Source organism: Orbicella franksi, chromosome 10 (assembly GCF_964199315.1).
Source record: "Orbicella franksi chromosome 10, jaOrbFran1.1, whole genome shotgun sequence".
Taxonomy (NCBI): domain Eukaryota; kingdom Metazoa; phylum Cnidaria; class Anthozoa; order Scleractinia; family Merulinidae; genus Orbicella; species Orbicella franksi.
Window position 1 is genome coordinate 20,512,242 of NC_138154.1, and position 143,720 is coordinate 20,655,961.

Sequence of the window (143,720 nt, forward strand, 5' to 3'; positions counted from 1 at the left end):
CTAAAACAAGTTAAAGTCTCCGACCTCTTTCCTAGTTATCCCTCCTCTGGGCAACAGCGAATTTTCATTAACGAGAACTTAACCGCGTTTCGGCGTAGAGTGGTGGAAGAGGCAAACAAGCGACGGAGAGAGGGAACACTAATAAGCGTCTGGACTTTAGATGGTAAAATATTTGTCAAGACCTCTCCAAGTGGATCACCAACCCGGATTTTTTGCAAGGAAGACCTGGACAATATGTAACAGATCAAGAACCCGTATCTTTTGAAACATTAAGGTAAAGTCAGGAAAGGGCGAATACTTCTTTACTATCAGAAACTTGCTACCTAGATAAAATCAAGGCGGCAATAAAAAATACTGTAAGCGAATATGAAAATGATGAGACGGTCAACCCTATCTTACTTTGGGAAATGGTAAAACTGAAAATGAGAGAGAAATCAATTTCTTACGCGGCATCAAAAAAATCAGAAAGAACGAAAAGAGAAGAGGATCTAGTAAAGTCAATCGCGATTTTAGAGAAACAACTTGACAACGGAAACAGTAGTGAACCTCCAAGCCAGAATGTTATAGAGAAACTTAACACCCTAAAGAAGGACCTCGAAAAAATAATAGAATATCGGACCAAAGGTGCAATCCTTCGTTCAAAGTCTCAATGGTATAAGGAAGGGGAAAAGAATACCAAGTACTTTCTGAACCTTGAAAGTCGACATTTTAAGCAAGGAACAATAAGTCAATTGAAAATTAACGACACTGAATTTGTCACTTCCGACGTAGCAATTTTATCGGAATGTGAATCTTTCTACAAGAGTCTTTATACTTCCAAGGAAGATGACGGCCCCCAGTCACTTTTCTTTCAACAAGTTAATGAAACTGTGTTAGGGCTCGAGGAACAAGAGAGCTGCGAGGGTCCTTTGTCTGAAAAGGAATGTGCTGAAGCTGTAAAAAGCATGGATTCGGGCAAGACGCCTTGTTCAGACGGTCTCCCAGCCGAATTTTATAAAGTTTTCTGGAAAGATATCTCCTCCCTCTTGATCTCCGCGCTTAATTGCGCTTTAGAATCTGGCTGCCTCTCTATAACACAAAGACGTGGTATCATTAAACTAATTCCCAAAAAAGACGCGGAATTCTATTTCGTTGGCGTCCAATAACTCTCCTGAATACTGACTATAAGATTGCTGCAAAAGCTATTGCAAATCGTATTAAATCAGTTCTCCCAAGACTTATTAACAAGGATCAGACAGGGTTTATGAAAGGTAGATTTATTGGAGAAAACATCCGGCTCCTAGACAGTATCATTCGCTATGCCGCAGAAAATATTATTCCAGGCTTATTACTTTTTATCGATTTCGAAAAAGCTTTTGACTCACTAGAGTGGTCTTTCATCTACGAAAGCATGCGCTACTTTGGTTTTGGTCCATCGATCATTAAGTGGATAAAGGCTCTTTACTGTAAAACGGAAAGCTGTGTTCTGAATAACGGCTGGTCCAGTAATTTCTTTCAGATCCAAAGAGGTGTTAGACAAGGTTGCCCCCTATCTCCTTATCTATTTATCCTTTCAGCGGAAGTATTGGCCAAAGCAATCAGAAACAATGTGAACATAAAAGGTATATGTGTTAACAACAATGAAATTAAAATTAGCCAATATGCCGACGATACTACACTGATTTTAGACGGGTCAGAACAAGCTCTTCTCTCTGCCCTCAGCATGTTAGATGAATTTAGTAAAGCCTCCGGTCTGAAACTCAATGAGAAGAAAACGGAAGCCCTTTGGATCGGTTCTAATATTGGAAACGACAAACTTTCTCTGCTAGGAAAGGAATTAAAGTGGCCGGAATCCAAAGTTAAAACATTAGGACTGTGGCTATCAGTCGAGCCTGAAATAGCTGCTCTGCTAAACTATGATGAAAAGGTGGAAAAGATAAGGAAAATCCTTAGCTGTTGGAAGTACCGTAGACTGACCTTGCCGGGAAGAATTACTGTTTTGAAATCGTTAGCCGCGTCGCAGTTAGTTTATTTGCTATCTCCTTTGCCATCGAATTACAATGCTTTAATTCAGATCAACAAGCTGTTTTATCAGTTTCTTTGGAACGGAAAGGGAGACAAAATCAAACGCAAAATTATGATAAATGATTATTGTGATGGAGGCCTAAAGATGATTGATCTTATTTCTTTTAACAAAGCTCTAAAAACAACATGGATCAAGAAATACCTAGATACCACCAATAATGCAAAATGGAAAATTTTTTTTTGATTTGGCTCTAAAACACTATGGTCGTGAAAATATTTTTGCTGGCAATCTCAATGTTAAAGACACCACAACGTCTATTAAAGCTACGGATGCATTTCTCAAAGAAATTTTGGAGGTCTGGGCGGAGGTCAACTTCGAACAACAAATAAAATCCCAGGTGCAGTTTCAAGAACAAAGCCTATGGCACAACTCTCTAATTAGAATAGCAAACAAACCAATATTCTTTAAGGACTGGTGTGCAAAAGGAATTACAAAAGTGAAACATTTACAAAAACCAGCGAGCAGCAACTTTCTCTCTTTGAATGATTTTCAATTAAAATACAGCTTAAGTGTCTCTCCTCTTAAATATTACGGGATAATATCGGCTGTAAAGTCCCTCCGTAAAGAAGTGGATGATCATGATAATAGTCAGGAGTACAAGCCTTTTTGTACTAAGCTTTTAGAGACTAAAAAAGTAAGCTCACTCGTATACAAAATTCTGACAAGAATCAAAGGCGAAATTCCAAAAAACAGCCAAATGAAATGGCTTCTAGATTGTAACTACTCAAGAAATGAAAATCTCGACTGGAGCTCAGCATACCTTTTGACATCACGATGCACCAGGAGTACCAAACTGATCGAATTCCAGTTTAAATTTTTACACAGACGTCTAACAACTAATGACTTTCTATATAAAATTGGGCTTAAGGCAAATGATAATTGCACCTTCTGTCAAGAAGGCCCAGAGTCATTAATGCATCTCTTCTGGACATGTCACGAGACATCTAACTTTTGGAAAAGAGTATCAGAATGGCTGCAAAGTATAAAACTAATGCCCAAAACCTCCACCCTATTAAACATTACAGCTTTTGGTCTGAAACCGGAAACGTCAAAATTTGCACTTCAAATTAACTATTGCCTTCTTTTGGCTCGACGTCATACCTGGCTAGCCAAATCTAAAGAAATGTCCCCTAACTTTGACCATTATCTACGCTTTCTGAAATCAAGGCTCGAGTTGGAGACAAAAAGCGGCGATATGGAAAAATGGGAACCTCTTGCAGAATATATACCTACTGATAGATAACATCACTTCCTCTGAAGCGTTTGCAGCTATCAACTTTGCCAACCATCTCGTACATACGCTGTCACCTACGAGCTTTTCACAGCAATCTGCTCTTTATCTTCGCTCTCACATACTAGTAATGTTATACGTAATCAACCTAACAATACACTTGAAACACTTGTTTCGTTTTCTTCCCTTTTGTACCATCTTCATTGTTGTTTTTTGTTTTGTTTTTTCTTTTTATTGTAATGTGTTAGATTTATTTTTGTGGATTAAAAGGTGCTGTAAACACTATTAGTGTGAACATTGTAAGTATAGTATTGTAAGAATAATAAGTTTCGTCTAGTACAATAGTTAATGTCAGCTCTGTAAGTAGTTATTCCCAAGTAGTATCTAGTACTGTAATCATTTATTCTGTGTTCTGTAAGACAATAACATTAAAAGAATAATAATAATAAAAAATAAACAAAAATAAACAAAACAAAAAAACAAAAAAAAGATATAACTTAAAACACGGCACAGAGCCTGTTTTCAACCGCTTAAAAACCAGTTGGCAAGCAAGCCGCAGCAAAACCGCAGGATTTTTTTTTTTTTTCGTTGCTTTCTTGTTACGTTCTTCAATAGTCAACTGTGATTAAAGACTACTTTTCACGGTTAAAAGAAACTGCTCAGTTTTCATACATGACTTGGAGAGAATGAATGAAGTCAACATGTCAAATTTTTATCCTATAAAGTTGAAGTAGCTTGACGCCTCCATTTGTCACGTAAAGACTGAAGCGTGACAGAAACTGTCACTTGTATATTATTAACAAGTAATCAAATGATTTTTCTCGTGTAGTTTGGAATAAATAAGCACTCCAAAATTTTTCAAGACTACAAATTGCACGATCGAGCAGGACTCGTGCAATTTTTTGTGGTCTTTGAAAAATTTACTTGTACTTTAATGCACTCGAAATCATTTGATTACCTATACAAACAAGACGATGAAATGAGAAACACGACGATCAGAAATAAAAAAAAAAGGTTTACAGGAAAGGATCGTTAGAAGGTGCTCCAACGAGAAGAGCATCTACAATTCTGTATAAGAGCACCATGTAAACGTGTTAGAGTGACTCTGATTACTGGATTGCTGTGTTTTACTCCCGGGTGGGGGTACTCTCAGAAAAGTTGCGTGGGGGTGTGCGGCCCGCCTCCCAAAACTCTTACCCTATTTATGACCCAAATCTGCGATTTTCTCCTCCCTAGTTATCACCTGGCCAAAAATTCAATACCCTATTTATGACCGTTGCGGCTGGCACAGTTGCGCTAATCATAATTTATGAAGGGCTTTTCTTGACGGTCTTATTGATAATGATAAAAAAGTAGCTTCTTCAAAGAAATATACCCAATTCAAGACTAGACTGCTAAAACCATACCCTATTTATGACCAAAATGGCCAAAATCGTTACCCTATTTATGACCAAAACGGCTGAAAAACCCTACACTTTGGGGGCCGCTCATACCTATATAGCCCATATAAGGGAGTACCCCGAGGTTTTATTTCTCTGCATGTTGTTTCACTTGTCAATTGCATCTAGTTTAATCACAAAATGCGAAAATGTTGTAATTTCAATTGAACGCGACCTCCCGAAAATGCTAAAAAATTAGTGCCCAGCAAAAAATAAAATAAAATAAACAATCCTTTGCAATTGCAAAAATTAGTTTCCGCAAACTACAAAAAAATCGCCGATTCGCAAAAGTAAACTCCAGCAAAATTTAGTGTCACACGGTAGGAACAAATAACGTACTGTCACTAACTCCTTGCTGATTCCACGCCGATTTATATTTATATATTATATCAGGAACCATAATCGGGGACGGAGACCGTAAGTCTCGGGATTCGCGCGCACCTATGATATGGGACAATTTTTCTATTTTTAGAACAAATTGCGCCATCCTGACGTCATTTATCCGCGCAGATTCACGCACATGTCAGGGGCTCTCGCGTGGATGTTGTCACGTTGCGTGATCAAATGGTGAGAGTTAAGAGATTCTCTTGCGTATTTTTCACAGCGATGGTAGGGAATAAGGCAGGGAATACGAACCTGGGCGCTTATATGTAGTTTTATGCTCTGAGCTAACGGAAGAGGTGGCTTTTTCAGGGTCGAAAACAAGACTTCAATCTCGCGCTGGGAATGAATAATAAGATCTGCTCACGCTAGTTGTAAGCTTACGCGAATGTTTTTGCGTTTGTTCTGACTTAGCAATATAGCAAGAAAAACTCTCTACTCTGGTATCGAGTTAATTTGTGAGTTTCTCAGACAATGGTTCATCATAACCAAAACCTGTTTTGACGGCTTCTCATTGTTTCTGCTTGTTTGGTGAGTTTGCAAAAGTTTTTGAAAGGAAAGTCTGACGCGTACAATTCGCTCATTTGCATAGTGCAGCTCGCGCACTTTCAGTCCGAGTCGGTGTTTTCAATTGTCAACAAATCTTGACAAAGATTTCTTTCGTTATCTTTTGTGCTAAGATGCTGCAACAAATTTCGCGAACGCGAAAGAGGCTACTAACATCATGAGTGTTTCTTCAACATAAGCATAGTGAAGTTTTACACTGCGAAAATGAAAATAGACAAGGAGTTTTGATAACTCGATCAAGAAAATCGAAATCGTTATTCCAAGTCGATTAAAGAGAGCGTCATAGTAAATTTGCTGATTATTTCTGCTTTATTCACATATTTTCAGCTTAGCTTTAAATATGCTCTCAAACATTTATCAATCTTAAACATATTTAAAAACTATAGAGTTATTGTTTGAGTTCGATGTACGCTTTCACACGAAAGTGCGGCGGAAGTACAATTTGTCATGTTTACTGACTGTACAAAAACACGCATCGGCGGGCTCTCTCATTCATCGACAACAGAGAATTTACTGGATTTTTACACGAATAAAACTGAGCAGTATCTACAGACGTAAAGTTATTGGGCCTTGATGAAACATCAAGCGTTGCTCACAATTCAAGCGAAACTCAAACTAGCAATTATTTTTGTTTTACTTTTCGGTCGCGATAGACTGACAAATTCCTCGCAAGCGTGTGGCAAGAGGAGCTAGGAAGCTGTGAAGTCCTGAAGCTATGCTATATCTAAATATATCCAGCTAGTTTTTTGCTGTGTAATGGAAAAGCTGTTAATCTTCAACATATGTGAAATTTATAATGAAGTTTCCATATAACGCGCGCTCTGATTGGCTGAAACAGCGTGCTTTATCAGAGAACAGAGCACGGGTTGATGACGGTAAGTTGGCTTCCAAATTTTTGCTTCGGAATTTTGACAAATTTGACCCAAATTAAACATCCCCTGTGACTCAGACAAACGCACTGGAAGCGAGCTATTTTTCTGCAGTAAATATGGCTCACAGAGACCATTGTTAGCAACAGTAGTGTTAAAACTGTACTAAAATAAGAAGTTTTACTAGATTCCCGCCGACAAAACATGTAAAGCTGTAGCGAAATTCACAAATTCTAAACCTAAACAGTGCTTCAATAAAGACATTAATTTTGTTACGAAGGCAGAAATTATACTAAGAAGTAAAACAACGACAGAAAACAATTGAACTGTCTCTGTTTATGATGAGAAGCTTTATTTTTGTAAATTTACAATTAAAAATGCTCATTTGCTCAAACAACACTTACATGCCGTGTAGTAACGCTCGTTCTCCGGTCATCTCAGCGAAGTAAACCGACGAGTGGTCAGTGCAAAACTTGCTCTGATATTCTCTTCTGTGTTCGAAGTAGAACCAGTGGGAGCCGTTAAGTCTTTCTAACTTGTACGCTAGTTCGGGCAATCTTGCTGCATGCGGCTACAAGCCGTAAATAACTGTAGCTCCTTTCAAATTCAACCCGGCATTTCGCATTTACATCCACAAGCTTTGAGCTCCGCGTTTCGTAATTTCCACTGGAAAAGTGCTCGTTTTCATGGGCCACAATACGGCCGGATTCCTCTGGACTATAAACCTTTACCTGCCTTGAGATCCGTATTTAAAAATTAACTTAAAAGCGAACTTTGAAGGCATCATTCTTCTCTCGAGAGCCGCTCAAACTTCTCGAAACTGAAAGCTTAGCTGAAGTCCAGTTTGTGATTGACAGCTGTCGCTTCGTTAGCCAATCAAATTATTTGAACAATTCTAACAAGGATTGTGATTGGCTTATTTTAGCGTGCTTTATCAGAGAACAGTGAACGGCTGACGCGACTTTTACTCGTTTGGAAAATAAAGTTTGGTTTGAAAATTCAGCCGAATGCGTGGGGAAATTATCTGATTCTTCATCATAAAACAAATAAAGAAGCCTCGACTGTGCTCTCTTCTGTTGTAAAGCACTTAGGAAGCGGTAGAGCACTCAAGCAGTAGGGAAAAACACTCGACTACGTCTCGTGTTTTCCCCTACACTTCTTTCGTGCTCTACCGCTTCCTGCGTGCTTTACAACAGAACAGAGCACAGTCGGGGCTTCTTTATTTGTTAATTAAAGTGGAGTAATGTACAGCTCATGCAAAAGAAGCATCCGTCGGAGCACAACTTGGTCAGCGATATATATAAGCTTACAGCGGAACATATCTAAATTCGACACTGTCTTACTTTACTCAAACTGGAGCAGCTTACGACGAAAATACTTAAGCAAAATTCCAACAGACGTAACGCGTTGAGTTGTGGGCGAAAAACATGAAAAATTTCGGGAATTTCGGACTCCATTTCCCCCGCGCGACATCCGCAAAAATCCTCGCAGCATGTACGCGCGTGTGCCGCAGGCGATGGCGCAATTTGTTCTAAAAATAGAATTATTGCCCCATATCATGGGGACAACCCCAATACTAGAAATGGCGCGCGCTTACGGTCTCCGTCCCCGATTATGGCTCCTGATTATATACATTCACTCTTTCATTTATCCATTTATTTGTTCGTTCGTTCGTTCGTTTGTTCGTTCATTCGTCCGTTAGTTCGTGCACTTGTTTATTCAATCTGTTCCTAACGACTTTCAACTCTGTCTTGTTATTAGTCCTTAACATTCACAAAACGTTGTATGCAATTACTTTTTCGATCCTCTTCGTGTAAAGTAGTTCATAAAAATGTTAAGCGATCTCTTTGATCATATGAAAACAACTCTCCAGCGATCTAGCACACGTTTTTACGACTGCTGAGAATAGACCTTGTTTCATAGGAAAAATACTCCAGAGATTTCAGCCATCATTACAACGGCAAATATATAAGAATTAACCGCGTTATTGCTTAATCCGAGTTCTCTCTAGTATTTTATTTATTCCGTAGTGATCCCGGCGACCACATGGAAACTGATAGTCGTAAGGTCCTGTAGCGATAATAGCTTTCCTCTGGCAAACGGACACCGATCGATGTACATATAAAATACAGACTGCAGACTACGAACTGCGGGCTTACCCTAATATTGACCCAGTACTCATTAAAAAGTAAACTTTAAGCTATAAATTAGCTCTAACCATGTGTAATATTAACTCTAAAACAAACTCTGTTTGCTCTTAAGCTAACTGCTAAGTTAAAACCTAATTTCAGTCTGCAGTGTGCAGTGTAGGCTGCAGGCTGACATAGGTCTTTAGCTTAATAACCAGCTTAGCAGTTAGGATTTCGGGTTAGAACTAATCTTCAGAGTTACAGTCACTTTTTAGTAAGTATTTCGTCTAGGTTAGGGTCAGTCTCCTGTCCCCAGTCTGTATTCTGCAATGTACACTGACCGATATGGAAACTGCACCTTAAAACAATACACATACCACATCTGTTCATTTTCTGCTAAGCAATTTTTATTTAACTCCCAAATACAAACAATGATTAGGCTAACGACGCTTCTCAGCTTATAGTATTTTCGCAGGGGATCCGAACGCTGTGTCAGCAATAACATAATCATTAATAAATGCACCGTTATTTACCTGTGTTCCTTTGTCTTTTAGAGTCGTTTAGAAGGGATTTGACTGAAGTGAAGGTAGTTTACATTTCTAACATTATCTTGTCTGCCGCTTTGTAATTATGACGCTCAGATGACTTCTCGAGTTTTCCTTATCGTCATTAACTATTAACTCTCATCGTGGGAGAGACTCTCAGGTTTCATAACGGCCATAATGGAAACTCGAGTTCAGAGCATCACATTTACAAAGCGGAAGACAAGATAATGTTTGAAATGTAAACTGCCTTCTCTTAATTCAAATCCCTTCTAAACGACTCAAACAGACAAAGGAACACAGGTAAATAACGGTGAATTATTAATGATTATGTTATTGCTGATACAGTGTCCGGGTCCCCTGTGGTATTTTGCAGTTTGTCAGCCGACCCCACCCAACACACTCAGTGGCTAGCTATAAAAAAGTTAAAACTCCCAGTATTCAAAATTGACAAGAAAGAACTTGTTCTTGGCATTGCTCCATTGCTTTGCGTCTGTAGCCTGTAGGGCGCCTCTCTCAGCCGTACATAGAACAGGTGCCAAACTTTAGTACGAAGTCTCCATGGGTTCCAGAGCGGCAACATTTCTGATCAGCAATACCAAAAAGACAATTTTAAAACAATACTTTGTGTAAAAAAGAAGGTGCAATGATCTTAAATCGAGGTTATAAAAGTTGTATTCAACACGTTACCATTTTCGTTGAATATAAGACTGAATAATGTTTAAACACGTTATATAATATTTTGAATTACTCTCGCACGTTGATTGGTTCTTAATTATTATATAAAATAAGTAGATTCTATGCTGCCGTGCGTCTGTTCAGAAATAGATCACAGAAGACGTCATAATGTGGTAAAAACATTAGTGACACATTCACCTACGGCTCGTGCGCCACTTTTAATTTAAACCAATAAGAATGGGGAGAAAATTTTGTGGTGAACTATAATCGCTGTGGACAACGATCGCGGAGACCTTCAGTGATAAATCGCTTTTCTTCGAAAATATTACCTTCTGGGTTGGGTTGTACGCGTATGTTCCACAGCACTGACCATTGGACGCTCTAGGCGAGAGATATCCTTGGCAGCATATCTATAAAACAGTGTTGTTTGCAAGAGATATGCAAGAATTTCAATCAGAAAATAATTGGCAAGATATTGAGCTTACCTATATATATATATATATATATATATATATATATATATATATATATATATATATATCTTATTTGCTAGCCGGGAGGTCTGTATTGGGAGCGAGGTCTATCTCAGAAACTTTTTGATTGTTTGCTGACTTGGCAGAAAGGTGTATTAATGGGTCATCGGCATATAAGCTAGTCTTGCAATACTTGAGCCAACGTGGTAGGTCATTAACGTATATCAGAAACAACAGAGCCCTAGTATGCTGCCTTGGGGCACTCCAACTGTGATAGGCCTGGGACAGGATCGAATTTCCTTACTTGCGGTCTGTCTATGTCTATGTCCATGTCCATGTCCATGTCTATGTCTATGTCTATGTCTATGTCTATGTCTATGTCTATGTCTATGTCTATGTCTATGTCTATGTCTATGTCTATGTCTATGTCTATGTCTATGTCTATGTCTATGTCTATGTCTATGTCTATGTCTGGAGAAAACATGAAGAAACTGACCTTCACTCACAAGTCGCTTTTCTTCGAAAACATTACCTTATAGGCTGGGTGGTATGCCTGTGATCCGCAGCACTTTGCATACCCATATGGTTTAGTCGAGAGACGTCCTAGGCAGCATATCTGTAAGAGAGCGATGTTTAGAGAAATGCAACAGACATACGTTCCCTTCAAGAGAAAAACTATCACGTGAAAATAAAGTTATAAGCATAGTTAATTGTATGCCTGCGATAAAAAGTGTAGATTTTACAAGCGCAGAAAGCTGAGCTTTTTTGAGGAAGAGGCGGAAACTTACTGCCAGATGGTCTCAGAAGTACCCTTAATGTAAGGTATATCATTGTAGTGGACAGGTGTTGGGTTCCTGTTCGTTACGTCGGCTTCGGTAGGTTGGTAAATGTTTCCTCTAAAAAAGTCAGCGTTGTATTCGTTTTTGTGCAAAACACGTTCAAGGTATCTGTTTTCGTCACGTAAGCTGTCCGGTGTGTCACAAACTAGTTGCGCTCGTCTCGTCAAAGTCTTTACAGTCGTGGCTCTCTACGAAGTCGGGTTGTAGGATGATTCGTCAAGTAATGCGTCGGTTTTCCGTACACTGTCGTTCGCAGTGAAATCCGTCGCATACCGACAGATTACTTGGAACCTCCGAGACCATCTCACGGATCCTACAGCCCTACAACATCGCTGTAGCCTACAAACCTACAATTACGTTACGACACTTACTGACCAACTTTAAAGACAGGGACGAACCCAAAAACAGACAGGAAGCAGTTTACAAGATCAAATGCTCCGACTGCGAGGCTTCTTACATTGGTGAGACTGGCAGAAGCCTTAACACGAGACTGATTGAACACAAACGAGCCACGAGAAATGGTGATGCCAACAATCACATTGCTGTACATCATCAACTGACAAACCACAACATTGACTGGGACTCTGCTCAGTGCTTAACCTACAGTACAAACTATTTTCAACGACTGACTCTGGAAAGCTGGTACACTAACCTAGAACAAACGCCTCTTAACAGATGCAAACAACTGCCGGCACCTTACAAACGACTTATCCACGACGGAAAAGAAACCGACAAACGGACTCCTAACAGACCGACTTAATTTGATTAGCAATAGACGGATTGAAACCGACCAATGACTGAATAGGAACTTTACACGAGTCTTTCAGCCAATACCATCATGGCTGAACTGACCAATCACGTGCAACGGACTAGACTTACAACATCATCGACTGACAAACACTTTTCACTTGACTCTGAAGATGACTTCCGCTAAAGTTGTCGAAACGTCAGTCACAAACAACAGTTGGTAATTCAGAACTACCTTCACTCGGACGATCACACCATACGAACTACTGACACTCCTGGGTTCAAACCAGTTACTATATTATTAACTACGGCGCGCAGCGGAGTATTTTTCACGAAATTCGATGTGTTTGGATAGCCGATGAAACAAGTGTTTGATATATCTTCTCAAACGAAACAAAAACTAAGGAGTGAACAGAGAAATAAAATCGTCAAAATCTATGCTAATTAAGACCGGGTATCCAAACCTCCTTTATGGTTGTGATTTCCTTTTGTTTTGACTTGATGAATTATTTATGAGTTTGAGAAGGATCGCTCAACCGGTTTTTGCAGCAATAATAGCGGTCATAAGAAAACTGCACATACCACATCTGTTCATTTTCAGGTAACCATTTTTATTAATCCCGCTGCGTTAAAAAAAATAAAAACAATTATCAGGCTGACAAGGCCTCTCAGGTTAGTATTTAATTTTGTAGTTGGTCAGCTATTCCCACCCAACACACTTTCCAGCTAGCTATGCAGCATTCAAAATTGGCAAGAATGAAGATGTTGAAAAGTGAACTGATCAACATGACACGAGCGTGGGACAAAGAAAAAATCTGAGACCCCGATAGGAACCGAATCCATGACCTCCCGAACACCGGGCGGGTGCTCTACCCACTGAGCTACGAGAACTCTTGGAGAGCAAGGTCATTTAACTGAGTTCATATGTGACAGGCGTCCTGCATACTCCCAGGATCAGCACTGTCGAAGTCATCGTGAACAGTGATAAGTGAATAAAGATGGTAAATTTTAAGCCCGGTGATAAAATTACCGAGCTTAAAATTTGCCATTTTTATCCACTTATCGCACTTACGAAGATATTATTGGCCTTTCTTCATTGGTATGCGTCAGTAGTCTGTGCGTCGAGACCTGATGCGTCGCCTTCATTATGCGCATCCCGGTGTTGTCAGCAGCCTGTCGCGAGCAAGAGAATGCATCTACTGGCCGGGCATGAGTAGTGAGATCCAGCAGTTCATTGAGACGTGTGATGTTTGCAGATCCTACGACAAGAGACAGCCTAAAGAGACCCTGATCTCACACGAAGTCCCAGATAGACCTTGGGCCAAAGTTGGAATTGATCTATTTAATTACAGGAGTCGTAACTACCTCATCTGTATGGATTACTACTCCTCGTTTTGGGAGGTTGATCTTCTTTAGAACACATGGTCAGCAACAGTGATCCGGAAGTTGAAGGCCCAATTCGCTAAGCACGGTATTCCAGAAACGTGCGTGTCAGACAAGGGCTCACAATTTATTTCAGATGAGTTTAAGGAGTTCAGTCGTCATTGGAGTTTTGCTCACGTGACAAGCTCCCCGACATACCCTCAGAGTAGCGGGAAAGTTGAGGAAGCCGTCAAGTCAGCAAAGACAGTTATAAAGAAACCTAAAAACAGAAGACAGATCCTAATCTTGCGCTGCTCGAATACAGGAACATGCCTAGTCAAGGAATGGACAGCAGCCCAGTTGTACGACTCATGAGCAGACGGACCAGAACCCAGGTCCCTACCTTACCACAGCTCCTTAAACCACTCGTTGATCATAATGTCCACGACAAGCTGCTAACTAACAAAGGACGTCAAGTGATTAATTACAACAAGGGAGCTAGCCAAAGATCTTGCAGAGCTCTAAAGTGGAGTCTGACTAACGAGGCCGTCAAAGCGAGGGTGGACAGATCTGTGGGAACTCGGTCGTACGAAGTGATTACTGAAGATGGTGCCAGATATCGACGGAACCGTCGTCACTTAAGGAAAACAAGAGAGTCTTACAACAGAAGCACATTGACGCGTAATTTAAACGTGATAACGCTTTCAACCAGCAGGGCAGAAGCCAAACAGCGTCGTTCATTTTTGTCTGTTTATTAGTTTTTTTTTAGAAGGAAAAGGATGTTATGTATGGTAGCCTAGATAGCCTCGGTACTAGGGTGCACGCTAGCCTCGTTATGATGTATACATAAGGAAGAATGACTTTCAAAATAGACGGTTATTTTGATCATGTAATACGTTGCTTTCTACTTGTTGAAACACACCTCTCTCAGGTAGGCCTTTGCGGATTGTGCTCCTAAAAGTGGCATATTAGGCTACTAGCAGTGCTCGAAATTTTGCCAAATTATGCCAAAATTATGCCAGAATTCCCAAATTATGCTCCTGATTTCCGAAATGATGCTCACAAAATAACGTAGATTCTGTACATAGAGGCGCGCAAATGCGCAATAACGACACCAAATTATGAGGTTTTTCAAATAAACTGTTGTTGTAAATTTATTTGTGTTTTATGGCAGTTTGTCTCGACCGTCAGCTGTCCAAATTAGCTGCTCGCATCCCTGAACCGTTGGAAAAATGCCTTCAACGACACGCATTGCAAGAATATACTACCCAAATTTAATTTATTTCTGTAGAGAATACACCATGTTTACTAACTTTTATGAATTTATGCCCCCAAAAGTGCTAAAATTTGCCAGTTATGCCGTGGCAGTGTTCGATTAAAAAATTATGTTTTTTTGCTCCAATTATGCCAAAAATTATGTGAGCACAATCCGCCAAGGCTTACTCTCAGGGTGTGTGGGGGCCACATTCATCACGGCAGTGGCCTTTGTCTCTTACCATGATTCCCTTAGCTTCCAGACAACAGTCCTGGTCAGCAAGAAATAAAGGCAATTTTAAGACAACGCTTGCTAAAGGTCTGTAGATCTTAAAATGAGGTTAACATTTTCGGTAAATATAAGGTTGAATAATAATGCTTAAAACACACTATATAACTGGCCGTCTATATGAATACTTCTTTGTATACTGTTTTTCTCATAAGCCGGTGTTTTCAGTTAAACTAACTTGCCTCCAAGACAAACCCGACAAAACCTGTCTTCTTTATTTATCGTCTATAATATCACAACTTCTTGACTTTATCCACTGAATGGTTGTGGATTTTGTTTTGTTTTGTTTTTTGTTTTTTTTGTTTTGGAGTGACAATGAACACAATCTATTGTTTTCAGAATGGATGTTTTCAAAAAGGGTACACATAATCTCAGGTAGCATTCCTTGTAACCAATCCAGTTTCGAATTTAATCAATCCAGATTGTTTCAATGTTCATGGAAGCTGGAAGCAACAAGGAATGGCCTCGGAATGACTTCCTTTTTTTCAAAACAAGTGAGTGACTTGCGTGACCGGGTGATGTAATCTGGACCAAGTTCGCTAAAATGTAGAATCAAATGAAACAAAGTTCTAAAACAAGGTTTGGCTTCCGATCTGAACGATACACCTTCTGACGTGGATTGTTTGGATTGCAATCTAAGATTGGTTTGGGTGGCGTGAAATGGAAGGGAAATCTCATATTTTAAGTCGTTTGCGCTGGTTGTTTGTACGTATCTTATCTGCACACATTACAAACATGTAGTTCATGCATCGAAAGCGCGCGCACTAATTAGATTCTGAGCTCGAGATTTCTAGGAGGTGATAGCTGATGAGGCAGAAGTTTTTTTTTACTTCAAGAAACCGTAAATGCCCTCCTTTTAGTCTTCTCAGGAATTTTGTTTATTCATTTGTTTCTAAATGTTCTATAAAAGCTTCGGAGAAACGAGGAAACGTTACAATTTTGTCGTCCACACCAAGCCACTGCTCACTAATGGCTGATGGTGTGTAATGGCTCGGCCAATCAGATTAGAACATTTGCATTAGTATTCTAGTAGAATTCTATTAATAAGCTGTAAGTTAAACAACAACAGTGTTCGTAGCCACTGATAGGTTTTTTTTTTTTTTTTTTTTTACATTTTGGGAACAAAACAGAAAAACTGAATATTCGGTCCGCGCAACATCGATTTTGCGCTCTTTTGGGCTGCACGCTTAGCTGTACAATGATTTCAAATACCGCTTTGAGGGTAAAGTTCAATTTCATGTAAAGGATGCAAACGAGTCAATTTTTTTAAAAGCTGAATCATTAGATAATGCCAGTCAAGAGTTTTTCGTTGGCTTAACCATCATGGTGTATTTAACAATTAATCCACGAGCGATCTCATATCCAACAAGCGCGAATGAAATAATTGTTTTATTAAATTCGGTACGCTTGTATACCTGGAAATTATATCTTATTTTCATTGGATTTTCATTTTGCAATTGCAATTACATGACATGCACGCCGTTTGTAAACTTAGTTGAATGGAAAATTTGAAAGCGTAGCAAAGGAGTCTGCTAAACGAAAATTGCAATCATGTATAATTCAAGGAACGTCTACGAAATGAAGGATATACAACCTTGGTCCGAAAATTTAAAAAGCGTTCAAGTTTGAGTCATCGAGAAGAGTAATAATCTTGCACTTGCACATTACAGTTGTAAAAATACTGCGGAAAACTTTGATCGCCATGTTACACAGACGTTGTGCCAAAATTAATCTCGGCAAGATCTCTTTCAGCGTTCCCTTGCTGTGACTGCCTTGGCATTTCAAGCTGGATTCGTAGAGCTGATTGCTGGCCAATTTCAGAGTAAGAGACAGAAAATATCTTAGCGTCGGATTCATCTTCAGAATCTCCCAGTCCACCCTGATGGTTTTTCGTGGCTGGTAAAGATCGGTTCAGCACAGTCAGAATACTTAACTTCTTGAGGGGTTTTCGCAAGGACAGAATTGTTGGCGTTAGCTGGCGTTGATTTTCTCGTCCTCGTCGGCCAAAAAAGAGATCGAGGTAAAACTAGGTCGTCCTCTTTAGCTGTGCTCTCCCGGACCGAGTTCGTCGCTCTCGAACAGTTTTTTCATCTGCTCATCGGAAATTCGTTTCTTATGGATTACGTTGGCAATGCTGCCTGTCTACCTGAGGTCTATTACAAATGCTTTAATACTATTGGCCTCTGTTAAAGCGGGGCCAGAGATAATGGAAAACGGTTTGTTGGGCGGTGAGCGAAGGAAACGATCAATTGCAGCTTGCTAAACTGACGTGCTAAACTGACGTGCCATCTTTCTTCCGAGCAGACACAGGGAGCCCTTACATCCGTAAAGAGTATGAATGAAAGACCAACCTACCTTTATCGCGCGTTTTTTGTGTTTTGTGGCGGCCGTTTTGGAATTTTAATACGCGGTTTGCTAGTGCGAGGTCTAGAACGGAAATTTAAGAAGTCCATTTGTCGAGGGTCTTCCCGGTAAGGCAAACCAAAGCGTTTGTATGAAGAAAAGTTGTCCCCCTTGCTAGGGTTACCCTACCTGCCAAGGCGAGACAACTCGCCAACCCGAGTTGTCTTGTCCCCCGAGACGGGTTCGCGACCCTAATGTAAACGGTTGGTTGAATTTTGCAAAGAAATAAGCTAAACGTTACCTCAGTCAGGGTACCTCGGGGGGAGGGTAGAAAAATTTTGAATTTAAGGACGGTGCTTACTTTCTTTGCCGCGTTCTGCGCATTAAGGGGGCGAAATACGAGATACAAAACCCTCAACTTGTCGCGCAACATCAGCAAATTTGTTGCGTGACAAGTTGTGAGTATGATGAAAAACGAGCAACAAAGCCAAAATTTGTTGCTCAAAGTAAACCCGCGCTCTAATTTTCGCAAAAACTTTCTTCAACCCGCCACAAATGTTTTTGGTGCGCGACAAGTTGATCACGCAAGGTGAAAAACGCAAAACATCGACCAAAAACGTGCAACGTCAAACAATGCTGCGCGCCAAGTTGAGGGTTTTTGTGTCTCGTATGTCGCCGCCTTTACGAAAGTCATGTTTTACACACCACCCGCATTTATAGGGTTGACAATGACGTGATCAACAACTCCACCAAGTACGTGACTTAAATGAAATCAAATTTTTTCTACTGTGACCGAATCATGTTTGATGAATCTGAACTTAAACCACGAACGCCAGAATAGCAGCATATCGTTAACCACCTACTGTTAACGGTTTCCAGTTGAAAAGCCAGCTGTTATCCATATAAAATCATACTGAAATCCAACTGCAAACATGTAACTGCAGATAACGTAGTGTGTGCGCAAAACAAGTGCGAGAGACGAAATGTTTGACTTACTGGAGAGGTGACAGCAAAAAATGCAACGGGCACCGTAAAAGTTTCCAAAAGAGATGAAAACAACTCATTTCACTTTAAAAAACACGTGGATACTCCTACATTTTATGTCATGAAATGAAAGTGATAAGACTAATCAACAAGCGCTTAGTTTCTGGTTGTGAGGAAAAGCTATTTAGACTGCATTTTGGCCAAACCAGAGGAGAGCTGTCAGGGACGCCAAAAGCAGGGGGCTCTAAACCCTACTGCACGTAGAGAATTTTTTAAAACTTTGCCGAAAACTATGTCTTATCAGGTCTATCAAAATTTGTTAATATAAAAAAAATTGACCACGCTGTTTTTGAATTATAAGCTACGAAAGCTGCAATTAAGGTTTTTTCCGAGGTCATACTATTGCTATGGTAACCTATTGCGTCACGAAAAGGAAAACAATCTGTTAACCAGTGATCGGGCAGTTTTTTTGATACCATGATCGTAGCTTCAAGTGTTAAAGAGTGGTTATGACGACCCATCAAAATCTAAGTGCTGGAAACTGTTTTGAGCCACCTTCAATCTAGATTATAGATTCATTTTGAATTCATATTAATTGTTAGAGGATTCTAAGGTTTGTTAAATTACCTGTTTATATTTGTCATAAACAGTTCCTGCGCAGCAGGCCTTTGAGTAAGAGTAATATGGCTTGCTTCCACAACACTTAGACGGCTTTGAATAAACATTTCCTCGGCAGCAGACATGTGAGGAAGGGTAATATGGCTTCCTTCCACAGCACTGGCAAGGCTTTCGAAAAACATTTCCTCCGCAGCAGACCTGATAGGAAGGGTAATATGACTTGCTACCACAGCACTGAGACGGCTTTCGAAAAACGCTTCCAGAGCAGCAAACGTGAGTGGAAGGGGTGTAAGAGTTCTTTCTGTAAAAATAAGTTAAAAGCAATAGTTTTGACGTGGCGAATGGGCATTTTAATCTTCTGACGTACACGCAAACGGGTATCCCCACCGGACGGGGCGGCTGGTGCTGTCTCCTGGGTTTTTGTTGCAATAAGACAAAGTTAATCATTTTGCTTTTACTATATAGCCTTGCTCGACTTGACCTATAACTTTACATATTTTGTAAATTGACTAAATCCTTGCGAGAATTGCGCTTTAGTTTGTGATTGGTGGACATACTGTCAATAATTGACAGTTGCTGAAATTGGATAATGTGGAAATTGCCGGTGGGCGTTATGCGAAAAGCTCCGTTCTAATTCCTTCTTCTTCTTCCTAGCGTTTTTCCCCTCTCCAACCACTTCTGCGTGCAGGCTAGAAATGTAAGAATTACACTTACCCACAACATCTGTATTCTACTCCGCCACATGACCAACAGTAAGTCTCAACAACTGCAGGAGAAGAGATAAATGTAAAGATGTAAGGCTAATAAGGTTCCGATTCACCTTAAACTAATGAGCTGTTTAAATTCATCTCATTCATTACAGATTACCTCCTAGCCCGCTTGTCATATTATTTTTGCCCGGTATTTCGATATACATATTTAACCCCCCCCCCCCCCCCATGAGGACAATGGCCAATGTAAAATGGGAAATTAGAGGGAAATCCAGGGCGCCCGACACAGCACGAAAGGTCACATCTTTTTTAAATATCTGCTTAATGCCGATCGACGACGAACATTTCGCCTCAAATCAACGATATCTCAATAAAAGGTTATTGATGAACTCCAGAGGCAAGCAATTACATAAAGCCATTGTATTTAAGTAAGAATACTCAGCCCTTTATGAAACTGGCAAACGAATAAAGAGCCAGTTACTTCCTCCTCTTTCATGAAAGATCAAGTTTTGCAGATCATATTACAGTTCGCTGTACACTTATACTACTTGTCGGAAAGACACCTGCTGGCATATTCCTGTATTGATGATCACCGTCAGGCCGGGAGGGATTGGTTAAAAAACTGTAACACTTACCAAACATAAGAAGCACGGTGGCAGCAAGAATGCGAGAAAACTGAGCCATGATTCCTTTTGAAATCCAAATTCTAAAAAATAAGATAACGCCGATGACCAGCATAGCTTATTAAAAAGCAAATCATCTTTAAAAAATAGTAAGTATCTCTATCTATCAACACGGCCAACCCTCATACCCCCTTTGCCTAGTGTCTTAAGATAAACTTAAGGATGGTGCCTAGTAAATACAAAAGTCGTTTCTCCAAAGTAGGACCATATGGAAAAAGTAGATCTTAGCAAGGACTACTGGAACCCACAAAGAAAACTAGGGGGTAGCGACGCATTTGTCCGAGATAATTAGCCTTGAATCTCGAAAAAAATTGCTGGCGTCAGTATTTTTTCTGAAAAAGAAGGAAAAGATATTTTTTCAGAGATTTCAATTCGCATTTACCTTCAGAAATGCACACACATTTATAAGTAAAGATAATTTAAAAGTCTGCATACGAGTCAAGGGGCCCATCAGGCCGGACTTTATCCTGGTTTCGGCAGCATGAAGCGACTACAAGTATTTCTACTCCGCCCTGGATGGGATGCTAGTCCATCGCAGGGTCACGCCCCAGCATTAAATTCGCCGGTACCCATTTATACACTTGGGTGGAGAGAGTCACTGTGAGAGTAAAGTGTCTTGCCCAAGAACACAAAACATTGTCCCGGCCAGGGCTCGAAACCAGACAACTCGATCCGGAGACGAGCACACTAACCATGAGGCCACCGCCCGTCTCCAAACACATTTATAAAAGTCTTTAAACTACATGGCAAATGGTAACATAAAAACCACTCCTGGTATGTTTCTAATCACAAAATCGTAGCAGGGGCTCTCCTCTGGTCTAGGCAAAAGACAGTCTAAATAGCTTTTCTTCACAACCAGAAGCTAATCACTTGTTGAATACGCTTGCCACTGCCATTTTATAACATAAAATTAAGGGGTTGCCATGCGTCTTTAAAAGTTAAATGAGTTGTTTTCATCTCTTTTGAAAACTTTTATGGTGCTTGTTACATTTTTTCCTGTCATCTTCCCGGTAAGTCAAACATTTGGGTATCTTGTTAGCATAAGTTCCTTTGTCTATTTGGTAACATCTCTTGACTTCCCTGTGTTTCTCAGAGTACTTGTCTCTCAGAGTGATTGTCTCTTCTGCTGCCTAGTCACTGCCTGTTTAAGTTTTTCTTTCTCATCTCGTCTTTCGTCTACTTTGTTCCAGGTATCTGATGTGATCCAGATCTTTCGGAACTAGGTCTACCAAAGACTTTGTCACATGTATCTACATATGCTTGCTCGATCACCATCCACTTCCTATTTGTTGCTCCATCGGTATGTTGTTCTTGGTCTCCCTGGGAATTGTGGTGTCCGTTTTCCTCGTATTATTGTTGGTCTTACATCAATTGAAAGAGTGCCTCAAATCTATTTTGCAGGACAACACGGAATTCATCAAGACATTGCGGATCCCTCAGGTTGCTGATATCAAATCAATGGCGTCCTGAAGGGGGTCTCTTGCGAGCCAATAGCTTAATTTTTGCTTCTGCAACAAGCAGATGATGGTCATATACTTCATCCGCCCCTCTTTTGACTGGCGTACATCTTGGAATGATGAACTCCATCTGGGTGAAATAGCGAAATGATCAATTTGGTTTTTCGCGCATGGGCATGGACTGTCGTCATTAAAGGAAATGAACTAGACCTCAGCCCAAATTTCAATTGTTTTTAGTGGTCTCTTTATCTTGGACCGACTTCTCCACAAGTATTGGTGTACATCGCCATCGTTAAGAGCCAGGTTTTCTAGAGGAAACGTCTTCCCGACATCTGCTATCAGGTCAACTCTATGCGCACAGAAGCGGATCAGTAAAGAGGCGAGCTAAGGATGTGGTGCATAACCCGGAATTACACCATTACTGAGAAAAACGCCATCCTCTCCCTTCCCAAAAGTATCGACACTTTGTTGTCTTCGTTTCAATGCAAAGCACGGCATGATGTGGCAAATACCGTACGACTCCATCGTTACTACTTTGGTCAGGTGCCTCCTCTGCAAAGTCTCTCTTTACTTACAATAAGCCTCAACTTTGTCAGGGTCTGGTTTCAACTTCCTTACGATGCGTCTGCGTCGTTTCACAGCTTGGCCGTAATATTTCCCAATTACTGGTGAACTTTCTTCCACGGAGTTTCACCTCATAGTTTTCCCCATCAAAGTTTAGCCCTTTAGTGACATGGTTGGATTCTCAGCTTTGGTTATGCCCATGGATCCCAGTTCCCAGAGCCATTTTAAACTTGTAGTGACTTCGCTGTTCTCTACAATCGTCAGCATTAAAGAGGTGCATCCTGAACTAGACTCTGCGGGTTCTGATCCAGCAACTAGTGACTCAGCAGTTGCCCCTCTCACGCATATCCAGCTAATAACGAAAGAGATCTGGACCAACAAGGACACCGACTTGTGCTGAATTGCGAAGGTAGAAGTCTGCAAAAGTCACCGATCCAAGAGGATTGCAGATGTTAGGTATGGCGAGAGCGTTCACTTAAGAGGCACTTTTAGTGTCTACTTTGATAGGTGAAAGAGCAAATATTACTCTTTGTAATCTCTTAGTCTCACTGTTTTGTCCCCTTTCTCTCCTTACGTTGGGACGCTATTTTACTTTGTTGGACCTTGAAGCGTGAGGGTTCTGCAAATGCCTTTCGTATGTATGAGCGCTGACTATCAGGTTCAAATTAGACTCACACAGTCACTTCTTGACTTTTAACAAGTAACCTGGCTAACGCAGTTTGTAGAAGACAGGTGTAGCAGGTTTCGTAGCAGCCAATCCACGTAGCTATAGGATAGTTTTGTTTTGATTTTGAGATGATTTAAAATGATTTGGGGTCTTTGGTGTGGTTGCTTGAGGCTGACCATATCATCCAGTAACTTGTGATGTCGACGGCTACAATTCGTAACTGAAAATTTAGGGTGGCGCCAGATTTGTGAGAAATGCTTTTGGCTGGTAGGCTTTATCCAATTGTGACGCAGGTTGCTTTCTTTCTTCCCGCCAGAAGGTCATGTTTGGAATAGACGGTTGGTATCTCGCCTAATGCATGGACAAAAGCTATGGAGTCCACTAAGTAATGCATGTAATGTACGGCTTAGGTTGAAGGTTTCAAGGCCCCCACATTTTTATCCAAAATCGTTAAGGACGTTTTTCTTGTCTATCGTGGAGGTTTTTTCTGCTGCAGTTGGATTTTATCAATGTCCTTCCTCAGAAGTATTGTTGCGTGTTGGTAGTGTGACCTCTATAACAAGTCATCCTCTATCGTGAAGGGATATGATGCCTGTGCTAAGAACTGGGATAATTCTGTCATAATCGTGCTGATTGCGTTAATCTCTGTATCAGTCTTTAAAGTTTAGGAATACGGTCATTGTATGACAGGGATTGGCTTTCACCTGGAACTTGGTCATAACATTGGTGTGGTTCTTTTTTCTGATCGAAGCTTTCAGCCTTCTATTTGCTGATCGTAAAGAATGTCGAGTTATTTTGGTTTAAAGTACTCTTCAATGAACAACACACGTTTACTTCAAGACGCCATCTTTCACCAACAAGCATCTTGCATGTAAATGCTACATTATGTCCATAACCCTTAAGCATCTTACTCGCTCACGCTGTGCAACACCTTTCCGGAGGGGGTCACGTTCCAGAAATATCTGGGGGTCTACATTACCAGCTCCCTCAATTGGACCAAGCACATCTGGAGGTAAAGAGGAAGGCAAACAAGCTTCTTGGAGTACTTCAAAGGAACTTGACATTTTGTTCTCTTGCTATTAAGGAACGGGCTTATTTGAGCCTTGTTCGTCCGGTACGTGAATACGGATCCGTTGCCAGGTCCCCTTACAAGCCGAAAGACATCAACTGTGTGGAGTCTGTTGAAGGTCGCGTGGCACCTTTTGTAAGCAGTGACCATCGCCGAACCAGCCGTGTCAATGCCATGATATCAAACCTGGGGACCTTGCGTCACGTAGAGGATCTCTGATTGACAATATTTTTTAAGATCAAGACGGCAATGTTAGGATACCACTCGCAAATTACGCGAGTCCGAATTTTCCCATAATACGCGAGCTAATATGCAGCAACTACTCCAATTTCAACGTTTTTCGTCTAGCGTTAATACCCATAAGTACTCTTTTTTTGTCCAAACTGTCCCGATTTGGGACGCCTTGCCTCTCGGCTCTGTCAACGCTGACTCCTTCGCCACTTTCCACTCAAGCATTTGTGATAATTTAGTTTATTAACGCATTGTTTAATAACCCAGTTTATTGTCGCTTTAATTCTTTGTTATCATTGGTACACTCGTGCCAGTAGTCTGTTTACTAATTCAACTTTATCGCTGCCTTGGTAATGTACCAGACTTGTGAGCGTGAGTTCTATATTTCTTCGTCTGCGCGCGTGAGTAGTTTTGTTTGCTATTTGTTAATATGTCCTTTATGCAATATGTATTTACCTTCGCTGTAAATGTGTCACCTGAGCACCCTGCTGACCATCATTACTGGATTAGCGAGCTACAGACAATTACACTAATTAAAGTTAAAGTAACTCACTTGAACAATACTTCATGTAAGCTAGCACAACATCTTCACCCTATTGTCCGAGAGTATAAAATCTAGGTAAACGAACAGATTATGAGAAGACTGACCAAAGATCTTCAGGGATCTTATGACACTGCGTCATCTCAAGCTAAGCCTAGATTCTCTCTAACTTCGAGGGACAGTCTTATAATTCACTTAGGCCTGGTCGCAAAAATAGGTGATACAGTGGGTACTGGAATGTCTCCTTTTGTAGAGGGAGTGTCCTTTCGAACAGGTGTTGGAGCTTTGTCCAATGCGGGAACTTGGTATGCTATTGTGGTGTCGAGGTGTCAATACTGCCTCGATGACTTTTCCTGACAGCTGAAGGTCCTTGACGAAAACGTCTGTACCCGGTTCAGTTGAAGGCAAGGGCTTGGCCTTGTGCCTGGTGTTGAACACTATTTCCTGCTTCAACTTGCTCATGCTCTCTGGTGCAGGCATGTTTTCTAAGTCAGGCCACTGTGGGTTCAGCTGGGTATGAAATGCTGGAACACTGTTCCTTATCTGCCCTCCCATCAGTAACTGGGCAGGAGAGAACTTGCATGCTAGTGCTGTTGATCTGTTGGCTAGTAATGCTTTAGCAGGGTCTCTTTCCTTTGTCAGAAGATTCTTCACTAACTCCTCGCTCAACTTCTCCATTTATTTGGGAAAATCTAGATTACTTGTGGTATGCCTGAATCCCCGTTCCTTAGCAAAGTAGGAAAATTCTGCACAGTCGAAGTGAGATCGCACTTGGTCTGAAATCCCTTGAAAGACAAAGATCGACTGCTCTAATAGACCCACTTGACCATGTAATCCTCTGCATAGCTACTACTCCCACGTGTCTTGGGGTGTAATCTATAGTCGATGTCTTTCAGCTTGAAGAGGACGGTGGCTATGACTTGCCAGGGACGGTGTCGAGATAAGCGGTTCGGGCTTGTTGTCCCTTTGTAGAGTTCAAACTTTGTACTGTTGCACCAGATCCTGGATTTCTCTGCTGACTCTTGTCCACCACTTTAGCCCGCTTGCGCTATTAAGTGCTTTCTTGGTACCCTTCATGGATCTTATCCAGTATCTCAAGGCGTATGGAAGAAGGAATTACAATCCTGGATACCTTGAGCAGAGTGTTGACCCCTTCTTGACCAGTAGGGTTTAATAGCATCGTTTAATGAATACTTCTCAGGCCATCCTTCACAGCAGTACACTTTGATCTGTCTACAGACAGGGGTTCTCCTCCTGTGCTTCCATGATCTGCTGTAGTCTCGCGTCTGAGGCAAGCAGTGATGAGGTCACGCTTCTGATGTGTGCATTCATTTCTTCAACGTCAGTTGTTGACTTCACTGTTTAGCTTCGGGCTTGGAGTCTTGAAAGCGCATCGGCTATGAACATCTTCTTTCTTGGAACATGGTTGAGCTCTTTAAAGTGGAATCTCATCCATCGCATTCTAAATCTTTCGATCCTCGGCGAAAGTTGGTCCACTGTACGAGTACTCAGGAGTGGCACTAGAAGTTTATGGTCTGTTTCTGCAGAGATCGATGTTCCCACGATGTCCTCCCAGGATCGTTCGCATGCCCGTGTGAGTACTAAAACGTTTTTTTTTTTTTCGATTTGTGCGTATCTGGTTTCAGTGGGAGCCATCACTCTCAATATGAATGAGACGGGTCACCAGGAGTTGTCAGGTTAGAGTTTGAAAAAATGGCCTAGGCCAAAGGAAGAAGCGTAAGCTGCCACTTTGGTCTCCTTGTTCGGATCGTACAGCTCCTATACTGGAGATTTCATATCCTAAAATGCTTCTGTTACTCGGTCACTTCCCCATGTCCATTGGTTCACTTTGTGGAAGAAGGTCTCTGATACTTCTTGTGTCTTCAGCGAGGTGCTCAGAAAACTTGCTTAGTTGGCTCACCATGTCAAGAAATTTTCTCACTTCTTTTATGTTCTGAGGTGGCGGTTGGTCAGCAATTACTTGCAGCTTTTCAAGATCCGCCTCAATTCCACTGAAGCTAATGACGTGTCGAAGAAACTGTCACGTCTGCCCCAACCAGACGCTTGAGTACTGCTTCTAACCTTTGATTGCGTTCATTTTGGTCTTTGCCATGGACTAAAATGTTATCTTTATTGCACTCCACGCCGTCTAATCCTTCGAGATCTGACTTATATTCTTCTGGAATTTCTTTGAACCAGAGCTGATTCCTAAGGACAACACGTTGAAATAGAAACGGCCCCATGGAGTAATGAATGCTGTCAATGGTCTTGATTCCCACGCTAGCTTCATCTGCCAAAATCCCGTCAAGTTTACAGAACACTCTTGAACCTACTAATCTGCCGAGAGTTGTGTGTACTGCTGGAAGCGGGTGGTTCTCTCCCTTGACTTACTCGCTTAGCTTGCTAAGATCCGCACAGACTCCGAATATCGCTTTTGGGCGTCACCACCATGGGAGCGCACCAATCAGTGCGTTGGTAAACTCTGAATACGACATGAGTAGCGTGGTGGTCCCGCTGAGCTGATGGAGCTGTTTACAGACTGTGAAACAGGCTAGCTGGAATTACTGTTACATAAGCGCTGGTATCCAATTTAAATTCTGCTAGCGGTCCATTGATTGAGACTTAAACTTTCCATGAATCCCTTGTACTTCCTTGGACAGCAGATAGTTCAGTGAGTTCAAGCACGAAGAGCTCTTCTTCATCGTGTCTTCCAGGAAAATTCACTTCAGCCACTCTCTTGTCTGATTGAGATCTGCAGGCCTTTGTCCAATGTCGCACTTTGGAACACTTGTTAGATTTTGATTTCCTGGCAGGACATTATGTCCTTGGGTGTGATTGACCCAGGCACCTTGACCATTGTGCTTCAGGAGTCTTCCCACTTTTAGGCTTGGGTTTTTTTTTTTGCTTCTTCATATCTTCTTTAGAATCCTTTCCCTTTCCTTTGGATAAACAGTCCACATGAGCTGGTGGTGGGTCGGATTTGGCTTCTTGTAGAAATGTTTGCTGCCTCTTAACTGTCTCCGACTGCCTGGTTTTTGTAATATCTTTCTCTAAAGTCAACTTAGAATCCAGTTGCACTTGTTCAGAGAGCTTTTTGTCTTTTATCCTTACTACGATTCCATCTCGCATGAGATCGTCTCTTAGTGTTCCAAATTCGCAGTATTCAGCAAGACAATACAAATCTGTTATGAAATTATCTACTGACTCACCAACTTGTTGACTTCTTAGGTTGAACTTCGCTCTTTCAAGTATTACAGTTCTCTTTACCACGAAATGAACTTGAAACGCCCTTTACTGCTTCGCTTCTTCAGTTGTTGGTCTGAATGAAACTACGATGCCGTCAGTCAGTTCACTTCCATCCTTTTGGTCGAGTCCAGTCGCTTTTCGAAATCGTTCGAAACGCTTGATCCAGCGGGACTATTCTTCGGATTTAAAGTGGAATTTTTCAGTTGGTGGAGCTCGGTAACTCGCTATGGGTATCTGTTGAACCGTGGACTGCTGTGCAGGGCGGCAATTTGTGGGCGCCAGCTTTGTTGGGCTCCTCAACTACTTGTGGTTGTTCAGCTTGAATTCCGGCTTCGTTTGGAGCTTGGTCTCCCATATTTACGTTTTTTTTCTGATTCTTCTTCGGTTTAAAGGCTATTGGGAATTTCCCCGCTGTCGCCATGTCGAGTTATTTGGGTTTAAACTAGTCTTCAGCGAACGACACGTGTTTACTTCGAGAAACCATCTTAAATAACCAACATCAGCATCTTACACGTAACTAACTTAAACACTTCATGTAAGCTAGCACAACACAGGGTACCCCCTGTTACACCACGGCCAGGTCTTTCTGTAGGGTCATTACGGCAGTTGTAACATTCTTCTCCAATAGCTGAGCGTTGGTGACCTATGATGTGGATGTTATCTCCTTATCTTAAACACCGCCATGGATTTTTGTCTGACCTTCTGCTTCCTCCTCTGCTGTAGCTCCCTTGGTGTGGCTCTAGTTCCCTGATTTTCCTCCTTTATATTAAATACTTTTCTCCTCGCCAACTACTTGGTTAATGTGGGAAAGGTTACTCGTTGAGAGACTTCAAACCTGGGTGCCATTTCCTTTGCTCTTGTGAAGGTTAATTCATTTCCTGGGCAATACGTTCTCTTTTGAGCACTTCAGAGTAGACGCCGAAGACTTCTGCGTTGGGTACAAGTCTGTATAGAGAATCGTGTAGGTACCTGAACCTCTGTAAAAGTAGTCTTGCAACAATTTCCAGCCATCATGAGCGCGTGTATCATGTTTAAGATCTGCAGATAACTACTGACCCTTTATCAAGCTCCTTTACAGTCTTCGTATACGAATCTTGTCCAGTGTTACCGTGTTTCCGATCCTTCTGTTGTTTGTCTGTTAGCGGTCAGGTGTTGAATGGATTCAGACTAGAGTCACCTCACCACACATGTTTCCACTTCTGATCGCTTTCTCATATTTGCACGATTATAAAATATTCGATATTACCGCTAAAAGAATGGTCGAAAAACCGGCAACAATTTAAAATTTGAAACATGCCCTTCTTTCTCTTGCTAAACCATCAAAACAAATGCAAGAATCCAGGGAACAAAAGTATTTCAAAATCAGTCTAGGGCGGATGATTGTTTAAACTGGTACGCTACTGTCTCATCTGCTACTGAATTGAATTTGATGAAATCGGACCACATTTTATCTTCAACCATGGTACTTCAAAACAAACTAAGCGTAGTCCAATTTAATTTTCAAATTCATAATTATCAGTTCTGTTATCTCGCTGCACTTGATAAAAAATGTTATATGTGAATTTATTTTTTTGTTATTCTCGCCGAAGATAACGGTAGCGTGTGGTCTTAAATAAACCAACTAATCCGTTCAAGACAGAAACGGGAATTCAAACTTACTTAAGTTATTTTACGTGCCTGTGGGTGTCAACAATTGCGGTTAGGTATTCTGTTACTGTTGGCGACTTTTTCCAACGTTCCTCATCGAAACAGTACAGCTCATTAATCTTGGCTAAGATATCTTACTCGCTTACCTTTATGTGACTCAAGGCTTGCGCGATTCTCTGTGAGAAAAAACGTCGAAATGACACAACCTGAAAACAGAAAATAGAAATGTTGAATTTTTAGTAAGAGATAACCATAACTAAGAAGGATTCAATGTGGTTATTTTACAGTCGAAAGATTGAATCATGAGTTAATAAACAATAAACAAATTTCTTTTGTCTTCTTCCGCGATGGACTAATATCAAATCGCGGTTTCAATTTTAGTCATCATGATTATATCGAAACGATTGGGGATGCGAAAAATACTAAATATTAAATAACAGAATCGCAAGCTACCCATGAACGTATTTGATACTTACTTGTCGCCGATCAAACCGTAATGGAAAAGAATTGCTCTACGTTATCAAGACCAATGTTTTGTCTGTGTGGCGAATAAGAACAGAACAAGTTTCTAAAACAAAAGTCATTAAATTCTAATTTTTATGCTAACAGACAACGCTATTTCCTGGAGCAGTTTGTTTAATCGTCGATTTGTCCAATGGAATGAAGTGTTCCATTCTCGTTTTGTTTTGTTTACCACGGTTTGCTCTCTCACTTGAGAAAAATGACTCTCTGGTTCCACTGAGTAATAAAATATTGAGTAACAAAATGTCGAGCCCGCTTTTATTGCAAAAAGCAGTTAATTTTCATGAGTTTTTGACAAAATATTTATCCCATTAAAGTTTCCGGCACAAAATTACAATTTCAAATTTTGTGATACATTTATCCCTCAATCATTTCATACTAAAACACAAAAGATAGATTTAACTGATTATAAATAATGATGTGAGTTTTCTCAAACGATCATCTAAATGTAAGAGATAAGCGTTCTCCAAACTGAGCCTTAACCCGTAGAATTTGCCTTTGATTATACTTACTTATAGGAAGTCTATTTATACTGTCATTATGGTGAAAGTGATGATTTTGAAAACATCTCAAGGAACAAATTGTACATGAATATGCATTTAATACTGATTAGCAAGCACGAGAAACGTGTTCGTTTTCCCTTTTCGTTTTGATTTTGACGACAAGCTGTCGCTCTCTTCTCAAGTTGTCAAGCAAGACACTGCCACGAGGTGGTATTTAGTGCTTCAGGGCGCTTGTGTATGTAGCTCGTGTAGATGTCAAGATGTTTCCATTCTTGGCGACCATTATGAAGTCGACAGTTGAATTTGATTGTGAATAATTATTTAAATTATGTCAGTGAGCCGGCGGCTGAGTGGATCGTAAACAGTCCGTATTTGTCTGCATGTTTTGTGGTGTAGCATATAAACCAGTCGATAAGAAAACTGGGTCGTCTGGTAATTAACCTGAAATCAAAAACGCCTGATCGCATGTTAGTCGTTTGTCAGCATGTCGTTTTATAATTGACATCACGACCATAATTGCATTTTTGTATTATAGTGCATTAAACACCACACGTAAGGTTGTTTCTTTTCATACGTGGCAGCTTCACAGTCTTAATTATATCTTTGCTGTCACAGAGTGATTAACATTTTAGATAAGAGCAAACAGACCGTGAATAAGGTGTTTGTTTCCTTCTTAAATTCGAGGAAATTATGCACTTTAAAAGTGTGTTAAGAATTATTATTATATGGCTTTGGCTTGTGGCCGATATAACGGGCGCTCTGATTGGTTAATTGTCACTGAATTGTAGGGCATTATTCTCCCGTAATGCCCACGGGCCGATTACGGATTATGCAAATTAGGAAGAGCCCGGTTCTGAAAATTCAAGCGCATTGAAGCGATGAAAGCCGATTAAAATCAGTACGAGAATATCAGTAGCTAAAAGTTTAGAGATATTTCTTTAATAAAATTTATATAGATGACTTACCAGTCGGTAATCTTGGCGGGCACTAGTGAAAAACAATCAAAGTTTGCCCAGTCTTAAGTAAAGCTAAAATCGCTAAGTAAAAAACACCATCGGCAGATCTGCCATGCATCCTGAGCAGAACACCACAAAGAAACTTATAAATTATCATCTTAGTCACAGCAATTACCGAAGTATTGAACTCCGTCAAAGTTCTCGTCAAATAGATTCCCTCGCTTTGACACAAGCAAGTGTAAATCAGCTTCCAGGATCATCAGATGTTAACAATCGGGCGGTTTCTGTCGGTAGCAGTGTTTCTGATAACTGCAGACGTTCACAAGGCTTGAAATGTTCATCCATAAATCCCAGAATGAAGAAGGCGAAGATATGTTGTCGAAAGCGAATGCGAAGATCGAGTTAAGCTTATTTTGAGCAGTGCATTCTGAAGCATTAGTATTTTTTTTCACCGAAAGACGGTTGGTTTGGACAATTTTGAAGCACTTGCTGTCTTTTCTATATGCGTTGACGTTTCGCCCCAAAAGTCGGAAAAACTTCCCCATCAACTTGTGGTACCACGATACTAAAATACGTTTTTGAGGCTGTGACAGTGACTTTTCCGTAAAGAAATGAGTGTTTTTAACGGAATACGTAATACAGTGGTGAAATTCACTGACTGTGTAGTTTTGCCCTAGGTTTGAGACGATGAATGAATCGGTAAACGCGCGCATCGCCGGATGTAAATTGACGACTTCCGCTCGAATGATTTTTCTCTTTATTGATGAGCCATATAATAAACAACTTAATAACCTCGACCGTTCGGTCGTTACGGGAAAATCTCAAACCTCGGCCTACCGTATTGACCTCGCTATCGCTCGGTCAATACGGCAAGGCCTCAGTTTGAGATTTTCCCGTAACGACCTCACTCTCGTTTATTAAGTAGTTATTGATACCAACTTAAATAATGAAAAGACAAACGAGTACAAAACGCCATGACAACTCTACCGTTTGAGGAACTAGTTTATCGAGCAGTTCTTTTGCCAGGTGCTGTTTAAGGCGAAGAAAACCGTGGTGAGCGAGCAGTTTGTTTGCAATCCGGTACCGTTTACTCTGTTATAAACTGTCATGCCCCGTCCACACTACGCCGGAGAATTTTCAAAACGCAACAATAACCGGTCATTTTGAAATTATTGTTGAGGAAAAATAGGTCAGGGACTCACGTGATAATAGTGACGACATCGTTTTCGAAAAGCTCCGTTGTCAAAATGTTTTGCGTCCACACAAAAATGAAAACCTTGCGCTTTTCAAATTCAGCCTTTGGTTTCAATTCAAGAGCGTTTTCGAAAAGCTCCGTTTTCGTGACGGATTAGTGCGGACGGTAGATCTAACCGTAAAAATAAAGCTGCGTTTTCAAATTTCTCCGCTGGCGAACCGGTATACATGTCAAATAGATTGAACTGAGTCGGTGTACTTTTGTTATTGATTTGACCGTTCACACCTAAAATGCGTAGGATACGAGATGATAAATAACAAGCGAGTAGAAACGACGCGCCGAGTTTGTTATTTAACAAATTTACATCAGTTTTTTTTATGCGTCTGTCCTCTTATTGATGATAATTGCATCATAACTTCGTCAAAGTGGTTCCGCTGTACACTTTGACAATGTTATGACGAAGTTTATCATCAATAAGAGGAAAAACGCATAAAAAACTGACGTCAAGTTGTTTTTTACAATAACAAGACACCAAAATGGTCAAATGCCGAGAATAAATGAGGGGAAAAGACGCCGTAAACTTGCTGTAGACAAAGATAAGTGAATTTTATTTAAAATGACGCGAGCATTTTCAATCGGTTTTGTTGCTTTTTGATTGGCTACTAAAAAAGTCCGTAAAATCTCATTGGTTAAAAAGTTGACAGTTTGACAGCTGAAAGTTGAACTTGAAAGCTTGCATAAATTAAACTTTTATCCGTCTCTACTCTTATTGATGATAAAAATGAGCCAATCAGCGCGCGAGAACTTAGACAATTATTGTAAAAAAAAACATACCGCTTCTAAAGAGGGAGAATGGTGTAATTGTTTTAATAAGTGTTTTTAATTAAATCTAGCTGATAATGTGGACATTTCAGTTTGTTCTAGACGAAGTGACAGCATGGAAAGGGAACATTAGTCGCATGTTGTTCACTTTTTCAGTTGAATGAAGCTTGTCAGGAAAGCGAGGGAGACAGAGTCTTGTTCTAATATATTCCTTGCATAAGCTCCTCTAAAGTTGTCTACACTATGGCAGTTGTGGCAAAGGGTAACGAGAAGATCCGAAAGGATATGAGCCGACTAAAACTGTTCTATCAGAATGAATAGAGTGAACTGAAATATATGAAGGCAAGACCCAAATGTAAAAAAAACCTTTATTGGAATGCTAAGCATAATTTTATACCGTTTGCCAGCAAGTCTCAAGCAGACAGTAAATCAGCTGCAGTAACTTGGAAAAAAGCTACACTGTGTATATTCAAAGTTCTCCTCGACGTGATTTCATTGCTGTGCGTCGACTACTGAAGTTCGCTGCAAAATCTATTGCTGTATTGGGATCCCTTCTGATGCCTGATGTAGCAGCAGCCTTTAGGTCTTGTGTATCTTCCGTGGCAGCAATCCTGAAAACTTGGATTGTACAGTGATCCTCCACAGCATCTGCTCAAGCCATGGAAGGGTCCACCATGGGGTGTAAGAACCCGCCCGCCACAACAGGTTTGGGTCATAGGATTATAACCGACTCGTCCACAGCAGAATTTGGCGTTCGAGAATACCTTGTTTCCACAACAGACCTGGGAGAGTAAGAAAGGACAATTACATCATAGCTTGATACGCTTAAGATGAGGGGTTTCAAAGCCATTTCTAGCTTTTCCAAGCGATGTATATGCATCAGTAACTCTAAAGGAATACAGCTGGCGTTTGACAAAGGCTAATCTTTTTCAAGCATCACATGAACGTTCTAGACAAAGAGTGATCAAAAGCAGACCAGACGAGAATCCCGGGGGGACTCTTATTTGAAAAGGTCGGTGATACCTGTCGTACTCGCTTGGGGGTGTCAGTCTCGGATGTTGGTCAATTGGGGTGTTCAATTCAGAGCGAAACGCTACTGGTTTTAGCCGTCAAGATGGGTTGGTCTCCTTTAAAGATTTAAATCAAATTTTCCAGGAGCATCCCGGGCCTTTCCCTATGGACACCTTAGTTTTTTGCATATTTACGTTTTCAACCTAGTTAGTAGTAGTATTTTGAATCCTAGTTCTAGTTTTAACCTTAGTTTTAGTGTTAAGTTTTTAGCTTTTATTACTCCTGTATTTTAGACATTTAATATATATTTTAGACTTTTATTTTTTTAGAAGACCCTAGATGATTGGAGGCCTCCTTTTAAAATATTAATTTATTATTATCATTATCATTATCATTATCATTATCCCATCATCATTGTCATTGTCGTTATCATTATCTCATTATCATTGTCATTATCATTGTCGTTATCATTGTCATTATCATTATCATTATTATTGTCATTATCATTGTCATTATCATGTCATTATCATTATCATTGTTATTGTCATTATCATTATCCTTATCATTATCATTGTCATTATCATTGTCATTATCATTGTCATTGTCATTGTCATTGTCATTATCATAGTCATTATCATTGTCATTGTTATTATCATTATCATTATTATTGTCATTATCATTGTCATTATCATGTCATTATCATTATCATTGTTATTGTCATTATCATTATCATTGTCATTGTCATTGTCATTATCATTGTCATTGTCATTATCATAGTCATTATCATTGTCATTGTTATTATCATTATCATTATTATTGTCATTATTATTGTCATTATTATTGTCATTGTCATTACCATTGTCATTGTCATTACCATTGTCATTGCGATTGTCATTGTCATTGTTATTGTTCTCGTTATCGTTATCGTCATCGTTATTGTTACTGTTATGTTATTGTTAGTATTATTATTATTATTATTATTATTATTATTATTAGTCTCCCTGGGAAAGTACCATCAACACACAATTCACGTATTGCCCATCATCATGCGTCCCCTGTGCGACTAAGTCTAGGCACTAACCTAACCCTCTACTACGTCTGAGACTAAAATCCTAACCCATTGGCGACTTTTGACCACTAAGTTCCAAGAAGCTTTGACGCCAACACTCATTCAAGCATCTTTTTAAGTACTCACCTGGGTTGCTGGGTTGTAGCCCTGTGTTCCACAGCAGCGCGCATTCAGTACTCCGGATGGTTTAGTCGAGATTTGTCCTGAGCAACACATCTGTCCAGCAGCGACACGAAGAAATGTTAGTAATTCTTTATTATATGACTAACAAAATTACTCAATTATAATTGGCTGGAAGCAGGCCAATTTACCGTTTAATTTCAATTTGCACTGCAATGCGAGTTAAGGTGGTCGTGCGTTCGTGTTTTTCTCAGTCATATAATGAGTATGAATGCGAGTACAATTAAGAATAAAATTAAATTGAAACTACTATTAAACTAAACTACTTGTGATATTTGAAAACTCTTTCAAACCACACAAGACAAAAGGCCTACATTTTTTGGAGAATTTTTAAATGTCGCTCGATTTGTGTATGTGTGCATTTGCACTCCCATTCATACGATTATGTAAACTGATTAATTTAAAAGGTGTTTGTTCGTATATAGTGCTTTAACACCGCACGACTGTGTAACTATAATCACTAATTCATCGATGTTGTTTAAATTTTAACTGTACCAAATAAATGCGTGTAGTTAAGTGCTAAATATTTTTTAATTGGACGGGTTTGGTAGCCGAGAGTATTGAGTTTAACCATTCAAATCAAAGCTGTTGAGAAGTATTTTCACTTGCTACTGACACCACATGAATCAATTGTAGCTACTTAAGCGCAATTCTGTTGTCTGTTTTCCGTGTTGTGTATATTGCATGTTTGACTTTGTTCAAGCAACACCCTGGTATCGATCCTCCATGTGGATCTGATCAGTTGCGGCGTTTACTTTGCAAGGTGGCTCCATCTCTGGCCAATTTGTAATTCAGTGGATGAACGTTAACCCTGGTGTTTGAAGACCTTTGAAATTTCAAATTAACAGAGCTGCTGAGGTGGTCTACGAGTTATTCAAATTCACCTGAGTAGTAGGGTTGTAGCCCTGTCTTCCACAACAGCGCGGATTCTGCACACCGGCTGGCTTATTTGTGACCTGTCCGAGGCAGCATATCTGATGACTGGTGAAGATAAGCGTTTTACCACAACATCCAGTCTGCAAGTTATTTATCTTGTTATAAAGTGTATTCCAGCAGCAAATCTGAAAGAGTGAGAAAGGTTGTTTTTCTCTAGCAAAGCGAATAGCAACAATCAAGTACTCGGCGCAAACTTAGTGGGACGGAGTTAACCGTCTCAAATTCTACTTGCGATGATTTCCAGTCCGTACGAAGCACTCTCGAGAGTTTGTTTACGATTTTTGTTTTGTTTCATGCAAGACGTCACAAAATGAAACTTTTCGCAGCCACCTGCATGAAGTAAATTCAAAGTTTCACGTTAACCGTTACTATGGAGGCGAAGCTTTATCGTATTTCATGTTTCGTTCTTTCTGATATGATCGCCAGATGAAAATGTTTCATAGCTGTACAAATCAAAGAAACTGTGGGGAAAAGAATTTAAAATGCCTCTCAAAGATAAAGTAACTCGTTGATAACGAATAACGTGGCTTCACATTCCATCAAGTGAGACTCACAAACATTAGAGTGCCGAGACTGCGCAGTACGGACTGGAAATTATCTTTAACGATTTTCATCGTTTGTCGTTCATCCTACACGGCTACCCCCTTGCTACACTCAAAACGTAATTTGATGAATTTAATAGCATACTTTAGACAAAACACTTAGGTCTTGTTCTATTGGGGTCAACTGTTTCAACCGCAACCGGTTTGTGTTAATACCGTTGACGTTTCTCAGTAGAGCACTTTTCCAACCGTTTGCGGTTGCGACGCGGCAACTCCTGGGAATAGTCCTTACGCGAGCTACAATCACGCGACATAATTACGCAAATGCTTTTTCAACCATTTTAACCTGCAGTTTGACGCCGGTTGAAAAAGTTGATCGACCAGATCAGCTGAAAACGGTTTTTTCCCAATAGAACAAGAAAAAACTCAATCAACCCAACCAACAGAAACGGTCGATCTCAATAGAACACGACCTTAGGGTGCAAAATACTATACCAGAATGGAACAAGGGTTCTTGAGACTGAGGAAAATTGAAAAGGATTGCAAACAACGCACTAACAGAGTTTTAACATTTCCGCGATGCAGCTGCTTTAAAAGATCCTAAACATACCTTAAGGGCAAGGTTACATCAGTATCAATTATAAAATAGCAGGTGAAACTGTACGGGTTTATTTCGAGCGCTAACTGCAGTCACCATTCGGTGTTTTTGGGAGAATAACTTTAAACTGAATACTCAGAGTGTTCCAGGAGTGAACTATAGGGTAACTAGGCAGGCATACAGCAATATAATCCATTAGGTAGGTCATTTTGGCGCAGACTTTATTTGTGAAATATTTATTAAAATAAACTGAAATTCAAAAAATAAACTCCACGCTACCTAGACACCTCCTCAAAGCTCAAGCAATTTTTCAAAATAAGTTTCACAAAATTTGTTTACCTTTTGATTTCTATCATAAACAGTGCTTCCACAACAGCCAGGTGAAGAGATTCCAGCAGTTGACAACACTTTTCCTCCACAGCAGGTGTGTGTGTTAGGGTTGTAAGACGCGCTCCCGCAGCACTGAGCTGGCTTCGGTGAAATTGTTCTAGAACAGCACACGTGAGTAGAAGGGTTGTAGCTTTGCAGTCTGTGAAAATAACATTTTTTACAAGGAATTGATCGAAGTAATTGATGTGTGTAACAGGACGCATATGAGGTTAATACCAAATTGTTTCAATTCACGATACGACCTTGTTCCTTTGCCGCCGATTAAGCTATGACGCTAAACGGGAGCAAGACTTGCGTGCGAACACCTCCAATTTGCGCGGAAATAACGCGCGTAAAAGTTTGTCACCAGACATTACTACCTGATGCGCGAAGTGGCGACCAGTTTTCGACTTTCCGAAGGCAAAGCTAGAGGAAAACTTCGAGCTTCCCCAAATTAACTTAATTTTAGATTGTTATTGTACATTTCCTAGTGTTATGGTTTTATAGATACTTAGCTTTTAGAACAAACGACAACACAAGCTTCTTGGATTTAATCACAATCCATCAAATATTTTTTCTCGCGCGCTATTGGTCCAAACGCATCAAGTGACTGAATATTTTCCAGTTAAAACTAGGAAATATCCGAGTGATATTCCCCAATTTTCAAAACCGCCCGTAATGCGAAAAACATTTGACGGATTATGAACACAATAGCCTCCATTTGGCGAGAAAATATGCTCGGATATTTGTCCTTGGACATTATATCTGTTCCTCGAAGCTCACAGTTTTCCTCGAGCTAGGCTTCAGGAAAACTGTTCGCTTCTCGGAAGAGATAATGTCCGCGGACAAATATCCGAGCATATTTCCAAGCCAAAAGGAGTTGTTTTTATATCATCGTTTTAATATAATCCATTTGATTTACCTCCATTCTTAAGCGTTTTTTGTCATCATTATTTTCACGACAAAATTTAGCACTCACCCTAAGCGAAGTTTAGAATGAGCATCTCAATTTTATGATAAGTATAGGAACTAGATCTTGATCGCATTTCAAGAATTGCCCAGTTCATTTCAAGCTTGAAAAGGGGAACAGTCATGATGAGACAAGAAGAACGACATGAGGTAATTCCAACCAAAGCCGTTGTTGGTATGTACCGCTGGTAATCCTCTGGGGCCAATGATACACCCCATCTCGACTAAAGTTTTGCAAATTTTTTAAATTGTGCTATCCACTTCACACGTATCCGAAGTAATCTTATTGTTTTCTTATCAAGGCACTTACCCACAACATCTACTGGGTTGACCGCCAGGAGGTCTGGCAACGAGGTTTCCATAACAGCAGCTTTTTTTACTGCTGTCATACGGGACACTGCCACAGCAGGCGTTGAGAGAACCTGCCTTGCTCTTTACAGCGCCATTGCAACACAGCTGTGATCTAGAATTATACGTGGAGGAACCGCAACAGTAGTGACCAGGATTTTTAAAGCGAAGCTGACCGCGGCAGCAAAGCTGATAGCGCGGATTGTAAGGATGGCGGCCGCAGCAATCGTGTGCATAAGATATCTTGCGTGATTGTTGCTGTTGGTCGTTATCACGGAGCAGGTACTGATCATCACATGGTCTGATCCCAGGAAGACCACGATTCGGTTTTTGACAATGAGTTTCTACAGCTGTGGGAAATAAAATGATTTTCACCCTGTTATCAAACCTAGTGAATGATTTGCCGATAGACAGCAGAAGCGCATGATGTCTTAGTTCCCTCATGATGAACAATTGAACCTGGTTCAGAGCTGTAGCTAGTAACAAACAAACCGAGGCACTTCCCACAGTTATTTTGTCTCGTTTTTGTTGTTTATAGTCATCATAAACACCCTAACTACCTAGGAAGGGAATTTAACCATGGACATTGCTTCAGTCATAATGTAATGTCTTTTTTAATGGACATTGCCTCAGCCATATATTTTTTTTTTTACTTTTTATTATTTTTTCTTTTTTTTTGGCTACGGCCTCGCAATTAGGCTACGGCCCTTGCAGTTTCTAATGGCAATCAAAGCCAGCAGGAGCCGAGTACGAGCTGTCCAATTGCTTAAGCATGATTATAACCCACTGGTCAGCCTATCGAACAAAAAAAAATATCTAAGATTTTTCACCAAAACGCAGTTAAAGTTGAAGCCATTTTCAAAGATTGACCAGCTTCCGGTGTCGCATATCGATCTGAACGCCCTTTTTAGCCAATCAGAATAAGTGTTTACCTGACTGTGAGCAAGTGAGTTATCGTGCAATCAACGGTAGACCAAAATAGTGCCCGATGTACCCTTCCGGTACACCCTTGAACGGCAAAAACACAGATTTCTGGCATAAAAACAACCTAACTTGTAGGTCTTTTCAATCAATTTTCTACAGTGTTACCAATAAGACCATTCGCCTATATTTTATTTTCCCTGTGAGCAAAACTCTCTGAGTGAGGATGCTCTGATCGTTGACTATTTCCTCGATAATAACTTCAGCTGGTCCATGCGGTAATTGTAAATTAACACTTATTTTAACCCGTATTTTCCCTCCAAAACGGCAATTCTGTCACATTGACATCTGTGTCTCAAATCGACGGATGTACATCAGTGGCGGATCTAGGGGAGGGCACCCCCCTTCCTTATTTTGGGTAAAAAAAGAAGAAATCATAGAGGGAAGAAAAGCCGGCAGGGCAAGCAAAACAAAACCGCCCCTCCCCCCTCCCCCCCTCCCCCTTAGCTCAAGGTCTGGATCCGCCACTGTACATATTCACGATTGTCAAAATAAAAATCAATTCCATGCAATGCAATTAAATCTTTTTAGGAGTATATAGATCGGTTTTCAATTGAGTGTCGTAAAAATAAAACCGAAATTACTTACTAAATTATACTACTCAGCCAATAATATCAAACCGTAGTAAAACCAAAACCAAAGCAATTGTCTAATTACTTTCGACACTCGACTGAAAACCGCTCTGTTATAGATTAAGAAAGTTTCTTTAAAATTATTACTTACGTTCTTGACTTCAGTAGTGATGTTGTGAGGGGAGGTTTGATTTTGATCGTAGTAGGTGAGATTAGAAAAAGAGTTTTACTTACCAAACACAACAAGGACGGCGGCGGCAAGGGTGCAAGCAAGCTGTACCATAGTGGATAATGTCTTGTTGTTATCGTTTTTCAAAGTCTTCAGGGACAGAAATAGATGATATAAGAAAAGAGAACAGCCATTTTAATTAAAACATAAACAAGTAGTCTGTAAGCGAAAAAATGCTGATTACTATTTTCAAATATCTCCTTTCGTTCCAGAGATATTTTCGTTTTTAAAATATGCAAATTGGCCAAGTGATGACGTTATATACTCAACCAAATTTTGATCAAATTTGATGAAGAAAGATGGCTCGACCAATTTGTATCAGAAATGTTTGATTCTTTACAGTAAGATTCTACTAGATATGCTACAAAATATGGGCTCAACAAATCTGTTACCGTGGCAACATATTGGATTTCAGACCTTCCCAATTTAAAAGGCATTTTTGGCCACCTTTGGCGTTCCATTTTGATATTTGCTAATGGGGCCTAATCTGCATGATTCAGCAAGCATTCGAAAAAATATTTAAACATATGTTAGGTCGAGCTCGTGTTCTTGTTTAATTTTTTCTAAGCTGCAAATCACTAAATTTTGAAAACAGGTTGGCGAGGCCTGGAAAAGAGCGAGATGCCATGGGAACATAATTTTTATAGCCATAGGTGTGTTGCCTGTAGAACAACTAGCCTACCAAGTTTCAATGGTCTCTGATCTTCTGCAAATTGACGAGATATCCCTATTTATATACCCTAGGTAATAGGGAGTTTAACCAAATCACTACGGCTTGTGCTACTACGGCTGCTGTGACTGAAAAGGTCTGGGGAGAGTACGTCTCGGTGGGTTGCCAAATTTTACGTCTAGCAAGCAAAGCGAAATACAAAGATGAACGAAACATTGGCTAAGAAGTTTAAAATCTCTTTTATTTAGTTTCTCATAGCCAAATGGCTTCGCTCAAAGGGCGACGGCCGTTATTCGCCTTCCTAGGACGAACATGCAGATTATTTCTAAGCGTAAGCGAAAGCGAATGCCATACACTTTGTACCATAACAATTTGATGGGTGAAATATATAATTTCAGGGACAAATATCTCAAAGAATATCGAGTGAAAAACACAAATATCAATACTCAAAGAAGCAAAATAGCACCGTATAGTTATCCGGATATAAAACATCTTGACTAAACCGTCAAAGCAAACCTAACCGAAGAACAACAACCTCGTGCTCAACACGAATATTTCACTTGGCTCACTTCGCCATTCCAACACCTTTGCCAAAACTTATCGTAAATTCAGGATACGGATTTACAAGCTTATGAGAGGCAACCTTGACATAATCTTTGACTTAATCCAATGGAATTGTTAAAATGCCGAGATGTCCGTTGAAAAGGGCCAGAGAAGCGAAATAAACCCGACGTAGCAGCCACTACGACAAAACATCCCGACTCGCGTAGTCAGATTTCACTCTACGGCTGGATGCAACCGACGTACATGCGCAGTGCCTCATTTTGGGGTACATTTACTTCCGGCAGCCGTATCAGCGACAGCCGTAGCGATTTGCTTAAAATCCCTAATATTGAGTTGAGTGTATGGCGTCATTAGTCATCGCTTTAATTTGCCATTTTCATATTATATTCTTCGGAACTAACGCAGATATTTGCAAACGGTGAACGACGCATTTAATCTTTCATGGAATTCTATGTGATATAGACTACGAGTAGTCCCTCTTTCGCTTAGTCCGTCGTGCGTGACGCGAAAAAAACCGCGAGAAAAAAATGGCCGCGCGAAATCCTGGGGGAGGTCCCTCCTTTCGCGTTCTTCTCGCCCCCAGGATTTCGCGCGGCCATTTTTTTCTCGCGGTTTTTTTTCGCGTCACGCACGACGGACTAAGCGAAAGAGGGACTACTCGTAGTCTATATGTGATGCACCTAAACATTTAAGGGGTAATGAAGTACATAATAATAACTCCTCGAACTAAACACAAGCAACAGGTAAACCCCCAACTTCGCTTTCAGGCTAATATTTGATTTTTCGAGTTTTTCAAAACATCAAATTTTCGTGGGCAGCTATCAACCCATTCGCCCTCAACAGAAACACTCTATTGTTTTAACAGAGCTCCGAGCTGGTCTTCTTGAACACAATCTAAGATAAAGATTGCCAATACAAGCTCAAGAAGACTATTCTAGTGGCTAAATGACCGGCAGCCGGTCAAGCTTTTAAAATCACTATATGACCGGCAGTCTGATATTTTTCTCAAATTTTAAGGAATCGAAGGAACCCATCCAATTCAAACTATCACATGTCGATTAAGGACTGCCAAGCGATCCAGAAGAGTTGTATAGATCGCAAGTCTAACGGTTGGTTTACACTCGACTCAGAGAGCGAGATGATGGTTTGTGACACAGGATTTTTTTAGATCGACTGCCGGTCAAGGGTTTCAAATCGCTAAATGACCGGCAGTCTGATATTTTTCTCAAATTTAAGGAATCGAAGTAACCCATCCATTCTCATACTTATAATACAGAAAAAAACTTTTGGATCGCTTGAAACTTCTCAGTCGACATGTTGTAAGATAGCTTGTACATGATTACTGAGTTCGCTCGATTCCCTAAACTCGGACTGCCGGTCATTTAGTAATTTGAAAACCGTGACCGACAGTCGACCTAAAAAAAATCTAAGTGTCACGAACCATGGTCTCGCTCTCTGAGCCGAGCGTAAACCAAGCGTTTATTAGACTTGCGATCTCTACAACTCTTCTGGATCGCTTGGGTTGGGATGGGTTCCTTCGATTCCTTAAATTTGAGAAAAATATCGGACTGCTGGTGATTTAGTGATTTGAAAACCGCGACCGGCAGTCGACCCAAAAAAATCGTGTCACAAACCATGGTATCGCTCTCTGAGCCGAGCGTAAACCAAGCGTTAGACTTGCGATCTATGCAGCTCTTCTGGATCGCTTGGCAGTTCTTAATCGACGTATGAGAGTTTGAATTGGATGGGTTCCTTCCATTCCTTAAAATTTGAGAAAAATATCAGACTGCCGGTCATTTAGTGATTTTAAAAGCTTGACCGGCTGCCGGTCATTTAGCCACGCGTTTTAACGCTCTTTGTAGTGGTACGTAAGGTTTAATTTTGTACTGGGAATTAAGATTGCAAAACACGTTCTGGCTTCTAGGCTAAAGATTATCAGTTAAAAAGGCAATGGGTCTGAGACTGCAACCTACTGTATGTCCCAAGCATTACTATATATCAGAAGTTGCCTTGAAATTCATAGAGATTCATATTTTCTTCCGAGGACGGCTTCAAGACTAAGTGTTTTCTAAGATCGCTCACCTTTTTCTGCTGAAGTATCCAAGACGAACGTTTCTCGCAACTGCCTCGTTTGAAAATGTCACACGTCTATATAACTCGTCTTTGAAAACCGACGCCGGAAATCATGTCACGGTCATTATTTGAGGTTCTTATAATCCTATCTGTCACGCCGAAACAAACGCTGCTATAGCCTCACGCAAGAAGCGGCCAAGGTAAAGAATTTCCAGTGGGCGTACAATTAAATTGCTAAAGCAGACACTTTAGATGAGCCCTGCCGGAAAGCTATGACCATTATTACAGCTTACTTGCCGGCATGCCAGTGATGTTCGTGTCAGCTTGCCGGTGCAATATGGAGGTATTTAAAGTATTTTCTTCCTGTCGTGTTCCCAGAAAGGTCGATTACAAGCTAACTAGTTGCGCGGAATCTCTTAGCTTTATACCTTGTTGTTCATTTTATTTTTTCATGTTATCTTAGTTTCTTAGTGTAAACCTAAAATAAAGGTGAAGTGATGGTCAGTTTATTAAGTAAACAGAGCCCACAGCAATAATAAGCTCGTACTTTTCGATAATTCTGTCGTGACTTACACAATTTAGTATGATACTGTTGCTCAACAGTAGGGAAGTGGGCGGTTTCCCGTCCCATCACGTAACATTTTGGTTTAAAATACCAAGTTTTCACTCAAAGGTGCTATGTTATTCTAGGATAGTCGTGTCAACGAGAATTAAAAAACGTTATCATTTTGAATTCTATAAATTCATCTACTCTTATGGCTAAAGCCATTACGCTCAAAGTGCTCAAAAATTAAACTGAACAGATATGACGGAGAAGACATGAGAGTACGTGTCTTAATGGGTCGAAAATATCACTTCCCGACAAAATTGATGGCGGATCATTAAATTTGATTAATCGCGTTTGATATGAGATTGGCATCATTTTGGGCGCCGGTGGATGTGGAGGTTCACAGGTTAACAGTAAGTTGATGTAATTTTAACTGGTTTCCGTAATTCTAAGAAATCATCACAGCATTCGCCGATCACCAGTTGAACTCATGTATGACTGACAACTTAAGAGACCCTGCGCCTAAGAAACGACCGATGATTTCCGGCCAAAAAATAAAATCGGCCGATTTTTATCTCCCAAGTAGAGGTTACCGAATACTATTTAAAAATGAATTCCTTTTGTTTTAGTTTCGCTTTAAGCCAAAAATATCGAGCCGCAAACTTTTTCCGTCTGATAGCAGCAAAATCGGGCCGAAAATAAGCCCCCGCAAAAAAACTGTTCAGAAATTACTATCGCAACGCGAAATAATGAGAAAACTACACAGCGTTGAAGAAAAAGGCCTTTAAATGCAATATCTTTCGATAAACATCAAAAAACTGCCGAAGCGATTAAAAAATAAAGTTTCAAATATTGCATACTAAATTAGATGGAGCGTTGGAGCTGATTTTAAAATAATTATTTCTCAAAAGTTCAACGTTTTTGAAAGCAATCACAGTGATGAATCAGACATTGGAGAGATATACATCACGTTTCTGGAAAAACATTTTTCGGCCAAAGTATATTGACCTTGTACAAAGCGTTCAAAGTTACCGTGTTTACCGTTATCCTGCTACTTCGGCGAAACACTTCTCTTTTGCCAATACGGCCGTGGGTAGCGTGGTAAACGCCACTTTAAACCTTGCTAGGCCTTCAAAGACCATCCTGAGTAGAAGGATGTATAATTGAAAGAGAAAGGAAGATGAAAAATACGCAGAAAAAGAAAATAACTCGAAATTACCATCTGCTAACGAAAGTTGAATCTGGAAAATGTCGTGGCGTGAGAGCGGCCATTGACGTCATTTGTATAAATAGCGGCGGAATCCAAACGAATACACAAATAGGAAAACAATTTTTCCCGGCCACAAAACGTTTAGTGGAACAATGTTATGTTATTTTTCACAAATGATGGTCACTCAGAAAGAAAAACTTCCCCAACCGCCACACCGTTTTGGCCGCAGCGTGATCTGAGTTATGGGGTCACGACTGGATCCCTGGCCGCTGACCGCACGAAGGACATTGCAGACTCGTTTTCCCACGCTTTTGCAACTTGACGTGACAAATGACGTCAATGGCCACTGTCACGCCACGACGTTTCGGCAGTTTTTTTTATTTTTATCGAATGATATTGCATTAAAAGACCTTTTTCTTCAACACTGTGTAGTTTTCTCATTATTTTGCGTTGCGATAGTAATTTCTGAACAGTTTTTTGCGGGGGCTTATTTTCGGCTTGATTTTGCTGCTATCAGACGGAAAAAGTTTGCGGCTCAATATTTTTGGTTTAAAGCGGGAGGCAAAAGAAATTCATTTTTAAATAGTATTCGGTAACCTCTACTCGGGAGATAATAAAAATCGGCCGATTTTATTTTTTAGCCGGAAATCATCGGTCGTTTCTTAGGCGCAGGGCCTCTTAATTGTGTTGGTGTGCAACGCTAGTGTAGTCTGTCCCGTTTGTTTTTTGCTGCAAGTTATTTTTTCTTCATGAGCGTACGAGATTGGGGGGCGAGGAGGGCTGCAGTCCCCCCCCCCCCCCCGATATTGAAATTGTGTGATTTTTCGGGCAAAACGCTTATGATTCGGACCACGACTCTTAAGAGAAAACGTTACAAAATAATGCTGATGGCGTCATTGATAACTATGAGTATAACTCGTAAATAAAGTTTCTAGTTAGTGACTTTTTTGGAGAACTCGTTCTTTTAATAAGTTTTAGATGTTACTAGATTGAGACTGTTGATAGAGGTCATTGAATTAAAGCAGTTTCATTCAATATGGGAATTGTGAATGTTTTGGTTTTCACGAAGTTTGAGTGCGCTTGCATCCCGATTTCAACATTCAGACATTCGGGCACTACGTCAAATTTTCGGGCTAGAAGGTCACTGCCCCCTCAAGTCCGAAGGTGCCCGTACGCCTGTGTTTTTCTTCCTTGATCTCGACGACTGCACGACAAAATTGAGGGACTGTGGACAAGCTACGTTAGTGCCAAGCAAGATATTATGTTTTGTTTTGGTGTACAACTTTTAAAGTGCTGCACAAGATCAAACGGCCTGTCTTCAGAATAAAGAACGAGACCAATATTCCCGAACAGAGATTCTTTTAGTTTTACAGTCCTGAAGAGCAAGAGCGGGGCGTGATAAAAAAAGGGCTAGATTTATTTTAAAAAGGGAAAAAAAACAGGTTATTTGTTCTCAGTTTTGGAGTAACCGAAATTGAGTAAAGCTGCAACAAATGACGAACCAATAACTGAAATCAGGATTTTCAAATACCACAGGATTGCAAAGCTCAAGACACCAACATGGCCGCCATAGTTTCTAATGTCACGCAGCAAACAAAGATCAATAAACAACAAACAAAAAAAATTGTATTTGAAAACTGTGAGCTTTCAAGGAATATCTGAAGAACTACTGAGCCACTATAGAGCAGGGAAATTAGTCTTTATTGACAAAGTTATCTTTGACAAACTTACGTGGCATTAACAAAAGCAAGTAAAGTAAGCTCTGATCTGCTGTAAGCCACATCGATGCCAACTTGGTGATAATTTGCACGCTTGTGTAGTGATTCCGCACAGCCAGTGGGGACTCTTTACCTGGTACATTTGTCGTGTAAACTTTCAACCAGGAAAACTGAATCCGCTTTAACAGAGCGACGAAGTCAAGAAAGCTACGTAACTGATTATGGCTGCCGACTATAGTTCCCTCCGGCAAGTGGTTGGAAACTTGACAAAAATGCGAGTCAATCTAATTTCCTTCTCTTTTTTCACGTAGACCACAGGAATCCCAGCAAGCACTGGTGTATCTGTAGCCTGAAATGTCAGTCGTCTTCCTCCCTCAGCCTAATCCCCGGGCGATAAGACTGATAGAGAGCGGAAGATGACTGACATTTCAATTCAGGTTAGTGTATCTGTCGGAATGCCGTTATCAGAGGGAGCAAGAATAAACAACTGCACACTAGAAAATATTCTGCATTTTAGAGCTATTAAGCTCAAGATTTCGGCTACTGACGACAGTAGTATAATAGAATGGTTGGATATGCCATCCTGCAGACTCGTGTCTTTTGTTACTCGGGCCCTTTGAGATCCCTGTCATTAGGAGCCTGAATCACGGCCTGGCAGCCGGGTGGAGGCTTGGAACCCTTCACGTTGCTAAGGATACAACAGCCCTTAGGTCGAACACGGCGGTCGCGGCAGCATTCATGAGTTAAGAGTTTGTAAGCAGTTAATCCACCGCATGAATAGGATTTTGGGTACAGCCGTTGACCACAGCAAAGCTAAATAGTAGAAAAAAAAAAGGCAATTTTCTAAATGAAACAATTGTGCCCATAAGCAAAAGCAAAAGGAGTTAGACGATAGTTATAAGTTTGCCAAAAACAGTGGGAAGGGGTTGGTATTGAAGGTACGTTATATCACGCGGGTATTATCTGGACTGAAAGCCCAAGGACAGGTCTTGAATAAAAAATAAATTAAGTAATTTTTCTGTCCAAGAATAAGAAGACAAAAATCAGTTTTAAGGATGACACTCATAAGTTATTTAAAAGAAGCTTCTGGTCCGAGACTGAACTCCCATTCCCTAGAAGAGAAGAAGGACTTCGATATATCACTCATGAAAGATTAGAGCGAGCAAATTTCTTGAATAAGGTACACAGTCACGAAATGCATACTTCTCTAATGATTTATATTTCTATATGAGTGTACAGTGAAGAAAAACAATTAAACCAGTTGGGATTAACTAAACATGTATGTCAATTTTCTGCCCTTACCTGTTTACTGGGATCATATGACACCTTTCCACAGCAGCGAGGGAACTTAACACCAGGTGGTTTGTACGTCACTTGTCGAGAACAACACATCTGATGCGATGTATAAAAGTAAGGAGTCATGCCACAGCAGCTCATTGCTAAATTAGGGCAAGGCTTGGAGTAAAGGTTCGACCCACAGCACACCTGTTAAAAAACACCAATTTTGAGTTCATGCAATTTTCTACATTCCTCAACAAACGTTACGCAAGATAAACAGTAAACAGTGTACAATTAAGTTTTCTAAAAGACTTCTTCAGCGGAATTTAGTAAGGCTAGTTAAGTTGTGCTTTTCTTGACTTGTCCTGTTGCGGTTTTTAGCTTGAATAACATCGTTATCTAGGACGAGCACAGTGGGTGAGAAACAAATTCGTGCCTGCACCAAATCACCCTTCCCCCTCCCTCAAAAGTCAAGTGGTCCACCTCAAGCTTAATGTACCTGTGTTCCTGGATCGTATCCGAGTCGACAAATCCGCAGCACCTGGTTACAGATGGTGATGGCTTGGTGATAACTCGTCGGTTGCAGTAGAGTTGAGTTGCGGGATTGTAAATCGCGATTGGTCTGGAAATGCAAAAAGAGTTTGTTTCACAAACATAGAATCATCATGTCCTATTACCAGGAAAAAAACTAAGAACCATTAAGAATTTCTTCAAATAGGAAAAGAACTTATTTACAGAAAATGGACATTGCACGATGCTAGAGCTGGGTAGCAGCTCTCGTAAGGTCTCACATGAATGGCTTGATACCCTTTGAGAGTACAATAGAGCAAACAACAGAAACAATGTCCATGGCCCTAAAACAATTACAGCTGCTAACAATTAAAGAACCCCAAGCTTACGAGAACTGCTAAACTTCTGTAGGAGATGCCAAACTTGAAAGTTCTCTAGTAAGACAGTTATTAGTAGGGGGAGGGGTGTTAGAGGTGTCTGACGTATTATTAGAAGTGAAGGAATGAGCAGGAACGCTAGAGACGGAAAGGTCTAGAGTATCGTAAGCCACATTATATATTTAATTAGAGATCGATGCATTAAGCCATTTTGCAGTTGTGTGCTTAGTTACCTGGTCTATGAATGCAAGCGAGGCCGGAGGTGACCTTGCTTTGATACAAACCTCTCTGCTTTCTCATTTAAATGCCAACAAATTAGCATCAAAACAACTTGGTTTACACAACAAAAGCAGTGAGATCTGTATTAAAACAAGGTCACCTCCAGCCTTGCTGCCATTGAAAGGCCAGGCCACTGAGCAGGCAACTGTAAAATATAATATATTCTTACCCACAACACTGGGGTTTTGTACCATAAGGTGCAAATATGCTTATTAATTTTCAGTAACAGCAGATCTGCCTTCTGGTGTCATGAATTATCCCTCCACAACAAGCCTGAAAACTGGAAGTCTTGCTATGCACCAGGCCACCGCAGCAAAACTGAACCTTGGGATCATAAAGAGTTGTACCGCAGCAGTAGTGCCCATGTTTCTTTGGATTTAGGACGTTGCCACAACAACTGTGTTTAAAAGTATCATAAGGGATGCCTCTACAGCATCGAGTAGAAGGCCACGGTTTCGCCATCACTGTTCGGTTGCAACAGAGTTGTTTTCTGTAGTCATATAGTTTAGTTCCGCAGCAGCGATGGGCAGTTTTCTTTGTCTGAAGGACACTGTTGCAGCAGACGTGTTTGGAGGGGTCGTATGCAACGCTTCCACAGCTTCCCCTGAATGAGGACGACGGCTTCACTATCACTTGTCGGTTGCAGCAGAGATGTGTCAAGGGATTGTATTTCACGCCTCCACAATACCGTGTAGGTCTGGGGGAGCCAACCGGGCCTGGAGAACCACTTGAAGGTGGTGCTTGGCAATTAATTGTCACGCCTACAGTCATTAAACAAAGTTATCATTAATTTGTTGAAACAATCAATCAATCAATCAATCAATCATTGTATTTAACGTGGTCGGTACTCTTAGCTAAAAAGCTAGTTTACAGGTACGCCACGAAAAAAACATATGCTATTCCAAATGCTGCAATCTGGTTGGCTTAGATATCACACATGTACTATTAGCCATTTGTGCAGTGGCCGGAGGCGTCTGCAAAATGCCCTGAGTTAAAGACTTGCCGAAAGATAACTTTTGTCGCTTTTTATGTCATAAAATTACACGTTACTAAAAATTCGCCGTGTATTAACATACCTAGCAGAAGCACAATGGCAGCAACTTGAAGTAGCTCTGAATAGGCCATGCCTAAAAGAGTCTTGATACCAGTAGCGCGACTGAAAAGGAGGAAATATATTAGAAAAAATTAGAATTAAGGACTCGTCGACTACTTTTACGTAGTCATATTAAAGTCACTGTTTTCTAAGCTGCACAAATACATGAGTCGTCCAAGAAGAGGGAGAAATTCGCTTCGCCTTGTTTGCCAAATAAATAATTTGTGAATTGCCACAGTAAATCTGTGTCGCAAGAATAGGCTTGTTAAAAGCATCGGCAAATGAACTCACCGAGTCAGGCCCTAGTTGTGGAATTCAGACATCAAAATTTCGATTAAGGATGATAAAATCACAGTACATATCGCTCTGGCCACACCAGAGATACTAGGCTGAAGTCGATCGAAATGTACATACCTGAACTGCAAATGCTCGACTGAAGCACGGCGCCTCATTACATAGTATCTCCAAGGACCTGGGGTAACTTGAGAAAGATCAGTCAACATTGTAGTCACGTTTCAGGTTATTGCAACATGCTTAAATGTGCTTAAACCGTAATTTTGTGCTCAACCTAATTAAGGTTTCTTCGCGGTGTTCGAGAACAATCTTGTGCATCGCATGAATATCTACATCCTATTTGTAAAGGAACGAAACTGGTTTTCCGCGATCCGGCTTAAGCTCTTTCAATGTCTTAACTGTGACCGGGCCACTGATTAAACTATTTAATAAGAATAGGTTCACTTTGGGCCCGGACGCACTGGGCAAATTTTTGTTTATTTTGCGAAAAAATCTGTCATCAATTCCCTGAGACAAGTGCGTCCGGTGATTTTTAGATCTACCAAATTTTGTCAAGGCTTACCAAACTTCAAAGACGCCGTCGTCCTGCCTCGGAGCAGGACAAATTTATGTCAGGGGTGAAATCTGACAGATTTGTCAATTTACACGCCATGATTTGAAGGAAAATGTCAATCAAGAAATTTGATCTCTATTTTTAGTCGGAGTATTTCAGTCCGAAGCCCGCCAAAATTAAATTTATATTTGCGCGGCAATCAAACGATAAACATGGAAGATTCGTACCTCGGTATGCTCCATGACGATCCGTTCGTACAGTACAACTATTACGGTTCCCAAGTCTACGTTAACGTTCCAACTGCATCTCCAGGACCAAGCTCTGCTCAATTTGTACATCCGTATGTCCACCCGAGTCAGCCGAGTACAAGTACAAGTGTAAGTGTCACGACTACATGTAATCAAATTGAAAGCAGCCAAGCTGAGGATTCAAGAGCAGACGAGAGCAGAAAAAGCGGCAAAGGTTCAAAGAAACAAGCGGCAAAGTACGACTCGTTTGAGCCAGAGGAAGAGCGGTGATTGTGATTGACACTTGTGGTTAACAAATCTTTTGCTGTGATTCAGTGCGCCCACGCTTGACAAAATAAAAATTTGGCAGAGACAAATTTTGTCGAGATTTTTGGAAGGGCCAAACAAATTTTGTCAGTCCAGTGCGTCCGGACCCTTTGCCAATTTTATTTTTGACATCATCAGTAGGAATGACCGCCACGTACAAAGCGAGGACAGCTTATTTATTGTCACGTATCAATATCTTTGCCTGGTGCAAGCCGCAAAGAGCATGAGTGTATAATTCCTTTCTCGAAATTACGCTAAAGCAGAAGCCATCAAAGTTAGGATCCACGCTCAGTAACTTTCATTTGACACTAATCTTTCCACAGACACTCCGTTTTGTCTTGAGTTCGTCCAGATCGCAAGCAAGATATCAACTGTGGGGGATAAGAACGAGACAAAACGCAAGAGGGTGGGGCGGGCTGGGGAAAGACAAAAACAAGAAGCCACAGACGCTCAATTTTTTTATCCCACTTCAATTAAGGTATCTCTGATCAGGGTTTGGAACGTTCTCCCCATCTCAGGCCCCCCATTTCAGACCCCAATCTCAGACCCACCATCTCAGGCCCCCATCTCAAGCCACCATCTCAGGCTTCCCACCTCAGACCCTCCATCTCAGACCCCCCATCTCAGACCCCCCATCTCAGGCCCCAAGCCCCCCACCTCAGACCCTCCACCTCAGACCCAACGCTTTTCGTGTGAGACTACAATATCAGGCCCCGACAATGTCAGTGCTAACGTTTTTCGTGCAAGACTACAATATCAGGCCCCGAACATGACACCTACAATCTCAGACCCCACGCTTTTCGTGTGAGACTACAATATCAGGCCCCGACAATGTCAGTGCTAACGTTTTTCGTGCAAGACTACAATATCAGGCCCCGAACATGACACCTACAATCTCAGACCCCACGCTTTTCGTGTGAGACTACAATATCAGGCCCCGACAATGTCAGTGCTAACGTTTTTCGTGCAAGACTACAATATCAGGCCCCGACAATGTCAGTGCTAACGTTTTTCGTGCAAGACTACAATATCAGGCCCCGAACATGACACCTACAATCTCAGACCCCACGCTTTTCGTGTGAGACTACAATATCAGGCCCCGACAATGTCAGTGCTAACGTTTTTCGTGCAAGACTACAATATCAGGCCCCGAACATGACACCTACAATCTCAGACCCCACGCTTTTCGTGTGAGACTACAATATCAGGCCCCGACAATGTCAGTGCTAACGTTTTTCGTGCAAGACTACAATATCAGGCCCCGAACATGACACCTACAATCTCAGACCCCACGCTTTTCGTGTGAGACTACAATATCAGGCCCCGACAATGTCAGTGCTAACGTTTTTCGTGCAAGACTACAATATCAGGCCCCGAACATGACACCTACAATCTCAGACCCCACGCTTTTCGTGTGAGACTACAATATCAGGCCCCGACAATGTCAGTGCTAACGTTTTTCGTGCAAGACTACAATATCAGGCCCCGAACATGACACCTACAATCTCAGACCCCACGCTTTTCGTGTGAGACTACAATATCAGGCCCCGACAATGTCAGTTGTCACGTTTTTCGCGCAAGACTACAATATAAGGTCCCGAACATGACACCTACAATCTCAGACCCCACGCTTTTCGTGCGAGCTTGCAATATCAGGCCCCGACAATGTCAGACCCCACGCTTTTCGCGCGAGACTACAATATCAGGCCCCGAACATGGCACCAATAATCTCAGACTCCACGCTTTTCGTGCGCGCCTACAACAATGATCAGAAACCCTCGAACCTTCGCCAAAGATTCATTTTTCTGGCAATCTCTCAGCCGCGCACATTTATGAGCAGACATACCAGCCGCCTGAAGGGGTTTATTTCTTTGATTAAGGAGAGGCCAAACGTGAAACTTCATTTTAAAATTTCAGTCAACGACATGTATTTACGTGGAATAAATTGGTCATTTTATGGGAGTCCACACCCTCTGGTTGCGAGTAGACGACTTATTTTCACCTATACGACATTGCTTAAACCGGTATTTGACAATAGTGAAAGAGGTCTTCCAGTGCTGTCGATGAATATAACTATAAAAATTTCGGGCGTGAAATTATACAAATATCCCAATAAAGAAATGCCATAAAATCACCTTACGCTTGATCTTTATCAATGTGTTATACACTTCTCGTCGGTCTACCTTATTGAATAGAAAAGCTTCGGTACATTAAACGAGTACTATGCGAGAGTGAGAATTGCGTGACTGCATGAAGCAATCGGATAATAACTTCTGAGACGGACATAATACCAATCTGTCAGCGAAGTCTGCTAATAAACAAAGGCATTTTGAGGTCAACAAAAATTTCCAGACGCTGGTTACGTGACTTGAAACAAAGTGATACATAATGGATGAGTTGCCAGTAATCAGATACCCGTGTTTGCGCGAAGAACTCTGGGATCGTCCGGGGGCAAACATTGCTAGTCGCTAGAAGGAAATGTATGGCGAAAAGTTGTTTTCAGTTACAAGAAAACGATTTTTGAGCGAGATCAACGCTTTTTCGCCGTCGTTTTTATCGCTAATGGATTTGGGCAATGTTGATATGTGGAATATGTAAGTTTTTGTTTGAATAAAAGTGAAATATGTGACAAAATCTACCGATAAACTCCGTTGCTTGCGTGAGGTTTATTGTGAAATTTACATCGCGTAATGGTCTGAAAATATTACAAAATTAATTAGGTATAAATCGAGAGGAAATAACCCAGTAAAGCCTTTTAAGTTATGTACAGGCTACTTTTGGCTTATTTGAAAGCTCAGTCATACAAATAATACTGAAAATAATCCCGGTGGCGATCATTGTACTGTCTGGGGTTGATTTAATGACAAATGAGTCCGCGCGACTCATGCTGTGTGGCTACTGTGTTGCTCAAAGCCTTTGTTTTGCTTTTACAAGCACGTATTTCAGTGATTTTCCTTTTCTATAAAAGATCAAGGGTGGCTCCTTGAATATATCTCTGAGTATTTGTATTTAAAAGTGCCATTTGTGCGTGATTATGCTTTCCAAAGTTTGGTATTGCCGGTTGAGTGAAATTGCCCGACACAAAGGGTAGTAGTTCCTCATGCAATTCTCGATTTCTGTTTTAGAGCTTCTTTTCTGTCTTTATATTTAACTTTTCAGAGGGTCTTTTCTACCATTTGCTCCGGGTAGCCTCTCGAGATCAGGCGTGTTTTGAAATTTTCAATATTCTCTTCGATGTATTTCACAATAAACCTCACCCAAGCAAAAGGGAGTTTATCGGTAAATTTTATCACTTATTTCACGGTTATTCAAACAAAAACTTACATTTTCCATGTATCAACATTGCCAACATCCATTCGCGATAAAATAACGGCGAAATAACGTTGATCTCTCCCCAAAACGATGTTTTTGGGCGTCGAAATAACTTTTCGCCATACATTTCCTTCTAGCGACTTGCAATGTTTGCCCCCTGACGATCCCAGAGTTCTTTGCGCAAACACGGGTATCCGATTACTGGCAACTCATTCATTATCTTACAACGTTTTGGGACGGATGCTTGCTCCAAAAATATATTTTAAAAGTATTTATAATTTATATATTTCCTAACAAAATAGAACCAGAATATGGTAATAAGAAACGCGATGCTGTGAATTCTATAGGCCAGAAAGGAAGTTGCAACAATGGCGACCTTCTCTTCCAGTGAACTTGCAGTTTGTTATTCGTAATAGCCATATTTCATAATAATTTCAGTACACTACTGAAGAATTACTGTATTACTTAGCACAACAGTTAACATAAAGTTAAACCCGAAACATAAAACAGTCAAACCCGACTGATATGATCGGGGTCTGATATGGTACGTTGGGGTCTGATATGGTAGGTCGGGGTCTCGTATTGTATGTTGGGGTCTGATATGGGGGCCTGATATGGTAGGCCACGTTCCAACTATAATAGGTATCTCTTGCGCCCTGCGCTCGCTCTCGCGCGCTCGAAGAAAAATGACTCGGAGAAAAAAGTCTGCGGACAGACTAATTTGACACATTAACTTAAATTCGGAACGGGCAATCGCAAAAAAAGTCCAAATTTTGGCATGCACCAAATCAAAATATTCTACATTTTTGTACTTAATCTTTAGGAAATCTATCAGTTTGGTAAAAAAAAAAACTTTTTCAGCAAAACTAAGGCCCATTTAGCGTCGTGGCGGCCAAAAAACTGATTTAACGGTTAAAAGCGGCATTTTTTTTTTAATGAAAATTAGGTCGTGAAAGGATTAAGGGTGTCCCCAGTTAGCAGTAATGCTAAATCTCATTGACACTAAATGAAGTTATTATTATTATCACATGCGTACAAGATACATGAGGAATTATACCTATACCATGCAAGTGAAAGCTTTCCTCATGGGATGACTGACATTTCAGGCTAAGATAGATCAAATACAACACAATTTGTCAGTACCAGATGAAAGTACTGCTTAATCGAGCTTTCGTTTGAATTGGTTCACATTATAAGACTATCATCCATTTTTGTGAAATCTGTTGCGGGGATAAAATTTTGTCCCTAAGACATATTTTGCGTGAAATTCAACTGGTTTGAATTCGTGCGTAATAAATCAGGGACAAAATCACATTAATTTTCAATGTCACATCGCGTACACTGCTCTTGCAAACTTTCCCCGCTACAACATAGAAATTACCTGATATCCGCTTCGTAAGCACAGAATGCGAACTGTCCTCTCAAAATACGTTCTATGCGTACACACGAAGGGGCTTATCCCTTCGTGAAGCGTCAGCAACAGGTCCACCAGTGTTTACCGACCTTTGCTGATCGCTGAGACAGTTTCAAATCATGACGATTTTAAAAGCACAATGAAAAAAGCCTTTTTACCTGAAACCAGATGTACATAGCAGGCGGTTTCACTGCAAGCAGACAGCTTACACATCAAGAAGATTAAGGTCAGTGAAAGTGAAAAAAAAATAAGGATGATTTATAATTGAAGACTAGAATTTGTAAGCAACATACTTTAGGACTCCTGAATCTGGCAAGTCAGGGTAACGGTCTGGACCAACGCAGTGCAGTAAGCGTCCTATGTGGAACTCCACCCCCGCTTGATTTCATTTTAATTTAGCTTTTCAAACAAAACTTTAACAACCAGAGAACTGAGAAAGGAGAACGAGGATAGTGTTTTCAGCATCTGTAAGTCAAATTTAACATCAGGTGGCTCTTCAACATCGTACCATTCATCTTATACTATAGTTTTTGTGTTTCAGGCATTTCAGCCATTGTCACCAACTCAGTTCCATACGTGACTCAAATTCTGATAGCATTTCGTGTAGTGTTTTTCGTAAAACTTGAACACCTCGTGTTAATCGGCAATGGTTTTAATCAACACTTCATTAATCGCTCAAGAATAAAAGATTTTTACCACCTAACATTCCGTGGTTGAATTAACTGCGAAACAGCAATGTGTACCGCTTATAAGGTTAACCACTTGTTCCGCAAATGTGTTGTTTAATTTCCCAAGGTCTACCCGCAATGACGTCATGAAGGCAACTTCTGCTCGTGTTGTAGAGTCATTTCTCAATTTTATTTTATGTTTATATCTCCTCTGAATTGTTGCAAAAGAAACTTATATTTAAAGAAAACCAAGATTTATGTACAATCTGGATCAAAATTGTCGACACCGTTCAACTTGAACCGTGTACAAGAAATTGATAAATTCATTGTGTGTAAATAGAAGCAAACTTCCATCAGCGTCACTGTTGAGTCTAGGAACAAGTCAGGGGATCGATGACTGTTTCATGGTTAGGGCCAAGCCCTAATGCTCTATTGATTCCAGTGCCGTAAAGTATTTTCACAAGCTGGTGCATTTTCTTTTTTGCCTATGTTTACAATGTTTACATTTGAGAGAGTGGAAGAAAACTGAAAACTGAAAACTGAAAATGTAGAGCCCATGTTTCTGGCAAGTTTACACGTACAATATCCGCTTAATGTTACCGAATGCTAAAACCGTTTTCTTTGGGCGCACTTATGCATTTTTACAATTTTACGCAGTTTCCCTGTTACCTAAGAAGTTATCGTTTGGTTCGTGACTGAAAGAGATATAAATCTTGGCGTGATTAGTTGAGGCCAACCAACATCACAAGTCATTGAAACATTGACACGGATCTCACTCTTCGGATCTCGCGTGCAGGAAGCTAAGGTCAATACAAAGCCTTCAAAAATCACAGCCTTGATAATTTGGTAAGTAAATTATCAATAATCGTTTCATTGCCACCAGCTAAGAGAGCCCGCTTCTTCCTCTTGTAAGACAACTTTAATAAATCTAAAATCACAAAATCTAAATAATAAATAAATTAATAAATCTGAAATCACAAAATCAGTCCTCGCCTCCAGGATTTTGCGCGGCCATTTTTCTCTCGCGCTTTTCTTTCGCGTCACGCACGACGGACTAAGCGAAGGAGGGACTCCTCGTAGTCTAATGCTTTGGCAGTTAAGTCTATGATCGGTAAACTCTCTTTAAAGTTTGACCAAGAGAGATTTTAGTTTATCCTGATCTAACAGAGTTAAAACCTTACTTTTTCATTATCCTTGAACAGGTGGAGTCGATGGTATGATGTTTAACGACATGGAGAGTGGGCTGGGTTGTATACTGAGGGGTGGGGGGGGGGGGTGCGTTCTCTTCTTAAAAAGGACATGACGCTCAAAACATTAGCTTCCCAAACGAATTACGGCGATTAATGTACTTCATTAGCATTCATTTAATTAACTTTAATCAACAAAGAAAACCGCCCGATCATAACTTATTACAGCACAATCACTGCACATCATGATATGCAATTCGTACCCGACCCAATTGGCTAACTGTCCAGCACTGCTGGAGAATGATGCTGTAGCATGAAGCGACTATTGAGAACTTGTTGCGTCTCCTTGATGCATGCCAATTCATCGCAGGGCACCTCCAGCATTTTGTCAGGTCACTGGTATTAATTCAAACTCTAGCCTCCTACGAAAGACGCTCTTTGGGCTCGTCACGCAATCCTCCTCCCTCACGTCTGTGGGGTTGAAGATTACGTGACGAGCCCAGAGAGCGTCTGTGTTAGGGAGGCTATTCACACTCCTGAATGGAGGATGCACTGTAATTGTAATGTATCTTGTCCTATAATCAATGACACTGGCTCAATCCGGAATACATGATCCACTACCTAACTGCGCGCGAGGGCGATAAACCGCTCACCAAGAAAGAAACATTCTTCAGTTTTGACATTCTCTTTAGTTCTCTTTGAAAAAGAGAGGCGACTGCATTTTGGAAAACTTATAACAAACTGACCGTGTTAGTATGAACACTTTTAAAATGGACATGCTAGACAATGCAGTGACATCATGGCATCAAATCAAAAAGACATACTCCAAGTCATTAAAATACTTTTTTATTTTATGACCACTCACACGGTTTAACTGACACGAAAAGAATTTGGGTGTTCCCACCCGATTTCTCTACCCACACAATTTTAGTGATGTATATCGATTAAAACGTCCATAAAAACACGTACAATCCAAGGCGATTATATTCAGAACTAAAAGAAAATCGAATTAAAATATTTTCTTTACTCCCAGACAGCAGTCCTGATTTAAAAGCAGATCGCGCAGTTAGCATAAGGAGAGTAAAAAATGCGTGACATAAGAGGGCGCATCACGCAATCTCCTTAGGGAAAAATTCACATATTGCAAGCTTTGCTTACACGCTCTTAAAGTTAAACAATATTCTAACTACTTACATCTTTAAAACTTTTTCTCGCTTCGCTTCTCACATCAAATTTAATACTACATCATACATGCTGCACCATCACTATTCCTAATATTATGAAACCAAAATGTGTAATGTGGACCCGTCACGTGCACGTACCTTACGGAACGGTACAATCACGTGTCTGTGAGGCTCGACGAAACTTTTTCTTGTCAGGAAATTTGTAATAGTGAGTCAACAGGCTGCTAAAAGGACAAATTAGGGGAGCAACAGATTTCTAATTTCCAGACTGATAGCATACCGCTACAGATTCATGGGGCGTTTCAAACAATTTAAAAGGTTGCCACTCCCGCGCGAGTGAGGGGACAAATCCACCGTTTGAAAACTGCTTTTATTGGAGATATCCAACAACAACATTTGCAAACGCCCTTAATCGTGATTTTGTGTGTTTGAATATTGTTACTTGTTGAATTTGATGTTTTCGATTTTTCAGCTGGAAAAATAAGTTGCTGTTAGGTTTATGTGGCAAAATATCAGTCTCTGATCCCAATGGCTGGCATTTTTCGTTCACTGCAAAATTGACTAAAAAACAAAAGTGTGCATGATTTAAATTAGCTTTCCCGAAGGTTTAGGTTGGCATATTGAATAGCAAACAAAAACAAGTTTTTTTGTTTTCTGTTTAACTTCAGCAATACTGAGTTAGTTGTACAAAAAATTTACCGCCGTGAATACTGGTTCATCTTGTGAAACTCCAACACTTTTCAGTTTAGTATGAAAACCTGCATTTCTTATTCTGATTACTACATTGAAGGTGACTCAAGCCTACATACTGGAGTGATATTTAAAACCTTTTTCGTCAGAACCTGTTGTTAGCATTGGTGTTAGTATAATTATTATACTGCGACCAGTTCATTTTGCTTCCTAAGTTTATCGCAGAGCAGAGCGGAGCGCACGGACCGACCACCAAGGCCAACCTCTGAGCCCGCGACACTCAGTTGCACCTTTTTTCGGGTATATCTCACATTCGCTTCCAACTGGTTTAAGACCAAAGAAGAGAAGATGATAATTGATTAACCTGTCGTCTATGAGTTCGTTATAAAAGTTATCAATGAACCTCAGCCTAAGATTATCTCACAAAAAACTGCCTTTTAAAAATTTAAAAACAAGCCACCTCTAAAACGCTACAATATTCTAAAGATTCGTCCCTTTAAAGTAAAGAAGTTACGCTAAAACTTGCTCTGTACTCATGAGTCTTGCTTATACGACTTCGAGGAAGCTGAAGAAGCGTCGTCTTTGTTTTTATCGTCTTCTTCCTTTTCCATGGTGCTCTTCACTTGTGATGTGTGATGTTTCTTAAGCCAAAGCAGCCACTTACTCGGGTTGCCCGTAAGGTACGTGCTCTTCAGTGGACTGGGTACAGAGCCTCGTATCTGTGTAATGAGTGTGATTTTGGAGGATCTGGTGGCGTCGTGATATGGACGAATGACTGCGCCGCAAATACCAGTCTCTAATCTATTGAAAGGCGAAAATCGAGTGAATAAGTGGGAAACGCATACGTAGGAACACGCATAGTTGGATCAGCAAACACACGACTGAGCTGGGCCTGAAGTTTGTGCTAGCTTTAACTGAAGCCTAACATTCTGGGAGCTCTACGTTTACCGTCGTGTAATCTTAGGTTCTCACCCCCCTTCAGCACACTCTGCGAATAACCAACCTCTTAGCCTCCTGCCGGATTGGGTTTCGTAATTATATAGTGTTCAATAAAGTATGCACCAAATAAAAGACAAAAACTGATATAGCCAAAAAAAAGATTATCCTAACATATTCAAGGAAGGTTATGACCGTGTAAGCTCATTCAGAACAGTGGGAATATTTTATTTTGCACTTCCATGCGAACTCTAGATCCCACGTGATGACTCAGCTGATTACACAAAAACAAAAGTGTAAATAACGTGCTATAATGGCGCGAAACAACACCAACCTCATAACTGTGACTTTAGTATCCTCCCCAGGGACGCTCGGATGACTGGACCCTTTCCAAGCCCACGCGTAACAAGGTTCCTCGTCTTCACGATCCAGGCTTGCTAACACTACACAGCGATTTTTCTTCTTCTGAGAACTACAAAATGGCGACAAAAATAAGTGAAAAGTCATATACTTTGTCATACTATGAAATCTTAACTTGAAGTTTGATTACATTGGTACATTAACCGCCGAGTTAGTGAAGCTAGCGTTTCGAGCCCTTCCCCAGAAAAAAAGTTAAGGATTATGGATTGTGGGTTGTGGGTTAGATGGGCGTTTATAAATGTACTAAGGCGTTGCGCTGTTGGAGGAAACATGCAACAAAAAACCGTTTTCAACCTTCTCCAGCGTATAGTGGACTGGGCCCAAGACATCTTACACTCACCATTTAAGGAGTTTGAAGTCGGCCATCTGATCAAGGAATGAGATACCGTCAAATGTCTTGTCCCATTTGGTTCGTTCATCCCAGTCAGAGACTAAATCAATAGCTAAGACAAATGGAAAAATGTATTTTATAACAACATGTGGCCAGAAAAGTTCAACAAATGATGTATTTCTCGAGGTTACAGTCACATGTCACATGTCACATGTCACACGTGTCACAAGAATCACACATGTCACACACGTCACAGATGTCACGTATATCACGCGTGTCACACGTGTCTCACAAACATGAAAAACACAATCGGTTCGATTGTATAATTCTCTGCGGAAGCACACTTAACATGGGATAACTTACCATCTCTGTAGGGAATGTCTTTCAATACCATTACAGCCTGAAAAATTAAAAAAGTCATTGAGTTTTCTGCTATGTCGCTCGCCTCTTGTTATCCTTAACTCGGATAGAGCGCCAAGCGAGAGCCGCTTACAACAGGAACGTAACACGCGAGTGACACGCTCACAACGCGCGTGTCCCTCAGGTGCACCAGCGCGCTGCGTGAATCGAGCTTCGCGCTCTACCATAAAAGTTTCGCAAACTTAAAGCAGTAATTCCCTCATCACAAAGTTCCAAAATAAACAATTCTTGTTACTTTCAGACTTTCAAAGGGTCCCAATTTGCGGCGGGTTTCTTGAGCAAACGTTCGGACGGTTAAAACGTGTTTAGTATAACCTCTCCTAGGCGTTCAGTTAGTTGGGGCACAGTGCGAAAAACAGCGCGCGAAAAGATGAAAAAGCGCGGCGAGAGGAAGTTTCCTCTCGCCGCGCTTTTTTTCTATTTTTCGCGCGCTGTTTTTCACGCTGGCGCCTCAGCTAAGTGGACGCCTGGAAGAGGCTAAAACGTGTACCATACTTCGGCCAACACAACGCCGTGAAATAAAATAAATATAACACATAAAGAGAGCTGAAATGGATTAAACCTTATTAACAAGTCTTTATACTAATCAAAACAGACTGAACAATTCATGCAGTGGCTTTGTAATCAAGAGAAAATGAGGGACAGAGAGGGAGGCTCCCAGTCCAGGCCTTGGGATATGTCAATTCCGCTAAAGTTATTTTAGGGTTGCCGAAAACAGCGGGAGTGCATTTCCTTTTACGTCCGCATGATACCATTATTCTTTAGGTGATCAGGCAATTTAGTAACGGCGGTCCACGGGGAAATACGCTTTTTCGATAGAAGCGCCTTTTACGGGTACATTAGAGGCAGTTGGTATTTCTGGCTGGATAAATCAATGTGGGAGATATATTTTTACATCTCCTTGGGAATAAAATGGCACATGCAGACGGGCGGAAATGTAGTTCTGAGTGGTCAACAAAACATTCCGGCGGAGCATGTTATAAAGGTCGTGGCTACTGTTATGGACTATGCACTGTGGCTTTTTCAAATGGAGTTTACAAGCCGGTGGACTTCGACATTGATGTTGGCAAGGACAATGAGATTTTCTCCCCACACCGAAGAGAGAAAGCTTACATTAGTGCAAATTAACCGAAGGTGAAGAAAACGTGGCATGAACATGATCAAACGAAGATGACACTTCCGTTTTTTCTGGTTTTCTCTGTTGGAAAAGCAGTTAGAAGAAGTTGTCCCTTACGCTCAGTTCAATGTACTTTAGTTGCTGGTACAAAATCATTTTTTGTCGTTTGAATGCGAGTTGTTCTGTCGTTGAACAGAAAAATTGTTTCTGTCGCTGATCACTACCGCGCTGTGAGTTGTTCTGTTTCTCTGTGAATTCAAAATTATTTCTGCCCGGGTTGTCTGTTTTGTCGCTGTATCAGCATTCACAACTAGTTCTGTTGCTACATTCCCATGATCGCCATGCCTCTAGTTGTTTAATCGCTGTGCCGGCATGCAAAATTATTTCTCTCGCTGAGCGCTACTCTAAGGTATTTGTTATTGTATTCAAAATTATTTCTGACGGTCACTGGTCGTCCCACCTCGAGCTGTTTTGTTGCTGGAGTCCAAGTTATTTCTGTCGCAGGTCGCTTCACGGCGAGCTCTTTTCAGTTTGTCACTGTACCGCTATTCAACATTATTTCTGTCGCTGATCACTGATCGCTCTGAGCTGTTGTTTTGTTGAGTTATTTTCTAGGCTAATCGCTACACTCCGTGTTGTTTTATCCGCGCTGTTGAGGTTCAAATAGACTTCTGTCGTATGGTTGGGAATTGTTTTGTTGTGATATAGTATTCAAGTTGATTTCTGTCGCTAATCGCTAGGCTTCGAGTTGTTTTGGTTCCTAGATTCAAAATATTTTAGCTACCCTCCGAACTGTTTTGCAGCTCGGCCAGAATTATATTCTCCTGTCGCTGGGTTGAGGGTAATTTTGCCGCTGGGTTCAAAAATAGTTTTGCCGTGGGAACCAAAATAGTTTTCTTCGGTGGGCTAAGATTTCTTTCGTCGATGCGTTTAGAGGTATCAGGATCGCTACAGCTTGAAACAGTATTCCATGTTATATATGTTTTCAATATCGAACAATACGTTACCTCTCTGCATGTTGTTATAGAAATGAAAGCAAATAAATTCTTTCTTGTTGTCATCGCTGATTTCTTTGATTCAAATTTTCAGGGGAAAAACTTTGATATTTCTTTCACCCAGCGTTTTTATTCCAAATAGGTTGTGGTTCTTTACGCGCTTCTACTGACAAAAACGTATTTCCACGTAGACCGCCCTTTAAAAATTCCCTGGTCAACGGGTGAAAGGTATCATGCGGACGTCTGGGGAAATAGACTTCCGTTTCCGCCTAAAACTAAAAATAACTCAAGTGGAATCGACATATCCCAGCCAACGCCCTCAATGTCCCTCTCTGTCCCCTCATTTTCTCTTGTTTGTAATCAAATCAATCTAAAATAATGGTTTCAGAAATATCCATAATTGAAAAAAGAAGCCAAGAACAGAACAGAATAGACAGACAGAAATATGAACAGCCCATTTCCGAGTTGCCTTAAGCCTCTCTATGAAAGCGAGGCCTGGTGCACAACCATTCACATGAAAATGACTTTTATTTCCATGTAAATGAAATTTCATTTTCATATGATTGAAAGGATGGGCAGCAAGACTCGCTTTGAGAAGAAGGCTAAAGGAATTCGGAAATTGCCCATTGATCTGTGGAGTAATTGCGTAGTGAAGGAGAGAAAAACAATCATTCTAGTTAATCGAGATATCGGGGCCTAGCCCCATTCTGTATCATCTACTTCTTTGCCCTCTATTAGCTACTCTCAGTTACCCTGGTAACAGGTGGACTTCCTCTCTCCAGTCCTTTCCGCGAGTAAATTTCCAGCTCTCCAGACTTTTTGACTCGCTTCCAAGATTTCAGGCCCTCGTTCTCTATGCTCAGCAGTAGGTCAATATCAGAGTCCCGGATTGGACTAGTAGGAAAATACAGGTGCGGTAGGCTACCCATGTCCAGTCCCCCGTACCAGCTCGGAAATGGCCTGAGTTTGCCTTCGCCTTCTTCAATTTTGTCGAGAAAGCTCATTTCTGAAGGTTAACAAGAAAGAAAAGTCAGGTTTGTTTTTAACGGTAAGGAACAGGTTAAGTCTACATATGAGCAAAGTGGTCCATCAGGTCGGAGCTTATCGCGGTTTCTGCATGTGGTATGAACCGACTAGGAGTATTTCTACTCCCCCCCAGATGGGATGCTAGTCCATTGCAGGGTAACCCCTAACATTAAATTAGCTGGTACTCATTTATACACCGGGTGGAAAGAGGCACTGTGGCAGTAATTTGTCTTCCGCAAGAACACAGCGCAATGTCCCCGAACAAGGCTCAAACCCGGCCCGCTCGATCCGGAGTCGAGCGTACTAGCCATGAAGCCACCGTGTCTCCATGGTACGGTAAAAATACTGGTATTTCATGAACATATTCATTGCTAGAAAAAAGAAAGTTGAACAAAGTTTACCTTCCGCTTCCTGCACAGAGGCATCTCTAGGAAGCAAATGATCGCAGCGCGGTTGGGACCTGTACGGCAACACCTGTCCATTTAGCGACGTCTCTTCTGAAGTAACACTGGGATGTTTCTCTTTTGGTTCTCGGTACTTCGTGCGTGTTTTTGTTGTTGTTGTGGTAATGACACGGATGGTTGAGGTCGTTCTTGCTGAGTCCTTCAACAGATTAAAATACAGTCCTGTTGGAATATAGAACCTGAGGACGAGATTTACAGTGGAACCTCCCGCAAGCGGGCGCTCTTTGAACCAGGAAACGTGCTCCCTTAAGGCAGGTCTTCTGGGAGGTTTAACATGTAGTGCTTGTATTTGGATCGGATCGCGACGAACTATCTACTAAGGGTAAAGTCCGTTAGCGCAAAATCGACTGTATGTATTTCGAAGTTAATTCCACACTCCTAATTTTTTCTCCTTTGGTATCGCAGCAATAAGGCACGTTGCTAGTCTAACGCAACGATTCCTCCCGGCCAAGAGGCTAATAAGAGACCTTTCTGCCTTCACAAGCTCGTTGAGCATCGCTTTCAAAAACCCATTCGCAGCCATATTCGGATAATACACAACTATTTTGTTTTAGTATTTCCCAGTAATAAAAAATGTCTTCTGAATTTTGTATTTTCGTTTGAAATTCAGATAAATAGAGAGTGCAAGTCAACCTAATTCAGCGATAGAATACTTCAAGGATTGCATTGGAGCTGAGACTGCTAATATTGCGCCTCACGCCTTTTTTAATTCGAAATTATGTCACTTGGATCCTCAAAAAGGGAAAGATGTCTCGATCGTCAATCTGTAAAAACAACGGCGCAAAATCTCCGCGTAGCATTTGAGGTGCTTTTGACCTTTATGTTTCAATCAAAATTAAGATCCTCTTTGAACAAAAGCGAGGTATCCACGACTTACCTTTTCATCAACGTTTGGTGTTGTGTCCTGTGTTCTCGTGGTCTCAACAGTGTTCACCATTACATATTTAGCACTAGGAGTCTCGTCCTCGAACACTTCTGAGGGTTCACTGTACGATGTGTCACTCACCAGCGACACAAATGACTCGTCAACTGAGCAAAAAGAAAAAGGTAAATAATATAAAGATATCTTCTAAAAAGGAAAATATTGCACTTTGAGTGGCTTACAAGCGCGCAATGTGTTTGCCTTATCTTTTTGCTTCCAGTTTCGTTATGGCTTGCGATGAAGCAACAAAAACATAAACAACATTGGCCATATAATGAAAACGAACTCAACAACAACATTAACCAATGAGGACTCAATTCAAAAAGCACGTGACCTATGACAAGCGCGGAGAACAAGCGAGCTTCATGTTTGCATGTTTGTTTGTTGTGATCGGATACACGACGTTTTAAGAGTCCTTTAAAACAATAAAAGCAAGTAGTACGACTAAATGCTAGTTCAATTTGGAAATAAATGATCTTAAATTCCTCTGATAGTTAAATTTGACTTGGCCTGCGACGTCGTTCAATTTTGGTAGTGTCCGAATGTTTCATCTCTTACCCAATTGTTTCTAAATTGGAAGCATATATTCCTATGTTAATTGAGGCAAACACTTCGATGCTGTCGAGCACTGCTTAATATACAATATGCAAAATTCACTTCAAAAATTCACGTTAATTCCATTTTACTTAAAAATGTAACATTATACGTGAATTTGAAAAGTAAAACTTTCGCAGTTGCCAAAATAACGCCTGAAAAGAAGTCAGGCTCAAACGGGATCATTTGTGCACATATAAACTGCGATGATCGTGTCAACCTTTACGTCTTTCTCCGCAGTTGTAATTCTAGATCTCTCATATATTCACTCAGAAATAAATCTATTTGAACTAAACCAGTTAGGACAACAACCACAGAATATAGTTTTAAAACGCTGGTATTTTCTCCTTTTTCCAAATACAGTTGGTCGGGAAGTTGAACATGCCAAAATTACTGTCAATGTGCTATTACAATGTACGACAGCTCGAATGACAATTTCGACATGTTATAACAATTTGTGTGCGTCATTAGAAGACACGACAGCTATCACAGGAAGTACAAATTCATGACGTTATTGTAATTCACGAGAGCAAAAGCGTGCTCCAAGGGTCTGCTGATATGAAGACAGGAAGCTGTCCTGGGTAGGTAGGTAACCCCTCCCTGCTCCTGACACCTTCAATCAGAGAGTTCACAAGAGTTGTTCCTGCTAACGAGCAATTTCCGCGCGCATTCTAAGTCCCGACATGTCCCTAGAAGGTGAGGTAAAAATGGCTAAAGTGTTTGATTGGAAAGGGAAAATTTGGCCCTCAGTCACTTGACCACCTTACATTTCAAGCGAGTAACCCTCTACCCTGATGCCAATTTAGCGATTCTCATGGAAACGATTCGCTGTCAAATGTTACCCCGCCCACGGAACTGAACTAGGTACGGAGGATACCCCGACCACGAGAGGCAACCTTGAGGGATATTTATTTTGTGTAGTTAACGCTTACCTGGTACTTCAACTCGCTCGCCATTTATGAACTCCCACTTCGTCTCAAAACTTTTGCTGTCCCTCTGCTTTCTTTGCCTTTCCTTCCATGAATACCTCTCCTCTCTTTTCCGCAAATCTTCTTCACTTTTATGGCGGAAAATCTCGCCACTTCTCCTTCGCTCTGCTTGCTTCATTTTCCACCTCTCCCTCTCCTCGCGTCGTCTTTGTTCATCTTCCAGTCGCTCCCTCTCTTCATCTTCAAGCCGTTTGCGTTCAATAGCATCCAAACGCTTCTTCTCATCTTCTTCAAACTTCTTTCGTTCAATGCTAAGACGTTTGAGTCTCTTGCTTTCCACCTGTTTACGTTTTTCCTCTTCCTCTCTTTTCTTTCTTTCCTCCATTTCACGCCTCCAGATTCGCTCTTCGTCCTCTCGTTTCTTCCTATCCTCTTCTAATTTTTTTCTTCTCTCCTCGAGCGTCATCCGCCGCCGTAGCTCCTCCTCCTGTCGCTTACGTTCTTCCTCTTCCCTCTTCTCTCTCTCTTCAGCCTCTTTTTTCAGTTTCAGCTCCTCCTTGAGCCTCTCCTTTTCTGCCTCCTCATCTCTCCGCCTTCGTTCTTCCTCTTGCTTCGTCCTCTCTTCGTCTTCTTTTCTCTTTCTTTCAGCTTCTTCCCGTCGCTTCTTCTCTTCCTGTTCTCTCAGTAATCGGTCCTGTTCAATTTTCTCCATTTTCCATTTAATCCTTCGTTTTTCTTCCCCAAGGTCCGGGGCAGAAGCTAACTGGATTGTTGCAACAGAAACCTTTGTTATCGTCTCTGGCTTCTCCTGCCTCAAAACTCTTATCTCCGATTTGAACTCCTTTTCCGCTTCTACCTGGGCAATTTCTTTCTCCTGTAACTTCTTCCGTTCCTCCTCGAGACGCTTCCGTTCTTCGTCTCTGAATTTTTTCATTTCTTCCTCGACTAAGCGTGGCGTTTCCACTCTTTTCATCCATCCTTCTTCTTTCTTCTTTTTCTCGTCTTGTCGATTTTTGGTATCTTCCTCGTCTTGTTTTGGTTTTATTGACAGGTCAATGTCAGATATGACCACCTCTGTCTTCTTATTCCACCTCTCTTCCCTCTCTCTCTTCAGTTCCTCCAGTTTCTTCATCTCCTCTTCCATGCGTTTCTTTCGTTCTTCTTCTCGCTTCCTCCTCTCCTCCTCTCGTGCCTTCTTCAGTTCCTCCTCTCGTTTCCTACGCTCCTCTGCTCGCTTTCTCCTGCCCTCCTCCAGCACAGCTTCAAGTTCCTTATCTCGTTTTTTTCTCTCCTCTTCCCATTTTCGATGCTCCTCTTCCCATTTACGTCTTTCTTCTTCACGCTTTTGCTTTAATTCTTCTTCCTTTTTACGTCTGTCTTCCTCTCTCTTTTTCCTTGCCTCCTCTTCAGCCAACCTTCTTTCTTCCTTTTCTTTCTTTCTACGTTCTTCATCTTCACCTAGTATCGCCGTAAGTGCTTCCATTCGCTTACGATGCTCTTCGTCGATTCTGTTATACTCCCTGGTGACACGATCATGTTTTTCCTCCTCGACATCAGGTTGAGATACATCCTCGCCGTCGGGTTTCTCTCGCCTCTCCATCGTCCTTTCTTCGTTGAGAACCAATTGAATTCGAGCCTCGGCTTCCTTCCGTTCGTTTATATCCATGTCTTCGACGGAAGGCCTTCTTTTAACTTCTTCTTGTTCAATAATAATTTGAATTTCTTCCAATCTGTTTCGCTGTTCTTCTTCTATTCGCTGCCTTTCCTTCGCCTCCCGAATTAGTTTCTTCTCCTGTTCCTTCAATGAGTCTTCGTCCGGGTCTCCAGTTTCATCAGCACGCGTTTCGTACGATGTCACTAGAACTTTCTCTGTGAAGTAATAAAAGCGATTTGCATGAGTGATTAGCAGTGGGTGGACAAAGGGCGCCAAACGTCTCACCTGCCGCTAACAAATGGCGGGAAACTAAAAGCTGATAAGCTGAACTGAAATTTCCTTCCGATCAAGTTTCGCTGCTAAGAAAGTTTCGGGCGGAGGTAAAAGAGAGCGGAAAAACCTAGAGGGCTATAATGACGCTATCTTTGCGCCAAATTTTGGGAAAATTCGAGGCGTTTCTTGCTTAATTGCTACCGCACAAACCATTGACGTACGAGACAATGGAGGTGCTGTGAAGATATACTGCTGTTTGAATGAATATGAGGCAAACCGACAAACATTTAATTTCTCATGCGAGGTTACTAAACGAACTATTATTAAACGATGAAAAATTTCGATCAGGTCCCTTCAACTAACGTTTATACCTTAAGGCTAAGTCTAAAATATTGTACATGTAAACCACCAGCTGAGAACATAACTGCCAGTTATAGTAAACCAGTTAGTCGTACGTAGAGAAATGGAAAATCGTAACGAAAATAAATTCAAACTGATTTACTTTGTCGGTTCCGACGCCACTTACCCACAACGTAACTGCCTCCGTCATCAGACTCAACAGTTGGGAATTTATCTGGGAAAGAATTTGTTTATTGATAATAAGTTTAAAAAAAATTGTGACCAGAGACAGAAATGAAAGTAGAGTCAATACATAAACCGTACAATTAACCCGCTGTACATGTGCGAAAGAAATTCAGTGACAACATAGCACACCGGCATTTTAAGTTGGCAGGAAGACGGCACAACATGGCAAGGACCCAAGGAAATTTTAGCGAAGTTTTTTCTCTCAGGGTCCTATCACTCCGTTCTGTTTTTATCTATTACCAAGGAACAAGTTCAGAATAACTTGATTTCAGCTTAAATTACGGTACTAAACAAGCTCTTCAGGATCGTTGTAGTGGAAACCGGCAGAAAAACTACGATTTACGATTTCGCAAAATTAGAAAACAAATGAATGGAGTTTTCTGTATTTTTAATTCCGGCCTCTCTAAACACATAAAGATCACCGAAATAAAGAGAAAGCACACTCACCTTTTGGAATCCGAATAGCAAAAATTTAAGAATTCAAAATCGCTACTTAACCTTTATATTCTCTCGAAATCGATTTAGACAGAAGAAATATATGGGCTTTGTAACCGCGACTTGTTATTCTTGTCTAACAAGACAAGATGGCGTCGCACATTCAAAGAATCGAAGCTTTGGTAATAAAAACCTACCAAGCTGAGCATGTTACTAAATGATATCTTGTACACCTTTAGGGTTTTTATCACATTATCCACTGCCAACAAAAAAGAAATTGTTTCCAAAACAAAACCACTCCAATTTGGAGAGCAAATTATATTCGTATCCCTTGCCAAAAAGAGAGCACTTTGCTAAATTTATGCAAGTGAAAAACGGCAGGTGTATGTGACAATGGTTATAAATTATCAGTTGTAATGTGTGCCAAAAGATGCAGCGTTCACCTGTTTGATTTGTTTACGAAGAATGCTTCATTAGCGTACGTTAAGCAAATATTTCCAAAAGCGACGCGTTACATGTCTCGTACGTGAACCATGCAATAACTAGTGAGACAATCTCAGATAGTGCAGAGCGCAATTGATAGCTCTGGTACAGTAGTCCCATAAGTACTCACCCCTACTCGGTTCACTTCCGGTTTGTGTCTACCTTGGTAGTCTGCTACGGCTTTTCCCCTTTGCAGTGTGTATGTTTCAAGGTTGTATTTTCATTCAAGGTCCAAACATTACGCACAAATTAATTACTACTGGTGCTTTAAGTTGATTTTCGTTCATTTTAAATTCAACAATACGCTGAAGCAGCAAACGTGACAATTTAGCTCTTCACGCCAACTTTGTAACTTGATACTTTTGTTTTCCTCGCAAAGCCATGTAATATGAAACCCTTGTTTTCTCCAAAACATACGGAAGATGTCCTTGTTTTTTGGAGATAAATGAAAGAAAGTTAAATATCTGATGTCGTGATGAAGAAACGGAACAGAGACGATGTTTTACTAAAAATGCAAATTTTTACCGATGAACAAGAACTAATTTAATTATCAGATAGTCACGAAATACCACTTTCTTTTTCTGTTGCCACCTTTGTTGTTAACAATAAAACAATTCAAAATTAACACACAACGATATTGATGGCTGAGAAGCTTTTCAACGAAAAGTATTGAAGATAAACAGCGCTACTTGGCCGATATGAATGAGTCTCCTCAAAGACTGATTAAATTAATTTGCGCTTTCATTAGGTGCCACGGCGTCTGCAGCAATATTTAAGCATTTTCCTGGTTTCTTTTGTTACAAATTCACAATTTGCGGAGTATTAACGCCACTAACTTGAGAACTTTTTGGTCTCTCTTACAGACACAATTAAGGCAAGAAATAAACAAGTCGCTGAGGAGAAGCAATATATTTGAACTCTGACAAGCACACTATTGTAGATTGAAAACAGCAGATGATATTTGTTGAACCGACCTGTTTGTAATTCTAAAAGCTACGCAGCCACAGTAACGTTTCACTTTTGCAATAAAAAGGGACAACTGGCGCTACCTGAAAAATAACTGCCGTCCTTGGTCGCATGACACGATATATAAAATACTGCGCGTAAAGATAGTGTATAACACTAACAATGCTAGAACGCATGCGTCTTACATGTTGAGCTCTACCATAAGGAAAACCACTCAACATTTGTGCGTGATTCCGTATGCAATGTATCCTTCACCTAATATAGAAGCCACGAACCCTAACTAATCTACGCATGCGTTTAGGGCAAATTAGTTTTGTTCTAAAGAGAATGGTACCACAAGGAGAGCAAGGGGTTACCTGAAACAAATATATAGCTTTGCGATGTTCAAAGTTAAGCGACGGCGATGGAATGTGTTTTACGTAGAGTACACATGTACCTTTCCCACCCTACTCCCATTACTTCCTTGCCTCTAGACTAATTAATTAATTGAAATTAATTAATTAAACAAACATTAAAGTTTACACCTTAGCGCCATAGTGCCATAGCGCCTTAGTTCCTTAGCGGCAGGCAACCCCCATAACCATCCCAATAGTGCACTCTGCACTAAAAACGAGGGAAGAGTGCTTTGTCTACGTTACTAAGCTCAGCTGAAGTTAGGTGAAAAATGGAAATTTCAAGCAATAGCTTTTAGCTTTTGGGAATATTTTCCTCTTTTTGAAAGCAGAACACTGAAAACCAGTTGATGTCTCTGCGGGCGTCAGCTCACACAGCCTCTGAGTAATATAAAACTGCGTGATTTTGGCTCGGTTGATCTATTCAAAACTAATCCCTGACGCTATTGTTAGGAGGTAAGCTTATGCTGCGCACCTCAACAACAAGCAAACACACGAATTGAAGGATAATCCAGCCAGTTCATTTCACTTCATTATGTATTTATAAACAGATGGGCGCAGAATTTTGCGAGGCAACAAATGAAAAATGAGAAATAATACCCTCAAATCAGCTCACACAGCAGCGGACAAATACACTTCCTAGGATCACTGAAATGATAGTTTTGATACGAATTGGACTTAGCCAAAGTGAAAGATCATAGTCATTTATACTGAAGTTAATTCATAAATTCTGTAAAGTGACCAACTCGTTTAAGATTAATGTTTGCAAATCTGCTTGGCATGATCTCGGTTAGCCTGCGAGCAGGCTCTCATCGTTGGCAGCACGAGTAAAACCGTCGGCGAGCGAAGCGAGCTGGTGAGATCTCGATGGGATTTTCTGTCATTTTCTCACAAACTTCAACCCTTTCATTCAATGATGATTTCTTCAAGAATATTCCTCTAAAATAATCTAGAGTTATGGCGATCTTGTTGGAGAGCTTTCATAGCATGCTCACGAGCAGGGTTCGCTGTTGGTCGCGCCTGAGTTAACGCAAACGTTTACCGCACATTAAAACGACTGCTTTCAATAAACAAAGTCAAGAACTGGCGATGTGAGATTAGTCTAGAAGCTATTGTGAGTTCCTACCTCCTATGTTCAGCGCAGCTCCGTACAGCTCCACTCTCATACATGGCCAACAGTACCAGTCGACAGGGCAAAACCGCACGTAACGAGTGATAATCTCTTTTTCCAATTCCTTCTTATTTACACCCCAGTTGTTCGTGTTGCCATCGATGATCTTGAAGAAGAAAGAATCAACAGCAATAATGAAACTTCAGTCACAAGGCCTATAAGTTTCCTCTCTCGCCTCACCACCCTCTGCTTCGTCGAGTTTTTGCTCTCGCTGCAATTTACGCGCGGACGGAGTGCGGAAAAGATGCTTGCTACGCAGGCTATGTTGAATATCATTGAACAATCTCTTCTTTAGTACGCAATTAAATCTGTAAATGGCTAAACGAACAATAGGCTTAAACATAAAAGACAACGACGTTGACAAGTTTGCTATGCAAATTAGCCACGCGATTGTTCAGGATCTGTCATCAATGTTGTTACAATAGGCCACTTTCGATATATTAAAATTCAGCTTGACAGTGAGGCCTAGAGGGCACAGAACAAAAGAAATGAATAAACATGGTCATTCAATTTCTAGACTACGAGTGGTCCCTCTTTCGCTTAGTCCGTCGTGCGTGATGCGAAAGAAAACCGCGAGGCAAAAATGACCGCGCGAAATCCCGGAGGCGAGGAGCGTGCGGGATTTTGCGCGGTCATTTTTTTCTCGCGGTTTTCTTTCGCGTCACGCACGACGGACTAAGCGAAAGAGGGACTATTCGTAGTCTATTCAATTTCCTTTGTTTGTGTACTCCAAGCCTCAATGCCAAGCTGAATTTTAATATGTCGAAAACTGTCTATTGTTTTGGGATTAAATACTTGGACGTTTGGAAATACAACGCCGGTACGCCTTGCCATACCCCCGAAAGTTTCTACCCTCAATAGACGGCTCATTAAACTTCAAAGAGAAATGTTTTGTTCTATCTGTGTACTGACGACGAAACCGCTAATGACAATAATCCTAGCGAATCTCGGGAGAATAGATAAAGAGAGGAGAGCAGAGGGTATAAAATTAAAAAGTTTAAAATTACCTCCTTCCGTAAATGTTTCAACTCTTTTTTAAAAGCGGGTTGTAGAGGGAAGCTTAATACATGGGGAGTGACTTTTAGGCAGATACCTGAATATCCAAACTGTCTGAAGTAAATGGAAAAAGGGGAGATACGCGAAAGGACATCACTGACATTCAATATCACTTACAGTATTTCCATTCTCCTCGTAAGTTGTCCAGTTTTCACCATCTGCAGAAGACATGAGTTTGTATCGTTTCACGTAATCTCTGTTCCCGCCAGGATTGCCTTGAGTTGCTACAGCACACAGCAAATGAAGACCTCCGAGGTTGACCTTCAACAATAATGGATACACAATTAATTTAGCATAAGGTTTAATACCCTTAAGACTACTTAATCGTATGTAAGGAGGCGGCTAGGGATTCACACTCTGCACCTTTCACACGAAAAGACAAAGTATGGGCTATAATTGTCACTGAGTTGCCAAAGGACCCTCATCCGGAGTAAACTTTGAAAATCGGAACGTCGCTCCAAAACGCAAACTCCAGTACACGCGGAGAAGACAGCAATAGGCCTTTCATACTTTGCTAAATTTGGCTCGACCGGCTCGGCGCATTTACGTAGCGAACCAGGGAGAAAACAAAATCCGGCCCTCTGCAAACGAACTGAAGGCCAAGTCACCATCGGGTTGGGTTTTTGACTACTAAGGCAGATTTAGTTGCTGACCTCAGGGACCATGGAGGGAGAGGGGCTGGTAGGGCTAAAGCCCTACCCCTTTTTTGCTCGGGTTGAATTTTTTAGGGCTCCAGATGACATGAATTATGTATGAATTTTATCGCTTGTCTTTGAAAGCAAAAAAAACGGCTGAACCGGTGACTCCTAATGCTTGTTTGTCTTGGCAAGAATTTTTTAGCCCTGCCACTTTAAAATAACCTCCGCTGTGCTGTCCCTGACTTCATCACTGTATTTACCGTTATTTTTCACGCAAGGTATTTTCAGTGTTTTAACTGCGTAAGATATTAGCTGGCTTTGATTTGTGGATCCTCAGTTACCCTAAAACAATGTTGAAAAATAGTCAACTCTTGTTCAAGTCATTTAATGGTTTTAAAATACTACAGCGCGTGTTGACCGCCTGATTTCAATTTCCTTCCTGAGGAAAGTCTTATTAATTAACTGACAGGAACCACGTCACTCAATCGGACAGACAGACTGTCGCAACGCTCTGTTGGAAGCAAATGCTACAGGCTGACGAGCAGCAATTAAATCACCTCATCCTGAATGTAGGCATGTGAGCGAGAAAGGAGGGATGCCAAAAGCTATTGTACTGCACAATTAAGTTCACGGGAACAAAATAAAAAAGAGAAAAGAGAAGGCAACTTTACCTGTAAAAAGCAGTCATCAGCCTTGCCTGCGCACCAGGAGGACAGCCCGTTCAGCCGGGCTAACTTCGGTGGCGCGGGGCCTGCAGAGGAGGAAGCGGTTATATTTTCATCCGGGATAGCGCCAGTTTCCATTCCAAGAGGCTCGCCTCCTAACGATGTCAAAAGGAAAACAATCAACTTTGGTGGTGCATTAAACTAATAAATGACTCCCTGAATTGATCAGCGTCTATCAAATCAATCAGGTAGGCTATGAAAATGAACAAGCTGATCATCTCAGGACGCGCAGACCAAAAACCCAAATATAACAAAACAGTGAGGAGAATTAGCATGCTGATCATGGTCTAAATGCTGGTTAACTAGAAATTCTTGAAGAGTCAAAGAATGAAGAAAACAGTTTGAAGCTAACAAAATGTATGTTCTTGTATATTTAATAATCTTATATATAAATTAATATGCGACTACAGGAAAGGCCTGCTCGTTTATATTCACCGCAAGCGTACGGACAAAAACAAAATAAACACATCCCTTTAAAACTAACTCCTTGTACAGGAGTCATATCAATAACAAGAACTTCCCGGAGTTTCAGAACGGTCGCTGAAATGGCAGTAAAGGGATTTCGCACTCAGCTTATTTCTAGCCCAGGAGAAAACATGGATTCTTGCCAAAACAGTTCAGCTACTAATTCACAGATAAATGCATCGATCTTAAAGAAAACCGGATAATGTTGATTTCAATGATGATATAATCGCCAACTGCCAGAAACGTTGAATGGCGTCACAACATGCAACGAAGAGCTTGAGTGACGCAGTAAACCTGAAATAGTGAACTTTAGTGAAAAGTTGACGATGGTTGTTTACAAAAAGAAATCGACTTTTAATGTTTTATTTTATTTATTGCCGCTTTGTTGCACACGTTTGTTAAATTTGATACGAAATGGGTCCAAAACTAATTTCATGTAAAAAAAAAAAAAAAAAAAAAAGTTTCGGTCACGAACATTGAGCCAGTTCAGATACCAAACCCAAGAATAGCGAGGTGACATAAATCAAACTTGCAAGTAAATTCTTAAACTCAATCTTCGTTTTATTGCATTTCTGGCTTCTTTGACAACATAAAATCATTATTAAAGTTAAAAATCTATTCAAATAAAGGTGCTCTGACAAAATACATCTACTAAGAGAAACTATCAACTGTGTCAAAAGGATTTCGAAATTGATTGACAAGAAATGTTCGACCGCTCAATCGACTGCGTGGGTATTTGAAACCACTTCTTAAACTTAAGTCACACAATCAACCTTCAGTTACGTAATAAAGAGATAAAGAGTTGTTTTTACTCCAGCAATTACGGACCGGAAATAAACTAATCTGTCCGCTACGTCACAGAGGTTCATTTAAGCATGACTCTGAATCGATCGAAGTTAAGCGGATTTCATGATTACTCATAATATTTTAATATTCGATATTACGTGTAGCAATATAACGAAAACGAATATTGCGGTAGCAAAATGCGGCCGGAAAAAAAGAATAAGTTAAACTATAAACAGATGTACCTAGATAAATTGTTGTATCCTTTTCGATCGAGAATATTCCCTTTTATCTGAGACGCTCGCGGGGGAAATACGAATATTTATCACTCACCTGGAATGGTTTCAATGGTGTAGGATGTCGAACTTTCTACAACTGTGCCCATGGCTTAAACTGACAGTAAAAGAAAATAATAACAATAATAATAATTGGTCAGCTGTGAGGAGAACACAGAATTGATGTAAATGACTAGGAAATATTGCCTGTAAAGATATCCAGCCAACGGTACAAAACCTACTAAATTAGCAATCTTAAATAAAAGATAAGTTGACAGCCGCTGCTTAAGCATTTAATTTGCGTTACAATTTCTGGCTCGACGCCGATTTTCAAACGAAATTTTTCACCACTCGGCTGACAATACCAGGCGAAAAACTATTGCAAAATTATTTGCATTTCTTTTTGGATGAAAGTGTGTTTTAATTAAGTTTTGCCCCGGATCTTGCAGGTTTATTCCTTACTTTTTTGATTTCTTGCGGAAATAAAAATATCAAAAGAATTCACATAAACGAAATGGGAACAGGCATGCGAAACATCACAACAAGACTCGTTATAAGGTATATTCACTCGTAAAAATTCTTTTTCAACTAGCTTATAAAACTTGAGGTAAAGGTTATAACTTGATCCTGAAGTATCGTCTAGCCGGAAAATATCGGAAATAACAGTTGTCAAAGCTATTTCCTCGTGTGAAAGCGATGAACAACGATCGAGTATTCTTGATGATAGGAGTTAATTGGAACTTCTAAGCACATCAGTTTCCAGACTTCTCTAGACCGTAATCACGTAACTGGAATATCTGAATGTTTAATTCCTCTGACAATATATTATACGATTAACGAAACTCATCGGGAACACGCGAGAAAGAGTCTGGAACGGTTGTGCAAACTAGAGTGAATCAAATTCTCCTCCGACTTACCCAGTTTAGAATTTTTAATTGCTCTAGAATGAACGATCAACATTTTCATGACAAGTACAAGTACTTCTCTGTTAGCCATTAAATATACACGATATAGATAATTTTAACAACGGACGTCAGTTGAAGTTTGATTTAACCTTTCCTGACCTCTCACGAACGAGACACTTTCACATTTTTTGCAAATCGCATACTCAGCTACTATCACCAGTTCAGAGACACGAATATAGCTAAGTGATCCTAAGTTAAATATTCATACAGATTGTTGTGCTCATATATCCAAAACAGCTTGGGCGTTGCTTACGTAAATCTATGGAGACATGCTCATTGACCAACTACAAAGAACACTCGTGATGAATGTCCTTTGCATTCATGTTCTCAAAATTATGCAGCAGAATATCGCCATACAGCAGGCGCTGTGCATCGTTTTTATGCTCAATTTCGATCAAAATGGCATGAAACATAACGCTGAAATTGAATTAACTAAGAACCGATTGATAATGTGCTTTACCAAACAATTAACTGTGTTTTGGGACCGAGGTACCCCTGATCTTGCTTTGTTTACGCCTAAATCATTGTTTCGTTTTAGAAAGTTCGCTTCCTAACCCGCTGGGCAACTTACCTGTACTCGACAGTCAACTTAAATATTTACCAGCCTGGCGTATTTAACACTTCTTCTTATTTACCTTCATGTCTAAATGTACTTTTCAGGAAATTCGCGCACGCGAGATTCTTTGTGTAAACATTTGCCACACTCACGCGAAGGCAAACGAATCAATCAGCCTTCTATTAAACGAAGGAACTCGCCCCTTAACCAAGCAGTGGGACAAATATCAAGCTGCATTTCATTCCTCAAGCTTAAATGCAAGCATCTTACCTCAGCCGGGCTTGGAGAGACTTTCAACACAGTAATCACGAGCACCAGGCAGAAGATTTCGCGATAATATCGCTTCGCGTGATGCACACAGTCGGAGGCATTCTGGGAAGGAAAGAGATAGCATCCAACAAGCTTTTTTTCAAAATATAAATTCGATATGCGTCAGTTAATTGTATTGTTGAGTTATGGTCGAACCTTTCATGCCCGATCGATGCGTGATTGAGATGATTATCATAATATACACTCATCACATGCATATTTTATTCACTAAATCAATGAGCATTTCAAGTTTCACTCTTCAATAAAAGCGCATCAAGACTCTGGCTAAGAAAGACCGATTGTCCAATAACACTTCTGCTGCACTTTGGCGCAGTGCATAACAGCACGTTCGATTTTGGCACGTGACACGTCGAGTATTTTGTCTGTGACAGCAATCTTTGAAATCTTCGGTCCAAATGTCAAGCATTCTGTGCCATTTCAGGACAATAGAGATCAGTCACGAAAAGTCATCGATGGAAGATTTAATAGCTCGATTTGCCTCAACACATGTTGACCACGTTACTTTCGTAGCGTTTTTTTTTTTTTTTTTTTTTTTTCCTTCACATTTTTGACATTCTCGTCCCCAGAACCGCCTTTACCGCCTTTATTTAAATTAAATATTGTATAGTCCTGAAGGAAATACCGTGTCTAAATAAAGATTTTACCTTTACCTTTACCTTTACCTTTACCTTACCTTTTAGTCGGCCGGCCTTGGCTTGAGGGAAAACAGGCTATTAAGACAAGCTACTGTTTCTTGAGGGTAAGATTTTTACTAATTGAGCGCTGATTTCGTTTGTTGAAAATACTACCGATTGATCTATAACTAAAATCGTTCGAAAACGACACAAAGGACTTTAACTCTCGTTTCCCCCCCCCCCCCCCCCTCAAACCAGCGGGACCTTGGCACCAGGAAAAGGAGGCTCTGGAAACACATGACTAGATTGGCCAGATTTTTAGACTTACATTTTCCTGGGGCGCTTTTCGTTTGTATGAAACAAGCTTCTTTTTCGGCAAAAAAATATATCTATCGCATTGCGCTGCACTCCTTTCGCCCTCGACCAGCGGTCAAGACTCAAGAGTGCACAATGAGGATTCTGAGTACCAGATGAACCACTTTTGAGGCTCTTGGAATCTTAATACTTGATCTAAATCTTCTGAGTATTCGATCTCTTCACTGCGCAAAAGGGGGGAACAGCTCTGCGACCATTTCTGTTTATTGATTTTTTTTTTAATTTAAACGGCATTGTCGGAGGCCTTGCCAAACGGAGGTGACTAAACAAACTCTCAAGTTTACTTGCGTTCAATTTTTAACAGCCAGATCAAATTAAATTTTCAACGCTTGACAACCCAACGCAGCACACTTGAAGTGTACTGCGTTGGGTTGTCAAGCGGTGAAAACTTAATGTGATCTGACTATTAAAAATTGAACGCAAGTCATCGCAACTGCAGTGCAAGTCCTGGACAAGGTGCTAATGGCGTCCCTGCTTGGCGCGGGGTAACAACCATGTAGTCCGGCGCAATGCTTCTTTTAAGGTCATTCCTCACATTTGCATTGCGCATCCTTACTGCGCATAATTTATGGCGTCATTAGCGTGCGCTCGTGCACGCGCACATTGAAAACACGACGGATTTGCCTTGATATTGAGCTCTGTCAGTTGAAAAATGGCTCTAGCTCACCAACGAGCACGGGCACCCCAATTTTTTTTCCAGTCATTGTAATCAACTAATCATAAGCTTTACGCGAGAAAAGACTGATCTAATTTCTATTGCTGAAAATTGAATAAATAAGAAAAATAGCAGATACACTGTGGTCTTTTCTGTCTTGCAGTCGGTAACCACGTCAAGAAATTTGGTTCAAATTTTTAATCAAGGATTTAGCTTTCTGTCTGAATCAAACTTAAAATGTTTATTTGTGTCCGACACACTGTATTGACTGTAGTTTAATGCGTGTTCTTATGAGTCCGGGCTCACAAAGATGTTACAATTACTGGGAATGCGCTCTTATGATAAGCAATAAATAATGCCAAAATGGGGCATTTTCAATGCCTCACTGTTCCTTAATGAGCATGGGCACCCCCCCTTTTTTATTTCAAAATTGAAGTTATCATATTCAGTGGACAAAGTTTGAAAAAAAATCTATTGTGACTTTTATTTCAGAGGAATTACCTAAAAAATGTTTTGATTCCGGCTGACTATAACTCAATAATCAAATCAGCGCGCGAATTTAGGGTTACTCAGTCAATCGGACCTCTTATAAGCGAGATTTTATTTCACTAGATCCGCAGAGCAAAGCGACAAAAACATTTAGCGCTATAAATATTCTAGTAAAGGAAAGGAAAAGGTTATCGCTGAAAGACAGAGAGTGTATTATTAGTTCAATGTGATCTGTTGCAAATTCATTTTAGGCACATGTCCACAGTCCCACATTCCATAGTCCAGTCTCATCTTTCATATGAAAATTACTCACACGAGAGGATCCTGGGACGAGATTACCGTCAGGAAAATGGTTCTTATCCATAGCTGTCTTAGGAATTGAAGCCCATCAAAGCAGGAAGTGAGGTGAGCTTTGTTTTTCAGCAGAACATACTTTACTCGAGTAATTTGGCTTTTAACTAATATCCTGCAGCCATGGGGCGATTTCATGTTTTTACCATGCTTGTTATCATGGAGCTTGCTTATCATCATAATGGTGATTAACGTTTCTCAGGCAGTGACTTCAGTTCATACCTCGTCTGGCGATCAATCAGGTAAGCGTTCATTTTGTTTTCCAAGATTTGTTTGTAGCCTTCAGGCACACATGAAAGGTCCTTATCAATCTTTGTAGACGATTCATAGTGATTTAGGAGATTTTCGGAGAAAATATGTGAATATGCGATCTAAAATGACTGGAGTTATGATCGCTAATGACGCTACGTTGTATTTTGCTCACATTCCTGGATCAACCAGTAATATAATAATCAACCACTACATAAATGTAATACAATGCAGTCGCTAATGCAATACTAACTACTACCCTAGACTTCTGAAAGTAACGACCTCTCCAAAAGTAGCCACCCCTCCAAAAGTAGCTGGCACACCCCCAATTACCCCCCCCCCCTCCTGCCCCACAAAATAGTGAGACCAACGTTTAATAGCTATTATTAAAAACTGGATCATTGGATAATGCAATTCAAGAGTTTTCATTGGCTCAGCCATCATGAGTTATGAGCCATTATATCAAGCTGTAGAAATATGGTAAGCGTACATGTGAGTTTTTGAGACATTTATATTTCCATTAGTTTAATTTCCTATATTTTAAGGGCATTTTTAATAAAGCAATTATTCCACTCGTACTCGTGGAATAATTTTTAAGTTTATTATTTTTCCATCAATAATCAGGTGAAAATTAGGTACAGTAACTTGATTTAGGGCACTCTACATTAATAAAGGTACGGTATTGCTTATGCTACAAAGCATGGTGAAATGGGTGACTCCAGAAAGTATGCATATTGTATACCACAGGAGGCTTTTTGGAATTCTGAGGGCAAGGGGGGTTCTTTGAATTTGAAATCCAAGAGCAAGGGGGGTACTTATGACTGGAATTCTGAGGGAATGAGGGGGGGGGGGGAGGGGGTCTAGAGAGGACAGACAGGAGTGTGGAAGCACAAATGAACTGTCCATACTGCTGACTACCGCAGAAAGCAAGATACAAGACAAGCATTGATCAATCACACGTGTTCACATTCATTTACAAACGAAAAGCGATAAAATCTTGGTTGTACATTGGGCTCCAGAGGACATAACGTTGATAATTTCTTGTCAGAAAATCGTTTGCAAGGAATGCCGACCCACCATGTTTATTTATTATGGGCCAGCGATACATATTCATAAAGAAACCACTTTAAAGGCGCCTTCTGGAACAAGTGAATATCATTGAATTCGTAATATCAAACTAGGTAATTATGCAGGATTTACCCACACATGTTCTATTTTCCATTGATAGTAATTAACAAAACCATTCCAAAAAACATTATTCCTTCACTAGTTGCAAAATTGTGACTGATGAGGAGGAAGTTTTAGTTGCCGAACATTTAGTCATGAATGCATGCGATTGAATCAGCCACAATTGAAGGCCCTGTAGCCTGCTGTTAACTTCTGGGAAGATATAAAAGCGTAAAATCTTTTTCACTGGAAGTCTTAGGGAGTCAAATTGGGATTCCAGATGGTTGAAGTAAAAAACAGAAATCTCAAAAGGCGTCACATGGGTTAACGATTTTGGAATCTGGAGGGCATGGGGGAGTAGAGCATTTTGGAATGTCTGAAGGCAAGGGGGAGTTAGTATGTTCATGGTGCCCGAGGTAGAGTACGGACATTTTCTGGAAACACCGAGTGTCAATTCAAGTTTTTTTTTAGGTCCTTAGAAATGGGGTTCCTTGATTCTGAGCTCAAATCTCGCTTTCTGAGGAGATGGTAATAGAATGAAAAATAGATATTAAGTTTAACTTAATAGTTGTTGAATACATGTTGCAAACATTTGGACTGTTTCAATTGTCTCCCTTTGTAATGGAGGTTTCAAAAGAGCAATTTCTAATAGTTACTGCCAAATTCAGAAAACCGTAAACACCTAAAAGAGATACGTTTCCATCAGTCATGGAACAAATTTGTTTTGTTTCAAAAGGTCTCAACGAAAATAAATCCTCTATTTTGGTTATACAAAAAAAAAAGAGATAGCTGCTGTTACAGGCAATATTTAAACACTAGCAAAGAGGGTTTGGGATATTTTTAACATGAAAAAAAGAAACTATTCCCAGGCAATGCAGTGTGCCAGTCTGATGTGACTGGCGGCTGTTGAATCGCTCAGGCGCAAACAATCTAAATCAATGCTTTAATTATTAGTTCATTTCTTTCAAGTTTTGATAATGACAAAAAGTGACAAGTAATATTGCTGAAAATAAAAGTCTTCTGTTATATTTTTGTAATATGTTTGTCAAGTGGAAATTTATTGGGAAGGAACAGCAGGAAATTAAGGTGATTACTGACAACTAATTCCAAAGTAAGCAAACAATCATTTGAATTTATCGCCATCAATCTTTCCAGGTTCTTTAGATCACCGAATCACCAGGACCAAGGGATTGTCATTATTTACTAAACTAAATCAAGTCGCTAGTTCAAAAAAGGATGATTCCAAGGTTTATAGCGAAACCACCAAAACATAAAATTTCTAATCATCGCTATTTATAGCCATGTCAAATTAATCATCGCTTTGCTTGAGTGACAGTCCATGTTGGCAGGATTCTTGTTTTCCAGAATCCCTCAAACTATAAGTACTGCCAGGTTACAATGTGACAAAATGATACCAATTATTTAGACTTCCAGTAATATATAAAGATGGAGGGTGTATCTTAGGACAAAGCACAAACCAAAACCAAATTTATAGTTCGGTGACTGATGGAATACAGTTGACTCTGGATAACTCAAACCTTGTAGGGAAATTGAAAAAGGTTTGAGTTATCGGGAGTTTGAGTTATCAGGACTTGAGAACAAATTATCTGAAATACACTGTGAGGAAAAAAAAAACGGTGTTTAATGTTTTTCTATTCATACAGCATACATTTTAATCAAATTCAATGTAATGTTAAAAATTTAATGTAATGTAAAAGAAAGGAAAAAGTTCACACAGCTGCTTCAAAATAAACTTAATGTTTTGGACTACAGTACAATGTTTGTTTTGACTTGTCACATATTGACAGACATGTTTCAAGTTATTGACGGTAAAATGATACAGAAAATGACCTGAAGGGAAACGAAAATCGCTTCGAGTTAGCGGGAGGTTTGAGTTATCGAGGGTGCGAGTTAATGAGGGTAAAATAACAGCAAATGTATGACGGAAATCCAGGGGAAATCAATTTTGGTTTGATTGAGTCAGCACGAGGTTTGAGTTAGCAAGGGTTTGAGGTATCGGGAATTGACTGTACATCCGTTTTCCATGGTTTCTGTGGTTGAAGATCATGTTCATGATTGGTCATAACACAGTAGACATTTCAGACATATTTTAGGGGTTCACAGTTTTCTAAGTTTGAATGTAATATGTAATGTTGCTTATTTTCATGAAATGGAAAAGGGCTGGGACATGCTAATGTGCACATGCTTTGTGGATACATGTACTTACAGGAATATTTTCATGCAGCCACTAATATCCAGCTGTTGGTCTTTTTTTTATTTTTAAAAGTTCAGATATCAGTCAGCTCGAGCATTGTTGTCATTCAAGATGTCAAAGGGCACTTGTAACAAGACTTGGTACATCTAAGTTTTGCTTATGTACATGTACTAGGATTGCTATCATAAATAATTACTTAATGTTCACTTTACTTGTATAGTATGGTTAACCACATTAGAGCTTAGTATTACTGTCCATCAAATGTCTCAGCCACAGAGATGCTATTTCTTTATTGTCTGAGTGCACTATAAACATCCAAGGAACTTAATATCATAAACGATGGACATTATTAGCTACATTGACTTGGTATCTTTTAAGGCTCATGTCAATATTATTATTCCTATCCATTAACTATTGTATGCTCATCCAAGGTTAGCAGTTTTTACCATCTGTTGAATATCTGGTCTCAACAAACAAACATGTTATGCTACACCAGTCTTTGTACTAGTAGCATGCTAGGCACCTCACTTATTTTCCTCTGCTAGTGTGCAGTATTTCCTTTCCCTCCTCTACCCTCCCTATAAGTATACTTGGACTACAGGCCTGGGTGCACATCTACCACTTAGCTTAGGTGGCGTAGCTAGGTGGGGGGGCTTTGTTCTGTGGGTGAGTTTGCTATCACCCCAATTCATTCACTGGATGTGTCCGCTAACTGCCCAAAGGTCTCTGCCCTCATTCATTATCTCTGGGTGTGTCCGTCAACCGCCCAAGTTTCTGCTTTGGGGTTTGTGCAGTGTTTTCAGTAAGATTTGAAGTAGTTGTCTCCCTTTTGTTAGCACGCGCTGGAACTGATAAAGGGGGCCAAAGGTCCCTTGTCCTCTAGGGGGGTATGGGGGCATGCCCTCCCAGAAAATTTTTGAAATCAGGAAGCTCGGAAACACAATTTCCAGTGATTTGAGGCAAAATATTAACACCCAAGCATTCATTATTTTTATCAGAAAAAAGTATTTTAATTATTGCATAGTTCAAGACAGTCTCATGTATATTATACACTGTTTTCAATGGTCTATATACTACTGAGATAAAGGTATGCCTTATTAAAAGCTAATAGAATGTTACATGTCACACTGTCTGTTTGTTAGAAGATTCAAGAAATACTACATTAAAACCTTATGTGGTTGCCTTCATGTTCTTGCTAAAGAACTAAGCATCTTCAGCTTTTTCAATATATACTAAGCAGACAGAAACGACAGCATGGACTGCCGCCACTTCATCGTGGAACTGATGATGCATGAAAATGAGGCTTCTTAAAACACAAGGTACATCTGTTTCATGTAATGTGCACTGGAGTGTGACCTTTAGTGACGATGTTTATGACAACATTACATTTAATACACAAATGAAAAAAGACTACTTGTGGTTTTTAAAGCAGTAAAATCACAGGGTAGTGTATAAATTAACTATTTGGTTGGTTTTAACATTTTTATGAGCTTTCCGATAATAACTAACCATTTAATATGATAAATTGCTGGTTCCTTTTCATTTGACTCCATAAGCACATTAATGCAGGAATACAGCCGGTGATTTGCAAGAGAGTACCTGCCAGAGCTGGCGGGAGCCAGGTCTCACTGAAAACACTGTTTGTGTCAGCTAACCACCCCACTGCACTTTGCATTTGTGCTTGGGGTTTGAGTCCACTAACCGCCCCACTTAGTTTGCAGGGTGTGTCCGCTTTGCACCCAATTACCTGTCCAGGGTGTGTCACTACCACCCACTCTTGTTGCTATCCCAGGGAGCACTCAGTGTCCGTAGTCCCATTTACTGCCAGATTTGTCTTGTTTTTATTCATGGAATTAGAGAGCAAATTGTTGTCAACAGAATACTGTAAGTGTTACCCAAAGGTTTTGTTGAAGAGATTTAAGTCAGAATGAATATCTGACAGTTGACTTTAGAAAATTTGTTTGCATTATAGTTAATTTGTTACCAATGCAGTCAGCAGTTTCTGTTATATCTTGTATGCTTGAGTGTTGAGTGTGTTTCCAGAGCGCCATTGTAGTTCAGATGTAGAATGCTTCTTTTTTGAAATCATTGGCTTGAAGTTTACTTTGTTCTTGACTAACTCTGTCTTCATGGCAGGTTTGTCAGGGAGTTGACTTCCTCAAAGTCCGTTGTGATTGAGCTTCTCTAACTCATGTTTTTCGTACTCAAGTTTTGAGTGTCGCAGACATTTGTTGCTCTCAGTCAGCTCTGCTTTCGCATCCTGACAAGTGGGCAAGTCTAGTCAGGCTCAGGTAAAGTGTATTTCCCTGGTTTGACTGTTTGGATCTGATTTTTTATTTTTCTTAACTTTCAGTGTTCAAGCCTAGAGGCTACCAGCTGTGATGTCAAGACCACCAGAGGTAACATCATATTAATTTAATTGGATTTGAGTGACATTTTCAGTGTTCTTCACTGTGGATACTTTGAATTTTTTTTTTACTTAATAATGAAGAGCTTTTTCTTTTACTTAATCTAAGAAACTGATTAAGAATAAAAAAATGAGTTTAAACTAGTGATCAGCTAAAAATACTAATAATAAAACATTATTTGCTCACAAATATAATTTTATGCGACAATTGAACCATGTATTCACATAATGATTTACCCACTGCACAAGGAGAGGTTGGGAGCTTAGTACCTATGATAATGTTTTGAATTTTGATCTGCAGTGATGTACACAAATAATGTCGAACTCAGGAATCTTCATATAGTGGATGTCGTGTTTGTGATTTTGTTGAATCAGACACACAAACCTTTTATCGACCCACCTCCTCCCCAACTCCTGCCTCTTTCTAGTACAGTGGTGATATTAGTGTTGTGGTGGTTTCATTGCCCTCACCTTCACAGGCAATACATATTTAATGATAACTTGTATTGATATTTGCACTTGGTTTTTTCTGAGTTTAATAAACTGGTTATGTGTAATAATTTTCACATAACCATTTTACTCCATGGTGTGTTTTGTATTGCCTTTTTGAGCAGAGCTCAGCACATATTTCATTTTGGCTAATTTTATTCCTGCAATTCTGCTTGGGGAGATTGAAGCATAAATAATATTAAATATTTTATTGAAAAACACTAATTGATCTGTTTTCGCCAGTTTGTGTGATGCAAGCAATAATAGTTTTATTGCTGCTTTGTGGTTCATTTCCTTGATAATATGATTTCAGCAGTCAGTCTAAGAGTTTGGATCTTTGTATTGAATTACTGATTAATTTCCTGGAAGCATTCCTGTACATGCTGTTGCATAAGCAGCTACTTCTATAGAACTTTACTGGTTTCTTTGCTTTCTAAATATTATACAGTAATTGTGATGACTTGCAATGCTAAAAATGATCATGAACAAACAGTCTTGCAAAGTGTGATTATAATATATTGTGCACAAAATTATGTGTTACTTTCATTCTCAAGTTCCATACCATGCTAGGCAATGAAAGTGGGGGAATTATCTGGGCTATGGAATTCTGTTATTTTAAACTTATTAAAGTTGATTCAACGATGAAAGGGAAATGTCCATTCGCTCTTGTTTTAGGGGTTCTCCAATCCCAGCATACATGACTTTGTAACCTCTACATTGCAGGAAGGCCAGGAGAGAATGGAAAGGAGCCCATTATTGGTTACCCTGTTAGGTAGTGAATGGAGATCAGCAATCGATGGAGACTTGTCAACTGTCAACAGAGAATTAGCAATACAGTTGGCTAAACATCCCAGTGTGCAAGTTAGTGTGTTTCTCCCTCAGTGCAGTGAATATGACAAGAGAATTGCTGCTAGTCACAAGGTGCAGCTCATTGAAGCAGAGAAAATGACAGGTGTTGATCCAGTTGATTGGCTGATCAATATACCACAACACCATCCGATGGACTTTATTATTGGACATGGAGTACATCTTGGTCGACAAATACAACTCATCCAACGGAATCATAAGTGTAAGTGGATTCAGATTGTTCATACCGCTCCCAGAGATGAGAAGATGCAGCTAACAGAGATAGAACTTTGTGAGTTGGCAGATCAAGTTGTAGCGGTGGGACCAAAGCTGGTAGACAGTTACAGGCGATTTCTTTGCTCTAGTGCAAAACACCAGGATATTATTGATCTCACCCCAAGTATTTTCACTGAATTTAAGGATGTGAAGCAAGCCACTGAAGAAAAAAAGTTTTCATTTTGTGTTCTAGTTATTGGGAGTGGGGATAGTGAAGATTTTAATCTGAAAGGATATGACCTTGCTGCTGAAGCAATTGCCCAGTTGGAAGACAAATCCTACCAACTAAATTTTGTCTGTGCACCAAGAGAAAAAAGAGATGAAATAGAGGAAAAGCTTCTCAAGCATGGAATTGACAGCAGTCAACTAACTGTTCACAGTTTTAATGAAAGCAGAGAAACACTAACCAGATTATTCTGCATGGTTGATCTGGCAATCATGCCATCAAGGAGTGAGGGCTTTGGATTGAAAGCCCTTGAGGCATTATCTGCTGGTCTGCCTGTACTAGTAAGCAGTAACTCAGGCCTTGGAGAAGCTCTCAAGAAAGTGGCTAATGGCTCAAACTGTGTAGTAGATTCAGAGGATCCTAAACATTGGGCCAGCGAAATCAAGAAGATCCGTGAAAAAGGCAGGGATCTTCGACTTGAAGAGTCTGATTCTCTTCGCAAAAAGTATTTGGAGAAGTACAGCTGGCAGGAACCTTGTGATGTTCTGGTGGAAAAGATGCAGAACCTTGTACCTGGTAAAGTTTTATATTTATTGAGTTTAGTAAGCTTTCTAAACTTCCCGTTGTTTATTCCAAAACTTGAAAAAAAATCCTGCACTCACACTTGGCAGATAGCAGGATATTTTGAGCCAGGCCCCCTTCTGTCAGGATTTCGACAACTGCTTAACTGCCTCCCACATAGATTTCAAAGGTCAAAGACCCTCTTTTGCCAGGATTTGGAATGCTCTATATAAGGGCCTCTTAAATTATGGATCTTTTTGAGCCGTTGCTAAGGAAAATTTACCCTTGTGTAACCTCGTCATTTTAGTTAGTTCAGAGTTATTTCACGGGTTTTGGGCCTGTACATTCCAGTTTTCACTCCCTTTTACCCTTACTAAAGTATTGCTTGCTAAATAGGCACAGAATGTTCATGTCTATATCAACTAAATTAATCCATGCTTCAACTAAGATGACGATTGAATAGTATCCCACGATGCAATTTTTCTATGTACAACTCATCATTTAGCTCTTCTTGCAATCTTAATTTTTGAAATTGTTTTCCTAAGTGATTGTAAATTATCACGAACTAAACTTCTGACTGAGGCTAACTTCACTTGCCACCACACGACCAAATTTCCATTTTCACTTGCTCAAGAGCAACATTTACTTGCCCCGACAATGGGACCTCGTTTGTTTTTTTTTTTTTTCTCAATTCAATCCAATCCAATGTCTCAAATTCAACAGCTTTGAAATTAAAGATTGATGTGGAAAAGGTGAAATCTGCAGAACAGAACACACAGGGTAGAACTCCTGTTTCAGCAATAGAATCAGGAGGATCTCAAGATGGTGAACACCTGGAGGCATTTGCTGCATCTGTGCCATCTGGGCATACACAACCAGAAAGTGAAGTTCCCCAAGCATTTACAGAAAAAGTGCTGTGTTTGATTGCTTCCCGTTACGTGGAGGGCACTTCGCCCAGCAGCGAGGATGATTTTGATCGCTTTATGGCATACATGGAAAAAATGCGAGTCATTATCACAGGTGTTGGTGTAGGAAGTTTGCTGAAAACAGTGAAGTGCGATTCACTCCAGATCCTGGATAGATTGTGGGAACATTATTTATGTGGCCATCTTCGTGAAGTGGTTCAAAGATGTTTTGTTACAGAAGAGATTTTGACAGAACTGAACCTTGCAGAATTGAAGCTTAAAACAACAATGTCTGAGGAGGTATATAAAGCATGTAAAGAATACTTTGAGAAAGATCCAGCAAGAGGTTAGTTTTAAAAACTGTTTTCCTAAGAATGAGTAGTTTTGGGTTTTGCTGGCGTACTGATTAGTAAAACGTCTAACAAGCAACTTTCTTTAATTTGTTGAATGATTTTAAAAATGGCATTTTGACGGTCCTCATGAGCATTAGTTTTCATGGGATACATACATGTGATTACAGCGGAGTTCCAGCGCCCCAAAGGGTCGCGAAGCGGAGCTCTATAACTGTAGGAACAGAACCACATGCATGCATAGAAATAGAGAACCATGCAACTCTTTTTTCATGGTCAACGTGGCTAGCGGCATGGATTGCGGACGCGTGCGTCCTTCGACGACGACGATGATGAAAAACGACGACGTCGTCGATCACAGTATTTAAATTAAGAAGCCAAGATAGAACTGAATACTTCCAGCTGTTTGTTACTTTTGTTCGCACAACTGAAAGCTTTAAGAAAAAAAAAAAGAAAAAGAAAAAAACGTGTTTGATTTAGAGATGAGATAGGGAGAAGGTTGATGCAGCTCATCGGGTGTTCCCAAACTACAGAAACTGTCTGCACAACTATAGACTTATTTAATAAAGGAAACGAATTACACACCAAGACGTCAAATGATATCAGATGTTTTATACTTTGAAAAACAGGAAACATGGCTTTGAGAAGAAACGTGCAGAGCATGGCAATTCCACTCTGTCTACCTAACAACTGCCAGTGGAGTGCAGCAACGGGCGAGTACATTAAAACAGGAGAAAGGCGTTCTTCGCTTTATGTCGTTGATGAAGCACTTCAGAAACTTCGCACTGTCAGAGGTAAAAAATTCTTTCTTGAAATTATCGTTGAGCACCTATTTTAGATTTTGTCGTTTATGCTTGCGTTGAAAAGGCCTCGTATTACTACTGTCGCATTTCATAGATTTAACTCTGTCCTTTAATGGAATGCAGTTATTTAAAAAAATATGTTATTCTACTGATTCATTCTATCATATCATTCAGATTTTTGTACATGGTACATGTAAGAATGTACGTCAATTCTCCGAGATAAAGTTTTCTGGTCGGGGGCAAACTGATGTTTATGTGACAACTGAGCTGTACTGCGTCATATACACCCAAATGGAAAACTCCTGAGAATCTCTTCTCTTGAATCTCTTCTTTGTTTTTCTTGAAAATGACAAGAGTCTTGAGTATTTGACAACGATGGTTCGAATTTGGGTTTAAAGCTGGTAGAAGTAATCATGTGTATAAATTTGCACTTACTGCACACCCTAAACTCTAACTACTGAAAATTAGAAGTAGAGGGGGTGGGGTGGCGGTGCAAAGTGTTTAATCGACATGTTGACAAAGTTTTGTTTTGTTAAGTTGATTGGATTTTGAACACACAATCTTAACCCTAATCCATCGTTTTCTCGTATTTTCTAGGTCCGGTGTGTGTGGTATCAATTGCTGGACCGTACAGAAAAGGAAAATCCTACATTTTAAGCGAGGCTTTTGACCAACCAGAAGTTTTCCCTCTGGGACATCAGATGAATCCAGAAACCATGGGAATCTGGATGTGGGTTGTGCCACAGAAATTTCGAGTGAGATATGGAAATTGTTAATTTTAACAGTTCTTTTGGTGGATTATTTAAATATGAAAGCAATAAATATTAATGGTCTGTAATAACGGCTATTTAGAAGCATTCGTTTTTCCCTGCTGCCACTCACCCACAGGTTAACGTTTTCATTTGTTTTCATTCAAATACACCGGATGTTTTCCTTCCGTCCAAAAATGATAAAAGTGTTCTACGAGAACTGATACCATAAATTTCAAGAAAGCTCCTCTAAGAGAGTAGTTCAATTCCATTGAATATATTTCTGTGTACAGAACAACAACGATTAGAATTTTTATGTTTTTCTTTTATGAAAATATTCCTTTTTGTGTCTGGCCGGACGGAAAAACAACACATACAGGAATGTAGACTGGAGGACAAGCCATGTTAGTTTTTTTTTTTTTTCTTTGTTCTTAGCACTTCACTTAGACACGCAGTGACTCATTATTGACTGTTTTATACAGGACGCCAACGGCCAGGAGTGTACTCTGATTTTACTGGATTCAGAGGGCATTGATACCATGACAGGAGGTTTAGACGACAATCAAATCTTCACACTCACTGTTTTGCTGGCCTCTGTGTTGATTTACAATTCAGCAGGAGTTCCTACAAGACACGATCTTAGTGGATTGGAGTATCCTTTACCAGACGTAACTAATCGATGACATTAAGAAATCAGTCAGTTGATCAGTCATTGAATATTGCCGATGATCAATGAGTGATCGATGAACATTCGATAGACCACAGAATTTTTAGTCATCGATCAGTCATTGAGTGCATCAATTAGTCATTGGTCACATCAAGAGATTATCAAGGAACTTACCTTGATAATCTCTTGGTCACATTGATTAGTCGTCGATATAATCTTGTGGCTACACAAACCATACCGAATCGAGAATAAAGCAATAGTCAGTCAACTAAATTTTCGTGCGCAAAACTATTTTAAAGTTGAAAGAATGAAAGATGCGAATGCAGCCATGACTCTACTGGAAAAATGACCTGAAAAAATTTCAGGCTCTGAAAGGGACTCGAACCCACGACCTTTGCGTTACCGGTACAATGCTCTACCAACTGAGCTATCAAAGCCACATTAGAGCGGTCGTGTGTGAGTTCGGCCCTATATGTTCAGTGGACGTAATACTCGGCTCAAGCATATAAATTCCATGGTAATAGATGTCCAACAGTAGCAATTAAATGAAAGAATGAAAGATGCGAATGCAGCCATGTGGCTTTGATAGCTCAGTTCGTGGAGCATTGCACCGGTAACGCAAAGGTCGTGGGTTCGAGTCCCGTTCAGAGCCTGAAATTTTTTCAGGTCATTTTTCCAGTAGTATCATGGCTGCATTCGCATCTTTCATTCTTTCATTTAATTGCTACTGTTGGACATCTAATACCATATTTCAAAGTTCTGCTTTGTTAATAACCTTTCAGCTTTTTTTTCTGCTTTCTTTTGTTTTCTTTGCTTTTCTTTTCTTTTCTTTTTCTTTTTTTTTTTTTTTCATGTATAAGGTGGAAAGTCACTATTTCGTTTTTCAAAATAAAGCGTTGATATAGCGGTGATTCGCTATTGAATAGTAAGAAAAAGAAAATATGGATTTTGGCTGCTAAAAAAATTATGTACAGAAATTCTTGTTAAGCCCGTGCCTAATGGCTTCAAGGCTAGCTACGCCCCTGACTGGGTTCTTATTGGTGGATTTACACTGTATTTCAGAATGACAGGTCACTTCATGTACACGGGCGAAGATTTCCCACATTTTGTTCAAGAAGTTTCGTTAGCGAAATGATGCAAGTTTTAATAATGATTGATTATTGAAAGTTGTTAAAAAGCATAACGGACATTTCTTAACAATTTGCTCAGTTTTATTGTAAAGTTATCTCAGCGGATAAAGGTTCGTACGAGCAATGGAGGAGGGAGTATGCGTGGTCGGCAAGAAGACACAGAGTTCTTCCATAGAACCTTTCCAGTCTTTGTCTGGCTTTTCAGGGATGTAACCCTATCCGTTCCACCTTGCTGCAAGGACGTCAAGGAGTACATCTTGACATGGGTAAGTTGTAACTTGTAATAGTCTACGTCATTCTAAATTTGCATGCTGTTGTTTTCGTTAATCACGAGTATGATTACAGACTGAATTGGACGACACGATGTCCTGTTACGAATTAATCATAACCATTACAATTTTCCACAAAAGTGAAAGTTTCATTTGAAAATGAGCTTTTAATAGTGATTTTTAAACCGGATACTTAACCTCCACAATTTTACAAAGTCAGTCTCTTGAATTGGTTACTATACTGATTGTAATAAACGTTGTGATTGGTGGATTAAGTGGAAAGGACTTAAAATGATCGGCTCATGTAACTGTCCGACTACAGGTGTGCGATTACAGCCAACTGTCCAATTACACTGTGCAATTACAGCTCTGCAGATCAATAAGAGAAAAAAAAAAACAGCAGATAATGCAACAATCACATCGAAGGAAATTATAATTGTTATGATAAATATTTTTATATGATAAAATTAATTTTCAATAATCATTTTCAATAATCACGAAGATCAGCGGTGTCGGTTACCACATTATTTAATTTGAAATAACTCATTACAATTTGCACCGGACAGTATAACAATTTGCGTATATTTACTAATATTACCAAATGCCGCAGCCTTTATTACAAAATGATTAGTTTTGATTTATTACAAAATGCTGCACCCTCTATTACATAATGCGCACAATATTACAGAATGCTGCAATGATTATTCCAAAATGCGTAACAGTACAAAATGCGTCGTTATTACAAAATGTTGCAGAACAGACGTCTTGTTGGGTCCTTCTTTGCGTTTGCTTCGTAGTACTGAAGAAAATTAACATTTATTTTTTGAACCGGAATTTTGAAATGCTATCGCGATCGGCTCCGGCATATTTCACCTCAAGCCCAAGTTTATGTTGTTGTTCTCATGCGGCTCACGGCTTTTTTGTATATTTCTTATCTTACACACTTCGCGTAAACTAGTTTTAGCAATTTTTGCTGAGCTTTGTTATGAAGTGTTTGTATTATAATTTACGTAAAACGTTTCAGTCTTCATCTTATTTTTGTCCACCTTTTTGTTTGTCGGAACTCAATTTTGTCCGAGCTGTCAATCATTTTCAATTTCACCGTGCTCTCGACTCCTGATTGGGCGCCCTGGCCGTGGACATTGTGTTGTGTTCCTAAGCCAGATACTTTACTCTCATAGTGCCTCTCTCCACCCAGGTGTATAAATGGGTACCGGCGACCTATGATGCTGAGGGTAACCCTGCGATGGACTAGTGTCCCATCCAGGAGGGAGTGGAAATACTCCTAGTCGCTTCATGCTACAGAAACTGGGATTAGCTTCGGCCTGATGGGTCCCTTGGCTCGTATGCCGACTTTATTAACAGTGTAAATGCTAAATTTTTGTTCATGATTCTGTCTTTTGCGCTTAAGGTGTTTAAAGATCAAGGTTCGTCACGCGTGGATCAGGACCAGGAAGTAGCTGAAAGCATTTTGCGTTTCTTTCCTGGCTTTCTTGCTGCTAAACTTCCTCCACCCACAACTGATCCAGAAGTGCTCATAAACATCAACAGGAACAAAAGTCAGATGAATCGAGATTTTCTCTCTGAAATAGAGAAATTCAAGGAATCACTGCGAACCACACTGATTCCTAAACACAGCTTTAACGATGGAGAAATGGTCACCGGTGAAGGTAGAGCTTACGTAGTGAAATAAGAGGGTCTCAAATAACGCTATGTGATGTGCTTCACGATTTCTAACATGAGATATTATATAAATCTTTCTGTTGCGAGAGCTTTAGCTTGATAAAACACAAACAAGTTAGCTCCTTTATAGTAAAAACCATTTCAGTAACTAATCCCAGTATTTATTTTGATTTTGTTTTGACCATTTTAAGCCATCCTCTAACGATTCTTCAGTACAACAGGCCAGACATACATGCACACTGTATGCCATAAATGTGGTATAAACAACACAGATCTCTTAACTCAGTTGAGAAAAAAGCACTAACTATTACCATGGTGATCGAATGTCAAAGATATTTCCAGGGCTGGTCTAAGTTACAAGCGACTTAAACAAGTACTAATAATCAATTAATTAATATTAATTTGTAGGCCTGGCTGCCTTGGTTCAGCTGTATGTGAAAGCTATCAACACTCCCGGTGTGATTCCTAATGTCGAGACAGCTTGGAAAACGTTTGTAGTGACAAAATGTTCTGAGGCTATGAACGCCGCGCTCAAGGCTTATGACGTCATCATGACGTCAAGGCTAGCAGTTCAGCTGCCTTGTGATAACGAGGAAATTCGAAACAGTCATAATGCTGCCCTCGAGCAAGGTATTGCTCAACTGGAGGCGGAGACAATGTGGATATCTGCTGTTACAACTCAAAAGTATCTGAGAGGACTGACGGTAAGGAGCGACAAGCGAGACAAAAATATTCTGCATCGTGTCACAGAAGAGAAATACCCCCCAAAATCGTAGTAAGGTTTATGTGTAATATTTGCTCTTCTGTACATGCTTATCGTAAATTAGTTCCACACTTTACTCAGAATTGTAAAGTTATCATAATCTATAGGAAATGTCACAAGAAAACAATGTATGAATCTTCAATGTAGGATAATTACAAATTCATAAATGTTGACTTAGAAAGGAACTTCTCTCTAATAGTTTACTTATAGTCCGGCATTTCGTAATTTATTCATATTACCTGTTCTCAGATGTGAAGTAGCGTATTGTCAACCAACACCATTATTTACCTATATCTAGAGCAATTTCCTCGAACTTATCTTAAACGGAAGATCTAAACGTTTTTTTTTTTAGCAATTTCCTTCACGGATGTTGGTACTGATAAGACTTGACTTAGTTGATTTTGCTGTAAACCTTAAAGTTCACCTGCAATTATTATCACACCGTAAGCAAGCACGTACTGTATACTACTTGATTTTCCACGAGATATCTTGATCTACCTTGATCTACCCTGAATTACCTTCGACCTATGTACTACGAGGTTTAATCTACAATAAAGAAGACAAGAGAGTTCCAGATCTGTGAGAGTCCTTGCTGATTTACTGTCCCGCTGACGAGAGACAACAGCCCCGTACCTTTGGTATTGAGTAACGGGTGCCGTGCAGCGAGCGTGTGCTCTTCCGAGCATTCCCCGCCAAGACAAGTCCGTCCACCGTTTTTCCTGCATTCCACAGCACTCAAGCTGATAGTTCATATCCCTCTGTAACCGCGCAGTTCCGCACGGAAACCCTTCGTTACAACCGAATGACCAGTAATTTAACGCGATCGCAGATTAAACGGGAGAAAACTACAGCGTATATTACGTTACTAACAAATGACAACGTTTGAAAAGTTTTTAAGCATCCCTTGCTTAATTCTGCGTCACGATTCAGGAAAATGGCCCGGAATCAGCTTTTGCTTAAAGAAACTGTTATACTGATACTTGGTTTGCTCTTAAGTTGCACTAAGTAACCACTGATAAAGATCGAGATTGATGTTGCTTTTAGCCGACGTAGGAAGCCTTAACCCTTCTCCTTTGCTCACATAAAGCAACAAAATGACAAATAGGATTAACTCTAACACTCAAAACGTCAGCTATTCATATGTACGGCGGCTGTTATAACTAGCATAAGTTAAAGTGTACAGTTTTCTGTTGATAGTTTTCTGTTGATGAGCTCTGGCATATTTTTTCAGTTGTTCAGAACATTTACTGAATTTACATTCTTTTATTATGTTTTGAATTACATGAATTGAAAAGGGTATCTTTTCCCCCTCTTTTATGATAATAGAACTCATAGAAACGGAGCTTGGGGCTTTTGGTTTTTAAAGTCTCTTTTCTGCATTTTCTTTCTTTCGTCTATTTCAGGAAGCTCTGGGCAAAAAGTTGGCTTCATGGCAGAGTGAAAATGAAAGGCTAACACGAGAATCCTGCACCAACGTCCTGAAACGGCTCAAGAAAGAACACCTAGACTCAGTCCTTGCTCAGCTAAGTGGAGCGGAAGGTTCCAGAGTAATGTCCGAAGACGTTGTAGCCGGATACAACAGAATTGAACACGACTACAAAGCGCGCGCCACCGGCGCTAAAGATGTTTGTGCTGCTGTGTTCTATGAATTTCAACCGGTAAATGAAGCTTTTACATCTATAACAAGGTGATAAAGAATAAGAGAGTTAATCCCCCGTATAGGCCTTATTCCCAAGGTAATCCTTCCAAGTTATTTCCCGTCCACACTAGGCTGGAGAAATTTGCAAACGGCGTTTTCACTCTGAAAACGCATCAAATGTTTTCCGTCCACACTACGCAGGAGGAATTTGAAGACGCAACAATCAGCGGTGATTTTGATTTGTATTTGAGGAAAACTCGGGCAGGCAAATCAGATGATTATCGTGACGTCACCGTTTTTGAAAAGATCCGTTTCCAATATGATCTCCGTCCAGATTAAAACGCAAAGCCGATTTTTCGAATCAAATCAATCCTCCGGTTTGAAGAGCGTTTACGAAAAGCTCCGTTTTCGTGACGGATTAGTGTGGATGATAGGCCTAACCGTAGAAATAAAGCTGCGTTTTCGTGACGGATTAGTGTGGATGATAGGCCTAACCGTAGAAATAAAGCTCCGTTTTCGTGACGGATTAGTGTGGATGATAGGCCTAACCGTTGAAATAAAGCTTCGTTTTCGTGACGGATTAGTGTGGATGGTAGGCCTAACCATAGAAATAAAGCTCCGTTTTCGTGACGGATTAGTGTGGATGGTAGGCCTAACCGTAGAAATAAAGCTCCGTTTTCGTGACGGATTAGTGTGGATGATAGGCCTAACCGTAGAAATAAAGCTCCGTTTTCGTGACGGATTAGTGTGGATGGTAGGCCTAACCGTAGAAATAAAGCTTCGTTTTCGTGACGGATTAGTGTGGATGATAGGCCTAACCGTAGAAATAAAGCTTCGTTTTCGTGACGGATTAGTGTGGATGATAGGCCTAACCGTAGAAATAAAGCTCCGTTTTCGTGACGGATTAGTGTGGATGGTAGGCCTAACCGTAGAAATAAAGCTCCGTTTTCGTGACGGATTAGTGTGGATGGTAGGCCTAACCGTAGGAATAAAGCTCCGTTTTCGTGACGGATTAGTGTGGATGATAGGCCTAACCGTAGAAATAAAGCTCCGTTTTCGTGACGGATTAGTGTGGATGATAGGCCTAACCGTAGAAATAAAGCTCCTTTTTCGTGACGGATTAGTGTGGATGGTAGGCCTAACCGTAGAAATAAAGCTCCGTTTTCGTGACGGATTAGTGTGGATGGTAGGCCTAACCGTAGAAATAAAGCTTCGTTTTCGTGACGGATTAGTGTGGATGATAGGCCTAACCGTAGAAATAAAGCTTCGTTTTCGTGACGGATTAGTGTGGATGATAGGCCTAACCGTAGAAATAAAGCTCCTTTTTCGTGACGGATTAGTGTGGATGGTAGGCCTAACCGTAGAAATAAAGCTCCGTTTTCGTGACGGATTAGTGTGGATGGTAGGCCTAACCGTAGAAATAAAGCTTCGTTTTCGTGACGGATTAGTGTGGATGATAGGCCTAACCGTAGAAATAAAGCTTCGTTTTCGTGACGGATTAGTGTGGATGATAGGCCTAACCGTAGAAATAAAGCTCCGTTTTCGTGACGGATTAGTGTGGATGATAGGCCTAACCGTAGAAATAAAGCTCCGTTTTCGTGACGGATTAGTGTGGATGATAGGCCTAACCGTAGAAATAAAGCTCCGTTTTCGTGACGGATTAGTGTGGATGATAGGCCTAACCGTAGAAATAAAGCTTCGTTTTCGTGACGGATTAGTGTGGATGATAGGCCTAACCGTAGAAATAAAGCTCCGTTTTCGTGACGGATTAGTGTGGATGATAGGCCTAACCGTAGGAATAAAGCTCCGTTTTCGTGACGGATTAGTGTGGATGATAGGCCTAACCGTAGAAATAAAGCTCCGTTTTCGTGACGGATTAGTGTGGATGGTAGGCCTAACCGTAGAAATAAAGCTCCGTTTTCGTGACGGATTAGTGTGGATGGTAGGCCTAACCGTAGAAATAAAGCTCCGTTTTCGTGACGGATTAGTGTGGATGGTAGGCCTAACCGTAGAAATAAAGCTCCGTTTTCGTGACGGATTAGTGTGGATGGTAGGCCTAACCGTAGAAATAAAGCTTCGTTTTCGTGACGGATTAGTGTGGATGGTAGGCCTAACCGTAGAAATAAAGCTTCGTTTTCGTGACGGATTAGTGTGGATGGTAGGCCTAACCGTAGAAATAAAGCTTCGTTTTCGTGACGGATTAGTGTGGATGGTAGGCCTAACCGTAGAAATAAAGCTTCGTTTTCGTGACGGATTAGTGTGGATGGTAGGCCTAACCGTAGAAATAAAGCTCCGTTTTCGTGTCGGATTAGTGTGGATGGTAGGCCTAACCGTAGAAATAAAGCTCCGTTTTCGTGACGGATTAGTGTGGATGGTAGGCCTAACCGTAGAAATAAAGCTCCGTTTTCGTGTCGGATTAGTGTGGATGATAGGCCTAACCGTAGAAATAAAGCTTCGTTTTCGTGACGGATTAGTGTGGATGATAGGCCTAACCGTAGAAATAAAGCTCCGTTTTCGTGACGGATTAGTGTGGATGGTAGGCCTAACCGTAGAAATAAAGCTTCGTTTTCGTGACGGATTAGTGTGGATGATAGGCCTAACCGTAGAAATAAAGCTCCGTTTTCGTGTCGGATTAGTGTGGATGGTAGGCCTAACCGTAGAAATAAAGCTTCGTTTTCGTGACGGATTAGTGTGGATGGTAGGCCTAACCGTAGAAATAAAGCTCCGTTTTCGTGTCGGATTAGTGTGGATGGTAGGCCTAACCGTAGAAATAGAGCTTCGTTTTCGTGACGGATTAGTGTGGATGGTAGGCCTAACCGTAGAAATAAAGCTTCGTTTTCGTGACGGATTAGTGTGGATGGTAGGCCTAACCGTAGAAATAAAGCTTCGTTTTCGTGACGGATTAGTGTGGATGGTAGGCCTAACCGTAGAAATAAAGCTCCGTTTTCGTGTCGGATTAGTGTGGATGGTAGGCCTAACCGTAGAAATAAAGCTTCGTTTTCGTGACGGATTAGTGTGGATGGTAGGCCTAACCGTAGAAATAAAGCTCCGTTTTCGTGTCGGATTAGTGTGGATGATAGGCCTAACCGTAGAAATAAAGCTTCGTTTTCGTGACGGATTAGTGTTGATGGTAGGCCTAACCGTAGAAATAAAGCTCCGTTTTCGTGTCGGATTAGTGTGGATGGTAGGCCTAACCGTAGAAATAAAGCTCCGTTTTCGTGACGGATTAGTGTGGATGATAGGCCTAACCGTAGAAATAAAGCTCCGTTTTCGTGACGGATTAGTGTGGATGATAGGCCTAACCGTAGAAATAAAGCTCCGTTTTCGTGACGGATTAGTGTGGATGATAGGCCTAACCATAGAAATAAAGCTTCGTTTTCGTGACGGATTAGTGTGGATGATAGGCCTAACCGTAGAAATAAAGCTTCGTTTTCGTGACCGATTAGTGTGGATGATAGGCCTAACCGTAGAAATAAAGCTCCGTTTTCGTGTCGGATTAGTGTGGATGGTAGGCCTAACCGTAGAAATAAAGCTTCGTTTTCGTGACGGATTAGTGTGGATGATAGGCCTAACCGTAGAAATAAAGCTCCGTTTTCGTGACGGATTAGTGTGGATGATAGGCCTAACCGTAGAAATAAAGCTCCGTTTTCGTGACGGATTAGTGTGGATGATAGGCCTAACCGTAGAAATAAAGCTTCGTTTTCGTGACGGATTAGTGTGGATGATAGGCCTAACCGTAGAAATAAAGCTCCGTTTTCGTGTCGGATTAGTGTGGATGGTAGGCCTAACCGTAGAAATAAAGCTTCGTTTTCGTGACGGATTAGTGTGGATGGTAGGCCTAACCGGAGAAATAAAGCTCCGTTTTCGTGACGGATTAGTGTGGATGATAGGCCTAACCGTAGAAATAAAGCTTCGTTTTCGTGACGGATTAGTGTGGATGATAGGCCTAACCGTAGAAATAAAGCTCCGTTTTCGTGACGGATTAGTGTGGATGGTAGGCCTAACCGTAGAAATAAAGCTTCGTTTTCGTGACGGATTAGTGTGGATGGTAGGCCTAACCGTAGAAATAAAGCTCCGTTTTCGTGACGGATTAGTGTGGATGATAGGCCTAACCGTAGAAATAAAGCTTCGTTTTCGTGACGGATTAGTGTGGATGATAGGCCTAACCGTAGAAATAAAACTGCGTTTTCAAATTCCTCCGGCGTAGTGTGGACGCTTCGTAAGTCACGCCTGGTTTGGGAATTTCCAAGAGGGTTTGAAATAGCCAATCCTGTGACGCGGATTTTACTGACGTGGACAGTCTGAACGACTTAACACGCATTTTAATCCTTAACGAAAATATACACTGGCGTAGCTGGCGTAGTACCGTCATCCGCTAGGGAACTGGTTGCCATGTCTAAAAATACCTTGAGAGGGTTCCAGGGCTTCAAATAACGGCCGGTCAACAGACAATGTCCGGTCAAAAATAGGTTTTGTCCGGTCAAATCCTTAGATGGCCGGACAATTTGTCCGGTCGTTTACGCTGGTAAGGAAAAAATTTAGGGTTTCAAGTTTTAAATATTTAAAAGTTTAATATCATTGGCGTTTGTGAAAAAGGAGGGGAAAAGGGGCGGATACTTGACTACTAGACCAAGAACTTTTAATAAATGATTCGTAATAGTCATAAATCGTTGCACATTTTCGCTTTGTCATTCACCTAGTCGTCACCGCAAATTAGCGGGTGTGAATCACTTTATTGTTTATTTTATGGTCCGTGTGGGTTTTGTGAACATGACGTGAGAAGGATCACAAAAAAAAAGTCGGTACAAGGGTGTGAAAATAACAATAACAAGAAAGCAAGTTACATTCATTTGTCTACTTGTCGTATAAATGCTTTGAAAATTTACGTGTTTCATATTTAACATCATGTGAAGTGGGGGTTGAGGGGACACTTTTATAGCGGTAAGACGTAATCGATGTTTGTACGGCCAAAAATGGGATATGTCCGAGCAAAAATAGGTTTGACCGGACAATTTGACCGGCGCCGGACGGGAAATTATTTGAAGCCCTGGGGGTCACCTTGCGAATAAGGGCTATACAGCGAAACAGCTCTCGTACCCTTCATTCCCTCTCGATATATAAGAAGGAACATAACAACACAGATACAATTTTCCTAGTTTTGCATAGTTTGTAAGCTAAAGAAAATAATATTGACCTTAACATCGTGTTACGAGTGAAAGTATCAGCTTTACGGCGCGAGGGATTATTTCTGGCTTATTATCCCAGGGAAATGAATTCGTTACCTTGTACATGTATAAACCCGTCAACGGTTAAGATATCTTCACCATTTGTTGATTCAATGATGTTAGAGCTTTCTTTTTATTAACTGGTTATCTAAGGAACTAATGAAAGAAATTCAGCAATACCTGGGTGTGCTGCGACAGTGTGCCTACCAAGAGCAAGAAATAATCAAGCGTGAGGTGAGAATAAACTTTATTACTTGCAAAAGAGGGAAGATTGAAAAGACAGTTGTGTGTTTGACTGGGTAATCATATGCAATATTAGTTGTAGTACCAACATAAGTCAGCAATTCTACGCGCCACTTAGCTTTATATACGTTGCTTTCACGAACTGAACTGCGAGCGAAATATTTCTGGCTTCATTAAACCTAATTGCGATTGCAATAGTCTAATTTTATTAAGAAAAAGCAGCTTATTCAAAATGCAGAAACATTTTTCTTAACGATATAACAATACATCTTTCAAAAGAAGTGAGAGATTCCTTGAATTCTTGATAGCTATTCTTGATTCTTGTGTGTGTGAGTTAGGTATATATAAACTGAAAATTGTAAGTACAAGAGCGAATAAAGTTTGTTGATGTTGTTGTTGATAGCTTCTCTCATTGATAGCTATAGTCCATGAGAGAATAGACGATACAAATAACTAAAGGACGAAGCAACTAATGCGATGTGAATTCAAAAAATTAACAAAATATTTTTTTTTCCGTCAGGAGGAAATTGCTCGCTTACAACAAGAAAATCGTGAACAAGCAATGAAAGTAAGACATGCAGCTGTGATTTGACGCTTACGTATCCCCACTAAACCGATACGTAGGTTATGAGAATAAATAACCACATCATCTCCTCAAACCCATGTTGAAAACTCTTATATGTAAATTTATCCTGTAAGCGAAATTTTCTCAACTACAGTCGGACCTCCCGTAAGCGACCACCCAAAATGTCAAACCCAGGTGGTCGCTTACGAGAGCTTAGATCATAATGAGTCAATATATTTCCTCATTAGAAAATGGCAACTGTCGAGACTTAACCCATGCGCCCATGCCGATGCAATGTTTTATTCGTATGAAAGTCAATTTCGAGAGAAAAATCCTGTTCTTCCCGTTGAGAAATGTCCGTTTCTTGTACACCTTATTATCCATTTTTCGCTCCATTATCTGTCAAGTAGTCGCTTACAGGAGGTTAAAAACAAAGGAGAGTTTCAAACTTTTAGCTCTAAAAGTGGTCGCGGTCGCTTATGAGAGGTGGTTTCTTACAAGAGGTTCCAAATATAGTGATTTGACTTAGAAACTTTTGGTATTTTGGAAAACTGGTCGCTGAGGAGAGGTGGTCGCTTACGAGAGGTGGTCGCAACCGGAGGTTCGACTGTATAAAGTGATAGAAATTGTATGAATGAGCGTAAAAGGAGTTTTGATTTTGATCTTACTAGCACTTGCTTTCCTGTAATTCTAGTACATACCACGCCTCGTGCAGTATTTTATATGGAATGGAAAGCAGTTTGAAGTACAGCTTAATATTAGAATGGCAGGAGAGCTACTTTTATTTTTATCTCAACTAAACAGACGTTTACACATTTAGTGATTCCATCTTTACTTGTTAAATTCTTTTTTCTTCAAACCCACATTTTTTCGATATACCTTCATACTCACTTTCGTGATTCCATCAGTACTTGTTAAATTCCTTTGTTTTTTTCAAACCCACATTTTCTCTATATACCTTCATACTCACTTAAATATCTCAAGCTGGTTCCACTACTATACCACTCACTGTAACTCACATTTTTAATATCCTCTCTTGAAACAGATGGAAATGTTGCTAGCAAAACAACAACAAGAAACAGAGAGACTCCGTAAACAAATGTACGCTGAGGCAAAGGCTCAACGAGATCAAATGGATAACATGATGAAAGCGAACATGAAGTAGGCTGAAGAAGACAGACGAACTCTTATCCAAGATAATCCGGCATTAAACAAACAACTTGAAATGCAAAAATTAACTGAAGGAATCAGTATGCAGCAAAGGATTGAGAACTTGAGACAACTGCATCAGAATCAGATGATGCTGCAGGAGGTTAAAAAGCCAGGACACTTTGACGCATCGTGTAGCGTTATGTAAGCCCTATTAAATCGTCCATTAGCTTAAAAATTAATTGATTCAGTTTGTTCATCATCATCATCATCAACAACATTTATTTGCCACGTAAATAATAACAAAAGATATTGGCAATACTCAAAAAGCGACGAGGAGACGTCCAAAAGAAACCACCGGGCTTATAACGGAGGTCACTTCAGAAGTTAATGTATTGATAATTTTAAAACCCCTCGGGCGCGCCATGACCAATTCACAATTTTGTAAATAAAAATGTGATCAACTTTTTCTTATATAAAATTGGCTAAGATTTATGCAGTTTGCCTGCATCTTCTTTTCGTGCATCGCGTATTTTGTAACGACTTCAGTTCGTGAACTGGACATGTACGATTAGGAGTACACGCGTACAGCTGTAATCACCGCTTTTGATTCTTAAGTTTAGACCGTTGTATAACTGACTTTATTATCTCTCTCAGTTAGTACGCGTGCTGTGATTGGTCAATTTAGCAGGCCGTATTTGGGGGCGGCGTGGCCCAGTGGTTAGGGCGCTAGATTTGTAATTTGGAGGTCCTGAGTTAAAATCCTTCTCCCTGCCACTAGATGGATTTGTGTTTGGTGGTCCCAGATTCAACTCCTCCACGCTTTGTAAATAGCCAACTAGTCAGCCTCCCCGCAAGTTGGGATTTTTATCAAGTTTTTGTTTTATTTACAATATTTGTTTGCTTATTTCAGTGTCCACAATTAGTACAGTTGTGCTAAACACTTCGACACTTAAAAAGAAAATGTTTCTTTTTTTTTCCTACTGTACAACCCGCTAAAATTTAAAACTGTTTTTGTCGCCAAAATATTTCGCGATTTATCGCCAAATGTTCTTAACTTTTTTAGCAAGTAACAGAAAACTTTCTTTTACTTCTGAACTTTTGTATTAAACCCTGCTAACGACTTAAGAGTCACTCAACAACGGTATCAAATTGACTCGTTTTGCTTTCGAGGTGCGTCAGAAACGCGTGAATAGGAATCGTTCCCGAAGCCGCCAGACACACAGTGGAGATAAGAGAAATATCTTTGTAAACTCGTCTTCTCGGTCCGTACTGTAAGTTACGGATCCTCGTTTTTTCCCTTCGATTTTTGGGCCATAAATCGTCGGGGAAAAAACTCGGTTGGTAACTTTCAATACGGCCCTCGAGCTCGGTTAGTAAGAGGTATTGAATGTCATCGTAGAGAAACTGATGAAACGCTGTGAAGGCACTTTCTATAACATTTGATGGATTATTTTTCTACCTCTTACGCAGCCGGCCTACGCCTCGTGACCTCATTATCCTAACAGAGAATATGAGATATGGTACCATCCTGATAAGTTCTTAGGAAAGACACTTTACCCTCACAATCTCTCTCTCATTCAGGTCTGTAATCTAGAGAATAATAAAAAGGGGATAAAGTGATCAGCTTGGTCATTGACTCTCTCATAACCTAACTAGCTGAATTTGTTACACAGACTAAAGGAGAAGATGCAAACTGTATTAGTGCTGACTGCACTACCCTAACACTACAAAAACTAATGGGCCGGGTCGAGGGAAAAAGGGGCTCTCGTGGGCTAAGATCTTTGTCGAAAATATCTGCTGGTTTGATCTTCTAAGACTTAAAAAGAGAAGTAAAGTGGAAAAATCGGTTTTATTCCATGCAAAAGGAAACGGGTCCAGCATTCAGTTAAAGTAAATCTTAGTCTAAGACTCTAACCAACCAAATCATGACCAAATTGAACGAAAGTCGTCGAAACTGCAACCTAAGCCCTGGACAAAGAGCTAAATAGCGTCGCTGTTTGGCGCGGCGTAACAACCATTCGGCCTTGCACGTAAGTCTCATGTCAGTCAAGTTAGCGTGTCCACGCTGTAATATTTTCTTCCATATCAAATACTTTAAGTTAACTTTTAAAGAATGCTTGCAAGACAGATTACAGTATCAAGTGAAGTCTGATTTCCATGAAAACCCTATCGAACCTAAGATAGCCCAATTTGTTTTCACGTTGCTTTCCTTTGAACATAACCATAGTAGCAATCCGGCCGTTTTCGTATTAAAACCTGTCTCTACTTCAGTCCTTATTTGGGTCGCGAAGTCACCATGAAAAACCTCTGCATGGCGACCCAAATAAGAAGACTCGGCCATCTGAACCAATATCATACCCAGTCTTAGCTTGCGTAGCAAGCGTTCTGACACGAAGAGCCTTTTCCGCATTCTGGCAGCGTGTAAATTGGAGCTAAACACTTTAGCTAAGTACTGTAGAAGATTCAAAAATTGACAATCTGTTATTGCTCTCTCATAATTCGCGGTTCGTTCAATCACTTAAGTCAGAACAAAGGCTCATTTTCAATAACGACATTCTAAAAACAACAACCTTACCACGCCCTCTTGAAGGAGTGCTCATGCCATACTTATTCATGATACATTGCGATCAAAGTGCGTGTCGCGATGTCACGACACTTGTAATGACATCCGTGACAGATGCGCCTCGCATCTGGCAAAAATATATGCACCCCAAACTACATTACTCCAGTTTATTTGATTCTTCTTAGACAAATTGACTAGAGATGAGAACAGAAAGTATAACAAGGTACAAAGGTATATTGGACAACCCAACCTAGCTAGAGTTGTCACTCAACTCTACCTGATTAATAAAATACAGTACAAATGTGAACTAGAAAACATTTACAGTGAAGAATCACAGCAAGATCTTTCGAGTGTTCAGATGAAGGTAAGGCTAACGGTTAACAACGTTTTTCATTTGCACCTGATTGGTTAGTCTCCTTCAGAGCCATTACTCGGGTCGTCACGCAACGCTTCTCATTGTGAAGAGAAGCGTTGCGTGACGACCCTAATAAGACTACTGATTGGTTGAAAATCAACGTGTGCAAAACGTGCATTTTTCACTAGTTAGAGAGCATTTGCAAATGCCAACACATGGCTTTCCCCAATCAACTGAAAAGCAATCTTTCTAATTCATACAAAGGGCCTAAGGGCTTGCTACAAACAAACTGTAAAGCAAGGTACAGTCTAAAAGATTAGTGGAAATGTTTCCTTGCTTATTGATAATTCTCAATTTTAGCAAACAGTTGATCAGAACGGATCATCTGAAGACGAGAAATTTTCTGGTCTACATAATCTATTCATGGCAGTAAAAAAAACGATATAATAGTTAGATAACAGACGGCAAAATACGAAGTTAAGATATTAATATAAACAAGTAGATCTCTGTTTGACTTTAAAATTTCTCCAGACACTCGACTGCGATGGAACTAATTTACAACTATAGCATCAGAATTTTAACATGTCTAACTTAAGGTAAAATACAAAAAATTATTTACTGCGCATGGTGTCAATTGCACTTAGCTGTAGCAACAAAGAAGATCTAAAATACGACACCATTAAAAATTAAAAATACAATTATCCACTAATAACCAGTGCCATCCCATTTAAAACTCTATCTTTTGACTCTATTCCAAGCTCAGTGAGGGAAATTACTGTAGCTTCCCGTGGTTATCTAAAAATTAACTACATATGTGAAAGAAATTAAAAATATTCCATGTACTCTATCTGTGTACTTGTAAATGGAATTTCTCTCGCAGACAATTAACATAATCCCTTCTTTTATAGAAAGTTCCTTTTTGTCGAAAGAGAAAAGGTGACGAGAAAGGAAATAAAACAGAACAGAATAGAATGAGAAAGGAAAGGAAAGGAAAGGAAAAAATAAACAGAAAGAAAGTAAAAAAAAAAAATCCAAAAGTGACACTTTGCTTACATGTAGTTGTTTGTGAATTTGTGATAAGATGTCAACAATCACACAAATTGCCTCCTACAAGCTGAGATTGTGCATGTTACCAAAACAGCCTCTGGTTCCTGTAAAAATGATTGCTTATAAAGCTCTTAGCTAAAAGTAAGGACTTTCCAGCTACCCAGAAACAGCCAAATTCCCCTGGCTAATCTCCCACACTTCTTACAAAAAATGTTGAAAGATAACAGCACATGAAAACAAGCTGCCTTTCAGAATCTTCTTTTTGTCGGGACAATATGAGAAGCTGAATGGTTATTCATGCTGCTGTTTGAGTATTGTCTAGTAGGAATTTTACGTCAGGAGTGGGCAGGGTGGTCAGGGAGTGAGCTAAGAACACTGTAAGAGAAAAGGGGATTGAAGGTACAATGTAAGGGAGGTCAGTGGCCCCCTGCCTCACTCTCAGTCTCCCCCACCTCTCCCTAGAAGACTAGCTCTATTAACAAATACATATAATACTTTTTATAAAACATTTACCTACTTGTTGTGACTCACTATACATGCAGTGCTGAATACAAATACTTTCCCAAAGTATTAATGGGAATATAATTATGCAATAATTATTGTTAAAACAGCAATAGAAAGCTGTTCTCATCCACAGGTATTTGGTTGCATGAATACATGCATTTGAAGGCTTTTTCATCATGTCCTTAATCACAGTCTAACAACTGCACGAAATCTTACATCAAGTTCATCGATGAGACTGCTGAATACAACTATGCCTGGAAAACATGAGCTCTACAGAACATTACATCAATTACATCAATTGTTATACAAAGCGCTAATAATAATAATAAAAATAATAATAATAATAATAATAATAATAATAATAACAATAACAACAACAATAATAATAATAATAAGTATCATTATAACTGTCAGAAGTCCAGAGTTGACAAAAATCACCAACTACTTTGTGATCTCGGCCGGCTACTCTGCTAGGCTTGCATTCATCTGGTCCTTTAGGAAACGATGAATTGGCACTTGGGGGAATGACTGCCATATAAAAAGGATGGGGGTGTTTGTTGCAAATTTGAAAAAAAACCTAAGAGGTGCCAAGATCCTGTTTTGTGAGCGTGGCTTGAAATCCCCCCCCCCCCCCCACCCAGTAAGAGGAACCACTTCTTACATAACACATTATCTCCTGTCATACTGTTTCACCTCAATACCCTAAAAAGTACCACAAAAGCTCCAGCTGGACCTTTTGAGATTGAATACCTTAAAAGGTACCAACACTGCTTTTTTTAACCCCTAAAAGGTATGCAAGCACCCCTGTCCTTTTTATGTGGACGTCCTCCCCCAGGATCAGCCGTCTACTCCAATAGTAGAACTACAGGCCAGTACCTCAAAAGTTTTTGACCACCCTAGCCGTGATTATAACATTACAAATATTGGTGCAAAATAAATAATACTTACTACCCTAAGTTGTAATTAAATTGATTCTATAAATAGTTCTAAATAACATTAATCCATTACATTATCAATACTTCCTCCAGTGGAACTCGTGGACTTTGGCTTCTTAGGACTGGTGAATGGACTCATCTTGATGTCCTTATCGCTGCCACTCAAACTCAAGTTCCTGTCCTCGTCACCTTGGTGTTTGATGTAGAATTTCTTCAGCAGCTGCATTCGTTTCACAGGGCTCCCAGCCAGGTAGCTGTTTTTGATGAACTGTGGCGCAGAGCCTTTTAGCTTCATCTGTGTGATGATGGTGACAGTGGAGGACTGGGAACCATCCCCAACTGGTCGTATTATTGTGCCTGAAAGGATGGTCTCAGCCCTGTGGGCAATACAACATGCACACATGAACACACCTTTTCTTTAATTCTGCAGCTTCAGGACACCTAAATTTTACAGACAGTTCACCTCCTTCCAGAGAATCCCTTCATATACTCTAAATCCTCTAATTTGCATCTAGGGCACTTTTTTAAAATTTAGGAGAAGACCGGGGCAGTCATTTGAGGGAGACATTTACATGAGGCGGGTGCTTAATTAATTTTTCCCAGATATGATGGTTTTTTTGTAATACATGTATGTGTCAGTCTCTTAGAAGTCTAAGAAGAATGTTCTCTCTCTTGAAGAACAATGCAATATAACCCCTTTAGCTGATCTAGACCTGCTGCACATTAGTTAGGCTTTAGGGCAATGAATCAGCAGATCTTCACTACTATCCGTTGCAACAGTCAATGCGCAGTACTTGAATGAGTCAATAATCACTTGCTTGTGATTGAACATAGCCCAAACTATACATCCTTTGTTGTCTCAGTGCTTGTCGATATAACAGGGGGAGGGAAGGGGGTGTGTATTCAAGGGGAGCCCCCTATTACAAATTACATGTAGGAGGGACGTTTATTCGAAGGGCGTGCTTATTCAAGGGGAGGTGCTAATTCAAGGATTTATGGTACTACTACATCTATGTCAACTTTACTCAAACATCGGTACAATTCCAATATTCTAAACTCCACACTGGCAGAACAAAATTCTCTTACTGGCAAAGTCAAGGTCACACAACAAACAAGGATGATTTCTTGTCATAATTTGTGAAATTAATGATTCTGATAAAACAGGAGATAAACTTGAAAAAAGACGGGGCCAAGTAATTAATATGTAATGTGACTGTCTAGTACCAAACTACTCATAGAAGTATACAAAAAAATGCAATCCAATTTTATCTTCTCCAATTTTTCCCGTATTTGACTACACATGGTCCTTACCCAATGGTAGCTTTCCTGGGTTTGTTTTGAGTTCCTCAACAGTGTTAAGCTGTTATTGAGTTCCTTCAGTTAATGCTATGACCAGTTGGTAAACGCTGACACGTATCGCCTATAACAATTATTAATTGATAATTAATATTTATAATTAATTGCTCATAATTTGACTCACCTCACAAAGCTTGACTTCTGCGTTTCTTGAATAAGAGGATGCTCAGTACTGCGTAGCGCCAGGATATAACAATGTTGGTCTGAATCATAACGCTCTAACGAGGCCAGCACAGCATCTCTCTTAGTACAAAACAGCGGCATCTTCAGGCGGCTGATGAAACAATGTATTGATCAGAATTTACATTACATAGTCAAAGAGCTTGTACAGTCAAGTCATCTAAATTTAAATGTCCTTTAAGGGAGACTAAGGTATATACAGTTGTAACTTATTTCATTTATTGTTAGTTGTTGTAATAATTTAATTAAGGTCATTGCAATTGTCAGAAATTTCCAAGAAAAATTTGCCAGCCCATTGAAAGCCCTTAGCAGTTCCCCTGCCTTGTAAAAGGAGAATGGCAATTTAAGTTTTAAAAATAATTGTTGCTTTGCAGAGAGGAAACACAAAAGGAAATGTGTAGGGCTGATGGCACAAGAACTGTATCAGAAAACATGCCATGTTATATCCATCAGCAGTTTCAATTCAGCCACCACTCATCTCAGTAAATGAGTCATGACAGTTGCACACTTATATCATTTTTGTTGATACTGCCTCTACACTAGTAATACCCTGATTTGGTTCTGTACATTTGCAGAGGGGATCTGATGGTGAGATACATGTAGGGTCTGCAGGATGTCAAGCAAAACCTTAGTTTCCTTACTTGTAAACCACTTTGAAATTTCCTATTCTGTCCAAAACATCCACAACAGCTGCAGTCTTGTCCCATTCCTGACGCAACTTCCAGTCTGTCATCAGCTTCACCGCTGAAACAAAATATGATGAAAAACAATTAAATAAATAAATTTATATGAATGTCATGTTTCTTACAGTTTGTTCTTCCTCAGGGCTTGAACTACATGTAAACAACTCACCATCTTGTAGACACTTAATTAACACATATTTAGGTTCTGGTTTGTACCACAGCACAAAAGTACAAGGTAAACCAAAGTTAAATTGCTCTATCCAAGGCAAGATCTGTCCAAAGCAAGATAGGATTATCACATTTGTCCAATGTTTACTGAGAGCAGACATATACTAGATCTTTGGCCTGATCCACCAAGATTAATCTACTCAATTTCGTGTCTGTGCAATGTCCAGGCTCACTCACATACATAGTTTATCATGCCTTTGTTAGTAATAATTACTAATAATTGCTAGTAGTTGTAGTAGTAATTATATTGTTGTTACAAGTTGTTGTTCTTGTGCATTGCTTGTTGTCCGTTTGTATTTCCACTGATTTGATACAATTTTAGCGAGTTACATGTATCACTTCCTTTTTCTTAGGAAGAGGAAAAAGGGTTCACACATTAGACAACAAATATGCTGTGGAAGTAAGATAGGGCATCACTCCAAACCATCGAGGGTGTCCTCTAAGAAAAATTGTCCATGCCCTAATTTCATGGAAACCCCCACAAACTATACATCAACAGAAAGGTTATGAAATGTAGAATGCGATAAAGACATGTTCTGTAACACAGAAGCCATTAATGCCAAAATAACAGTTGATGCAAAGTAGCTGTGCAATACAGGTGAATGTATGAAAGATCATATATTTGAACTGTGGAGAAAGATATGAAGACTCGATTGATCATCGCAGTTACATAATGTATATACACAACTTAAGCAGTTGTGAAATTTAAGCCTGAATTTTTTTCAGGCTTAAATTTCACAACTGCTTAAGTTGTGTGTACGTGTTTCACTGCGATGATCAGTGATGTCTTCATAACAATCAATCTCTTAAAGTATGTCTGCATTTTCTTGTATTTCTACTGATTATCTTTTAACTGTCAAGTTCCACTATCAAACAATTCACAAAGCGTGTTGCATGAGAGGCTGCCACTAGAAAACAAGTTAAAATATAATGATTTACTGACACCGTTTTGTTTCTTATTTATCAGTGTATATTCTGGCCGAATTTCAGGAAAAACCATCAATTCTACATATCCTATTTATTTAATTCATTTAAAGGGAAGAGACCTGTTCTCTTGAAAAATGCTGTGCAAGTTATTTCTAAACATGTCAAATCTTTTCACTATTACACAAGATGGCCATCACTTACAGCTCTAGCTTGGACTGCCTGTGCATGGAGGTACAACAGCTAACTTCAAATAAATTTATTCTCTTTAATCACCCCATGAAGCATCTAGTCAGTGCACTAGAAATGTACTTTAAGTTACTGTTGCTAACCTTTCTTGAAAGGAACATCTTCCAGTTGTAGAACAGCCTTGGAAAAAAGCAAAGACTGGCTTTAAAACAGATGTAAAAATACATGTCTCATGACAACAATGCCAGCACTTAATGCTGCCTTGAAAAAATTATATATGTACAAGATGCGCACAGCTCTGCATACATCAGTGTACTGCAAATGCAAGATTGCATTTCAAGTTATTGAACTGCTCAAAAATAATGCAATTTTACACTGAAAGCAATCATCATAAAATCCATACCTTTGTAATTGGTGGAAATCCCTCCTCATTAGAATCCCTTCTCCAGACTTCAGCGTCTTTTGTCTTTTTCACACGAGACCATGATCCTTCCATCACCTCACTCTCCACTGACAGAAGCCTTTCAATATCATTTTCATGGATTGGGTTTGACGGTACATAAGGTTGGGGCTCATGAAGTATGGCTCCACCAAAAGAGTTTGAAAGATCTACAAAAAATAATAAATTATGTAGCTATTATTATCAAGTAGATACAACAGAGAGCTGTTAAGCAACTGACCATATTTCAGTTTCAAGCATCAGGATCAAAATTATATTCCTCATTACAACACTACATGTGCATTGATAAGCAGACAGATGAGGAGAATAAAAGTCTAATCAGTGTGGATAATTGTACTAAAAACTTATTCTTTGTGGCTTAATCTTTGAATGTTTCTTTGGTTCGTATATATATTTCTGCAGTAGAAATGATGATCACAAATTAAATTGTTCAGAAATTCAACTATTATCTGAACTGGAAAATACAGTCCAGAGGCACATGTGGCGCACTTGCGTTCAAGCCTAGACAGGTGGCCCTTCAGGTTATTGCTTATCTCTGGTTCTGTCACAAAAAGTGACTGGGAGTATTTCTACTCCCACTGGATGAGATGCTGGTCCACCTGAAGGTTACCCTCAACCTTTAATTTCTTGTTACTCATAGATTCTGGAGAGTAATGTCTTTTCCAAAAACACAATGTTTTGACTCTGGCAAGCTCATCCAGAATCCAACACACCAACCATTGGGCCACTATACCTCCCATAGCCATTTAAATCTAATATTATACAATCTAGGACCATATTTACATGTACACTTGATTGATATTCACCTGATTTTCACATATTACTAACTTACAAATTCTTGCCATTTCAGGCATTTAAAGGTTAAGTGCTTCAATTTGCTACTATTAAAAGGTCAATATTTTAAATAAAAGTAGCTACCGAACTTCGGATTGTAGTAATCACGAGCAATAACACAAAGCTTAGGATCCTATTACAAATGGGTTTTTATGTAAGTGCTATTATATTAATACCTAATTGTCATCCGGTGTATTTAATAGTCTACAAGCTTTCAAAATTAAGATAGAAGAGGTCTTTAACAATGAAACATCAAGAAAAAGTGTAATATAGGAATTCAAAATTGTCAACTGTCTAATAATTTTGATATTTCCAATATTTCCCAGTTTCCAGCATGAAACACACTGTTACAGACAAAATCTAGTATGGTTAGAAAGAAAGTCTGCATGTAACAGTTTTCCAAATTTCTAATATTATAAATGATTTCTTTTATCAATCATGTGTAGTATGAAAGAAATGCTGATATTGGCAACTGAATATCAACAAGATTGCAAAACACACCAACATTAACAGACATCAAAATTAGCTGTCATTTACATATAATGAAGGCTGGGTGAAGAGTAACTAGTAAAACCAGAGACTTGCCAAAATGCCTTGTTTGAAAATTGGAGACTGAGACTATCAAGACAGTCCAAGAGACACAAAGATGACACTGGATTCTGAAAGTTCGAGATTGGATCAAAAGTTATCCAGACCCAGGATTTTCTAGCTACATGTACACTTTGCAAACCCTACCCCTCTTTATAATTATATAGCAATTTTGCAGGGAATATTTTGTCTTAAGATCATGAAAAACGTGTAAAAAAAATTTTGAAATGAAGACAGATTAAATATCTAAATATTCTAAACACACTTTAATTAGAAACAAATTAATTTTAGAATTCTACCTATTCCAGGACTCACCCCAAAATACCTCATTAGATCAATATCATTTCAAAATATTTGATGCTGTAGCATAAAGATAGATAGAGAGCAAACATCGAGCGACTGCGCAGAACTATAAAATAACATAAATATACACTTGCATATTCACCCAACAATAACAAAACAAGCAATAAGTCCGAATAAATTAAGAAATTTCTAGAAGCAGCTAATCAAATACATTCAGATATTCTAAAAATGATATTCTCGCTGACAGTAAAATTATCTGACTGATAGGTGAATACTTAACTACCAATGAAATGAATAAAAGTACGAAGAAACTATTGTTTAAAAAGAAATTAAACCCTCGTAAAGCTATATCGAAAATCAAACTTAGACTACTGTATCATGATCCGAACCAAGCCCGGAGGGCGGGACAATTTTGACGTCAAAGTGTCTGCAAAACACCCGATGATTACAAACATCTAGCTCGCCAAAAATTAAAGATAATTCTGATAATCCATGCTTTTTGTGTGTACTAATCCCACTGTCGTTGTTGTTCCAATAGGAACATTCGATATATTCGTCACGCAATTTGCATGCGAATTTCGAAGATGAAAAGCATTGGGAAGTAAACGAACAATATTTCAATATTTTCCTCCACCCAAAATTGTGTTAAAGTTTATATTTGATGCTGACAGCCTTTGCTAATAAAGATAGTACAAGGGGACCCATAAATAAACGACATGTTCTGATGAAAAGTTGCCCTTCGAGATCATAATCGAGCTTCGCAAAAGGCTAAGCTTATTACATTTAGAACGATCGAGTTTTGGTTTCAGTAAAAGCGGAAATCGTATCGAACTATGGTGGGTGTTTGGTTAATTGAAATACAGTCCCTGTAACGATCATTTTAAGGATAAAAAGCGCCTTTCCTCTCCAACATTTACTCGGTAGTGCAAACACATTACCTAGTTGTTGACTGTCTTGTTTAGCTATCTGGCAACTAACAGAAACGTGCGAGAAACACTAACTTCGTTCTCAAATCTTGTCACAACATCTTCACAGTCGAAATAATACTATTTGAATTTTATTTCTTTTCACTCAGTGCCGCGTTTATTTTCCTAAGGCGCTTCCAAAATCGTTGGCGAAATAGCTTGATATCTACAGTGTAATTCTCAGCGACCGCCATCGAATTAACATGCGAAACAGAAGAAGGTAAAGAGAGCCCGCTAACTTCGTTAAGTTAGAAACTTTAGAACTCTTAAATACTTACACTACTGCTCCTGCAGTTAAATCTTACCTGGGTCACTTTCAGCCATCCTTTACACTGCACAAACTACAGCAAATAGGCAAAAACTACTCGGTCGTCTATATCCGTAGCTTGTTTCACGAGGTGTAAATTCTGGTGACGTCATACAAGTAAGATTGGCCGATGATGGCGTGACGTAAAAAGATTTCTACCGAAGTCAACAATTACCGTATTTGGGTTTTATTGGACGCTTCAGTTGTTCCTACTTGATTACACTAGCGAGAACGTTTTTGGAATTTCTGTGCTGGAAAGTTGTCATTTACAACCTGAAGGTTCAAATTATAATTCTGTTTGTTTTCTAACGTCGCGACACACCTCAAATAATGGCTGGTGATCAGGATGCCCTTTGTATCATTTTCAGGATCGGTGAGATCAAGTAATTTTTTTTTCCATTTGTTCCATATGCTTTTCCCTTAAAAATATAATAGTTTGTCCCTAATAACCCGGGCATGTTTGGAAAACAGGACAAGAAGTCGCAGAAGGCTGCTCTGATTCGGTCATAGGGTAGCCTGAGATTGAGAACCGCAGACCGCAAAATCTCATTGAAAATGAAAACAGCCTGAACAGAACAAACATCGCTGCAAATAATTGCACAAAAATGACAGGAAATTTGTCAACAGAAAGATTGCTACGTGAAATTATACACTAATAACTAACACTGTAATAAAGAAGTTGAGTCGAGTTGCTTCCTATAACATGAAACTCGAAAACAGGGTCAGGATGACAAATGAGCTGCAACTAGAGGGGATTAAGAGGTCTATTTTCAGTTATGCGTCGATAAACAACCTTTACCAAGATGTTTCAGACTGAAAAGGACAGATTAGCCTGCTGCGCGTTAAGTTCAACAATCAAGCAATGTCTTCTGGTTTTTATCGCAACCTTCCAACGCAACATATCGTAACTTGGGCGCAGCATGTCACGCGCGTTTGGCCACCCAGTTGTGACGTGTTGCGACATGTTGAGTGTCAAATTTTTCATGCAACATTTGTGGATGTTGCATGATGTTTTTTCGAGTCTGACCAGGTTCGTGCAAAAGTCTACGGTCAGGGCATGCAATTCGATTTGCTATTTCAAAGCACTGGTCTTTAAGCATGGCGAAAGTGGCGCACAGTTTTAACGGCTGTGAAAAGAAATCAACGAGAGAAACATAGACGGAGAGGGAGGCAACTGATTCAATAGAAATGCTGGAGGGCCGTCCCTGCCTGTGGAACATTTATGAGAAATGTTATCATTCAATAAACAAAAATCCTCTACGTAATTTACGCAGCGCTAGCCTGGGAACGTGCCAAAATTTTAAGTCCGCGCACGCCAGGAGACTGGGGGACTTAAGGCAGGGGTACACATGAATTTAGGTGAAATTTTAGGAAGTTGAAAGAGGGATTAAGTTAGTAAGGTGGGACTTAACCTAAAAACACACCATCTTTCAAACATTTTCTCGTGGCTAAGAGTTAACTCCAAACCATGGCAAAGTATATATTTTTAAAAAGCTCAAAGACCAAAGATTATGAAAAAAATATTTGTGTACCCTATAACTGTATTGTAACCTGACACCGGCTGATTAAATCTGCCACCTGCTGGGGAATGCCAGGGCTTACTTGAGAAAAGATAACTCCCACAAGAACTGATCAAAAGGAATAATTATACATTTTACAAAAGAAGACAAATAGTTTGCTGGGATAAGCATAGAGATTTTTGAAAAGTTAAAAACACGTAAAATGATTACCAGTTAAATCTGACACAGAAAATCTAGCATACGTTTCAATACATAACGTCGACAGACTGCACTGGATGGAAAAGTTCTATACTTATCCCACAGAACGTACTCAGAACAGCAAATCCTAAAAATGTTAGCTCCATTGAATAAATCCTTCTCAAGATATCTTTTCTACAAGGCGAGGGTAAAGCTAGGGTTATTATTAGCTAAGCTCAACACTAAGCTTTGCATTAGGGTTAGACCTAACCCTAACCCTTTAGGGTTAGGGTTCGGGGTGAAGTTAGGGCTAGGTCTAGTTTAGGGTTAGGGTTAGGGTTAGGGTTTAGGGTTGGGGTTAGGGTTAGGGTTAGGTCTAGTGCATCAGTTGAGGGAAGGAACTATAAGTTAGTTTAATAGGAAATGGTTGCACTGAACGTTCACTTCACTAATCAGCAATCAAAAATGTTTGTTTTAGGTTATGGCTCCTGGTATGAAAAAGGCGCTAGAAGTTAGTCACGTCACTTAAGGTAGCCAAATACCTGTTTCTTCACTTAGAGAAGACTTCAGTACAATTTTTTTATGAACACATTAGCAAGAAAAACGGGCAAAAGACGCTGAGCGCCAGAACACAATTACAAATGTTCATTTCACTAATAAAGTGATAAATATTTTATCACTTAACCTAAAAAGTTGTACCCTTAATAGGCCCTTTGCAGCTGGGTTCACGTGATCAAATTTTTCCTAGAAAATTTTTATATTATGGACTATAACTTAAAGAATGCCAGAAATGGAAAAAGCGCATCGAAAATACCAAAATGGCCAAGTTTGAGGATCCTGGAATTAAAGAGTAAGTTTATACGACAGTTTGAATCTTCAGAAAATTTAAAGAATTTGTATGTAAAATGTTGCTGGAGAGCAAGGTCTTGCTCTCCAGCAACTTTTTCCAGACAAATCTTCTTATTCTTTTAAAAATTCGGACAGTCATAAAATCTCTTTCTTTAATGATGGGGGCCTCAAACTTGGCCATTTTCATATTTCCGATGCACTCTTTCCATTTCTGGCATTCTTTAAGTTGTAACCCACAATTTTATGAAAAATAGGTCACGTGATGCTCAGTGCTTAACCTACAGTACAAACTATTTTCAACGACTGACTCTGGAAAGCTGGTACACTAACCTAGAACAAACGCCTCTTAACAGATGTCAACAACTACCGGCGCCTTACAAACGACTTATCCACGACAGAAACGAAACCGGCAAACGGACTTCGAACAGACCGACTTAACAATACAAGGACCAAAAACCGACCTACTTGACTAACAATAGACGGATCGACACCCACCAATGACTGATGACAAACTTTACACGAGTCTTTCAGCCAATACCATCATGGCTATACTGACCAATCACGTTCAACGGACCAGACTTATAACATCATCGACTGACAAACACTATTCACTTGACTCTAAAGATGACTTCCGCTCAGGTTGTCGAAACGTCAGTCACCAACAACAGTTCTTTTCAGAACTACACTCACCCAGACGATCACACTATACGAACTACTGATACTCCTGGGTTCAAACCATTTACTGTGAAAAGGCTTATTCTTTCACATTGTTGAGAAAATAAACAGTCCGGAATATCCCGATAAATTAGGACAGTCATGACGTCATGAAGCTATTGTTAGCTGGGAAAATGGCGGACCTTTTCTGCGGACGAAGAAAATATGTTGTTTCTAGTCTCGCATAGAGTCTGGCCGGCATTATCCAGGACTTTTTGCGACCAAACGTTGAGCAGGAGAATAAGCGGCCATTTTGGTAGTGGGAGAACGTTGACTGTCTTCTAATCATTGAGTTTTTTGGTGTCAAGCGACGATGTAGACGCGATTTTGTGGCCAAATATTAAGGTTAGTAAAGTGTACGCGTTATTTTCTAGTATTCACGTATTTTTCTTCGAGCTGTATATATTTTTTACTGGTTCTGGTGTTGTTAAAGTTTCATCATGCCAAATTACACGGTTGTAAACAACGTCGATATTTTGTAAACTCTCTTTGAATTTGAGGCGTTACAAGTGTACCTGAACCGCTGTTGTTATAAGGCTTGAGTAATGCATCGTTCCTTCATTTTTATGACAGTTGTTTTCAATTTCTCTCTCTTAAGTACATGGAAGAGCATACTCGACTGCTCGAGGCACTTTGCCGAATTTTGGGGGGAAAAAACAAAGGGAAAAGAGAGGAAATAAGACGTCGCTAAGTACGCGGACGAAATTAAACAAATTTGGGAGGTCTCTGTTTTGGTGGATTCACCGAATGTGCACCCCAGCTTTATCACTGGAGAGCCAGTAGCCTGTTGAAAACCACCTAAAGCACAGAAGTGGCAGCGAAACAGACAGGCCAGGGGTTGTGCAGTGATTCCCTGTAAATAGAGGCTATCAGTATCCCAAGGAATGGCACAAAGGGTAGAGAGATTGTTTGTGCTCATTTACCAGACGTTGAGGGCCATGCAAACATGTAAGTTAAGGTTTGTAGGGGGCATTGTACTCTTTTTTTTTTGCATTTTTTGAAAACTATACACACTGCAGGCGTTCCTAGTAGATGATGATTCTTTGCACCTCCCCATGAAGCTTGAATGTACCAGAAAGTAATGTTTTTGCAAAATAATTTTATGAACGCAAAGACTGAAAAGGTACGAGAGTTTATAATGCAGTGTCGAGTGTTGAACATTACTAATTGTGAAACTAATGCAATACATTAATTGGTTGTGAACAGGAAACATATCAGTTTGGTTAAGAATATGTAATAAAAAATAGAAAACATAAGAGTTATCAGACCACTTGAGGGCAATCTCTTATTTAGTGAGACTAATGTGGTGACTACATTCAAAAGAAATTCATATGTTAAAACGAAAAATACATTTGTAATAGTATTGGCATCTGTAAGCAATGTAATAATCTTCTAAGCGCTTATGATTTGTTTCAGGTCCTGCATTCTGCTAAGAGGCAAATTCAAGGTCGAGAGTACCTAAAGAGTGAATAAAATAAAATGGATTTCACTTTCAAGACTGAATTTGTTTTGTATACTTTAAATAAATATATAATAAAACCTTGGGACATATGGATGGATTGTGAATGCTCCCTTGTCAACCTGTCCAGGAATTATATTTTGATATTTTTGGGTAAATAACTTGTGAAAGTCAGCAATTATATGTAAGTTTGCATAATTTAAATGTGGAAATCAGACATGATGTCTTTTAGCACAGTAACAAATAGATACAGGAAATATTTGAAATAAATACCAAAATGGAGAAATTTCAGATTTACAAAGAATATATTAATAGAATTTTTGACTATCCCTGCATCTGACAACACTAAAATTTTGGATACATTTTTTCTAGCTTAGTTTATTTTGTATAAAAGAACAAGAATTTCTCACTCGTATGCGTTATTGAAAATTCTGTTTTAATGATGATTTCATTTCCTCGATTTAGCCAAAACGTATAACATTTTGGACATCTACAATTTATCTTTGCTGGCATATAAGAACACGCGCGTGCTGTCGATTTCGGCCCGATAATCCCTAGATAAGAGGAAAGCCTCAATTCTCATATCGATCATTTCTGTGCTTCGAGAAATGCAGAGTACAGATGCTTACCGATTGTACAGTCTCTTTCCAAAGAATGATAACAGCAGCTCGTCAAACGTGGCCCGCATTGCGTTCTGTGGTGCTTCCTTCGGTCCGAGGATAATCGTCATCTGGGCAGAATTGTCTGTGACATGGAACGCGAACACAAACTTTCCTTTTATTTTATAATTCGGACAGTATTTAACTCAATTCGAGATAAACATATACCTCCTGAAGGCCCGCATTCATGGCATTGGAAAGTATTCACAACTCTCTTTGTCCGCCATCTTGAATCTCTTGGTTTGTTGTGAAACACAACACTCCAATCAAAACACGCATTCTCATTGGTTGAAACGTGAGTTTCGTGACATCACAGATGTCCTAATTTATCGGGATATTCCGGACTGATAAAGTTTTTGCTCTATTGGTAGGTCACGTGACTAGTTATTAACTAAACAGTTTGTGCCCAGTTTGAGCGAAAAAAACAAGTGATAAGTAAAGCTATAAATTTTCCAATTTGTAATTGGACAATCTTTTTGCAACGTGTTTTGAATTCTGCGCATTTTGCATAAAATCCGTCCAATGAGAGGAAATAGGTCAAGTGACAATATTAATGTATTCATAAAATCTATTAAAAATGGATTAGGGAAACTTGTGTCATGTTATCAACAACAGTGTTACCTAAGCAACATGTCAACACCAAATTGGCGTTAAAGCTCTTTTGCAAACTGGCTTATTCACAAAAATGTGTTTTGTGACGTCATGACCACAAAAGGTGTCATATGACCCTAGAAATCACTTTTATGCGCCTGATGTGTTGAAATATAAGTTATTCTCTCCAAATTATCTAGCGCAGTAGTTCTTTTCTTGATAAAATGGGCTTTTGAAAACATTCACGTTCTCTGCTGGGGGTCTTGGAGGGGCCTCAACCACCAATCGTGAGAGTTCCTCTACATTTGTGGAAAATTATCTCCCAGATAGATGATTCAGAACAAGAAATTGAACTCTTGAACTTATTTGTGGTCACTGGTTAGGCCCAATGAACCTTAGAAACTCGCATTTAAAGATCGAAAAGGTTAACCAAATAAGGCAGTACAAGTGATGATCTGGATTTCCAAGTCCAGTCCACATTCGAAGTCCTAGAATGCCATAGTCCAGTGGCGTTAATTGTAATTATCAACTCGCCTACCTCGGCATAAAATTTGTTCGGTTTTTTTCGTCTTTTCCATGTCTTCTTCATCGGCAGAAAACCCTTCTTCGGCTATTTTCAACTCTGAAAATCCTACGGAATCTCGAAGTTAAGGATTTCGCTACGTGCAAATCTACCTCGCCAGCGAGTTCGTCTAGAAACTATTTTGCTTTGTTTTCGTTGATAATCTCTATCCTGACGAAATCTTTTAGCCAGCGCAATTGAAGGCATTATGCCTTTCCTCAAATATGCTATAGTCTTGACTTTAATTGTTCTGGTTCATGGCTAACAACAGCCTTTATCGTCAGCTAGATACAACATGTACAGCAGCCATTGTTGTCAGATACATCTTGCAATGCCTTATGGGTAACTATACCGTTGCGACACGGAATGTACCTTCCCGCCAAATCAACACATTTTTTAGTCTAAAAGCAGGTCAAAATATTCACACTTTCGTAGGCACGGTGCCTACTGCTTGTAATGAAACTCCCCAAAATACCTTTTTTGTTCCCATGAAGTGACCTGCTTTTAGACCTGATCTGTTTTGGCCTGACACAGTCGCAAACCAAGTTTCGATCTGTTGGCGCTTGAGCACCCTTGGAATCGCCAACTGTCGCAAACATTCAGTTCTTCGAATGCTGCATGTCAAGTTACCGATCGCCAGACTTAAATGATGTCCTTTGACCACCAAAACAGCTTTTTAGAAGACATTCTGCCACTTACACGTTAGTAAGCTTTCGGTACGAGAAACGAACTTCTTTAATCGATATATCGACATCGAGGCTACTGCGTCATATGACTATTTCTCAGGCCCAGGCTGCTGGCTCTTAATTAATTAAGGTAGGGAGTTAAGGTGGTCTTATAGCTAAATTTTTTTTTTTTTTTTTTTTTTTGCAAAACAACTCTGTGGAACAGTTTTGGTATCACGTTAAAGGACTTTGCACTCTGACCTCAAAAATGAGCTTTTCCAGCTCACGTACCACGATAGTTGATGAATAACTAGCTCCTAAGTGTTAAAAAGTGGTGTTCATTATAAACACGATAACGTGATAATGAATGGTTCGAGAAGTATGGAATTAAGTTCATCCTGTCCATAAGCAAGTTGTCCAGGAGACAAACCTCAGAAAACAGTGTTTTGAGGGGTTTTTTCTCGTGAAGTGTTGAAAAAGTATACTAATATTAACTATATTAACTAAATAACAGGGAAAATTTTCATAATTTGGAAATTTTGGAGGTTTAAGACCTAGATAATTGTGTCCTTCATCAATGTTGAAAATTTGACAACATTCGGTTAAAACCCAGTGGAGATATCGTGTGCGAGATATTGATGATCCGTCTATTTGGTCATTTTGAGAAATAAGGCTTTATAGTTTTACTTCGGTCTCCGAGAACCCAAATTAGCCCTGTGAACTAGGGGGGGAGGTTAGGAGCAGGGGGAGGGGTATATTTAAAGGTTTTACATAAATGTTTCATTGAACACCCGAATACACACCAGTCATAGAAATGTTAACCAAGTATAAGGAGCGTATAAGATGGTAGAAGAAACAATGTTCAGGACCATGATGCGAAATTCTCATAACTACACATCTTTAAAGCGTTTGTGCAAAGTATTATTAAAATGTACTGAATTGAATCCATTTTGTGAGTACTTTTAGACTGTAAACAATGGTTGCTAGGGGTGTTGCTATGTTGAAATATAGCTAGAAGTGTTCAGATTTCTTAATTTAAACGTAAATTCAGGAGTAATTAGAGAAAAATCGTTTCAAAATACGATTTACAAATGGACAGGGATGTTGAATCTTCGTGTTCGAAAAAAATGGTTTTTTGGAGAAAAAATTATATCTGAGAGTATAAGACCCCCTTAAAAGGACAAAAAGGGGTTTGGAACACCACCAGACAGTTGATTACCCCAAAAGGGCACCCCGGGTTGGTGGGCAACTGTTTGGCGTACGTCTACCAATTTCTAACTTCAAATTCTAATTTTACAACAGCATCAAATCTTCAAAATTTCCTATTTCCATAAATTTTACTAATCCTTCGAGAAAACTATCGATCCCCAAATATACCCAAAAAGCACTAAAAATTTACAAAACAGCCCAAAACGTAGCTATGTGAAGTGAGCAGAGAGATTTTTCACTGCTTGAAACGTGAAAGAGATATTTGCATTCAAACCAAAAAAATGTAAAGTAAACAGAATGGAAGCATTACACTTCTGGTTACTAGCATTATGAATGCAATTTGATCTGGCCTGATGGTACATATATAATACAGTGAGATATTGATGATAGACCTAAGAATTCATTTTTTTGAGTTATACCTATTTACTTATTCGCAGAAAATGCACTGTGTAGAGATTAGTTGTAGTTTAGTTAGTTTTGCATTGTTATCTTTAGATTTTTCAGCGTGACCGATCACTTCAACATTTTAAGCCTGTTATTTGTTGTCAAATTTGATTTTAATGCAAGCGAGTTGCATGAACCAAGGGCTTAGACATTAACAAAATAAAGTGCTAAGAACAGCCTGTCAGAAATAAATAAAGTACCAGTGCAATTCCACAACATGATATATTTGCACCCCTGTGACGGAAGTAATGTTGACTAGATTGTTGTGGTTGAAAATTTGGGGATGTGAGAAGGCAAAAATAGTTGGCCTGTTACCTGTTACCAATCCTTCTCATGCCTCCTAACACATAGGGCCTTCACAGAGGTCCTCCACTTTTCTTAGTCTGCTGCAATCATCTTTGTTTCCTATGAGTTCTATCCTGCCTCTTTATCTTTTAGAGTGCAGTGGCCTTGACGGCCTGGAGGTGTCCTACTGGATTTGGCCTCCGTCTGTCATTGGTTCCCTTTTTACAAAGTATGGCCACAGCTTCTCCTTGATGTAGTGAATTCTCTCTGCTTCTGGTTTCTGTTATAATTGCTTTTGTACGGGAGAGGGTTAACAGCCCTCAGCCCAACCCCCAACCTGGAGGACCAGGGGATCACCCTTTGTCTGGCTCCTACCCAGACAAGTGAGCAGTGGATGCAAATGTCACATGTGTTCAACTTGACTATTTTTATCATTCTTAGTTAATTTTATTTTATTTGTAACTTTATTCTCTTTTGTATTTTTATTTTGATAGATTGGCTTTTATCTTGTAAATAATTATAATGTTTAAAAATTTAATTTGTACATAGTCCTGATGATCGTAAACTCTTTTTTAGGTGTCGCCAATTAGCAGCAAAGCTAAATCTAATTGACACGTAAATAAAGTTATTATTATTATTATTACCCTTCAACCTTTTTGGCATGAGTGACGTTGCCAGGAGTACAATACTCCCTCTGACATAGCTCTAGGGATCATTGGAACTCGAATACCACCCCTCAATGGACAAGGTAGTGATCCCATTCGAGGTGGCAAAAGTTTACAGAACTTTGATAGAGTCAATAATTAATCTTTGTGTTCCAAAAAAAAAAAAGAAAAAAAAAAGAACGATTTGCCTTATCAACTGCATATATGTGGAGACAATGTGTACCACTGAATGTAAGCTACATTTAAATGTGATCATATGAAGGAAAGGTAGAAAGTCAAGTCTGCAGTTCCAGCGTAGTGGTCAGGCAGGCACAAGTCTTACTTTTCCTTTGCTTGAGGCAACCCTACTCCACTATAGATGAGATGTTACTCCATTACAATTTCAACTCCAACATTTACTTTATATATATGTATCAGATGTTTCTGTATATTTTTATTAATTACAAGCTCTAAACTTCATATTGGCAAAGCAAGATCACAGCAACATAAAAAAAATCAAAACTGTTTCTGGCTATTATAAATTACACTTTCATGCAATTTTATGCTTTAAAATAAGTTTGCAACCAATGTGTCGCTTGTCAGTGTTCTTCTTAAAAAGGTTGACTTATACAAGTCAATCTTGTTTTAAATTTGGCAAAAAATTAGGGAAGAAGGGCTTCAAACTACACGTGCCCCTTCCCCCCAGATGATGGTCTTTAAGCAAACTACGAATGACGCTCACGACAATGTAGGCTTACAATCAGAAAATGCCCAGGAACGCCCCAGAAAACAGATCAATCGAATTGTAAATCGGGTTCGTCCTGGAATCGGTAAGTAACAGAAACTAATACGATATTTCCTTCATCATTTTGTTATGCAAGCATTGTGATAAGTGCTTTAGCAACTCATCAAATTGCAAGCGACATGAACGAACTTACACAGGAGTGAAGCCGTATAAATGCAAGCATTGTAAAAAGTGCTTTAGCCAATCATCAGATTGCAAGGAACATGAACGAACTCACACAGGAGAAAAGCCGTATTCATGCAAGTATTGTACAAAGTGCTTTAGCCATTTAGGAAGTTGCCAGAAACATGAACGAACTCACACAGGAGTGAAGCCTTATACATGCAAGCATTGTGATAAATGCTTCAGCAACTCAGCAAGTTGCAAGCGGCATGAACGAACGCGCACAGGAGTGAAGCCGTATTCATGCAAACATTGTAATGAATGCTTTAGCGACTTATCAGGTTGCAGGGTGCATGAACAAACTCACACAGGATTGAAACCGTATTCATGTAGCAAGTATTGTACAAAGTTCTTCAGCCAATTTGGAAATTGCCAGAAACATGAACGAACTCACACAGGAGTGAAGCCATATACATGCAAACATTGCAACAAGTGCTTTAGTAGTTCATCAAATTGCAGGCAACATGAACGAACCCATTCAGGTGTGAAGCAATATACCGTATTCGGTTTATATTAGCCGTATTCGTGCAAGTATTGTAAAAAGCGCTTTAGCCAGTCATCACATTACAAGGAACACGAACGAACTCACACAGGAGAGAAACCGTATACATGCAAGTATTGTACAAAGTGCTTTAGCCTATCTGGAAATTGCCAGAGACATGAACGAACTCATACAGATGTGAAGCCATACATAAAGACATTGTATAAATGCTTAAGGTTACAGTATACCTTCAGGGGTGTCTCGCGCGCAAGCGATGTAGCGCGTGCAGTTTAAGCTGTAGATACGTAAACCCCTATATCAAATTAAAGCTTATGGAGCTAGCTATCAAACTATACCAAGCATTTTGAAAGAAAATGAATTGTCGAATTTTTCACGACCACTAAATGCGAGCGCCCGAATCACCTTTCGAAAGCTACAAGTCAAAGCGAATTTCGTTTTTCGCCAATTTAATTTTTTCCTCGGTTTCAGGGCCCGAAGCGCTTAAAAAACGTGTCTGCGTTTTGGCATATTCGATTGCAGTAAAACGTTACAGAACATTTTCGAAATAGGATTTAAAAAATGTGGAGTGATCGTACAAAAATCGCTCTCGAAGAAAAAGTATTTCGAAATTAACAATTCCCAGACACGCTTTTGTAGTTTATATGTTAAACTAACCACTGTCCAAATTTAAGAGCAATTGAACAAATTCCCTTTGAGTTATAACTCTTTAAAGTGTCTGCTTCAAGTGAAAAAATTTATTCGAGAAAACAGCGCTAAGAAAAATTTTCTGCTTCGCAAACAAACTCCGCCCACAAACGCCTTCAACTGGGTTCTCAGATAACTAAGCCAATCAGTGCAGGGAAAGTTTACTACCGTTGACCTCCTGGTGAAATTTACGCGAGAATCTCTAAAAAACTCTTGTGTTTCGCAATGCGCTCAAGGAACCGAAGGCAGAGAGATAATTTTTCTGTAGCTCGGTTTTTCTTGAAGCTGGTCTGGCAAAATGGGGAAGACTAAAAAGGATACGAACGCTAGAGTGGCTGAGCGAAGGAAACAAACAAAAGACAGCGCGGAGAGCAACTGTGTGTGGGCAACTGTGCATGGATAATATTTCAAATGGTCTCAATGAGTCCGACGACTCGTCGATATCGGACTCATCAGAAGAGTCTCTGTCAGCATCCCTGTTATTGCTGTCAAGTTCCGAAATTTTTACAGAACCTTTCTTTTCTCTTACCACGAATATTTGCCCGCCTTATACGATAACTATAGCTTCATCCGCGTGGTGAACTTTCGCTTCTTCACTCATTGATGTATTTTCATTCGTTCTTCGCTGTTTTCGCTTTTTCGAACTGGTCCATGGTTTAAACGTGGTCTATGTTTACTTATAACTTAATAGAGACACGCCTAATACCAAAAATGCTGGGTGGTCAGAACAACAATGCTGATCAACTGAGTAGTCAACTCGTGACATCCATATAGGTAATTCCCGCGAAAATCGTCTCGGTTGATTGCATACGCGCCATAGGGCTGTCAATCAAGAGGTAAACTTTTACTTCCGGTGAAAACGTAAAACCGGCATTTCTCCGCCAATCTTTAGCCTTTTTCAAAAATTTTTTTCAGAAATTAGAGATTATTCTTCGACCACTATTTTGACCCAAAAATCCAAATTTGAAGAAAATTGCCGACCCGAAGGTATACTGTAACCTTAAGCTGCTAATCACATTGCCCGGATAATGAACGAACTCACACAAAGGTAAAGCTATATTCATGCAAGTATTGCAATAAGTGCTTCAGCTTCTCATCATGCAGCTTGCGGGATGCATGAACGAACTCACACTGGAGTAAAACTGTATTCATGCGAGCATTAAAAAAAGTCCGTTAGCTGCTTATCAACTTGCAAGCGACATGAACGAACTCACACAAAAGTAAAGCCGTATACATGCAAACATTGTAAAAAGGATTTTAGCCGGTTATCAAATTGCGAGAGATGCATGAACGAACCCATGCATGATAGAAGCCGTACATTGTCAGTAATGATTGCTTTGGACGATCATGAAACTACTAAAAGTGTGAAGAACTGAAGTCTTGCAAGAGACAGCTCGTTAAAACGAAAGCAACATGATTATTGCTTTAAACGAAGAAGACATCTTCTGAAATCCTTGAATGCTGTTTTCTTTGACAGCAGACGATTCCAGCCAAGTTGAAAGATCAAAAGCCTCAGCTCTTCTATTTGTCAGCGGCAATTTAGTAGAGAGGCATGTATTGTCCATTATTACAATGAACATATGAGATAAGGCAACGCTTATTTGCAAAACGCAGATCCCAGCAGTAGAATCAATACGGACATCAAAGGGATACTAAGTCCATATTAGCCGGGCGTTCGTATTAAGGGAGGACACCCAAGTTCTATTGTTACAGTGTTTTTAAAAAGTCTTACATTGGTAAGGGAACTCACTGGAAAATTACGTCGAGTTGATGTTACTACATTTTGGTGACATCCAGATTTTGATCTAACACGAAGTAAGTGTGATTTTGTTTTTATTTCTCTCCTGCTACCTAGGAAAAGCACAAATCTAAGTAGTTAGCATGTCGGGTGGTAACCAATCCGCTAATCCGTACCGATTTAATTAAGACTCAGGTTTTCATTTTGTTCTACCCACGGGGTGACATGGTTCCCGTTTCTTTTTAGACCATGTATATCATAGTAGGATGCTGTAGTATCAGAATTTTGACGGGCAAATTGAAAAGTCATCGAAAAACGTAAAAGTAAATCTCCACATTCCACTATTTCAAGGACGTTTTGACCTCTTTTGGGAATCGATGGCCACGTCCGGCACAATATGTTTCTGATCTCTATTGTTTATACATTTATCTTGTTGCGTTTGTGTATAATTTTTTCAACGTTGTAAGCCGGGCGTGAGGTCGAGAGGACTGCAGTAAACGTCCTGCTATGTCCATTTAGGAAAACGTATTAAATGTTACCTTGTTTAAAAAAAAAAACATCTGTCTTGTGTGACTTATTACGTGACTCGATAGTGTGTGAGACTTTTTGCGTGACGTTTTCTGTTCCCATGACAACCATTCATCACAAACATCAATCAACCGTGACATGACGTGATGACGTCATTTGATAACTACCTGTCGAATCCTACCTAGTCGAACCGATGAAACCACTAGCACTTGAGTGTACCTCCCGAGGGTTAGGGTCGAATATAAACCGGGGGAGAACGACAGGGGTAAGGACCTGTGTTGTTACCACTGTATCGAAGTAAAACACTGCACTTGCACTATGTGAGATTGCCCCACTAGTTTTGTAACAACGTTTGTTGGGTTCTGGATGTTTTGGCAGGAACAAGTTGCACATGTGACATGTGACCTTCATATCTCACCTCCTATCCCTCATCGCTCAATTTACGACCCGTCCATCACTTCATACACCCGCTAGTCCCAATCGTCCCCACCTATTATTTCTCAACTTTTATCGCCTAGAATTTACCACCTGTAACGGGAGATAACGGTAAAATGTTGTCTTTAATGGCGCACAAACAGCGCTAGCCGTTACATTGCGAAACTGACCGCAAGACGTATAAATTACAAGACTGCATCTTAAATACCGCATATGTGTACGTGCACTTACGAAAATAACAACAATCATAATAACACCTAATTACGGGTATGCATAGTTCGTCACATCTTCCCCTTTACAGGAAAGCTAAAGTCATCACTCATAAGGATATTATTCTTACTAAACGTCCAATTAAGACATGACATAGTCTTTGAAATAGCCAGGAGGGTTTCTCCGTCTTGTGGACCTTCTGATCTCCTGCTTTCCAGGTGAGCCCGGTGCTGGCGTAGGTTCAGCTACGAAGGGCAACGGCGCAGGTGTGGCCACAGGGACCGGGACCACGGGTTCAGTCATAGGGGTCTGTGTCACAGGTTCAGGTGAAGGGAGCGGCACAGTGGACTCAGGAATCACAGGTTCAGGCGAAGGGAGCGGCACAGTGGACTCAGCAGCAACCTCTTCAAACTGCTGTGAAGGAGGCTCATAGTCGTTCAGCGGCATTTCTTGCTCATTGGCACGCCAGATATGTTTCCGATTTCTACGGCGAACTTCCCCGTCGACTTGGACATCATAGGATCTGGGAGCTACTTCTCTCAAACATATACCTCGTTTCCAGGTACCCCGCGGGGAACGAACACGAACCGCTTCACCAGGTTTAAGTGGAGCAAGAGAGCGCTTGCCACGATTGTAGAATTTCTTTTGCTTCTCCTTCTGGGTGCGTAGCTTTTTAGCATCAGTGGTAAGGCTAAATCTTGGTCTGAGAAGAGCTTCAGAGACCGACAGTAACGTCTTACAACGACGTCCAAAGAAACGTTGGGCTGGACTATCATCCAGTCCCTCGCTTGGAGTATTGCGCCAATCAAGAAGTGCTTGAAATTCACTGACACCAGCTGCCCGGCATTTCGTAAAGAGGCGTTTGACGGTGCGAACTGCGTTCTCGGCCTTACCATTGCTCTGGGGATAGCGGGGACTTGAAGTGACATGTTGGAAGTTCCACTGACTGGCAAATTTTGAGAACTCTGACGACGCAAAGCACGGTCCATTGTCAGTGACTATGGAATCTGGCACCCCGTATCGGCTGAACATGGCCATTAGACTTCTGATTACAGCTTTGGAGTTTTCCGCAGAGACAGAATCGACCTCAATGAAGTTGCTGAAGTAATCAATCACAACTAGGAGGACTCGACCGGAGAAATAGCAAAGGTCAGCACCTACTTTGGCCCGAGGACGCGGAGAAACATCATGCTGAAGGATGGGTTCCCGAACTTGTGAGTCGCGATGGGTGAGGCAAACATCACACTGACTAACAAAATCTTTCATTTGCGAGCTCATCCCGGGCCAGAACATGCATTCGCGCAGACGACGAAGGCAACCACCAAGACCGATGTGACTTGAATGAGCCAAAGACATAATTTCTTTCCTCAGGGCACTGGGAACAAATAGACGAGAACCACGGAAAATCAAGTGTCCTTGGACAGTCAGTTCCCCACGAAACTGGAAGAAAGGACGGAGGGCAGGATCGCAATCGCGGATAACGTCTGACCAGCCTTACAAAATCGCCTGGCTGAGAGTTTTACAGACTTGATCTTGGGAGGATTCTTTCTCAATCCGCGCCAGTCGAGATGGAGAAACGCGCAGGGTCTCGAGGTGATCCACAAGCTCCAGGGGCTTCACTTCCTCACAGGACACCGTTTCGTCAAGGTATGCGCGGCTCAGGGTATCTGCGATATACATGAGAGGTCCTTTCTTGTACTTGACGTCACGATTGTAACGCTGAAGTCGAAGAAGCATCCGTTGCAACCTTGCAGGTGCGTCACAGAGACTCTTCTTAAAGATCTCCTCCAAGGGCTTGTGGTCTGTTTCCACGTGGATAACGTTGCGCCCAAAAATATACTTGTCAAATTTCTCGCAAGCAAACACAATAGCGAGGAGCTCTTTCTCAATTTGAGCGTATCTGGTCTCAGTTTGGGTTAGGGCTCTCGACGAAAAGCTTACTGGCTGCTGTAACTGAAGTAGGGCAGCTCCTAGCCCCGTATCAGAAGCGTCACATTGAGGGTGACCTCATCGTTTAGGCTGTAGTAACGTAGGACTGGGGCCTGGGTGATGGCCGTTTTGATGTCATTCCACGCTTTCTCCTGAGAATCTGACCAAATCCACTCAGCGTTCTTCACAGTCAACTGGCGAAGTGGGTGAGACATTTCTGACAGGCGAGGAAGAAATTTAGCCAAGTACTGAACAGTTCCATTGAAGCGAAGTAAACCCTTTACATCAGTGGGGCGAGGCATTTCAAGAACGGCGCGCACCTTGTCGGGGTGAACCTTCAAGCCCGAATTAGTTGCGTAGTGACCTATCAACGGGACTTCTTCTAAGCACAGTTGAAGTTTCTCCACCGCAAGCTTGACTCCACGCTGGGCACACTCCTGTAGAAAAGCGACAAGGCTTTTGTTGTGATCACAGACAGCTTCCTCATACGTGTCACCAAAACCAGCCACCACAAAATCATCTGCCACAACTTCCGTGCCGGTGAGACCCTCGATCAGTTCATGCATTCGCCGCTGAAAGACCTCAGGGGCGGAACTTATGCCAAACGGCATCCTACACCAACGATACCGACCAAAGGGAGTATGAAAAGTGGTGAGATAAGAAGATTCCTCGTTCAACTTTACGTGCCAAGACCCATTTTTGGCGTCAAGGACTGTAAACACTTTAGCACCATGAAGACGAGTAGCAATATCCTCAATAGTGGGCATGGGATAGTTCTCACGAAGAACTGCTTTATTCAGATCCTTTGGGTCGAGGCATATGCGAATTTTCCCATTCTTTTTGGGGACAGTCAACATAGAGGAGATCCAGGGTGTAGGTTTCGTGACCGGTACGATGACTCCAGAACTATGCAGCTCATCAAGGGTTTCTTTGATTTTAGCGCGAAGAGCAACCTGACCTCGTCGGGGAGCGTGCTGAACAGGCTTTGCTGATTCGTCGAACCTGATGTGGTATTCGCCTTCCAGCACACCAAGCCCATCGTCAAAAACATCAGGAAACATCTCAACGACTTGCTCTTTGGTAAGAATTTTAGAGCTAGAAACTGCGTCTTGAACAGAGAAAACTTCACCACCAATGGTATCAGGCTGTCTAATAGCGTCCGAGTCTTTGATTTCGACTACGCCCATTCCTTCGCATGCGGATTTGCCTAGAATTGGACGGCAACGCTTGCTCTCCACCAGACGACACAACAGAAGACACGTAAAAGATCCACGCTGTACTTGGATCTTTACTGTTCCCAGAACCGGAATGCTTCCACCATCATAAGACACAATTGACGACTTCACTGGGTTAACATTCTCAAGGCGGTAGTCGCCAGTTGCCTTCTTGTAGATATGAACCGGTAAAACATTGCAACGGGCCCCAGTGTCGATCTCAAAGCGTATGAAGTTCCCGCTTGCAACTTTTAGCGTCACAAGGTTCGAGTCGGAGCTCTGACTCGCCGAGACTTTGAACACCTGGAAAACGAGATACTTGTCCTCTTCCTCTACCATTGAGACTTGTTTGGAGTTAGAATTCAAACTGCATTTCTTTGCAAAGTGGTTATCCTTTCCGCACTTATTACACTTCTTTCCCCAAGCAGGGCAAGCCTCGCGTTTTCCGTCATGCTTTCTTCCACAGAAGCGGCAAGGATATCGCAGCGGCTTTGCAGGAACAGTCGGCGGTTTTTCTTCTTCGTTTTCTTTGACCACGTGGACGTTAGCAGCGTTCACCAAGTTGAGATCGCCTACCGCCTTGATTTGAGCTTGAGACATTTCCGCGGCGCGGCAAGTTTCTAATGTCTTCTTAAGATCGAGTTCGGGTTCCCGCAAAAGCCTCTCCCTGACTTTGTTGTCGGCAATGCCAAAAACAATCCTGTCTCTAAGAATATCATCTGGTGTAATGGCATCAAAAGCACATTTATCCGCAATATGGCGTAATGCAGTTACGTGCCGGTCAAAGGATTCACCAGGCTCTTGTTGTCGCAAATTAAAACGATAACGTTCAAACGGAACATTCTTTCTTGGGTTACAGTAATTGTCGAATCGCTCGATGACAGCATCGATGTCCTTTTTCTCCGTAGCGGTTAAATTCCATGTTTTAAAGACTTTCCTTGCTTCAGGACCTATTGCTGTGAGGAACGTGGCAACTTGAACCTCGCCATCTTCTTTGTTGACTTTAGCCGCTACACTGTAGTGAAGCCACATTTCCTTCCATTCATTCCATTTCTCAGCGACGTTGGAGTCATTAATATCGAGAGCATGAGGCGCAGGCAACGACTAAAGATAAGCCATTGGAGATCAAGCCACTCCTGACACCATGTAACGAGAGATAACGGTAAAATGTTGTCTTTAATGGCGCACAAACAGCGCTAGCCGTTACATTGCGAAACTGACCGCAAGACGTATAAATTACAAGACTGCATCTTAAATACCGCATATGTGTACGTGCACTTACGAAAATAACAACAATCATAATAACACCTAATTACGGGTATGCATAGTTCGTCACATCTTCCCCTTTACAGGAAAGCTAAAGTCATCACTCATAAGGATATTGTTCTTACTAAACGTCCAATTAAGACATGACATAGTCTTTGAAATAGCCAGGAGGGTTTCTCCGTCTTGTGGACCTTCTGATCTCCTGCTTTCCAGGTGAGCCCGGTGCTGGCGTAGGTTCAGCTACGAAGGGCAACGGCGCAGGTGTGGCCACAGGGACCGGGACCACGGGTTCAGTCATAGGGGTCTGTGTCACAGGTTCAGGTGAAGGGAGCGGCACAGTGGACTCAGGAATCACAGGTTCAGGCGAAGGGAGCGGCACAGTGGACTCAGCAGCAACCTCTTCAAACTGCTGTGAAGGAGGCTCATAGTCGTTCAGCGGCATTTCTTGCTCATTGGCACGCCAGATATGTTTCCGATTTCTACGGCGAACTTCCCCGCGGACTTCATCTGACCGTCACCTCCCAAGTGCCTGTAAAACAAATGTTTCCAGTTTCCCCGGGCTCGAAACGTGTTTCGCAATCAGTCGATTGTATTTCTTGCAAAAACATATCTTATGTTTGTGCCACGAGTTTAATTCACTCCTGGCTATACATCTCTCCCACCCCCCGGTGCCGGCCGAGCTTCCACCAAACCCTGGACCCCCTGGGTAACTGAAATTTCTCGGGGTCGTCGAGAGTCTGGGCTCTAGTGTAATCACTGTAAATATGGCGGCATCTGTGTGATCCGTGCTGGTTTTTAAGGTAAGAGAGTTTATAATAATGCTTTTCTCATGTCTAGCTAAGCTATAGACTATGAAAAAGAATTAGAAGCTTGTGTCTGTGACTTACAATGTAGAATAGGTGGACATTCTGACGCATTCTGTAATCGCTTTTCCACGATTTCAGGGAGTACTAGACGTTTTGAAACACACAGAAGTACGATCATCGATCGTCCTTCGTATCGGCTATTTAATACATTGATCAAATGTTTTGAGTTGTTTTAAATATGTGACTTTTATTGATTTTTCACGTTGTGCCCACGGCCTATTTAATCAAACGTTCGGTAAAATACCGGATAATCGAACCCAATTGAACACTAATAGTTCGATTGGATTCAGCAATCGAATATAATCGAACTCACATTAAAATTTGGCTAATTGAACAAAATCGAACGTTCGATTGTTGAACAGTCGACAATCGAACAAAATTGAACATTTGATTACCGAATGGTTGACAGTGGTTCTCAATCAAACATGTGGTTACTGAATGGTACAGTCCCCAAAATGATCTCGACCCCGATATGATCCCCAAATCGACCCTGAAATGATCCCTATCCCTAAGGTACCTATCCTATTAATATTGGTTGGCCCTGACAATGAAAAAGAAACCAAAAATATATTTCTGCCAGAACTAAAACCTGCAACCTTTTTTTAAGGTTGGCATTAATTGGATATTCGTGTGTTTGAAGTAGCAATTATCATCCCTGTGAAGGGAATTTTGTTGTATCTCTGCAGTGGGCTTGCCATGAATAACCTACTTTGATAATATGCTTATCATTAAAATCTCATCGGACCTCTATTACTTTTTGGGACAGAACAGAACAGACTAAGTTATTACTTATACCTGTTTATAGTTGTGTGATCTACAATAAGTGACAAAAGTGCTGAGACACTTTGAAGTGAAATATTAGTTTTTTAATGTCTTGGAAACATTACCCTCCCCCTCCCACTTCGAAACAATGTTGATTTTCCTATTTTCAAGATTGTGCGGATCACAGCACTTACGCAATGTTGAACTAGGGGGCTGGGGAAATCAGAGAATTAACACTACATACAAATGAAATAGAATGTATAAGAGGCTTAGTCAGTGTAAAATGAAGACTGTGAACTGCAGACCAGGGGTATAATGCAGACTGAGGGTAAAATGCAGACTGTAAAGTTGTTAACTGAATTCTGTTACCATTTCAATCATAATCTGAAAGCTAGCCACAAACAAACTGACTGTAATGATATTCAGGCTAACTGAAGTGATGCCATTGAATTCTTCCCTGAAAATAATGGCTCCTGGAATGTAATGGTAATTTTTACTTTCCTATACAAGCTCGGAAGTAATCATCCCCTGAAAGTAATGGCCCACCCAAAAGTAGCAGCCCTTTGAAGAAGTCAGTAATAGAGAAACTCTAATCTCAAGTGCAGTGCAGATGGGTCAGCCTGTCTGCAGGACTGAACAACTTAGAGAATTTAAGTTTCTTGAAACTATGATTTGTAAGCTGTACTTGCCTGGCAGCAGGGTCAAATGATACAGTGTTATTAGTAACATTGTGATATAATGCAGCCATTATGCTTTCACCCTACAATACCAACATTACTGTTAGTATCATATATAAATGGAACTTTTAATTTCATATTACTCATCCACATTGTCCAAAAGGTACAGTCAAACCTTTTTCAACCATCCTAAAGTAACAGCTACCCTAAAGTAATTGCTACCGGAAAGTAGCGGACCCTTTTGGTCCTTTTGCCTGCTAAATCCGAAATTAATGGGGACCATTACTTTCGGAATTCTACAGTATTTAGTCTAACTGGAGTGACATTCCGACTATCCAGAGTACAGACCTTCATTGCCATTAGCCTGAATAACCCTATTTATGGTTACCACTCAATAATGGAAATAGCACCAAATGTACTTTAAAAGTCTGCAGTCTGCAGTCTGCATTTTACTCCTGGTCCGCACTGTGCATTTTACCCTCAGTTCTGCAACTTACCCCTGGTCTGCAGTCTGCAGTTTGTGTTTTACACTGACTGATAAGAGATTAAATAATGAGAAGTGCCATTTTCTAAAAGTGTTTTAAAGTCTTTTGTTGCCCATAGTTAGTAACATAGACTTGCCACAAGTCGACCTTTTCTTAATCCTTAACTTGTTTATCACCCTCGAGCGAATTTGAGTGACGAAGAAAAGTGACGATAAAAGTATTCTGTGGATATCAGGCCTTTGGTTCTCAAATTTTGTGCACAGTATCTTTAAATGGATGGTGTTATAATTGCCATTTTTGAAAATGTTTTATTCATGTATTTATTTAATACATATAGAGAACTCAGCCGTACTTAGTGTAGAATTGTTGAAAGGCATATTAACAAGAGCATGAGTCGATCAAAAGTCACTTTACGAGACCTAAAACCGAAGCTCGGGTCAACACTTGCCCGAAGAAGCCACAATTGTTATTCGCGAGTTTGCGCCAAAAAGAACAGACGAATAGATCTCCAATTTCTTTGAGTTCACCAAGATTTCAGTTAAGTTTCCAACCAATGTGTCACTTGCCAGAGTTCTTCTAAAAAAGGTTCTCTTTATGCAGGTCAGTTTTAATTTTAAATCTGGCGAAAAAATGAGCAAGAAAGTACATTTAACCTTTGCTTGTATTTGCACATGACCCCACCCCGCAGCGGAGGGCCCTTAGGCACACTAAGAATGATAATCACGACCATGGAGACTTACAATCAGG

The 143,720-nt window shown here is 40.2% G+C and overlaps 9 protein-coding genes, 1 long non-coding RNA gene and 1 pseudogene across 11 annotated transcripts in view; 3 read left to right on the forward strand and 8 right to left on the reverse strand.

Moving 5' to 3' along the window:
- Positions 1-9,066: 9,066 nt before the first annotated feature.
- Positions 9,067-18,844, reverse strand: LOC145500835 (uncharacterized). Its single transcript, XR_014051151.1, has 4 exons — positions 18,820-18,844; positions 10,907-10,990; positions 10,231-10,311; positions 9,067-9,808 (listed from the first exon to the last, which is right to left on the reverse strand). It is a non-coding gene; the product is annotated as an uncharacterized LOC145500835 (long non-coding RNA).
- LOC145501731 (uncharacterized) lies at positions 17,992-30,188 on the reverse strand. The gene is made up of 6 exons (XM_081481135.1): positions 30,102-30,188; positions 29,772-29,831; positions 20,156-20,226; positions 19,525-19,576; positions 18,820-19,111; positions 17,992-18,099 (listed from the first exon to the last, which is right to left on the reverse strand). The coding sequence occupies exons 3-6, from the start codon at positions 20,202-20,204 to the stop codon at positions 17,992-17,994; spliced, it is 501 nt and encodes a 166-aa protein (XP_081337261.1). The 5' UTR covers positions 20,205-20,226; positions 29,772-29,831; positions 30,102-30,188.
- Positions 24,856-29,336, reverse strand: LOC145500827 (uncharacterized). The gene is made up of 2 exons (XM_081480365.1): positions 28,868-29,336; positions 24,856-28,827 (listed from the first exon to the last, which is right to left on the reverse strand). The coding sequence occupies exon 2, from the start codon at positions 25,408-25,410 to the stop codon at positions 24,928-24,930; it is 483 nt and encodes a 160-aa protein (XP_081336491.1). The 5' UTR covers positions 25,411-28,827; positions 28,868-29,336; the 3' UTR covers positions 24,856-24,927.
- A 2,938-nt stretch (positions 30,189-33,126) lies between the features above and the next one.
- Positions 33,127-45,351, reverse strand: LOC145500784 (uncharacterized). The gene is made up of 6 exons (XM_081480325.1): positions 41,433-45,351; positions 39,608-39,995; positions 38,299-38,488; positions 36,768-36,944; positions 35,830-35,919; positions 33,127-34,405 (listed from the first exon to the last, which is right to left on the reverse strand). The coding sequence occupies exons 1-6, from the start codon at positions 41,479-41,481 to the stop codon at positions 34,133-34,135; spliced, it is 1,167 nt and encodes a 388-aa protein (XP_081336451.1). The 5' UTR covers positions 41,482-45,351; the 3' UTR covers positions 33,127-34,132.
- Positions 45,352-47,287: 1,936 nt separating this feature from the next.
- Positions 47,288-50,771, reverse strand: LOC145501732 (uncharacterized). The gene is made up of 4 exons (XM_081481136.1): positions 50,754-50,771; positions 49,987-50,109; positions 49,512-49,694; positions 47,288-49,022 (listed from the first exon to the last, which is right to left on the reverse strand). The coding sequence occupies exons 1-4, from the start codon at positions 50,769-50,771 to the stop codon at positions 48,813-48,815; spliced, it is 534 nt and encodes a 177-aa protein (XP_081337262.1). The 3' UTR covers positions 47,288-48,812.
- LOC145500818 (uncharacterized) lies at positions 50,051-52,482 on the reverse strand. The gene is made up of 3 exons (XM_081480355.1): positions 51,730-52,482; positions 50,823-51,414; positions 50,051-50,109 (listed from the first exon to the last, which is right to left on the reverse strand). The coding sequence occupies exons 1-2, from the start codon at positions 51,776-51,778 to the stop codon at positions 50,873-50,875; spliced, it is 591 nt and encodes a 196-aa protein (XP_081336481.1). The 5' UTR covers positions 51,779-52,482; the 3' UTR covers positions 50,051-50,109; positions 50,823-50,872.
- An 8,079-nt stretch (positions 52,483-60,561) lies between these two features.
- On the reverse strand, positions 60,562-79,775 carry LOC145500756 (uncharacterized). The gene is made up of 13 exons (XM_081480281.1): positions 79,716-79,775; positions 78,081-78,229; positions 76,889-77,032; positions 75,671-75,821; positions 72,210-72,257; positions 69,760-71,625; positions 68,189-68,340; positions 67,249-67,450; positions 66,574-66,827; positions 63,653-63,689; positions 63,299-63,401; positions 62,873-63,010; positions 60,562-62,403 (listed from the first exon to the last, which is right to left on the reverse strand). Exons 1-13 carry the CDS (start codon positions 79,765-79,767, stop codon positions 62,136-62,138), a joined length of 3,564 nt encoding a protein of 1,187 aa, XP_081336407.1. The 5' UTR covers positions 79,768-79,775; the 3' UTR covers positions 60,562-62,135.
- Positions 79,776-88,765: 8,990 nt separating this feature from the next.
- On the forward strand, positions 88,766-108,989 carry LOC145500757 (uncharacterized). 2 transcript variants are annotated; one of them, XM_081480282.1, is made up of 14 exons: positions 88,766-88,942; positions 89,977-90,022; positions 91,195-92,383; positions 93,092-93,619; positions 94,253-94,417; positions 95,024-95,181; positions 95,658-95,827; positions 97,052-97,238; positions 98,653-98,911; positions 99,333-99,628; positions 101,091-101,345; positions 106,705-106,785; positions 107,315-107,362; positions 108,405-108,989. In XM_081480282.1, exons 2-14 carry the CDS (start codon positions 90,005-90,007, stop codon positions 108,522-108,524), a joined length of 3,474 nt encoding a protein of 1,157 aa, XP_081336408.1. In that variant the 5' UTR covers positions 88,766-88,942; positions 89,977-90,004; the 3' UTR covers positions 108,525-108,989. The 2 variants fall into 2 exon arrangements, with proteins under 2 accessions (XP_081336408.1, XP_081336409.1); XM_081480283.1 differs by having other exon boundaries at positions 107,318-107,362.
- A 4,745-nt stretch (positions 108,990-113,734) lies between these two features.
- LOC145500807 (uncharacterized) lies at positions 113,735-121,124 on the reverse strand. The gene is made up of 6 exons (XM_081480346.1): positions 120,931-121,124; positions 117,879-118,084; positions 117,619-117,655; positions 116,093-116,195; positions 115,396-115,545; positions 113,735-114,292 (listed from the first exon to the last, which is right to left on the reverse strand). Exons 1-6 carry the CDS (start codon positions 120,947-120,949, stop codon positions 113,977-113,979), a joined length of 831 nt encoding a protein of 276 aa, XP_081336472.1. The 5' UTR covers positions 120,950-121,124; the 3' UTR covers positions 113,735-113,976.
- A 9,811-nt stretch (positions 121,125-130,935) lies between these two features.
- LOC145501733 (uncharacterized) lies at positions 130,936-134,608 on the forward strand (annotated as a pseudogene).
- A 6,351-nt stretch (positions 134,609-140,959) lies between these two features.
- The window catches only part of LOC145499492 (uncharacterized), a 6,062-nt gene continuing 3,301 nt past the window's right edge, over positions 140,960-143,720 (forward strand). Inside the window, 1 exon segment of the mRNA XM_081479010.1 lies at positions 140,960-140,983. The gene's annotated coding sequence lies outside the window, so the exon portion shown is untranslated.

Bases quoted from the DNA above. Each gene is read 5' to 3' on its own strand.
- LOC145500757 (XM_081480282.1), top strand. The intron at 101,346-106,704 runs GTAAATGAAGCT...TGGTTATCTAAG, and splicing joins TGTTCTATGAATTTCAACCG to GAACTAATGAAAGAAATTCA. The intron at 106,786-107,314 runs GTGAGAATAAAC...TTTTTCCGTCAG, and splicing joins AAGAAATAATCAAGCGTGAG to GAGGAAATTGCTCGCTTACA.
- LOC145500818 (XM_081480355.1), bottom strand. From the start codon at position 51,778: ATGGCCTATTCAGAGCTACTTCAAGTTGCTGCCATTGTGCTTCTGCTA. The intron at 51,415-51,729 runs GTATGTTAATAC...TAATGACTGTAG, and splicing joins TGCCATTGTGCTTCTGCTAG to GCGTGACAATTAATTGCCAA.
- LOC145501731 (XM_081481135.1), bottom strand. From the start codon at position 20,204: ATGGCTCAGTTTTCTCGCATTCTTGCTGCCACCGTGCTTCTTATGTTT. The intron at 19,577-20,155 runs GTAAGTGTTACA...CTTCTCCTGCAG, and splicing joins CACCGTGCTTCTTATGTTTG to TTGTTGAGACTTACTGTTGG. The intron at 19,112-19,524 runs GTAAGTGTAATT...TTATTTTTACAG, and splicing joins GTAGAATACAGATGTTGTGG to AAAGAACTCTTACACCCCTT.
- LOC145500827 (XM_081480365.1), bottom strand. From the start codon at position 25,410: ATGGAGAAGTTGAGCGAGGAGTTAGTGAAGAATCTTCTGACAAAGGAA.
- LOC145501732 (XM_081481136.1), bottom strand. The intron at 49,695-49,986 runs GTACATTAAGCT...GTTTTTTAACAG, and splicing joins GATACGATCCAGGAACACAG to GTGTGCTGTGGGTCGAACCT. The intron at 49,023-49,511 runs GTAAGGGCAGAA...TCTACTATTTAG, and splicing joins CATATGATCCCAGTAAACAG to CTTTGCTGTGGTCAACGGCT.
- LOC145500807 (XM_081480346.1), bottom strand. The intron at 116,196-117,618 runs GTTAGCAACAGT...ATTTTGTTTCAG, and splicing joins AGATGTTCCTTTCAAGAAAG to CGGTGAAGCTGATGACAGAC. The intron at 114,293-115,395 runs GTGAGTCAAATT...TATTGCCCACAG, and splicing joins CAGAAGTCAAGCTTTGTGAG to GGCTGAGACCATCCTTTCAG.
- LOC145500784 (XM_081480325.1), bottom strand. From the start codon at position 41,481: ATGGTACAGCTTGCTTGCACCCTTGCCGCCGCCGTCCTTGTTGTGTTT. The intron at 39,996-41,432 runs GTAAGTAAAACT...TATTTCCCACAG, and splicing joins CGCCGTCCTTGTTGTGTTTG to CTGTAGAAACTCATTGTCAA. The intron at 38,489-39,607 runs GTAAGTGCCTTG...TTATTTTCACAG, and splicing joins CAACCCAGTAGATGTTGTGG to ACTGCAAAGCTACAACCCTT.
- LOC145500756 (XM_081480281.1), bottom strand. From the start codon at position 79,767: ATGGGCACAGTTGTAGAAAGTTCGACATCCTACACCATTGAAACCATT. The intron at 67,451-68,188 runs GTAAGTCGTGGA...AATCTGTTGAAG, and splicing joins CACCAAACGTTGATGAAAAG to GACTCAGCAAGAACGACCTC. The intron at 63,011-63,298 runs GTGAGTGTAAGA...GCCATTTTGTAG, and splicing joins GACTTCAAACTCCTTAAATG to TTCTCAGAAGAAGAAAAATC.